At 39.8% G+C, this 127,845-nt stretch overlaps 2 protein-coding genes and 2 non-coding genes across 5 annotated transcripts; 2 read left to right on the top strand and 2 right to left on the bottom strand.

Annotated features, from left to right (window-relative positions):
• Nucleotides 1-9,783: 9,783 nt before the first annotated feature.
• Nucleotides 9,784-76,748, bottom strand: ATAD2 (ATPase family AAA domain containing 2). 2 transcript variants are annotated; one of them, XM_040261871.1, is made up of 28 exons: nucleotides 76,191-76,748; nucleotides 66,991-67,139; nucleotides 60,525-60,574; nucleotides 58,660-58,825; nucleotides 58,197-58,299; nucleotides 57,578-57,665; nucleotides 56,657-56,836; nucleotides 55,304-55,421; nucleotides 49,994-50,101; nucleotides 45,584-45,692; nucleotides 45,232-45,347; nucleotides 38,931-39,105; nucleotides 37,981-38,069; nucleotides 35,604-35,763; nucleotides 34,691-34,781; nucleotides 33,691-34,005; nucleotides 33,231-33,363; nucleotides 32,695-32,881; nucleotides 31,849-32,034; nucleotides 25,128-25,263; nucleotides 20,123-20,319; nucleotides 19,435-19,594; nucleotides 17,320-17,442; nucleotides 17,058-17,201; nucleotides 15,361-15,753; nucleotides 13,036-13,169; nucleotides 12,051-12,179; nucleotides 9,784-11,061 (listed from the first exon to the last, which is right to left on the bottom strand). In XM_040261871.1, exons 1-28 carry the CDS (start codon nucleotides 76,356-76,358, stop codon nucleotides 11,017-11,019), a joined length of 4,152 nt encoding a protein of 1,383 aa, XP_040117805.1. In that variant the 5' UTR covers nucleotides 76,359-76,748; the 3' UTR covers nucleotides 9,784-11,016. The 2 variants fall into 2 exon arrangements, with proteins under 2 accessions (XP_040117805.1, XP_040117806.1); XM_040261872.1 differs by having other exon boundaries at nucleotides 10,197-11,061; nucleotides 33,231-33,342.
• TRNAR-GCG lies at nucleotides 26,769-26,841 on the top strand. Its single transcript has one exon. It is a non-coding gene; the product is annotated as a tRNA-Arg (tRNA).
• Nucleotides 76,749-88,554: 11,806 nt separating the features above from the next.
• NTAQ1 (N-terminal glutamine amidase 1) lies at nucleotides 88,555-106,899 on the top strand. Its single transcript, XM_040261870.1, has 6 exons — nucleotides 88,555-88,952; nucleotides 94,012-94,111; nucleotides 94,892-94,942; nucleotides 99,089-99,237; nucleotides 100,224-100,348; nucleotides 106,231-106,899. Exons 1-6 carry the CDS (start codon nucleotides 88,864-88,866, stop codon nucleotides 106,338-106,340), a joined length of 624 nt encoding a protein of 207 aa, XP_040117804.1. The 5' UTR covers nucleotides 88,555-88,863; the 3' UTR covers nucleotides 106,341-106,899.
• An 18,617-nt stretch (nucleotides 106,900-125,516) lies between these two features.
• TRNAG-CCC lies at nucleotides 125,517-125,589 on the bottom strand. Its single transcript has one exon. It is a non-coding gene; the product is annotated as a tRNA-Gly (tRNA).
• Nucleotides 125,590-127,845: the final 2,256 nt, after the last annotated feature.

The raw sequence follows: 127,845 nt of genomic DNA, 5'->3' as shown, positions 1-127,845 counted from the left end.
GAAGAGCTTACAAAAACCCATCTTCTCTCTGAACATCTCTTATTAAAACAGAAGCAGTGTGGCTATCTCTCCCACCCACTCACCAAAAACCTACCACACACTTTAACTGTAACACAGGTACATTAGTTTGGTAGGGCTGCTGTAATAAAGTAGGACAGACTGGGTGGCTTAAACAACAGAGATTTCTTTTTCTCACAGTTTCAGAGGCTGTAAGTTCAAGATCAAGATCACGGGTGTCTTGTCCCAGTGAATTCATGTCATCTTCCATCTGTACAAATCTGTGTTCAGATCCCTCTTACAGGACTTCCCTGGCACTGGTTAAGACTCTGTGCTTCCAGTGAGCGGGGCACAGATTCGATCCCTGGTCGGGGAGCTAGGATCTGGAATGCCGTGCCGTGTAGCCAAAGTGGAAAAAAAAAAAAAACATACAAAAAACCCCAAGTCTAATATGGATATCAATCATATAGGATTAGGGCCCACTCTAAAAACTTCATTTTAATTTAATTCTCTTTTCAAAGACTCTATCTCCAGATACAAATTCAGAGGTACTGGGGTTAGGACCTCAACGTATGAATTCACAGAGACACACAGTTCAGCCGTAACAACAGAAAAAGTCATCACTATAAACAACAGAAATGGTACCTGAGCCCATTCTTTCCATTGCAACATCACTGGGCTTATCAGAATGCCCTCAGACCCTGAGAGCATCTAGCAACTACTTACTGACTCTTTGTGTCTGTCATTTATAAATAAGCCTTTTTTAAAGCTCCAAGTCTGTGAAGAAGTGGTCATTCTGGTATTGTTTGAAGGTTGTTTTTTTTTTTTTTTTTTAATTATTAAGGCTTTATTTTAAATTATGTGTAACCAAATAGTTTGTTTACACATTGCCTAAGGCAATCATTCTCAACTCTGGCTCAACAACACAATCACCTGGTGTTTCTTTTTTAAATATTTATTTGGCTGCACTGGGTCTTAGTTGTGGCATGCAGATCTTTAGTTACGGCATGTGAGATCTAGTTCCCTGACCAGGGACTGAACTCAGGCCTCCTGCCTTGGGACTGTTGTCTTTGCCACTGGACTACCAGGGAAACCCCTCACCTGGTGCTTTCTAAAAATGTCTATGTCCCAGCCTCACCTCTACAGATTCTGATTATTTGGTTTAGGGTGGGATACAGGTTGGTTTTTTTCTTAAAGCTTCCCAAATGATTTTAAAATCCAGTCAGTGTGGAGAAGTACTGGCCTCAGATAAAGGACAGGGGAGGGAAATAACTCTTGTGAAGCACCTCTACCTGCCAGGCCCCGAGCTAAGTGCTTTGCAATACAATTTACTTTCAGAAAAATCTTATGAGTATAGTATGATATGACCCATTTTATAGACAAGGAGACTGACGCTCAAGATTATTTTGATCAAGTCCTACAAGTTGCAGAGACAAAAGTTTATTCTGGCTTAAATATTGGGTAAGACTTATCTGATATTCCAGTGGTTAGGAATCTGCCTGCCAATGCAGGGGACACAGGTTTGATTGCTGATCCAGGAAGATTCCACTTGCCACAACAGAGCCTGCCAGCTGCAGCTAGTAAAGCCTGTGCTCCAGAACCTGAGCTCCGAAACATGAAAATCCACTGCAATGAGAAGCCTGTGCACTGCAACAAACAGCAGCCTCTTGCTGTAACTAGAGAAACCCTGCGTGCAGTAATGAAGACCCAGCACAGCCAAAAATAAATAAAGAAATACTGGGTAGCAGGGACTGGCTAGGCTAGGTCTGGAGGTTGGTCAGGTCTTTCCCACTGTTTGTGAAGACTTCAGAGACACATCCATTTTGGCTTTCTTTTGGCCATGCCATGAGGCATGCAGGATCCTAGTTCCTTGACCAGGAATCGAAGCTGTGCTCCTCAAATTGGAATTGAGGAGCACTAGGTGGCCACTAGATGGCCAGGGAAGTCCCAATTTTGGGCTACTTTTAAAAAGTGTATCTCATAGTCTTGCTTTCAAACTGATTCTTCCATCATGGGCTTAAGAACCCATCAACTGAATCTTTTACCTCTATTTGTCAGGACTAGGTTTTGCTGCTGTAACACATCCAAATACCTCTGTTTAACATATAATGACTGGGACATCTCTGGTGGTCCAGTGGCTAAGATGCTGAGCTCCCAATGCTCAGAGTTGAAGGATCGGGACCAAGAGTTCAAGCAGGGGGCTAGGGTTCAATCCCTGGTTGGGGAACTAGATCCCACATGCCACAACTAAAGATTCTGCATGCCATATCCAAGACCCGGCACAGCCAAACAACTAAACATAAATACTTCAAAAATACATATAATGACATTGATCATTCTTCAAGGTTTCTTGTAGTTTTTAGTGACTCTCTGGGGCAACTCCCACCAAATGGTGACTCAGGCATCCAGGCTGCTTCCTCTCTTTGGCTCATGTATCATTTGGAATATACATCTTCTAAGGTGCTGAGGCAGAGGGAAGAGAGATACCCACCAGTTACTAAAAGCTTTGGTTTAGAAGCGACACATGGCCCTTCTGCTTATGGTTCTTTGATTAGTCCTAGCACATGAAATGTGGGGGAGCACAAGGACACTTTGGTGAGCAGCAAACTCCCTGCCATATTACTTGAACATGTTCAAGAGGACCGAAGCTCATGTTTGACTCCACAGGCTCTGCTTCTCCACTGCACAGTGAAGCCTATAGACTGTCCTTCTATACTATGAATGATAAAAGCAAACACGTATTCTATTTAGGTATTAGGCAACTGAGGTGTGTTAACATGTAACTTCACCACTTTGCCCCTTCTTTAGGGAGCAGGACATATCTCATTCTTGTTTGTTTTTAATCTATCCTAGTGCCTTTATAGGTTTTAGGACATATATAAATTCAACAAATATTAACTGGACAAGACATATGGTCCCTGCCCTCATGACTATGATTAAAATATCCTAATAAGGACTTCCCTGGTGGTCAAGTGGTTAAGAATCCGCCTGCCAATGCAGGGGGCATGGGTTCGATTCCTGATCCTGGAAGATCCCACATGCCACAGAGCAGCTAAGCCCTTGCACAACCACCACTGAGCCCACGTGCCACAACGACTGAAGCCCTCATGTCCTGGAGCTTGTGCCCTGCAAGTAGAGAAGCCATCGCAATGAGAAGCCTGTGTCCCGCAACTAGAATAGCCTCCGCTCGCTGCACTAGAGCAAGCCCACACGCAGCAACAAAGACCCAGTGCAGCCAAAAATAACCACAATGGTAAAAATCTTAATAATAACATCTTCAAGTTGTCTCTTGTCATTTGTAATGTAGTTTAACTATCACTGTCTCATCTTAAGGATGAATGATATAAATTGAAAATGTGATCAATTAGCTTGGACTTTATGCTGTCAATTTTTCAGTTATTTTGTAGCTAGCTCAGATATTTTGTAACTTACTTCCTGCTTACATATTTCTTTTGCCTCCTGTTTCATAACTGGATGAGGTATACAGTTTACAGCCAGCAAAGTGATAAACTTCTAGGCTTATATAATGCATGTACCCAAAGGTTAAATAGGTTAAGTACTTTCTTTCTGATTGCACAGATGGGATTTGCAGACTTTTAACAACTTTTTTGAGAAATATTTGCCCAAAGACAGTAGTGGGACAATATAACAATATATAAAATATGTGATTTTTCAGTTTAAGATACACAGGTTTTATTTTCTCATCTTGTTTTGCCTTTCACTAGATATTAACTTTCACAACTAGAATAAGAATTATAGCTTAAAAGCAACTTTTACATTTTTATAAATATTTTTGCTGCCAAAGAAATATAATAATTTTACAGAAACTTTTAAAAAAAAATAGAGGTAAGAATTCATTCATGTTTCTGCCTTCCTAACCACTATTAGCATCTGGTGGCATTCCAGATGAGCTATTTTCAGATGGAAAAAAAAAATGTGTTTAATTATCTCTGTTTATTCTCCTGCAAAATTATTTAAGAATATTAGAAAACTGTCATTTTAGATAGACATTTTCATTTAGCTAATACTCTAGTGACTGTATTTCATGCAACAGCTGTGAGGTGAAGGTTCAGAAGAAACTAGGGAATTCATCTGAGTGATGGTGGTAATTTACATTTTCTCCTTGGTTGGGTGGGCAAGGACTCTTAAGAAAAATTTAAGGAAGAAACAGAAAAGAGACATATGCTGTGGTCCTAAATACAAAATATGTAAACTGAATGTAAGAAATAATTACAGTATATAAGATTGGGGTAACTTATTTTTCTTCCTAAATAATTAAAGCACGAGCTAGAGTCTTTTTTTGAGACCTTGATTTTCCTAAATATTCGCCACAGTAAATAGCTATAATTAGGATTCATCACACGTAATCAGTTTCCAAATTATTTCATGAATACATTATCTATTGCAATGAGCACACTCCCTCCCCTTCTCCTCAAGTCTATCTTTAAGCCAGCTGAAGTTTCACAATAGGCCTTTAAACCAATGCTTGTAGCTCACAATGTCTGCATGTCCAGGGTACCCATATTTGGCACTCTTTGATCCATTAAATGTTTTAGTCCCGTATCTTTTGGATGTTTAAATCATTCTGATTTGGCGTGTGCTCTGAAGGTAGTAGTATTCCAAGAGCCCTCTCACTGCATGTTAAGTGCTATTCTCTGACTCCCAGCCAGAGCTCAGATGTTGGCAGGGCTGACTGCTCAAATATAGTGATTTCAATTCCAACCTTTGCATACTAAAATTACATAGCCTAAACACGAAGCTTCCAGATTTTTTCTCTTAAAAACAGAGTAAAAACATAATTTAACATTGCTACAAGATAATTAAGACAATCTTTAAAATGGGAAAGAACCTGAAAAGGAAATGGTTAGGCTTTCACAAAAATATTGAGGAAATTAATGTTGGCTTGTGAGTTTGATAATTGTTGGGAAAACTAAAAAAAATTTATAGCTATTGTTTGGGCATTTCGCATTTTTCTACTTTTATTTTGTAAAGGGAGCAAGCGTCTTAGGTTTCGTTCTTCCCAAAGCAGAGGTGGAATAAAGGATGTGAGGAAGTGATCATTTGGGAGGTAATGCCAAGAAGTACAGGCAGGGGAGCAAAGTGAAACAGAGAAAGAAAGGGAGTTCATAGTCAGTTTCAAGCACGTTACTGCACTGAGACCTAGGGCTCAACCCTCATGGAGAACCAAAAGGGTAGAACACACCTCGGAGTTGTCCCATACATGAGGGTGCTGGGGTATTATTCATTGACTCCTGCCTACCTTTGTCTGAAAACGTTAGTTGCTCAGTCCACTCTTTGCGACCACATGGACTGTAGCCTGTCAGGCTCCTCTGTCCACGGAATTCTCCAGGCAAGAATACTGGAGTGGGGTTGCCGTTTCCTTGTCCAGGGGATCTTCCAGACCCAGGGATTGCATTGCCGGCAGACTCTTTACCACCTGAACCACCAGGGAAGCCCCTGCCTTTGTCTGGTTGGCAACTATTCCCAGGGATGTTAATACCCTATTGTTTCCAGTCCACATCCAGCATGGATCATGAGAACATCCTCAGGTGGGGCTACAGGTATTTGCAGACTGCCAACAATGGCACAAACCAGAATGCTGAATGCCAAGAGCCTACAAGTAGGGCACCTACAGTGTGTGTTCAGGCGAGGTGATTAAGAACATGGATTTCAATCACACAGACTTAGTGGAGTCCTGCTTCTGCCACTTATCTGTGAAGCTGAGTAAATTAGCTAATCTAAGCCTCAATTTTTTTTTCTGACTGTGCAAAGCTAAGACTGTACAATCATTAACTGGATGGGTTTCAATCTCATGAGGATGCCCAATATGTGGACAACTATTAGCAAACTGCAGTGAAAAACTGTTCTTTTTATAACCTTGAAATGAGATAAATCTAACAGAAGCAGCTTCTAAAATTATGACTTTGTATTAAAAAAAAAAAATTAGATGCTATTAGCTAGATTCCACTCTGCTTTTCTGAAGTACAGGTTTTCACTCACAATAACCCCCAGAGGTCTCTATTTCTAGTAACTTCATCTTCCTGTCCTGCTCCTTACTCTCCTCTGCTCTCTTCACCCACTATGTAATCATTAAGTCAAGTGATATTTATTTAGTGTCAACTATGAACCTATTATGTAAGTGTTAGATCGATAATCATAAAAATGAAACAAACTTAGCTCCTAACTTTAAAAAGCCTATGATCTTGTGGTGAGGTAAATATTAAATAAACATTAGAGAATACATAGTAAAAAAATTATGATCAGTGTCATGTAAAGACTATTAGAGATTAAATGAGATAAATATAAGAAACTGGATTTAGATTGGGAGAGGGTAACTTCTCTTAATTGGTTACTTTTATGCTGAAAATAAGGGATAGGAGTAGGAGTTCGATATGCGCTGGGGAGAGGAAGGGCATTCTAGACAAGGAACAAAAACATGAAAAAGCCCAGAGGTAGAAAAAAGGAACTGAAAAAAAAGTGTGGCTAGAGGGTCATGAACCAGAAGAGTGGGGAGAGAAAGCTGAGAGATGCAGGAGCCATAACAAGGGTATTTAATGGGAAACAGTGAGTATGAGAAAATGATGCTATCAGACCGGAGTTCCTTCAAAGAATATTTTGGCTACTGAGTGGAGAATGGACGGCAGAGGGCACAGAGTAGAAAACGAACCAGTCAGGAGCTCTTGCTGCCTTCCTCCTCCAGAGGATCTCCCCAACCTAGGGCCTGAAGCCGCATCTCTTCAAGCCTCCTGCATTGGCTGGTGGGTTCTTTACCACTAGCGCCACCGGGGAAGCCACAGTGGAATTATCTTATTTAATATGCACTGTATTACTAAGCAAGGTCTTACCAAGTCTTCACAAAAATGCCTCACAGGTCTTTCTTTTGACTCCTCTGTCTCTAGCCAGTCATTTCTCTAGACCATTTAAGAAAAGCTTTTTAAGTCCATTTGGCCACGCCACCTGTGTGTTCAAGGACTCAGTGGTTCCTTACTTTTTCAGCTTTTACTTCCTATAAGCAACAAGCAACAAGTCCTAAAGAAGACCCTAAGCATTAAAAACATTATTGTCCCAGAATCTTCCCATCATTAAGGTCACCTCACAGCCCCAAGACAGTTTATGGAATTCCAGCTATTTCCTCTCTCTCTCTCTATTTCATTGCAACAAAATGTGGCCATGTGACTTAAGTTCTAGCCAATGAGATAAAAAAAAGGATGTGTGAACAATACCTGGGAAAGGTCTTTGGAAGGGAAGGGCTGAGAGCACTTCTGCCCCTCTCTGCTTATATATATATTTGATAAATATATTTTTTGGCTGCACCACGTGGCATGTGGGATCTTAGTTCCTCCACCAGGGACTGAACCCATGCCCTCTGCATTGGAAGTCTTAACCACTAGGAATCTTAACCACTGGACCACCACAGAAGTCCCTAGAAATATGTTTAAAAAATACAAATATATATTTTCTGGGCAGCAGATAAAAAGGAAAACACTGATGCACAAATATAGATATATATATATAACTGAATCACTTTGCTGTATACATGAAACTAACACAACATTACAAATCAACTATAGGTCAATTAAAAATGGAGTTTTTACCCCTCATATAATATCCATCAGTAAATAGTTACTGTATGCTCAAGTCCTAGTAAAGGCCCTTTTATTACAGAATCTTAGTAAGATTCTACAGATATTATAGAATTATGTAATCTCACAATTGCATTATTTTGAGTAAAAATGTATTCTGTGTGTTACATGGCAGGGGGTTGGTACTGAAGAGAAGATAATGAGACAAATAATCTCAGTTGATCCCACAGTGCACACTTAACAGGGATGGCCGATAGAAACAGTTAAAAAAAAAAGGGTGTGGGGGGGTATGGAACATAACTTCTCATTCCTAAGACTGAGCTACACAGTGACCTTCCAGAGCATAGTACCCAAAGAGCAATTTCATAATGGAAACACTACTTCTGCCAAGTGATCAAGGTCAATTAAGTCATAACTCACACTGAGAGTATGTAACCTTGGTATGATCACTTTACCTCTGTTATCTTCCTTCCCCATAATCCCCACCTAATCATGAGAAAAACAGACTAATTCCCAAAGAGGGGTATCTTCCAAAATATCTGACCAGTACTCCTCAAAACTGTTAAGTCATCATAAACAGCCATTACTGGATTGTCTTTTTCTTGTTGAGTTTTAAGATAGTATTATATTAAATTACATAATTATATAATAATTGTAACATAGATACTATATGTAGAACCATGAACATTTTTAATTTTGATGAATTTGATTTTCCTTCAGCTGCTATTTTTTGAGCCACATTTAAGAAAGCATCATCAAATTTGAGGTCTTGTTTTCATCTAAAGAATTTTATAGTTTTAGCTCTTAATTTAGGTCTTCTATCCATTTTGTGTTAAGTTTTATATATGGTGTAGGGTAGAAGTCCAATTTCATCCCTTGGCATGTGAACACTGCTTCCCTAGCACCATCTGTTGAAGACACTATTCTCTCCCCCATTCAACGGTCTGGGGCACCATTAGAATCAACTGACCATAGATATCGACTTCTTTCTGAACTCTCAACTCTATTCCCTTGATCTGTATGTCCATCCTTTATGTCAATACCACACTGTCTTATTAATGTAACTCTGTGTAAGGTTTGGAATAAAGAAGTACGAGACTTCCAACTTCCTCTTCTTTTTTCAAGATCGTTTTGGCTATTCAGGGTCCCCTGCAGTTTCATTATGAATTTTGGATTGACTTTCCCATTTCTGCAAAAAGGCCATTGGGATTTTGAAAGGTACTGCATGAAACCTGCAGACTGTTTTGGGAAATACCGTCATTTTAACATCAAGTCTTCTAATACAGGAGTACAGGATCTCTTTCCATTTACTTAGGTCTTATTTAATTTCTTTCAGCAACATTTTGTAGTTATCAGTGTACAAGTTTGCACCTCTTTGGTTAAATTTATTCCTAGGTGTCTTACTGACTTAGATGCTATTGTAAATGGAATTTATTTCTTAGTTTCCTTTTTTGCATCATTTGTTGCTAGTATACAGAAATACAACAGATTTCTATATTGATCTTCTATCCTGCAACTTTGTCAAATTTATTACTTCTAACCAATATTTTGTGGATACTTTAGGCTTTTCCATATGTAAGATAACCTGTGAATATAGTTTTACTTCTTCCTTTTAAATTTGGATGCTTTCTGTTTCTTTTTCCTGTCTAAATTACTGATTATACTTTTATATATAAGTATATATGTAATAGCCTGATTATATATATAAATATATAAAATAAAATTTACATTATAAATATAAATATAAATGTAAAATATATAATAAAATCATGCATACAATTTATATACATTATAAAATATAATTATAGTTTATAATATAAATATATAGTATATAAAATATATAATATATAGGTTATACATAAAATAAATATTTTATATAATATATATTATATATTTAATACATATATAATAGCCTGATTATACTTTTAAGCAATAAAAAAAGAGAGAGAGAGAGAAAGACATTCTAGGTTTGCAATTTCAGCATGGTTTTGAAAGCCTACACAGCAATGTAGATACATTACTCTCCACGTGTATACACAGTATGTCATGCAAAGGACAGGAGCAGATTAGTCTTTGTAACTAAAGAATATACACATTCCAGTGCCAACAGCATTTTAAATTATGCACAATAATGAAACAGATTTTTGCACTTGTTTCACACTGAATTATTTTTAGGACATTATAAAATAATTAAGAAACAGAATTGAGAAGCAATTTTTACCTTTACAATTTATTACAGAAGCTATACATACAAAATAAAATCCTAGTTACAAAAGCATGAATCTACAATAAGTTACAATAAATTTCACTAAAAATGAAGGTGTGTGTGTGAATCCAGGAATATACATACACTTAAATATTTTCAGTGACTAGCATTCCATTACGCATTACATAAGACAGTATCTACTAATTAAGGTATCTGAATTATTGAGTTTTAGAAGGCTTTAAATAAAATATCCAGATAAAACAACAACAAAAAGCACTTTAACTCAGAAACTGTATTGGAATCCAGAATCTCTCACAAGATCATTATCCCCTATTCCCCTCAAAAGAAGTTTTGCAAAGTAATACTAGAATGTCTCAAAGAAAAAGAAATAAAATGGGGGAGGGGGGAAGTGCATGGTGGTGAATGCTTTTATTGCTTTAAGAAATGCATTTTTGGTATCATTAATGCAAAATTCATAATATTTACATTTATATAATTGTATACAAAAGGTATCTATAGAATACAACCTAAGAAGGATATAAATAGCTTTCATATATAAAAACTTTGCATTGTTAAAAAGATATTTAACAAAGTAGTCGTTAATACATTTGTTGTATGTATAATCATAAAAGTAAAACAAAAAAATTTAAAATTTTTTATTAATCCAAATTAAATGATAAAAAATGTTTATCTAAAAAGCATTAATTTTGATATTCAAGTACAGAACTGTGGTTCACCTAGAAGTGGTTCAGGGGACCTCCTGCAAATCATGACTCAAGCATGAGCTTTTAAGTGAATTTGCAGAGGATGCTAAAGGCAGAAATGATGGCAAAGACACAATGGTTAAGTAGCTTCTAGTTTGACACAATAAACTATTTTTAGGAAGGATAAAATTAAAAGTGCTTAAAACAAAAACTATCAGTGTCACTAATTACTCCTAAGTGTCATAAACATTAATTATCAAAATAATCTTTATTAGGAGTTGGCCACACTTTACTGAAAACAATAGCAATAGTATTACTACAATGACTTGTTCAATCAAATATTTATCAGTTATCTCTGTAATTTATCTTACACATGTATATAAATACCAGAAAAGTTTAAATATTTTTAATTACTATTTTACTCTTTTCCTTAGAGATTCAGGATTTCATCTTTTATCAGTTATGTCAACATGACAAAGGTGAATTAAATAGGAACTGAATATAAAAAATACTTGGTACCATGACATCATGATCTGGAACAACTGAAGTGTTCTACTTCTTGTTCCATTTTCTAGATAAAGGATAGGAGGGAAAAACAGTAAGTTTCAATGCAGAAAACACTAAGGAACATTACTCCATTGCTGGTTTTCTTTTGCACCTAACAACCTTAAGGACACCATTACCCATGTATATAACTGAGAGAGAAACAAATTTTGTTCAGTATTTATGACTATCACATAGACTGTTAACACTGATGGGACTTCATTATTTAAATCTCTTTTGAATTAAAGTCTGAGATGCTTTCATCTTACATTAAATTCATATAGTTATTAACCAAGGCACTGGTATACTTACAGATATTAACAGTTTATAGGTACTACTGTTACATATATTTATACTATACAGATACCACAGTATACTTTATTAGATATAAATACTGTATATATTACATAGCAGTAGGTATATAGTAGGTAGCGAGTTGTGTGTGTGTGTGTGTGTGTATGAAATACTATATAGGTATTAGTCAATATCTATTTTTAAACATTAGTACTCGAACATCTACTATAAGGGCTTCCCTGGTAGCTCAGATGGTAAAGAATCCGCCTTGCAATGCGGGAGACCTGGGTTCAATCCCTGGGTTGGGAAGATGCCCTGGAGAGGGGCATGGCAACCCACTCCAGTACTCTTGCCTGGAGAATCTCATGGATGAGGAGCCTGGCAGGCTACAGTTCATGGGGTCACCAAGAGTTGAACACGACAGTGACTAAGCACACACATCCACTATAAAGCAGATTAAATAAAGACAAACAGGCCTATCTTAAGTCTGTCTTAAAAATGAGCTATATCTCTTCATTCATACACACACAAAAAAGATTTTTCATAGTTTATAGATACTTCAGTGTTCTACTGTTTATTAAAGAAACACAAGCTAATTTAGGTGCTAGATTTTAAAAAGTACAAAACATGGTTACACCTAGAAATAATTCATAATCCCACACATTAAAAAATGGTATTTAGAAATTTTTATAATCAGTTAATTTCTCATATAGATGAGTTTACCTGAACGAGTGCTGTTTTGTCATAGTCCCTGCGATGCTGATAAATACACTGGCTGATTACAGCATATAAATTTTCCAACTGAAAAATATTGTATTCTTGACTTTTTTTAACAACAATCTTCAAAAGATTCTAAAAGAAAACATAAGTGTTTACATATGTGAGAGAAATTCCCAGAGACATTTTAATTTTGAAGATTTGGGGACATTTTTAGCATATAAGCCAGAGAGAGGGCAGATCAAGTCATCGATAAGACACTGCAGTCTCTAACAGTGGTTCTGACATTCAAGTGCAAGCTACCTTTATCAACATTCTATGACTCTGGCGTCTCATCCTGAAAACTATAGCTGATGAGGTTGCCAATTTCAATTATAGCCATCAGTCTCTTCAGACAAGTTAAAAAATAATCTCAAACTAGACTAACAAGAAAAAAGGCATTTTTGTAGAATATTTTATGTCACTATGATTAATATATGCTAGAATTAATTGTTATGTGAAACAAAAAGAGACAGGACATAAATGATGAACTACTGCACCACTTCAGGGTTCTTTTCTTCAAAAAAGGTTTTCCATCTGATCAGGGTTTTTTGTCATGACTGAAACGGACCTACTGAATTTCTGTAATTCCTCAAGTCTGTTCCTATCATGATATTCCATTGCCTTGTAGTCCAACAAAAACATGCAACCATGGTTAGGTAAAAACCAACTAAAATGGTCATAGGTATGGTCATACAATGTATGGGATAAGTGGTACAGACAAGTATTAATATGTCAGAAACAGTAATGTTAATACACTAGTCATCTTCAATCACTGCCTTAATGAAAGTTACCGAGTTTCACTGGTAACGTCAAACTATACCAACTTTATCCTTCTATAAAATATATTTATTGCAAGCCAATTTGAAATAATGTACTATTACAATCCCGCTTTTGGCGAGTTATGTTTCTAATTCATACAATGAAAGTATTATGATTTTAATTTACATACTTTCAGTCGCTCATGGTCCACAACAAGTGAGGGTGTGGGCTGAGAAAGGATTGCCAAAGCCTTTTCAACACTGATGAGCTGCTGTTGCTCTACTTGGGAACGTCTAGCTCGAGTCATTCGCAGAACACACGTTTCTAGAATGAAAAAATAACTACTATTTGTCTGTTTCACAGACATTTTATAATGCCTAAAATAAACATTAGGCTGAGTAAGCAGCAGGACGTATTTACTTAAACACAAATCCCTGTTCTCATTTATTGACTCTAAGATTAAGATGCTACCATTTACACACTCAAAAATTAAGGACAGGGAATTTGCCTGGCAGTCCAATGGTTAGGTGGAGAAGGAAATTCAACTTACTCCAGTATTTTTGCCTGGAGAATCCCATGGACAGAGGAGCCTGGCAGGCTACAGTCCATAGGGTCACAAAGACTGAGCATGCATATATACAAGCCAATGCTTAGGACTCTGAGCTTCCCTTGCAGTGGGCACAGGTTCAATCCCTGGTCACTGCTGCTGCTGCTGCTGTGTCGCTTCAGTCGTGTCCGACTCTGTGTGACCCCATAGACAGCAGCCCACCAGGCTCCCCCGTCCCTGGGATTCTCCAGGCAAGAACACTGGAGTGGGTTGCCATTTCCTTCTCCAATGCATGTAAGTGAAAAGTGAAAGTGACGTCACTCAGTCGTGTCCTACTCTTTGCGACCCCATGGACTGCAGCCCACCAGGCTCCTCCGTCCATGGGATTTTCCAGGCAAGAGTACTGGAGTGGGGTGCCATTGCCTTCTCCGTCCCTGGTCACTGGGATTGAACTAAGATTCCCCCATGCTGTGTAGCATGTAAAAAAAAAAAATTAATGATACTTAAGAGCTGGAAGGGGCTTCAGTACAGACTACTACACATAAGCTAAATCTGGTCTACTACCATAATTCAAGTTTTATTAGAACACAACCACACCCACTTTACATTAAGTATGTCAATATGGCTTTTCCAGCAGGATTGAGTAGTTGTGACTATCTGGCCCTTTAGATAAAGTTTGCCTATCCCTGATTTATAACAATCTACTTAACTAAGAGGCGAAAGAACAAGGCCAAAGAAAAGTGAAGAGGTTTTTCTAAGGTCAATATACCTAACCATTCTAAGGGCCAGGACAAGAACCCAAATCTCCTGACAAGTGTAAATAGGTGCCTGGTCTCACTAAATAGTGTTCTTTTAGAAAAGATAATGATAAAACAAAAATAAATGCTGAACTTAAATAGAACATACAAAATTTTACAGTCAGAGGATTAACATTTTAAATATCCACATTCAAAAGGATATATCCTAAACCATTCTAAGATTACTCAAACACACTAGAATTCATTTCAAGAAGTTCTCAAAAAACATTACCCCTATAAGCCACTGAAGGAAACCAGTCTCATTAACTTAGCCAATACTTGTTTTTGACCAAAACAAAATTTTGACCTCGTTACCCTTCTTTTTGCTTTGTAAGACTAAATGTTTGGCTTTTCCCAAAACCAAACAAATCTAATGCCAAAGGTTCAAGAAGATACAGACAGAAGACAATTCTAAATGAAAATCTTTGGGAGCAGGATCATTAGAATAAATACAGTATAAATGATCTGGGATTTCACCTACAATAGGGATAGAGGAATGATGGGGGTAACAGTTGTTTCACATCACTCAGCAAGAAATCACAGGAAACTGCTTATCCTGCTTAAAAATGAGAGGGTATCCTGCCAGGTTTTAAAAATTGTATAGCCAAGCACTTTGCCACATGCTTTAGATGGATTACTTTATTCAATCCTCAGAATATCTTACTACCCAGCACTATCTCCCCCCAATCTTGCAAATGAGAAAACTGAGGTTGATGGGGCAAGAATCTTAACCAATGTCACAAGCTACTAAGCAGTGGACTAGCGGCTCAAATCCAGGTCTGTCTGATGCTATACTGTGCTTTTAAAAAAGTGTTTACTTATTTGGCTGTGCCAGGTCTCAGTTGTGGCATGTGGGATCAATTTCCTGTCCTAAGATCAAACCGAGGTTGCCTGCATTGGGAACACAGTTTCAGCCACTGGACCACCAGGAAGTCCCACTATAGTTTGCTTTTAACCACAGTCATTTACTGTTATTTAATAAAATAATGATATCTTATTACTATTTAATACTAATAGTTTAATCTTATTAAATAAAATAACGCCATCTACCCTAATTAACTCTTGTACTCTGAAAAACAAGGAAAAAGAGTTAACTGAGATGCAATTAACTGTTAAAGAACCCTGAATGAAACATCTTTTAAAATTAGTAAGTTGCTTCACTGAGACTTACCTTTTGCTTCATTTTCATCAAAAATGTCTATTATTCGAGAGCTAGAAGCATCTCCATTATAAGCAATCTTATCTTTCCTCAATTCTGTACATGCTGTAGTCTTTCCAGATTCTTCAGGTTCATTCTCAACACAAGTACTTGAATTGTTATTTTCTAATTCTATTTTGCTTTCAGAGGCATTTTGCTGCTTTTCGTTTTCTTCCATTGAAGACTCCCCTGTGTTTCCGGTCTCATTGTGGTCTACGCTTGTATCTTGATTTTCCTCTGTATCACTCTCAATTTTGTCACCTGTGACATTCTGGCTGTCATCTTTTGCCTGTGAGATCTTCCTTCGTTTTGTTATGGTGCCCAAGTACCACTTTGATTTTTTGCGGATTTTTCTCTTTAACTGAGCTTCAAAGAATTTAAGAAAAAGAGTAAGAGAACATTCAACAACTTTTTAAAGTTTAAGTTAAGTGGAGGAAAAAATACCTCCTGAGATATTAAGAGAAAAATCTGAAATATCACCACAGTATGGTATGGCTGGAATAGATGAACAAAAGTAGTACTGTGAGAAGGCAGAAAGTGGGCAATGACCTGTTATTCCAAGGAATTTGGATTTCATCCTGAATAATTTTTTAAAAGTTCAATAATTTTAAGGAGGGCAAAGACATGAATTTTTTTCTTTAATTTTTTAACTGAAGGACAACTGCTTTACAGAATTTTGTTGTTTTCTGTCAAACATGAAATCAGCTATAGGTATACATATATCCCCACCCTCTTGAACCTCCCTTCCATCTCAGGAAACTCCAACAATGGTATGAATTTTTTAATGCACATATTGCAAAGGTAATTTTGGCAGTAGTATGAGGAATGAACTGAAGAAAGGGCAAGACTAAAAACAGCCTACACTTATCGAGTGCTTATCATGAAGTAGGAACTCTTCTAAGGCCTTCATATGTGCTGACTCATTGAAATTCCACTTTAACCCGATCAGGTGTGCTACCATTCCTCAACATCATTTTACAGATGAAGAAACTATGGTATACAGAGATTAAAACTTCTGCCTAGACACAGTATAACCACTCTGTAATCTCGTATTTGGGAAAGTCACCCATAGTGTTGTATTTACGTGAAGTTTAATAATTCTCACTTCTGTACAATAGTCCATATTTTTCCATTCTACTGTTGATTGGCATTAGTTGGGCTAGTATGAATAGTTTCTGTGAACATTCCGTTTAAAAGCACTGAGGAATTATGGCACCCAAATTTTGGAAAACAGATGAATAGCTGAGAGGCTAAGAAGCTGAGGACACTCTGATATTCACAGAGCTTTAAAAGCAAAAACTGGAATTAGGAGTCTGCCAAGGAAGAGGCTTTGGAAAATCCACAGAATTTGGGTGGGTACTCTGTGGAGTTATACCCTAAGAATAAAGAGGGAACAGGAAATAGATTAGGATTATAGGAAGCAAAAATCAGTTTCAAATCAAGTCAACCCACAATTAGATTGTAAACCGAAAGGTGAATTGGGATTGCAAATGGTACCTCACTGCAAGCATGGGTTTATTTAAAGAATGCAAAGTTGCCTTAATAGAAATGAAATCAATGTAACAAATGGCATCAATATAGACAAAGGAAACTGAGGGAGAAAAGTAAACAGCATCAGAAGAGAATAAAGGCTAGCGTCTCCTAAGTAAAAATCACCCAGGTGCACTTACCAGGAGTGCTGCAAGCCATAGGAGTACTGGGCCTGTTTGGCTTTTCACTTTGCTCTGGATCAGATTTTTTATCACCAGCAGGAGTGGAATTTTGCTTTGGCATTACATGGTAGTAAGATGGGGCATATTTGGAAGAGCTACAACCTTATAAATAGACATGCGGAATATCAAATAAAATTTTCAGATATAAAAATTACATGGAGAATTGTGAGTACTCAATACATTTAAAGCATCTCTTTCTGATGTCAAATCATTTTCCTACCTCTCTTCTTTCTAGATTCCTGAATTTCTTCACAAAGCTGCTCAAAGTCTTCATCAAGTTCTTCTTTAATTATTGCATAGGCAGTATCTCTTAAAGCACAGGCTCTATGCCTAATAAGACGATCTATGGAATAAAGAAAGAATTTTAAAATGGTTTCCTTTTTAATAATTCAACAAAAGTTAATTTTACATGTTGGGCTAAGATTATAGCCATTACAATTTTGTTTTTTACTTCCACCATGAATAGTAAAAGTTACTGGAACTGTGTTATTTCTGGTTTTGATGCTCATCTAATGCTCTGGACATTTGATTCCACACAGCAGACTAAACCCAATTTCACTGTCCTGTCCTAGCTAAATCCCTTTGAAACACCAAGGAAAATGTAAGAATCAGCCAACAGCAAAACTAAACAACAATACAATGACACAAAAACAGCAAGGAAGGCTATCAGGGTCATGAGTGAACCGGGGATGTAAAACAATTTTGGAAGAGATATAGAGGATGTTACGACACTGACTGAGAAGCTAAACAAAGACAATGAAACAGCAACACTACATAGGAAGCACTGGAAAAAATCCTAAACGAGTCTAAGTGCCATGAACTGGAATATGTCTCAAGGTAAACAAAGGCAGATCATAAGTGAGTGTAAATTTGCTTGAACAGCTGGATCAGTCCCCCTCGCAGGGCAGGAGGATGCTGCAGCAGTCACACAACATTCAGTTTACAGTAGACAGGAAGGGCTGTTACAGCAGAAGGGATGCTGCTGGGGGCTTCTCACATGACCTGAAGAAAGCCCGGGCCAACTTCATTCAGTACAGTAGCCTTGGCACCTTGGGGGAATTTGTCAGGATGCACATTCTCCAGTCCTGAATCTAAAGAATCAAAACCTGTGGAGGTGGGGCCCGGCCAGCTGCACCTTAGCATGTCCTGAAGATGTTGGTGCTATCTCAAGTGTGAACACCACTGCCCTGAAGTAATTTTACATTTGTCAGAATGGTCAGAACGGGAAGCAGCAGCAGTACGACTGCAAGGAAACAGAAGAAGCCTACTTCCTCCAGGAGAAGCTTCCTTCTTTCTACAAGTAAGGGGTTTTCCCAACTTGGCAGCCTGTTGTCCACTGCTACATCCAGAACTCTGAACTGTGGGACAGAGCCTAGGGAAGGTGGGGTAGAAGACTGGTGAGGGAAGAATAGTGGGCTTTTAAATCGTTGGGTAAAGTCTCAGTGGTGGAAATCAATCTAATTTTTAAGCACGACAAATTTAAAAACAGAATGCCAATGTTTCAAAGAGAGTCAACACAGGAAATAGAACTATTAAAAAAAATTATCCAGCAACACAGTTAAGGATAGGGCATTTATACAGCAAGAAGCTAAGAAAAAGAACCTGAAAGAGTATTTTTTTGGAAATCAATAAGTTTATAACAAATGTATAGATATCTGAATATATCATTATACATATAAACAAATCTATCACCTAAAAATCTCGTACTTTATACATTTTATTTAATAGCCTGTGTAGGTGAGGTAGACTGTGGATACATTCTATGCATAGAAAAGGTCTGGAAAGACAGCCCTAAGTTTAACAGCATCCACCTTTGGAGATGGGGCTTTCCTTGTAGCTCAGTCAGTAAAGAATCTGCCTGCAGTGCAGGAGACCCGGGTTCGATCTCTGGCAACCCACTCCAGTATCATTGCCTGGAACATCTCATGGACACAGGAACCTAGTGGGCTGCAGTCCATGGGGTCGCAAAGAGTTGGCCATGACTGAGCAACTAATACTTACCTTTGGAGAAAGGAAATGGGGGACTTAGTCTGTTAGCGAGTATTATATTACTTTGTTGTAATAAAAATTGTAATGGTCTTAACTAAAAATACCCTTTCAAATTTATTAGAGTTTTTATTTTCCTAATTTGAGAAAGAACATTGACAAACAAAAACAAGCTAAATTGTTATGCAATTTTGTGTTTCATTCGGACTGAATGGCACTGTGAATGTAAAATGCTTCTAATATAGCACCAAGTATAAAATCACCCTTCACTAAGTGTTAGCAGCCCTCATTCCACTCCTTGAGGTTAAAAAAACAAAACAAAATAAAACAAAACACACTAAATGCTCACCTCCAGGATCTCTATCTGGATTGTATTCTAAAGCATTACTACAGATCAGATCAATATCACTCAAATAGTCTTTCACAGTTAGATACTTGTGGAGATCAATTTTACTGATTACAGATGAAAGGTCCATTGGTTGCTTTATTACAGTGACATAATCAGGAACCTAAAATTCAAACAAAGGACCAAATCACAAAGTAACTCTGCACACTGAAAAATCTTGAGTCAAGTTTTTCTGCCAGGCCAAACAGGAGAGAATATATACGTAAGAGATAATGAAAATATATTAATGTGAAACTCTGTATTCAAGGTGGCTTTTGTTTTGTGTTCATTCTCATTCTTGGGCACCTATATCTCCAGTAACACCTTAAGCCTCTTTGCTCATCCAAACGCCACCCACCCTTCAATGCCAACTTAGTACCGCATTCTTCACTGTGAACGTCACAGGAATGTCATGCAGCATTAAGACATTCTCAAGTTACTTCTAGAACATTTGAGTTGGGCAAAGTTAATTGTCTATGCTCTGCAGGAAAGGAAAACGCCTTACATAACTCTTGAAGCCTCTATGTGCTGAGAATACTACTTGATGCTTCCAAATAAGAAAGCAAGTTCAGAGAGTACAGAGGGACACACATAAAGCTATTCAAATATTCTCTAAGTCTGAAGCATTCTGATCCAAAGACTAAATTAATACCTCATCAGGGTCAACAGGTTTAGTAAATATTCTGAATCGCTTGTCAATAGCAAGCCTATGTGTAACATTTCTTAAAAAAATCCTCAGTTCTCTAAATGTATCTTCCTCTTGTTCTTCTAGTCGTTTCAGTTCTTCTGCTGTCAGTGGTCTTGGCTCAGGTGGTGGTGCCACAGGGAGTACCTCCAGGGCCTGCAAAACTTTACGTGAATGGAAGTTAGTTACTGCTCTCCCGACACATGAAGGGTGACACAATTCAGCACACCAAGCAGACAAGCTTTCAGGAATTATCCTCCTCCTATCTGTCAGGAACCAGGGGATTTGGAATACTAAAGTGCTACCATAATCTTCACCCTCTCCATCTCTTCCAGCAGTAATTGGCAGTTTGTAACTGGGAATGTGAATTGCTGAGTCATTATCATTTAAAAATCATTTAAGAGGCTATTAAAATCTTGAAAATGCTTATTTTCAGGACAAGAATACCCTAATTACGAAAAATGTCATCCTCAAGAAGGCAGAGCAGAAGGATGTATACTCATCTCCTTCTGCAAGAGCACCAAAATCACAACTAGCTGTTGAACAACCACTGACAGGAGAATGCTGGAACCACCGAAAAAAGATACCACATGTCCAAACACAAAGAAGTTGAAACAAGATGGCGGGGGGGGGGCACAAACACGATAAAATCAAATCCCGTACCTTCCAGGTGGGCACCCCACAATCTGGAGATCAGTAATACCAAAGAAGTTCTCCTACTGTTGTGAAGGTTCTAAGCCTCATGTCAGGCCTCCCAACCTGAGGATCCAGCAAAAGGATGGAGGATCCCAAGGGAATCTGACTTTGAAGGCCAGTGGGATTTGATTACAGGACTTCCACAGGACTGGGGAAAACAGACTCCACTCTTGGAGGGCACGAACAAAATCTTGTGCACACCACGATCCAGGAGAAAGGAGCAGTAACTTCACAGGAGATTTAACCAGACCTATCTGCTAGTGTTAAGAGTGTCTCCGGTGGTGGTATGGGTGGGCCATGGCTTGGGGTCCCTGGCAGTGGCAGTCCCGGAAGGGGCCCCTTGGCATAAGTCCTACTGGAGGTCACCATTAACCCTACCAGAGAGCCCACAGACCCCAGCGCTAGGTCACCTCAGGTCAAACAACTAACAAGGAGGGAGCACTCATCAGTGGATAATTGGATTAGTTTCACGAGCCCGGCCCTGCCCACTAGAGCAAGACTCAGTTTTCCCCACCACCACTCCCTCCCATCAGGAATCTTATACAAGACTTTTAGCCAGAGGGCAGACAGAAGAAGCAAGAAGAACCACAATCCCACAGTGGCTGGAACCAAAACCACACTACAGAAAGTTAACCAGGATGAAAAAGCAGAGACTTTTGTCCCAGATGAACGGACAAGATAAGACCTCAGAAAAACATCCAAATAAAGTGGAGATTGGCAACCTTCCAGAAAAAGAATTCAGAATAAATACAGTGATGATGATCCAAAATCTCGGAAAAAGAATGGAGGCAAAGATTGAGAAGATGCAACAAAGACCTAGAAGAACTAAAGAACAAACAGAAGAACAATTCCTACTGCTACAGAAGGAACCAACAGCAGGATAACGGAGGCAAAAGAATGGTTAACACCTGGAGGACAGATGATGGAAATCACTGCCACAGAACAGAATAGAGAAAAGAATGAAAAGAAATGAAGGCAGCCTTAGAGACCTCTGGGACAGCATCAAACATACCAACAGTCACATTACACAGGTCCTAGGAGAAGAGAGAGAGAGAAAGGACCCAAGAAAATATCTGAAGAAATAACAGCTGAAAAATTCTCTAATGTGGGAAAGGAAATAGTCAACTAAGTCCAGGAAGCACAGAGAGTCCCAGGCAGGATAAACCCAAGGAGGAACACACCAAGACACATAGTAATCAAAATGATGAAAATTAAAGATAAAGATAAAATATTAAAAGCAACAAGGGAAAAATGACAAATAACATACAAGGGAACTCCTATAGGCTATCAGCTGGTTTCTCAACAGAAATTCTATGACCCAGAAGGAAATGGCACAATATATTTAAACTGATGAAAGGGAAGACCCTACAACCAAGGATACTCTACACAGCAAGACTCTCATTCAGATTTGATGGAGAAATCAAATGCTTTCCAGACATGCAAAAGTTAAGAGAACTCAGCACCACTAAACCAGCTTTACAACAAATACTAAAGGAATTTTTCTAGGCAGGAAACACAAGAGAAGGAAAAGACCTACACAAAATAAACCCCAAACAATTAAGAAAATGGTAATAGGATCACATGTTGATAATTACCTTAACTGTAAATCGATTAAATGCACCAACCAAAAGACACAGACTGGCTGGGCAGATCAGAACATGTGCATATATGCACTTCCACTTACCACATCACTCTACTTAATCCCTAAATTGTACGCAATTATTTTAAAGTGTTAGGTTAATCATGTTTCCTTTATGGCTTGCAACTGTAATTATCTTTTATTTTTTGTCCGGCTCTTGACTGTGAAAACTGATAAACATCTTTTACTATTATGGTTATGTACTATTATTCCCTTAATACTACTGTATCATGATTGGTCAACAGAAAATAATAGAACTCAGTATCACTAAAATGACTACTTTAATAGAAAAACTTGTAACTATTTTTTAAAATCCAGATGCATAACAGAATTATCTTAGAATTTTTTAAAAATACAAATGCCCAGTTATTGCTATTCTTCTCTGAAGCTCTAGATGTGTTTCTAATGAGCAGCCACGTTTAAAAACAACTGGACTATATGATGATGTTTTATTTTTACCCAGTTTTACTTCTTCTATTTCATATTCAGTGTTCCATTTCATTTAGTCAAGTTCTCCAATTTCTCCATCTCTCTTTGTTGTTGTTATTCTTTTTCAAGCCTTTATCAAGTGTAGTAGAAAAGCTTTTGTATACATATATATTTAGTATATATTTTAGAGAATTTATGAATTTTTGCCTAGATAATAAAGTTTATGACATTTTGATTCCACTTGTTTGACTCAGTATGAACAGAATGCCAGATTTCTAATTTATATTCACTCAAAACTTTGATACAGTTCCATGCAGTTTAGTATGTAGTATTACTGCTAAAGAAAATTCATAATCTTAGTGATTAAAAAAAAAAATTGAATGAGGCTTGAAACTTCTAATCCAATTCTGAGAATATAAAGAAATGCTATGTTGTAAAAAAACCAAAAAACAGGAAATCAACACATGATACAGTGTTACTAACAAAAGTACAGATTTTGTTCAAATTTCACAAATTTCATGCTAGTGTTCATTATTTGTTTTCATATCTTAAGACTCCACATTGTATTTAACTGCGTTGAGCAGCTTCAGCTGCATGCAACAAATTCTGCTAAATTCTCTTCTTGTCTTTATTCTATTACAAATATTTTGTAATTTTCCTTCGTAGATACACCCATCATTCAAAAGTAGACATTTAATTTCCAAATACATGTGATTTTGTTTAAAGTATCTAAAATGCTTTCTTTTCTGCAATCATCCTCTGTGTTTTTTTCAGCCTAACTTTATTGAGGCTTTGGATGGCTAAGTTGAAGATCTCTCTTGGTACATGTCACATCACACTTAAAAGTGTTTTCAAATATCTTTTGAAACTGATCTCTAATGTAATTCCACAGTGATAAAGAAAACAGACTCTGTATGATTTCAATACCTTCAGACCATGAAATTTTTGCACTTTATGTACCTGCATATGTTCCAATGTCTCATAGTTTACAGTCTATGAGAATCTGAACAGAATTTGTATCTTATCATTGTGTGAAAACTGTATAAATCTTCATTATGCTGACAGTGCTTTTCAGGTCTACTATATCCTTCTACTTCTCTGTATATTCATTCTATTAGCTTTTGAGAGTTTGATATTGAAATTCCAATTAAAAATCTTAATTTACCTACTCAAAAAAAAAATAATTGTATATATAGTGGAACTCTATGTAACTATACATAACCTTGTTCTATATTTTCCAAGTTTCCTATAAATGTGTTATACTTCCAAAACTTAAAAAATTAAAAAAAAAAAAAAATTTGAATTTCCGTGTGTGCGTGGAAGTCATCTCAACTAGTTAATTTTTCAGCTAATGAAAAACTGTGGTATGTTTCAAATATGACAATAGTTTGAGTTTGTTTAAACAGAATGGACTAATAATTACTCAGGATAAAAAAGGGAATTATGAGAGTGCTGCTCCCATAAGAAGGCAATTTATTAAGGTAGTAAGAGATAATTATAACATCACCACAATGCATATTAGTAGTATGAAAAAAGTATAGCACATCATAAAGGTAGTCAATTAATTCTATCTAGATGTTAAGAAGGAAAACATGAATTATACTAGAAGGAAAAACAGTTCCATAGACAGAGACAAGGTTGAGGACAGATGCATTACTGACAGAGAACAAGCATGAATGAAATTGTGAAAAGACACAAATATGCTGTGTATGGTTTAAAGATAAGAGTGCTTTGTAAGGAAAAGGAAGGAAGAGAGTAAAGTATCAAAGATGGGCTTGGAAAGACAGAAGGGCTATACTCTGAATTCCAGGCCAAATTCCACAATGATTAGGGCTATACTATGAAAGGCCTTGTATGCCTTAAGAACTTTAGTATATTTTAATGGGAAATACAAAAAAATACAGGTAAGAGGTATCAACCTTAGAAGCTTCCCTGGTGGCTCAGGTGGTAAAAAATCTTCTTGCAAAGTAGAAGACCCGGGTTTGATTCCTGGGTCAGAAAGATCCCCTGCAGAAGGGAAAGTCTACCCACTCCAGAATTCCATGTCTAGAGAATTCCATGGACAAATGAGCCTAGCAGGCTACAGTTCATGGGGTCACAGAGTCAAACACAACTGAGTGACTATTAGAAGATGGCAATGCCATTAACTGGTATTTCATTTCCACTTTCTCAAAATTATTATATATTAACTTTGATATACAAACTAACCTGCTTTCTTTTTGGATATAGGAGGCTTAGCAGCTTGCTTCAGAATTAAATCTTCAAAAAACTGTGTCCGTTCTTCTTTACTAGGTAACTGGACATTAAAAATTTCTCCATAGTCATGGATAAATAATTCTTGTACCTTAAAAAGGAAAACAGATGCATTATATTTAAATGTGTATATATATATGTTTGCATACACATACATACTATGTATCAATTATTCAATGCAACAGTATATTACTGTAATGACAATCTAAGTTGTGTAATGAGTAATTTCTTAAATCTTTTACTTATACTGAACTTATGTATACATCACATATGCAGTGGATAAGGAACTAAAACCATGGAGTCTTCTTTAGAACTCAAGACTCCAAACTATAATTCATACAATAACTAATATGGTGATATTTTAAAGGGTTTTGTAGTCATGTATGGATGGGACAGTTGGACTATAAAGAAAGCTGAGCGCTGAAGAATTAATGCTTTTGAACTGTGGTGTTGGAGAAGACGCTTGAGTCCCTTGGACAGCAAGGATATCAAACCAGTCCATCGTAAAGGAAATCAGTCCTGAATATTCATTGGAAGGACTGATGCTGAAGCTGAAACTCCAATACTTTGGCCACCTGGTGCAAAGAACTGACTCAGAAAAGACCCTGAAGCTGGGAAAGGTTAAAGGTGGAAGGAGAAGGGGACGACAGAGGATGAGATGGCTGGATGGCATCACCGACTCAATGGACATGAGTTTCAGTGAACTCTGGGAGTTGGTGATGGACAGGGAGGCCTGGAGTGCTGCAGTCCATGGGGTCGCAAAGAGTTGGACGCAACTGTGTGACTGAACTGAACTGAGATCAATTAATTAACTTTCACAACCCAAAGTGAGATATGAGAATGAGTGGTTGTTCAGTAAGAATAAAGGCTGGAAAATAGTAAGAACTGGTAAAAATAGGGAGAAATTAGATCTCCTGAGCCAGTAGGAATTAAAAGGGTACAGCCACTGTGGAAAACAGTATGCTGGTTCCTCAAAAAGTTAAACACAGAATTACCATATAACCCAGGATACATATCCAAAAAAACTGGAAGAAAAAAAATAAACTTGCATAGCAATAAGCATAGCAGGATTATTCAGGAGTTAGGCACAAGGTAAAGACAACTCAAAACACTCATCATCAGATGAACAGATAAACAAAACGTGGTACAGACATACAACAGAACATTATTCAGCCTAAAAAGGAATGAAATTTGAACACAGGCTACAACACAGATGAACACTGAAAACACTATGCTAAGGGAAATAAGCCAGTCACAAAAGGACAGATATTTTATGTATTATTTCTATGCTGTATTTCTATTCTTTCACTGTTACGAGTTTTAACAGACATATCCTTAAGCTTCTTTTTCTACCAAACTATAAAGCTCATCCATATCTACATATCAGATACAGATCTGAAGGTGCTTTTACTTCCTGTTTCTCCTTCACAATGTCCTTCCTGCCTGCCTTTCTGAGTTCAGAACCAAGGTCAATGTAGTTTCAGTAACTTTAAAAAACTGTTACTTGTTGGCAACTTCCTTCCTTGGATATCTGAGTGACCCAAGATCTTAAAGGTAACTTAAATGTGTTTTTGTGTATTTAGTGTCTATCAGGCTTCCCTGGTGGCTGAGAGGTTAAAGCGTCTGCCTGCGATGCAGGAGACCTGGGTTCGATCCCTGGGTCAGGAAGATCCCCTGGAGAAGCAAATGGCAACCCACTCCAGTATTCTTGCCTGGAGAACCCCATGGACGGAGGAGCCTGGTGAGCTACAGTCCACGGGGTCGCACAGAGTCAGACACGACTGAGCGACTTCACTTTCACTTTCAGTGTCTATCATATTGATTGCATCAGGCTTAAAGAGTATTCTGTTCGAAGAACCTGAGGCATTATTTTCCCTCTTCCTCAAAAAAAAAAAGTTAACAAGCACAATTCTGTGACAAGTTTTACTGTTTTCTTCATGCACTGCTTCTTATATGCCACTTCTGCCAAAAAAAAAAAAAAAAATCCAAGAGGAGAAATTGTCTTTTAATAATTCTTTCAGTCAGAGGTTTGTGGTAATAGTTTCTTAGGCACTGTATGGTCAAAAATATATTTTGCTCTTTCACTCAAATGCTAATTTGTTGGGAAGGAAATTACAGATTCAAAATTATTTTCCTTCTAACTTTGAAAATATTGCTCAGTTGCCTCCCTAGTAGCTGGTGTTACCAATGAAAATGTAGAAGCAATTTGATTTTCAATCCTTTCTAGTAATGTTTTATTCTCTGGGAAGATTTTTAGATTTTTCTCAGTATTTTTGATGTTCTAAAATTTTATCTAGGTATGGTCTTTCTATATCCATCAGTTAGAACAGGGAACCTTTTAAATCTGAAGATTATGGTATTCTTTAATTCTATGAAATGTTGTATTATTTGACTGTTTTTCTCTTCTACATTTCTTTTCTCTGCCCATAAATCCCATTAAATAGATGTTAGACTTGAATCTATCTCCTCTATTTCCTTTCATTTTTCCCTCACTTTTCAAATCTCTGTCCCATTGGTATTATATTTGCTAATTCACTCTTCATCTGTGTCTTTTTAGCCCTGGAGGGTTTTATATTTGGGAGGAGCTGCTTCATTTATAATGTCTTCAAATGGTTCTTTTCCATAACAATCTGTTGCTGATGCATGGATATAATTTTCTATGGCACTGTCCTTCCTCAAATGCTTATTTATAAATTTTCTTTGCCTTTCAAATATGACTGTTCATAGATGCTTTTTCTGTTTATTCTAGTTTCTTTTTCAGTGATTATGAAAGAAGGTAGACTATATTAGAAACAGAATGTGCCTGTAATTTGTTTCCTGGGCACAGGGTCTTCCTACTCCTCCCATTCAGTACCTAAAGGTTGTTACTGACCTGCCACATTAGTCCTTGGTCCACCTTCACTGATCTAGCTGATGACAAACTCTGCCAACTACTGTCTGGCATGGCCAGAAGTGAAGAAAGCCAAAAAACACAAAGTTGTTCAAGGACTCTCTTAATTTCCTCCTAGCACTGATCTAGAGCTAGAAAATTTTCAAAGCAGCCATTTTCCCATTTTTCAAAGCAGCCCTTTGATGCACATACTCTGAAATGTGGTTACCCACATCCATCTAATCCTAACTGCTTGTGTTTTACGATTCACCCAAGTTTCTAATCTATTACTGACATTCTTTCTCATTTTTTCATGACTTGTTAGGGTCTACTAGTGCTCATGCATACAGGTACTCTGACTGCAGTTTTGAGACGGACAAATTGTAATGTAATACATAGTACTTCTCATATATATCACAGTCCAATGCTACATACACAGTATCACTAGCTCACCAAGGACAACAGAGACTACATAAGGCTCAAAGCAGACTTGCTTATTTGTATCCATATAGACAATTCATTTTATAAAACCAGCAATTCCTGGTCCGGTGCCCATTCCACCCTCCCAGATAGGGTGATGCTGGGCTACTCGACCCAGTTTACAATGACATACTTAGGAAATATTATCATAAAACAGAGGTAGCAATAGCAAAAAAAAAAAAGCCAAAACATTTTAAGTACAGAATTTCCACATTCTTGATAAAGTTATGCCAGATTAAACTGATTATGGCTTTTCAACCTCCCTGCTGCTGCTGCGAAGTCACTTCAGTCGTGTCCAACTTTGTTTGACCCCATAGACAGCAACCCACCAGGCTCCTCTGTCCTCAGGATTCTCCAGGCAAGAACACTGGAGTGGGTTGCTGTTTCCTTCTCCAATGGATGAAAGAGAAAAGTGAAAGGGAAGTCGCTCAGTCGTGTCCGACTCTTAGCGACCCCATGGACTGCAGCCCACCAGGCTCCTCTGTCTATGGGATACTTCAGGCGAGAGTACTGGAGTGGGGTGCCATTGCCTTCTCCCTTCAACCTACCTCCATCCATATAAAGTTCAGCTAGTCTCCCTTACTTATTACCAAGAGTATAAACTTATTTTTGTTTTAAACTTTGAAATAATGTTGTTTTAATTGATAGTGAGTACAATACATAAATGGTTAATGTGGCTACTAAATAGCAATTCTCCTTTACTCTGTTAATCAGAACACCGCTAGAGTACTTAATTCATTCTGGGTACAGCCTTTCAAAAGGAATATAAAGAGAAAGACATTCAGGCGAGTGACTAGAATTTTGAAGAAACTAAAAATATGTGTGATGTGCAGCAGAGCTTGCTATTGTCACAGTTCATGTTCTCTTTCTTTTGGGCCCAGTGCTATATCATATTTCCTAGTCTCCCTTGCAGTTAGGTATGGCTATGTGAGGTTCAGCCAATGGAACGTGAAAGGAAATGATGTGTATCACTTTCAGACCAGGCACAAGAAAGGGCCAGTCCTTTCAGCTGGGTGGAATGAAAACAATCTGGAGAGCCACATGATGAAAATGAGCATGCTCTCCCAGTCTTAGTGTCTGGAACGATTACATGGGGGAGGGTACACCCGTCACTCCAGTAATTTACCTGATATTGTAAGTGAGCAAGAAATAAACTTCCATTGTATTTAAGAATCTTAAGAAGTATATCTTATCATAGAAGAACTGTTTAGTGTGAAGAAGCCTGGGTTAGAGTGAGGAAATAGAAATGAATGCAAAAGCATGTTCAAACATACAAAGCGCTTGCCATGATGAAGGCAGATTAGACAAGTTCTCTATTGTACCTGGGAAACAAATGGAGATTAAGAATGGAAGCCTCTCAAAATAAGCTGATTTTTTTAGGAGTCAGAACTAACAAAATGAATTGTGAAGGTGTTATTACACAAAAGAAAGAATTTAGAGTCCAGAACTAAGTGATTAAATTAGAAACTTTTAAGGACTCTTACCATCCTAAGAATCTAGACTTAACATACACTTAATATTCATTTCCCAATTTATTCAGTTCTTAGTTGAATAATTCACAACTACTAAAGCTCCCATCGGGAACATAACCTGGCCCTTTGATAGCTCCCTGGCATCAATCCCTTCTTGGCCTTTCACTCCCTCTGCCCTAGTCACTCTAGACTTTCTGCGATTTTTCTAACACATCAGACACACTTTTGCTTTGGGGCTTTTATACCTGCCAAGGCAAGAAACCTTTGTTCCTCTGCCAGGAACCTTTGTCCCTCAGATATCCAAGTGGGCCACTACTTCACCTTTTCCAGGTATTTGCTCAAATGCCACCTTCTCAGTGAGGCCAACCCAGCAAATTTAACACTGTGACTGTACCACACTCTTTTGGCACTGCTTAGCTACATTTTTCTCCATAGTCATAGGTTAGTATTGTCTTTTTCCCCCAGTTAAAATGTAAGCCCTAGGAGGATACAGATTTTTGTCTAAATTGTTCAATGTCTATAACCATGTCTGTAATAGAATAAGTGCTCAAAAGTATTTTTAAGTTAAATATTTGAATTAATCTTCCTACTAGTGTTCTATAAACTGTACATCAATTCTGCTAAAAGTATGGAAAAACCATATACACACTCTCACACACAGAAGCCTACAATATGGTTATTATGTACTCTGGGGATAGAGAAGTAGAAAAAAAGTCCCTGACTTCACATATTTAACATTCTGCTAGAAGAGACAGAGTCAAACAAATTAATATGTCAAGCAGTGTCAAAAATAACCCAGAGGGGTGGGATGAGGGTGGGAGGGAGGCTTAAAAGGGAAAGAATATACGTATACATATAGCTGATTCATGTTTTTGTACAGCAGAAACTAACACAACACTGAAAAGCAATTATACTCCAATTGAAAAATAAATAAACTAATTGAAAAAAAAAGGAGAGTAAGGGAAAAGACAGTGATAGGCAGAGGTGTTCCTGCAATAAGAGAACAGTATTATAAGCAGAAACACAATAAAGCTGGTCAGTGGTAGTTGTCGAAATTGGCACAAATTAACAGTAATTTGGTACTGTTAAAAATGTCAAGTGTGCATACCCTTCAGCTAAGCTAGTTATTCCACTTTTAGGAATGCATGTTAAAAAAATCCACATGGTAATGTTTATATGATTTAAAACCCCAAAATGCTCACTGTAGCAGTTCAACAGAAAAAAATTAGAAAATAGCTGAAATCCTATCAATAAGGATTTGGATAAATAAAATTATGGTATACCAATACAACAGCAAAGGCTATGGTGCTCTTAAAATAAATAAGACTTACATATTAAAAAACGTAAGATACATAAAGTAGTTACGGAACAGTAATGTATCATATTCCATTTAGAGAAAAAAATTTATAAAGTGGTTTCACTATGTGTGCTAAGTCACTTCAGTCATGTCCTACTCTGTGCGACCCTATAGACTATAGCCCGCCAGGCTCCTGTGTCCATGGGATTCTCCAGGCAAAAACAGTGGAGTGGGTTGCCATGCTCTCCTTCAGGGGATCTTCCTGGCCCAGGAATCGAACCTACGTCTCTATGTCTCCTGCACTGGCAGGAAGGTTCTTTACCACTAGCACCACCTGGAAAGCTCTGGTCTCACTATACATATACGTATACACACAACAAATGCTGACACATGTGCTGCCCAACTGATTAGGAAAACGTTTCCTTATCATTTTATTCACCTCTTTAGCATTGGAATTTTTTCCCCATAAATTCCTGATAGTTTCTGAGTATCTCTTTTTAAATTATATTGATTATGAATATCCCATTCTAAAGCATAATGATTTTTCCCACAAATTACCTCTTCTGGTAGAGTGGAATGGGGTTTGTCAGAAGTGGCAAGTAGTAAAACTGGGGCAAAAGAAGGAATATTCTGTAATAATGTGGTAAACGTGGCTTTGAGTGTTGGTCCAACTATTTCCCACCACAAGTGAATGTGAGGAACAAACACTATACTTGGTGCTGTTCTCTTAGCTTCACGAATCACCTAGTAGAGAGAGAAAACAATTGTATAATCAGCACATTAGCAGTGTGCTTTTTAAATCTAGAACAATTTAACTTCCCAGAACTGTCATATAAAACCCTTAAGTTTAAAAAATGCTTCCCCCAATCCCACCATCTTGTTTTTAAATGTTTTTATAAAAGTTTCATTTTTAGAAAAACATAATTGCTTCAAGCAATTAGAAAACAGCTCAAGAAATCTAGAAGACTTTTCTGTTATGGCAATCAAGGTTAAATATAAAAACACATAAAACACGTTTATAAACTTATAACTATAGCAAAAAAGAAGCAGCAGAAAATTTGCATACTTTTTGCAGAGCCATAACTGTTTTAAGTACTCCACTCATTTAATTCTCACAACAGTCATGTAAGTAAAGTATTGATTTTTCCGTTTTGCCAATGGGGAAAATGGGGCAGAGAGATTTAATAAACTTTCCTAAGTCACAGCAATTAAGAGGTGGAAAAGGATTCAAAGTCATTCTTTTTAATAACTAAGCAGTTAGGCATGGTTCTATTTTGAAAACCTGAAGTCAGAAATCAGAAAGACCAAAAAACACAGTACAAAAAAGAATGAAGCAATTCTAGACTTTGTCTCTGGAAGACTACTTCGCCTTACAGCTTATTTGTCTGGGCAACAATGAATTACCTGGGCACATGTTTCTTCAGGAGATGTAGCGCTGACTCCAAAAAGAACAGGAATGTCTAAAGTGTACACTGTAAATTTTTCCAAAGCATGGATGACAGCTGGTGCTAAATGAGAACCTTGCCCAAATCCTGGTTCGCCCACTATCAGCATTCTTGGTCGAAAAGACATAGGTTGATAACAGGCATTTCTGAAAGAAGTGAGTAATAACCTATGTTTTAGGAAAGAAAGCTTAAATATCTCTCCCAATTATCAATTATGAACTTCTTTAAGCCAAAAGTTTTGACAATATGGCCAGTCAATCATAGCAGCATGATTCATGTGGCTTTTGGAAATAATCGAACTTTACATATTTTTAGGAATACTTTATAGTTTCTAAGATCATGACAACTGTAACAAAATATTTTCTAATATTTTAATTTTAAAAAAAGTAAATTAGCTGCCATCCTTTATCTTCTCAAGCATAATTTCATTTAGTTTTAGGGAATTCACACAAGAATGAATATATATATATATATAAATTTTCAAGGGAAATGTACCTATTCAAATGAAGAAAATTAAAATTTTCTTTTGTCTTATTAAAGGATTTTTGAGAAGGTCCATTTTCATATACTGATGGAACATCATCATCACTGTATGCCAAGTCACTTTCTAAGAGAGGACAAGAAATATCTGTCAAGCAAGCAAAAAAAGTGTACATTAGTAGCTTTTCTCAATTAAAGTGCATCTTCACATAATGCTTCAATTAGCAACTCCAATGAGATTTTTTTTCAAAAAAGTTTGTGTACATATAAATAACAAGTAAATTTTTAAAATGCACTTCAAACCGAAAATAAAGGAAGTCTAGGGCAATCTGTGAAGTAAACTTCCTTCATATATCTAGGAAAAGCATGACCAAATTCCTTTCAAGAGGCTCTTTCATAAAGAAACATTACTGAGATGTACAAACTATTCAGTTTTACTGACTATGAAAACTAAACAGTCAATCAAGTTTCATACCAGAGTCTAATGCTTTGTTTGTTCTGGTTTCCGCATGTGGAAATACTCTCTGCAGGGCTTCTAGGATCTTGTGAACAGTGCTCTGCAGTAGTGGTTTCACAATGGTGGACAGTGCCTGGCCAGGTGACGTCACAGCTCTCTGGGAGGCTGGTATCATTTTTTGCATAGCTACCTCAAAGTCCTTAGCTGAGATATTAATTGAAGAGAGATCCAATTGCAGTTTCTCACTAGTGGTATAGATCTGTGGGTAGCGTCGACGCAGAGCACATAAAGCAGCTTCAGAGCATATTGACTTGATATCTGCACCACAGTATCCTATTCAAGGCAACCAAAACAGAAAAAAAAATTAAAGTAAATCACCACCGTATTAAGCAAGACGATGGTTAAAAGAAAGTTAAAGAACAGCTTAGCAATATAGTAGCAAAATATTTAGAAGTAATAGGGCTAAAATGTCTTTCATCCCCTCAGTGAACTCACATGGTTGATAATAACCCCTAACAAATCAATCAACTTTTGAGAGTGAAATACGCAAGCACCAAAAGCAGAGCGCAGGGGTCAAGAGCATGAGTTTTAAAATCAGATAATCAGGATCAAATTCCAGTTTGTCATTTACTAGATGTGTGATCTTTATAATCATTTACACTTTCTCAGCCATTTCTATATCTGTAAAATAGGAATAAAGCTACCTAATTCACAGAATTGATGTAAGAGTTACCTGAAACAGTTTATGTAGAATACTTAACAGGATTATTAGAAAAATGTAAACAACAAAAGATCTAACTTTATTCTCAAATTCTTTGACAGTCAAGATGTTAAGTACCTCTATATGGTATCTAGGACTTTATAAGAAAACATGCCACAAATTATAAATAAGAAACAAATCTAACTTTGTATTTCTTTAAACAAGAAACAAGGTTTCTTTAAACCTTGGCAAAACTGCAACTTGTTCCATCTCTGAAATGCATGTAATATTTCTTTTAATACTTAAAGCAATGTTTACCAACACAGTTTTCTGCTAGTTCTTCCAGAAACATGTCCAGTGGTTTAGGATTCCAATCCCTTGTGTGAATTTTTAGAATTTCTTTCCGAGCCTACAAACAAAAACAATTTAATTTTTCTATAATAATACAGTGCTATTCAGATTAGGGTAACTTTAAGATAATTAGGTTATCTAAAAATGTAAAGCTGTCAATACCTAATATAAACAGAAATATGAAACAGTAAAAATGGAAAAAATGATATATTTGTATTAGCTTAAGAAATTTATATTAAATAAGACTGCATTTTTAGTGCTCAAGTTCTAGTCATCACAAATGTGAATGAGAAAAATTAACTAACTACTGGATTATTGTTTATTCTGGTACATATTAAAAACTGTTGAGTACTGACAGCTCTACCCATATTTTCATACTTGGTTCTCAAAATATTCAGCAGCTTTAAAGTAACTGGGTAGAATTACATGGTTGTATCCATGAAAAAGGCAAGTCTAATGAACTGGCTAAGGACTGACTGTGAGGCCATGTGTTCTGAATCAAAATAAAGTTATATGATTAACAAGCAAAGGCTGTGCTTGGGGTGGCGGGGAGGGTGCGGAAGGGATTTCCTGGTCCAGTGTTTGTTACTCAGCACTTTCACTGTCATGAGCATGGGTTAAAATCCTGGTTGGAGAACTAAGATGCCACAAGGTATGCATTCCCCCAAATAATAAAATAAATAAATAAAATAAAAAATTATCTGAGTTCTTTTCTTTAAATAATGCCTCTCTAAAAATACATACATACCTATTTGAATGTTAATCATACACTTTGCTTTAGAACATAAAAAACTCAATCTTCAAATCTGCACTATACTAAGACTTGTTCAAGATAAGCACAATCAATTTTGTCAAAATTTGAGTGATGTTAAATTCTTACATCTTTATCAGGTAGGCTAAATAGGAATTCTCTGTCAAAACGACCAGGCCTTCGTAAAGCAGGATCAATAGAATCCAGTCTGTTGGTAGCACCAATGACCACAATTTCTCCTCTGCTGTCCAATCCATCCATAAGAGCTAGCAAGGTGGAAACAATTGAACTAAATTTAAAAATAAGAGAGAAAAAATTAACTATATAGAAGCCAAATAGATCATTTCTTTGTGAAGATTTAATACATTAAATGTGTGAATAAATTTTCTCTGCACATCCCACTATTTTCAATAGACTTTTAAAAAAGAAAATCTGTAAAATAACATACATGGCACACAGACATTTAAAATCAATGGAAAACACACTTCCTAGAATGTTACAAATGGCTCCTGGAAGCCATTTCATAAAGCGCAATTTCACAGAGAGCTCTGGAGTTCTCAAACAAGGATACAATAAAAAAAAAAAAAAAAAACAAGTATTAGGCAGATAAACAGAAACTTAAAAAAAAAGCTTCAAAAGCTTAACTGTGTACACATTATCAAAGGATGCCAAAGTAAAACAGAATATACTGGACTGTGATTGCTTCTAGGTCTTTTTAGTGTCCAGAGACAGGAATTATTTTTTCTTTAAAAATAAATTTCATCATGAGGTCATACTGACATTCCAATTCAAATAAAGATGCAAGGGTTTTAATTTATTTTATATTTGCATCCCCTTTCTCTTAGGCTAAAAATCTTATTTTCTAATGTATTCACATAATTACTTATTTACATTATCTTACAATATTATCAGAAACAATAAGATACAGAATATAGTTTAATCATGGTCAATGTGCTAACTTCTAAAAAAGCTTAATTTAGCAAAAACGTTTTTCTCTAAAATTTTTTTTAAGTCTTTGGAAAAAAAACAAAAAACCTGTATGATAAAATTTCTCTTAAAAACACATATTTGAAATGGCAAGTGCTTGCTAAAATTATTCTGTATTTGTTGCTGAAATTTCTCCAATCCCTTTTAGAATTATTCCAAACTACCGTAGTTACTCAACTGCTTGACTGAAAAGTGATGGTGCTAGTGTTATTCCTATTAACACAATGAATACAGTATAGCTGATACTGAAATGCTGCTGCTGCGTCATGTCAGTCGAGTCCAACTCTGTGCGACCTCAGGGACGGCAGCCCACCAGGCTCCCCCGTCCTGGGATTCTCCAGGGAAGAACACTGGAGTGGGTTGCCATTTCCTTCTCCAATGCACGAAAGTGAAAAGTGAAAGTGAAGTCGCTCAGTCGTGTCTGACCCTCAGCGACCCCATGGACTGCAGCCCACCAGGCTCCTCCATCCATGGGATTTCCCAGGCAAGAGTACTGGAGTGGGGTGCCATCGCCTTCTCCAGATACTGAAATGAGTCGCATCTAAAAAGTGTGCATCATTATTGGCAGGTATGAGCATACACAGCTATTTTTATCAAACGGGAGTAAACATTTTAATTTACTCAGAGCAACAAATAAAATTCTACAGCATCAAGTCAAAGAAGGGTATAATTATACAGTAAATATTGTTAGGCATTAGAAAAGCCAAAACCTACATATCATTCATATTTTTACATCTTGTTCCTCTTTTACAACATCTATGGTAAAAATAATACTGGCATTATGAAGGCATGCAAACATTTGCTTTTGGGTATCCCAAATTAATTAAGTAGTTACACTTAAGAAGGTCTGAAGAACTAAAGATGAACTAGGACTAAGTAATTTAGATTCAAGTTGAGGCAGTGGCACTAATGAAAACTGCTCCCTTGGGTACACAGTTATCACAGGAGAGATGCAATTTTCTCATTCTGAAAATGAGGAAGTTGAGCTAGTATTAGAAACTTAAACTAGTGGTCATACACCAAGATATATTTTGCTTGGCTCAGGTAGTGCCTTTAAAGCATCCGAACTAGTTGGCAACATCTAAAAGATGGTTAACATACATAAAATTTAAGAAAGAGAAAACTTATTTTTCAAATCTGAATCAGCTTTTGCACTTCAATAATAGGCTGGAGCTAAAAGCAACTGGCTATGCTCTGATGATTGGACATTCAGACACATTTCCCTGACCCACTCTTATCACTGGCCTGCCTCACTCATTTTATCTGCCTTTATTTACCTCACTGGGCCAGTGGGCATTTAAGTCTGTATCACAAGTTAAACCTATAACCAATATTGTGTTTGAGAACATCCTACCATTTAGAACAGGTTCACTTTTCTTTTTTGTACTATACATTGGTTTCTACTACCAAACAACTGGTTTATAAAGTTTCTAACTGTTTAACATTCTATCCTTCTTTCAACATTAATACAGCTCAGAATATAGGGAGAAAGGCAGAAGTACCATCAAGCAAGTTTTACCTGTGAATTTGATCTTGCCGGCTTGATCGTACTGGGGCCAGACCATCAATTTCATCAAAGAAAATAATTGATGGGCGCATCTGATAGGCCTAGAAAGCAGTCCAGTGATTGCATGCTATCATGAAAGACTTCAAATATGTAGACTCAATATAAACCACTTTAAATTCATTCCTACTTGCGTTTAACAAGTTTTAAAAAATAAAACTGTAAATTCAAGAATTGTGTTTTAAGGATTCAGACTAAATTATTAACAGCGTGTGATTTAAGTTTATTTGTATATTCAGCTGGAAATATTCAAAATACACACTTCACTGGTTATGTCCCTTAGATTTCATATAGCTATAATTATCGGGACACAAAAAACATCTATAGAAGACCAACTGTCAAAGCAAAACAAAGAACAGAAGACAGTGATAGAGTCTTCCTCTATGTCAGGATGAGAAAACATTTAACAAGATGCTATAGCTTAAAATCAATTTCAGTAAAATTAAAATTTAAAAAGCCTCAGTGAATTTTACAAAGAGATATAAAAGCATTTGCAGCAATATGCCTCAGTAGATCAGAATGTATTATCTCATAACTAACTGTCAATACATCTGGGATATGAACCTGAAAGCCACTCAGGCAGAGCAAATCTTCAGCTTGCATAGTGAAACATAAACTCACTAGTGTTATCTCTTTATGAAAATATCACTTTCTCTAGATACAAGACTTAAGACTCCAAAGAATTTAGACCCGATTATTCTTTTCTCTTTTCTCTCTAAAACTGTTTGTCATAAGTTGATGTAATCAAGACATACAAAGGAAAATAATCTAGAAACATTATATATTTGACATAATTATTCTGAGTCTATTTCTATGAAAAGTGATTAAATGCAAACTTTATCCAATCCTTACATACTAAATCTACACTGATTACAGATCTATATAGGCAAATTTTAATATCATACCTGATCAAACAGCAATCGCAGCTGTCTCTCAGATTCTCCTACCCACTTACTCAGACAATCGGCACCTTTCCTCATGAAAAATGCTACTCTTTTATCCCCTTGACTGCACTCATTGGCAAGTGCTCTAGCAACCAGAGTTTTTCCAGTTCCAGGTGGACCATAAAACAAACAACCTCTGTAAAAGAATAAATATTGTTTTAGCACTACATTAAAAAATAGGCTAAACAAAATTAGAGATCAATTTCATGAATATAATTAGTGAAGAAAGTAAACAAGACAACTGAAACATTTCAATATACAAAGCACAACTTAAAACCTGGGATTAATATTCATACTACAAAATGAATATTGAAACTAAATAAACACTTTATTTGAAACATTTTCTTTTATTCATTCAAATTTGTTCATGTTACCTTATCTTGCAAAAAAGGTATGACTGACAGTTTACTTTTATAACATATCAGTGGGGAGAATCAGTTCAGTTCAGTCGCTCAGTCATGTCCGCCTCTTTGCGACCCCATGAATTGCAGCACGCCAGGCCTCCCTGTCCATCACCAGCTCCCGGAGTTCACTCAGATTCACGTCCATCGAGTCAGTGATGCCATCCAGCCATCTCATCCTCTGTTGTCCCCTTCTCCTCCTGCCCCCAATCCCTCCCAGCATCAGAGTCTTTTTCCAATGAGGCAACTCTTCGCATGAGGTGGCCGAAGTACTGGAGTTTCAGCTTTAGCATCATTCCTTCCAAAGAAATCCCAGGGCTGATCTCCTTCAGGATGGACTGGTTGGATCTCCTTGCAGTCCAAGGGACTCCCAAGAGTCTTCTCCAATATCACAGTTCAAAAGCATCAATTCTTCGGCACTCAGCCTCCTTCACAGTCCAACTCTCACATCCATACGTGACTACTGGAAAAACCATAGCCTTGACAAGATGGACCTTAGTCGGCAAAGTAATGTCTCTGCTTTTGAATATGCTATCTAGGTTGGTCATAACTTTTCTTCCAAGGAGCAAGTGTCTTTTAATTTCATGGCTGCAGTCACCATCTGCAGTGATTTTGGAGCCCCCCAAAATAAAGTCTGACATTTTCCCATCTATTTCCCATGAAGTGATGGGACCGGATGCATGATCTTCGTTTTCTGCAGGGTGACAATATACAGCCTTGACGTAATCCTTTTCCTATTTGGAACCAGTCTGTTGTTCCATGTCCAGTTCTAACTGGTGCTTCCTGACCTGCATACAGATTTCTCAAGAGGCAGGTCAGGTGGTCTGGTATTCCCATCTCTTTCAGAATTTTCCAGTTTATTGTGATCCACACAGTCAAAGGCTTTGGCATAGTCAATAAAGCAGAAATAGATGTTTTTCTGGAACTCTCTTGCTTTTCCCATGATCCAGCAGATGTTGGCAATTTGATCTCTGGTTCCTATGCCTTTTCTAAAACCAGCTTGAACATCAGGAAGTTCACGGTTCACGTATTGCTGAAGCCTGGCTTGGAAAATTTTGAGCATTACTTTACTAGCATGTTCGATGAGTGCAATTGTGTGGTAGTTTGAACATTCTTTGGCATTGCCTTTCTTTGGGATTGGAATGAAAACTGACCTTTTCCAGTCCTGTGGCCACTGCTGAGTTTCCCAAATTTGCTGGCATATTGAGTGCAGCACTTTCACAGCATCATCTTTCAGGATTTGAAACAGCTCAACTGGAATGCCATCACCTCCACTAGCTTTGTTAATAGTGATGCTTTCTAAGGCCCACTTGACTTCACATTCCAGGATGTCTGGCTCTAGATGAGTGATCACACCATCGTGATTATCCAGGTAGTGAAGATCTTTTTTGTACAGTTCTTCTGTGTATTGTTGCCACCTCTTCTTAATATCTTCTGCTTCTGTTAGGTCCAGACCATTTCTGTCCTTTATCAAGCCCATCTTCGCATGAAATGTTCCCTTGGTATCTCTAATTTTCTTGAAGAGATCTCTAGTCTTTCCCAAGCTGTTGTTTTCCTCTATTTCTTTGCATTGATCGCTGAAGGCTTTCTTATCTCTTCTTGCTATTCTTTAGAACTCTGAATTCAGATGCTTATACCTTTCCTTTTCTCCTTTGTTTTTTGCCTCTCTTCTTTTCACAGCTATTTGTAAGGCCTCCCCAGACAGCCATTTTGCTTTTTTGCATTTCTTTTCCATGGGGATGGTCTTGATCCCTGTCTCCTGTACAATGTCACGAACCTCACTCCATAGTTCATCAGGCACTCTATCTATCAGATCTAGGCCCTTAAATCTATTTCTCACTTCCACTGTATAATCATAAGGGATTTGATTTAGGTCATACCTGAATGGTCTAGTGGTTTTCCCTACTTTCTTCAATTTGAGTCTGAATTTGGCAATAAGGAGTTCATGATCTGAGCCACAGTCACAGATTTTAAGTATCATCCTTGGTCTCAGTGCCAGTAACACAACACCAAAAGTTTTGCAAGAAAACAGTGGGAATGACCATGAGATAAAGTAGGATAAGAGAGAGAAATTGAAGTAGTGGCTGGGTGATAGGGACCAGGACAATGTAAACAATTCACAATAATTTTTGGTGATATCACTGCACTGTCATGGGGTAATGCAGTTTTTTCACCTATTCCCAAAGTTATTCACTGATCTCATGGCAGAATTCTGAGAAAATTAGTTATATTCATACTCTTTGTAGAAATGATCAAGTAACTGCTCCTTAACTATCTAATAGTTATTTAGTTGAAAAGTTAAAGAAGATCTCAAAAAAAAAACAGAAATGACAGAATAAGAATGGCCAAACAGAAAAGTGATGGATGAAATAAATCTATTAAAAGTCAAGCATAAAATATGAAGAAAAATTAAGAGAATTCCCTGGAGGTCTAGTGGGTGATTCAGCGCTTTCACTGCAAGAGTCTGGGTTCAATCCCTGGCTGAAGAACTAGGATCCTGCAAACCCTGCAGCACAGTCAAAACAAAAATAATAGGAAACGGACATAATCCAATGCAGATGGGGAAAAAAAAATTGTTTAGAAGACAATCAGAATTTAAATGGAATAAATCAGTGATTTCAACGGACAAAAGCCAAGACAGAAACAGATTTTTAAAAATATATTTATTGGGCCAATAGTTTTATTTGTGAGATTTTAAAGAAAAAAAGTAAGGATTCCCATAAAGAGGAAGCAATGGAGATGTTCATGGTACTGATTATCTGTTAATAACAAAAACTTAGGAGAAAACAAAATAGCTGGCAGTAGCAAAATCAATAAAATATGATACATCCACAAAATGGAGTATCATTTAGCCATTAAAATGGAAAGAGAACATACCATATAAAAAGTTTAACACAATCATATGTTAATTTTTTATGAGCAGAAATGTAAGAAAGTGGAAATGAAGAGAAAAAAATGGAAGGAACTGGTCTAATTTAATTTTTTAAATAGAAGTATAGCTGATATACAGTATTAACTAAGTTAGAGGTGTAAAATACAGTGATTTACAATTTTTAAAGGTTATATTCCATTCAGCTTTTATAAAATATCTGCTCAATTTCCCATTTTGTATAATATATCCTGGTAGATTCTTTCATACCTAACAGTTTATACCGTCTTAATCCCCTACCCATACACTGCCCCTTCTCAGCTCCCTCTCCCCATTGGTAATCATCAGTTTGTTCTCTGTATCTGTGAATCTGCTTTTTTTCTCATATGCACTAGTTTGCTGTATTTTTAGATTTCACATAAAAGCGATATATGTATTGGCCTTTCTCTGACATTTCACTCAGCAAATTGGCCTCCAATCCATCCGTGTCGCTGCGAATGGCAGTATTTCATTCTTTTTATGGCTCAGTAATACTCCACTGTGTACACAGTAATATATACCACGTTTCTTTATCCATTCATTTGCTGATGTGGACACTTAGGTTGCATCTGTATCTTGGCAGTTATCAATAATACTGCCATGAACACTACGGTGCATGTGTTGTTTTCGGAATTAGTGCTTTTTTGGACATATACCCAACAGTGGAATTACTGGTATATGACGGTAGCTCTATAATTTTTTGAGAAACCTTCATACTGTTTCTCACAGTGGCAGCACCAATTTACATTCCCACCAACAACATATAAGGGTTCCCTTTTCTCCGTATCCTCGCCAACATTTATTATTTGTCCTTTTGATGATAGCCATCCTGACAGGTATGAGGTAATACCTCATTGTGGTTCTGATTTTCATTTCCCTGATGATTAGTGATGCTGAGTATCTTTTCCTGTGCCTGTAGGCCACGTGCATGTCCCCTTGGACAAACGTCTATTCAATTCTTCTGGCGATTTTTTAATCAGGTTGTTTCACTGATGTTGAGTTGTATGAACTTTTATATATGTTGGATATTTATCCCTTATCACTTATATCATTTGCAAATATTTTCTTCTATACGTTGCCTTTCTGTTTTGTTAGTGGTTTCCTTTGCTGTGAAAAAGCGTAAAATATAATTAGGTCCCATTTATTTATTTTGGTTTCATTTTAGGAGATGAATCCAAAAAAATATTGCTATGATTTACATTAAAAATTCTACTTTTCCTATGTTTTCCACTAGGAGTTTTATGGTTTTTGGCTTAAAGTTAGTCTATTTTGAGTTTATTTTTGTATATGATGTTAGAGAATGTTCTAATTTGTCATTGTTGCTTTAATTCACTAAACCACTTTTTTTTTTTTTTTGCCACCACCCGTGGTTTGTGGGATCTTAGCTCTCTGACCAGGGATTGAACCCAGGGCCCTGGCAGTGAGAGCATGAAGTTCTAACCACTGGATTGCCAAGAATTCCCTAAAATTCACTAAATGACTTTAACTAGGTACTTTCAACATGTCCTGTCATCATTAAATCATTATTTAATATTCTATATTTTTTATTAATTTTTAAAAAATTCACCAGTGTTTAACTATAACTGATTTATGCTTCAATTTAACTAAAATGATTTATGCTTTAAAAAGCCTACAAACTTTTAAAAGTTTACTTAAATCAATGTTTCCATAGAGAGTGATTCAGGGAGAAAAATTATAAAAGGAAAAAAAAATCAGGAACTAGGGTTTAAAAACTGGTTAAGTAAAGTATAAAAACTAGAAGAAAGAAGATAAAAAAAGGATGGTGATTAAAATTTTAAAAAGCATAGTGATACAAAAAACCCTTACCCTCCTGTCACCAAAACAGCAAATATTAAAGTTGGTGGGGAGAGGAGAGATATAAAAGAGAAAATACAATTATATTATATATGGTTCGATTGCAATAGGCATAAAGCAAACACTGAAAATTGATTCAGTAAGTTTATATGTATACAAATAAACTACTGAAAGTATTAAGGAAGGGGAATAAATATTTATGTATGGAGGGGAGGGAAAGTAAAGGAGCCAAATAGCCACTTCTATTGCCAAATAGCTTCATCCTTAGAAGCCTATAAATTGTGTCTAAAATAGAAAAATGAGGGATTTCCCTGGTGGTTCATAGTGTGGCCAAAAGATAGAAACAAATTTAAAAAACAGAAAAATTAAAATGAAGAAGGATTGAAGAGGGCCTACCCTACTTTTGTAAATTTTTCTTTGTCAAACTTACAGTGCTATTTGACTTTTAAAGTTATGTATATATATAATCAACTACGTGCACATGGGCGCTCAGTTGTGTCTGATTCTTTGCAACCCCACAGACTGTACCCCTCCAGGCTCCTCTGTCCATGGATATACTTCAGTACAAGATAAAAATACATATATTAAAAAATTATGTTCATGTATGCACTTCCACTTACTACATCACTCTGCTTGACCTCCCAATTGTATGTAATTATTTTATGACATTATAAAATAATAATTTATACTGTTAAGTTAATCATGTTCCCATTATAGCTTGCAGTTATAATTATCTTTTATTTTTTATCTGGCTATTGATTGTGAAAACTGAAAAACATCTTTTACTACTGTGAAAAAAATAAAATAAAGATACATATATTAAAAAACTATGTACATATATTACTTTGATATAAATTTAAAACTAAATCACAAAGCTGAAAGGAAAAAAGAGTATGTAAGATAGGAATTTTACTAAGTGTATGAAAAGTCATGGGAAATGATTTTTTTAATGGAGAATCAATTTTGAAACCATTTTTCATCTTAAACATTGAGAAAGTAAAAATACTCAAATCACCCAGGATCTTGTAAGGGCAAGTATAACAAATGACTCTAGACCTGGAAATTTTCAAGAGAGAGGCGGTTTCTGGACATAGCACAGGAAAGATTTTAGCTAAAATAAAATGTATAATTAAATTACCTTGGAGGTTGAATTTTGAATTTTTCAAAGACTTCTGGATAAAGTAATGGAAATACTACCATTTCTTTTAGAGCTGCAATATGATTAGACAAGCCACCAACACTATCAAATCGTACCTGTTAACAGAAGGGAAACATTGACATTCTGAGATTTGGGAGTCAAAGCTAAAATCTTATTCCATTATATTATATCCAAGCCACATATATTGAGTAACAGTAACTTAACAGGAACAACTGAGCAACAGTTGTGGCCTAAAGACTAAAAAAAAAAGGTTCTACAAAGATAAAAATTTATTATAAAACACTGCTTTTTAAATTTTAAACTAAAATAATACATCTCAGACTGTACTCACTGAAGAATCTAGTTGCATTGGATCAACATCTGCAAGGCTTGCTCCGATTTTCATTCGATCTTTATAAATTCCTTTTAATTCATCTTTGCGAAAATTTAGTGGGAGGCACCTAAGATTACAAACCCCAAACACTCATCAAACACCACTTTCCTTCCCCAAATTCCATGTTAGAATACCGACATTTTTCTTAAGAATTAAAAAAATTCCAAATGGAGTAATTGTGACATTATGTGTTTTAAGTTCCTCCTTTTCTTTACTAGTTGAGAACTTCAGTGTTAGAAATATTTATGTCTGAAGGCTTATACAATCTAATGAAAATATCACAAGATACCACAGCAACATAAAGTAATTCATGGTTGAGAATTCAGGAAGCATCAACATACATTATAATGACAGTGTCTGACCTACAGACACTTTACCATTTGCTGGACACGGTTTTAGTTTAGGTGCTAAACAACTACAAGGTCATTAAATTTTCACAATACTCTTACAACATAGGTATTATTATTAATCCCATTTTAAAAGAAAGCCAAGGCACAGAAAGGTTAACTGTCTCGCCCAGGATCACAGATAGGATAGATAGTATAAGTGGCAGATCTAGGAATCAAACCCAAGCAGCCTGACCCAGATCTGCCACCACCCTGCTATTATACCTCTCAGCAAAATATGCAGAGCCCACCAGCACTTGGATCCATGTCAATCTTTTCAAGCAAGAGTGAATCACTACTTTCCTAATTACTTTCAAAAACATTTACAGTAGGTTACAAAAAAATATACCTAGAAAAAGCTCTTGTTTTATAGATGGAAGAATGAAAACGCTCATGTTAAAAGTTAAGATACTTGTACAAGAATGCCTAAGCAAAGAATCCCTTCTACTACTAAATACAAGTAAAAGCACACCATCTTCTCCCCAAGTGAGAATTCTTGCTAGTTTCAAATTCCACGAGAAATTTATACTGCCAAGCCTAAGATGGAAAAGTTTTCAATTGTGGCTTTTAAAAAGATATTTCTTAAGTAATTCTTAATAGAACTGCATAATATAAAAGTCATAGGACTGAATGTACATTTCTATAAAATGAAGGCAAGTACATAACTTTTGAATGATCTAACTCATTGTCATTCATTTCACAGAAATGAAATGCACATCAAAATGTATTAACCACACTAAAGAGTATACTATTAATTTTAATAATGTATATTATATGTCTCAGTTCAGTCCAGTCACTCAGTTGTGTCCAACTCTTTGCGACCCCATGGACTGCAGCACTCCAGGCCTCCCTGTCCATCACCAACTCCCAGAGTTTACTCAAACTCACATCCATTGAGTTGGTGATGCCATCCAACCATCTCATCCTCTGCTGTCCCCTTCTCCTCCTGCCTTCAATCTTTCCCAGCATCAGGGTCGTTTCCAATGAGTTAGTTCTTCTCACCACGTGGCCAAAGTATTGGAGTTTCAGCTTCAGCATCAGTCCTTTTAATGAAGATTCAGGACCAATTTCCTTTAGAATGGACTAGTTGGATCTCTTTGCAGTCCAAGGGACTCTCAAGAGTCTTCTCCAACACTACAGTTCAAAAGCATCAATTCTCTGACACTCAGCTTTCTTTATAGTCCAACTCTCACATCCATACATGACTACTGGAAAAATCATAGCTTTCACTAGATGGACCTTTGTTGGCAAAGCAATGTCTCTGCTTTTTAATATGCTTTCTAGGTTGGTTATAACTTTTCTTCCAAGGAGCAAGTGTCTTTTAATTTCATGGCTACAATCACCATCTGCAGTCATTTTGGAGCCCCCCAAAATAAAGTCTGTCACTGTTTCCACATCTATTTCCCATGAAGTGATGGGACTGGATGCCATGATCTTAAGTTTTCTGAATGTTGAGCTTTAAGCCAACTTTTTCACTCTCCACTTTCACTTTCATCAAGAGGCTCTTTAGTTCTTCACTTTCTGCCATAAGGGTGGTATCATCTGCATATCTGAGGTTATTGATATTTCTCCCAGCAATCTTGATTCCAGCTTGTGTTTCTTCCAGCCCAGCGTTTCTCATGATGTACTCTGCATGTAAGTTAAATAAGCAGGGTGACAATATGCAGCCTTGATGTACTCCTTTCCCTATTTGGAACCAGTCTGTTGTTCCATGTCCAGTTCTAACTGTTGCTTCCTGACCCGCATACAGATTTCTCAAGAGGCAGGTCAGGTGGTCTTATATTCACATCTTTTTAAGAATTTTCCAGTTTGTTGTGGTCCACACAGTCAAAGGCTTTGGCACAGTCAATAAAGCAGAAATAGATGTTTTTCTGGAACTCTTGCTTTTTCAGTGATTCAACAGATGCTGGCTATTTGAACTCTGGTTCTTCTGCCTTTTCTAAATCCAGCTTGAACATCTGCAAATTCATGGTTCATGTACTGTTGAAGCCTGGCTTGGACAATTTTGAGCATTAACTTTACTAGTGTGTGAGATGAGTGCAATTGTGCAGTAGTTTGAGCATTCTTTGGCATTGCCTTTCTTTGGGACTAGAATGAAAACTGACCTTTTCCAGTCCTGTGGCCACTGTTGAGTTTTCAAAGTTGCTGACATACTGAGTGCAGCACTTTCACAGCATCATCTTTCAGGATTTGAAACAGCTCAACTGGAATTCCATCACCTCCACTAGCTTTGTTTGTAGTGATGCTTCCTAAGGCCCACTTGACTTCGCATTCCAGGATGTCTGGCTTTAGGTGAGTAATCACACCATCGAGGTTATCTGGGTCATTGTCATCTTTTTTTGTACAGTTCTTCTGTGTATTCTTGCCATCTCTTCTTAATATCTTCTGGTTCTGTTAGGTCCATACCATTTCTGTTCTTTATTGTGCCCATCTTTGCATGAAATGTTCCCTTGGTATCTCTAACTTTCTTGAAGAGATCTCTAGACTTTCCCATTCTATTGTTTCTTCTATTTCTTTGCACAAATCACTGAGGAAGGCTTTCTTATCTCTCCTTTCTATTCTTTGGAACTTTAAATTCAAACATCTTTCCTTTTCTCCTTTGCCTTTTGCTTCTCTTCTAGTCATAGCTATTTGTAAGGCCTCCTCAGACAATATGTCTCAATATATCCCAAATATTTCATCACACAAAATGAATATTTAAAAAATTGACATAATTTACATTCTCTTTTTTTGTACTCAGTCTTTGAAATCCAAGAGTGTATTTTTTACCAAAACGGATGGTAAATCTCAATTCAGATGAACTATGGATACATTTTAAGTGTCATATGTGGCTGGCTAGTAGCCAACATACTGAATGCTGTGTTAAGTTGCTTCAGTCATGTCTGACTCTTTGTGACCCTTTGGACTGTAGCCTACCAGGCTCCTTTTTCAAGGATTCTCCAGGCAAGAATACCGGAGAGGATTGCCATTTCCTCCTTCATGGGAACTTCCTGACCCAGGGATCAAACACACGGCTCCTACATCACAGGCAGATTCTTAACCGCTGAGCCACCAGGGGAAGCCTAGCATACTGAATAAAACAGAGCTAACATGATTTAAAAAACACAGAGAACTTAGGATATAAAAAATAATTGGTTTGCATGCCCCTTCAATATGTTCTAGTCGCTTTATCAAACATTGTTTTCTACCCTACAAATATTGCATTGTTAGAATCCAAGCACTGAATTATTCATTTACCCCCCGGATCTGTAAAATGGGAGGAATTTTTGCCCTGTTTCTATGATTCTTGTGAAAAATCAAATGAGCTGATTTAGTATGTCTGAACTTATCCTACAAGCAGTTATGAAATAAGTTAGCCTTTAAATTTTCCTGAAGAGTTCTACAATAAGAATTTTTTTATCATTATAAAACAGAAAAAAATTTCAGTGAAAAAACAAGTATTTCCTCAAGTCAGTGTTTACCAAGCGGCATTTTGGTTTTATAAGAAAACATATGCTCTGGACTTCCCTGGAGGTCCAATGTTTAGAAATTCGCCTGCCAATGCAGAGGACATGGGTTCAGTCCCTAGTCTGGGAAAATCTCACATGCCATGGGACAGCTGGGCCTACTGAGCCCATGTGCTGTGACTACTGAAGCCTGTATGCCTAGAGCCCGTGCTCCACAAGAGAAGCCGCTGCAGTGAGAAGTACTGCAACGAAGAGAAAACCCTGCTCACCACAGCTAGAGAAAGCCCACATACAGTAACAAAGATCCAGTGCAGCCAAAAATATATAAATTAAAAAAAATATGTTCTAACCACAGTTAGTGTCAACTGTAGATATTTCACACAAGAGTTATTACATATTAAGGCTTATATATTAAACTGGTATATAATTTTTTAACTAATTTTTTAATATGTGCCAAGCTGTACATATTCTCAAATTATTCATTTTTCTTTCTACTTAAAAAAGCTGGCAGTTTTAAAGGAATCAACAGCACCTACCTGTTGATAGCTCTATTACGGCTCCTTTTTCTTCTCCTCTCAAACTGCTGTTCATCTTCTGAAGAGGAGGATGAAGTAGAGTCACTACTGTGGATTGCATGCCTTCGCCTAAAGAGGTAAACTGAAATCATAATGGAAGAAGGCAGGAGAAACATACAATACAAATATCAGAAACACCTAAAAATACCTAGTGATCCAAAAATGTTTATCATAAAATTAATGTATTTGCTGAATCAATGAAGTGAGCTTTGTTGGCTGAATCTTTTGAAGTAAATAAAAGACGTGGATAACTGAGAATGGAAAAGATAGGAGGCTATAGGCATTATTAAGACAAAACATGGTCCAGGCAGAGTGACTTCTTGTCTTAGTATAAGTCAGGTACATTCAAAAAGAAGGTACGATAAAGAGGGTTTTGCAATCTTTGGGAATGTAATTTTAGAAAGTATTTTCAAGATTATACTATATATAACTTACATTTGGAAGGGAATCACCTATTTTGAAATGTCAAACAATATTCAAAGGAGAACAAGGTAACTTTTTTTTCTTTAGAATTTTTAATGCAAACCAAAGGGGATCAAGAGGGATCAAAAAAAGCTAAGAAACAGTGGGAAAATAGATGGTATTTTATCTATAGTGTATCTTCAACTCTAAATCCACAACTGCCATTTAAAGGTTGTGTAAACGTGGATGAGTTACTCAACCCATATAAGCCTCTATTTTCCTACTTACAAAAAAAAAAAGATAAAAATAATCAAAATCTTAGCCTGCTTGGTAGTATCAGATGAAGTACCGAGTGTTACAAACTCAAAAAAGTTTTTAAATCACTTCTACCTTTGGACAGTTGCAAACGACTCACGGAATAAAAGCAAAGAAATCTGGCTGAGAAAACTTTTAATCATTCTGTTGGCAAAGGGTGGACAGCATTTCCTGAGTCAGAATACAATCATGGTTAAGTAGGTATGTCCAAAAATACAGAAGTTCACAATCTATTATCTGAAAATTGAAGTCCAGAATCTTGTACCTAGAAAAACCCTGAAAACAAGTTTTTCCATTATTCACTCAGCAGCAAAACATGACCTGAAATGTCACAAATGCAATTCACAATCTCTATTTGTCCCGTTTACTATGATTATTCATATGTTTTGCTATAAAATTAATACATTTGACTATACATGGGGGGCCCAGACACACTTACAAATGTTAATGTTGCACATTATGATTGTTGTATATTATCTTTATAACTCTACCCCTGGCCACAAATCTGAATGCTGAACCATAAACAGCTCCAGGATTTTGATACTCCTCCACCATCCACCTGCTCAAACACGCCCAAGACCTATTTTGTGATCTGCCTGAAACTAAAAATATCTAGTACAAGTCTACAATTTTATATGAAAAACTTATTTAATACTACCATTAATTAATATTATTAAGAGACCCTCACAATTACATAGTACACATAACTGTTTGTGAATTCAGTAGGTATGCACATAATTAAGACTAACAATTAATAAAAAGGACTAGCATTTACTGTTTCTTGTACCCGGCAGTTGACATATCTCATTTAAACAATTACAACTCTGGACAAGTACATGTTAGTAGGCTCATTGTATAATCAGGGCCAATATGGCTCACAGTTCAACTAATCTGCTTAAAATATCAGAATTAGTCAGTGACAGTGTCAGAATTCAAAACCTTTGTCTATTTAAAAAAAAAAATGGTTCACATTCTGTACACTACCACACTGATGATCTCCAGTTGTTTATTTCATAAATCAAAAAAGTTGTAAGCAAACTGCAAATTCTTGTGTACTGACACAGTTTCCAATGTCTGATTTGCAAAGTAGGGATTACCTTTAACCATTAAAGTGCAGTAACAAATGCATATAGTACTTAACATATGCCAGGCACTATTTTAAGTGATTTACATGTATTATCTCATCTAATCTGCAGTACTGTGAAATAGATGTTATTGTCTGCATTCTACAGATCACAAAGTTAAGCATGGATAGGTTAAGTAACTTGGAAGAGATCACTAATAAGTTAACTGGTAGAAGTGAATTCACAATCTAGGCAGTCCTAGCTCTTCAAAATTACACTACACTGCAGAAAGTCTATTTCAGTTGAAAAAAATTCTAAACACATATAACCCACGTTCACTCTTTTTCTTTCTTCCCATTTTACTAAGTTTTGAAAATCTGACACAGACAGCACTGGCCCTGCACTATGAATCCAACTAGAACTTCTAGAGAGGTCAGTTCTAGTTCCTCGACAACCAGTAAGGTACACTTTGAAACATAAGTGAAGCAATTGTGCTATTTATGTTACCTTCTTGTTTAAAGGTAGTAGGTTTGTTTCAGAAACTGCAAACTGAGGGTAGAGAATAAACCTTAGATGATGAGAGGTTAGCAATCACAAGCAAGAAAGAAAAATCCTAATTTAAGGCAGCATTTCTGAAGCTCTGCTGTACTGTAAGTATGCCAAGAGACCCTTGGAAGATCCTGCATGGTGGTTCCAAGTTTCACTAAGAGCAAAGTTCCAACGATTCTTCGGATTTGTGTATTGTTTCTGTGCCTAAGCAGGATAGGAACTATAAACAGAGGTTGATCTCTTCAAGAAAAAGTGAAAAAGCTAAGCAAAATGACTACCATTAAAGCTGTCAGAAGAAATGAGATGTTAACTCCATCCTGGCATAGAAAATTCAGAGAAAAAAAGGGTTTATAAAGGGCTACATTCAAAACATCTGGTAAAGGTGTAGAGAAACTGAAATTCTAGTACACTGTGGGAATGTAAAGTGCAGCAACCATTTTGGAAACATAATCTGGCAATTCCTCAAAACATTCAATATAGCTAGTATCTGATCCAGCAATTTCATTTCCAGGTATATATCCAGGAGAAACCAAAACATGTCCACACAAAGTTACACGTGGAATGTTCCTAACAGAATTACTCATAATAGCCAAAAAAGTAGAAGCAACCCAAATGTACATCAACTAATAAAGGGATAAAATATGGTACATTTATACAAAGGAATCTTTATTTGCCAATAAAAAGGGATGAAGTAGGACTTCCCTGGTGGTCCAATAGTTAAGAATTTGCCGGCCATTCTTGTTTCTCTTGAAAATGAATTTTGCCTTTGACCAAAGATTCACCTAGGTAGGGATAAGCATAAGTGTTGCTTCAATTTTCTGAGGTCTTGTGAGATAAACAAGAACAATTGGAAAAAAAAATTCACCTGCCAATTTAGGGGACATGGGTTCAATCCCAGATCTGGGAAGAGTCCACATGCTGCAAAGCAACACAGCCCACGCTCCACAACTGCTGAGCCCTCGTGCTGCAACTACTGCAGCCCATGAGCCTAGAGCCTGTGCTCCACAGCAAGAGAAGCCGCCACAGTGAGAAGCCCAGGCACCACGACCAGAGAAAGCCCACGGGCAGGAACGAAGACCCAGCAGAGCCAAAAATTGGGGAAAAAACTTTTAATAAAAAAAAATTTATTAAAAAAAAAAAAGAATGAAGTACTGATATATACTACAATGTAGATGAACCTTGAAACTGTTTTAATAAGCAAAAGAAGCCAGTCACAAAAAATTCGACTCATATGAAATACCCAGAATCTATAGAGACAGACAGTAGACTAGTGGTAGCTTAGAGCTGGAGGTATTGGAGTGATAACTGAAGAGTACAGGGTTATTTTTTAAGGCAGGAATTGTACACTTTAAATGGGTAAGCTATATGGTATGTGAATTATATCACAATAAAGTTGTTATCAAAATGAAAAAGTTTAAAGGGAGTTATCAAAACCAATACAAAGGTCACTAATGTAACTCATGGAACAGCTAAATCTCTTGCTTCATACTTCAAATGTGTCAGAATCCACCACTAGTCTGAGATCCAAGGGCAGGAATTCTGGCTGAGCCATTTTTATATCCATAGTATTTGGCACACAGTAGTACTCCAATATTTGTTAAATAATAGGAGGGGGGAAAATCCTGTACCCGAGAAGTTACACAGTAACATAAGACACTCTGCATAGAGAAGAGTATACCCTGTGAACTAAATAAGGGAACTCCAGCACCAAAGTGGCAATAAAAAGGAAAGACCCACCTGCTACCCACTGCAAGCTGGTGACTACAGAGGTCGTCAGTCAACAGTCATGTTATTCCCAGAAGTATAAACCCATTAAATATGGGAGAAGAAATTAAATTTCAAAGTAACTGCTACCCTCTCACTTCTGTTGGCTCAAACAGAGGCCTGTCCTGTGAGTCAGGCAGCCACCCTGGATACTATGCTAATGAGGATTCCAGTGCATACTATACTTTACTCTCCTTTTCTGAGGATCATTAAATTTCACTATCAAAATACTGGTCTTTAACAATATCCTACAGGGCCTATGAAAAGTACCGACAGTATGGGCACCTTTCAAGTGCAATTTATCTCTGGCAGCTCCGACAGGTTGTCTTTCTCATCCTCTATCCTTCTGGGCTGTGGTTGTATGAAAAGGGATGAAGAAACAAGAAATCCAGAATGTGTACTTATGATTTTGAAACTCTAAAAATGTAATTATGAAAAATATGAAATTCTACTCGTGTCCTGCCTTTTCAGGCTTCCCTTATAAGCTTCCTCATTCATGAACTACTATAATGCTACTATTACCCAGAAAATTCTACTGCATCAGAAAATCTTCTATTACTCAGGAGAATGAAGAATTAATAAGAATTACCTCTTCAGACTTAAATATGACAGACAGACAAGCGATAGGACGCAGAAGGAAAAGAAACCCACAAATAATCTTAATAGTCAAAGAAAATTAATGTTTCCTACTATGTAAGAAAAACAAATCTGCCAAAAAAAGACGGGCAGAGTCGTAAGAAGTCTGAAAGCTATGTAACTTAGAATTTGTCATGGTTAAGAAAATATGTCTGGGATAGTATGTAAAGACTATCACAAGACTAAACCTATACTCTAACTTAATGTGAAAATTAAATGAGACAGTCTATGAAAATGCTTACCCCAAGCCAGGAATACAGTAAACACCGAAGTGAAAGTAGCTCTCTATTATTACTGTGGAACAGGTGAATAAACTACCTTACCATGGCAGTTATTAATAATTCCTATCAGTGAAAGCAAACTGAAAACCAGTCAGTAGTTGTGGAGCCTGAAGTAGTAAAGCCCTGAAGACACAGGGCTAACTCTCCAAAATACACAATTCTAGAATTCCATCCTGATACACCCAATCTTAAGGCTCTAGAATTCTACTCTAATACAGCCACAATCATATCATAAATCAATCACTATTTCAGAACCAAACCTGTTCATTCGTTTACAATAAGGACTTCTTGGTCCCGCAGAAGACAATCGGTATCTTGGTCTCGCAGGAGAAGCTGGGCCAGTATAAAATATTTTGGGCTTTCTCTGATGACGAGGTTCTAAGAAAAAAATTATATGTACATGACATTTAAATATGTATAAACACAATTTTGCTCTTCATCTAAATACTTACAAAGGTGCTTTGCATGTGCACATGCTAAATGGCTTCAGTCATGTCCAACTCTTTGCAACCCTATGGACTGTAACCCACCAGGCTCCTCTGTCCATGGGATTCTCCAGGCAAGAATACTGGAGTGGGTTGCCATGCCCTTCCTTCCATGAAAATACTATTAATAGCATGTATCTACTAGAGTATATTTTACTGTTTGTGGTTTAAATCATTTACGCCTGCAAGGCTGCTACTGAATGTATGTGTGCAGGACAGACAATAACCAACAAGAACATACTCTGACCACAAACAACCATTATGATTATACTGATGCATAATGGCTGATTATCAGTCATACATATATACACACACACATATATATGTACACACACACACACACACACACACATAGACATACATATATATACTTTAAAGTGTTGAGGTACAACTTTAACATCAGTCAAAAGTGGTCCTATTTATACAAACTTATAAATTAAGTACAAAACTGTGAAAGCTAAAATAACTAAAGACAGACATGAAATTTTAAAGTCACCCAATTATTTGCTTTGGTCAAGGCTAACATTTAATTTTTAGAAGATGTAACATCTTAAGTCGGAAAGAGAAAAAGAAATATCGTATAAAATTGCTTATTGCTTATCAAGAAAAGTAGTACAGATGAACTTATTTGCAAAGCAGAAACAGAGATACAGATATAGAGAGCGAACTCATGGATACCAGGGAGTAAGCAGGTGATGGTGGGATGAACTGGGAGATTGGGACTGACATACATACACTACTATGCATAAAATCGATGACTCATGAGAAATTACGCATAGCACAGGGAACTCTATACCCAGTGCTCTGTGGTGACCTAAATGAGAAGGAGATCTAAAACAGAAGGGATATATGTATAATTGATTCACTCTGCTATACAGAAGAAACATAACATTGTAAAGTAACTATACTCCAATAAAATTTAAAATATATATATATACACACACACCAAGAAGGAAAAGAAAAAGAAATAACTTCCTGCACATTTTGGGTAAGTTACGAAAAACAACAGCCATGAGTATTCCGTAAAATGAAAACTTGAAAAATAAGAATGACAATGGAAAGGCAGTAAAGATAAAGGTAACCTAACTATATATTCTCCTGGAAAAAACATTAATAGATATGTCTTACTTTCCAATGGAGCCTGATAGTAAACAGTAGCCTTTCTTTGTCTAAGATAGTATCGCTTCTGATTATCTTCTTCAACGTCCTCTTCATCTTCATCGTCATCATCATCTTCCTCTTCTTCATCATCCTCATCTTCACCATCATCATCTTCATCTTCTTGGTCTTCACCCTCTTCAGATGACTCTACAAATTAAGAAACATTTACTTTCAGGCTTCTAAAGACCCTCCTTTTAAAACTCATTTACTTCTAGACTGTCCAAAGAATCTTTAATTCTGCAACATTAAAGACTAAAGATTTTGAAAAATGAAGTAAAAAACTATAGAATTAAAAATAACTAGAGCAAAGAAAAAAGCAGTTTAAAGGCCACTGTCACTAAGTACCAAACTAAAGGGTAAAGTATTACTGCTAATTCATTAATATAGTGAACTTCTGTCCCTGAGTTACATGACATGTAGTCTACTTAAAGATAATGTAAAATACCCTCAGCAAACATTTAAAACACATTTCAAAAACAAATTTTCATTCAAGAAAATTTCTAAGAAATTGCAGCAATAAGTTCTAAAGAGAATAGTAAAACCTGGCATGAGGGTATAGATCAGTAATAGAGCATTTAATGGCAGAATAGTAAAACTTAACTTTAATCAACTTTTAACTAAAACAGGTAGACATGTTATCTGTAGATGTATTACACAAGCAAACCAGTTTCATCTGTTTTAGAGTTGTTTATTTCAAATATATTCCCAGCAAAACACATTATCCTTTTATCTCCCTTACTTTCACTTTTTTCTGACACTATGACCAACTCCCTAATTTATCACAAATTACCATACATGTTATAGCTTCTGAATAAAAAGACTATATCCTACTAAATAAAAAGCATTGAAATTCAAACCCAGAAGACAGAACAAGAGGAAAAGACTAACCCACACTGCCTTCTTGATTGTCAGTTGTTTCTTCATCAGTTCTTTGAATATCTTTTTGTTTTCCTCTTGTGTACATGTTAAGATTCCCCTAAAAATGTTTAAATAAAATCCATTATTGTTTAGTATGTTTATTTAAAATAAATCCAGTAGGTTCTTCCAACCTTACTTAAATAATGAAGATATTTCTAGTTATAAACTCTTACAACTCCAGTAATAACTCTGCTGCTAAGTCGCTTCAGTCGCATCTGACTCTGTGCGACCCCATAGATGGCAGCCCACCAGACTCTGCCGTCCCTGGGATTCTCCAGGCAAGAACACTGGAGTGGGTTGCCATTTCCTTCTCCAATGCATGAAAGTGAAAAGTGAAAGTGAAGTCACTCAGTCGTGTCCGACTCTTAGCGACCCCATGGACTGCAGCCTTCCAGGCTCCTCCATCCATGGGATTTTCCAGGCAAGAGTACTGGAGTGGGGTGCCATTGCCTTCTCCAAGTAATAACTCTAGTGACTGATAAATGCTGAATAAAATGAATAATTTAACCAAAAGAAAGGATAGGGACCACAGAAAAAAGGTTAAACTGGAAATTATGAAATCATCCCCTTAATGGAAGAATATATTTACTTCTTCTGTTTCATTAAATACTTCCAAGTCTTCAAGTTTTCTCATTCGCCGTCTACGCTGCTTCTCCATATCATCCATTTTTTGAAGCACAGCTTCAGCAGTGCTTAAAAAAAATGATACAAACATAAGCTAAAATTGTCAAAGAGTAATATATATATATTTTAAAAAGTAGTATGTTTTTAAAAACTTAATTTTTCTTCCATTATATTCTTCAACTGCTGGAATTTTAAATATCTTTATAAGAAGCACTGATTTACTACTATAAAAGTTTTAGCTATTCTTTGTAAGAATTTCAATACAAATATAGTTAAATGCACATACAGAATTATTACAAAGTCCTCTAATGATCACTTTATACTTTACATAAACGGAATGCATTTAACATTCATGCTAGTCAAAATTTAGTCCCCAACGAAAAGTTTTTGTCAGCTAAATCATGTTCATCTAAATGAGTTTTACTTACTTTGTTATAAGTTTGTCAAACAGTACAGACTGGTTCACACTACCGTAGCGGCTTCTGATCCTACAACTCCGGCGAACTTCAATATCACCGTTCTCTTCATGCAAGTGTTCTGTTTTTTGAACTATGTTTCTAGTCCTCAATGACCGAGTAACTGCAATTGCTTTGTCTTCACAGATGTGTACATAAAACAGAAAGATTTGAAATAACAGCATTTATAAAATAATTCTAAAGTGAACAACTGAAGAGCTATACTTTCATGTAACAAAGTTTTAGTTTCTTGAACTTACCCTTATCTTACGTAAAAATAAACAACACACACCTACCGAAAGTCCGATCATACCACTCTCAAGAGAAAACATACATATATAAATAATACAAAGACTTGTATATAGTGTTCAAAGCAGTTTTGTGACAGCCCCCGAAATGGAAACAACCCAAAATAAATGTCCATCAAAAGACAGACAGACCAATTGCAAGAAACAACCTAAGTGTCCACCAAGAGGTGAATGGATAAAGAATATGTGGGACTGGGAACTTCCTGGTGGTCCAGTGGTAATCACTCCACACTTCTACTGTGAGGGTCTGGGTTCAATCCCCAAGCCCTGGTTGGAAAGCTAAGATTTCACAAGCTGTGTGGCATGCCACCACCCCCACAAAAACAAACCCAACAAACAAACAAAAATCCCCCACAGAATATGTGGAATATACACACAACAGAACAGTGTTCAGTCATAAGAAGCAGGACATGCTGTCATTGACAGTAACACGGACGGACCTTGAAGGCATTATGCTAAATGAAGTAAGTCAGAGAAAGACAAATACTAAATGACATCACTTATATGTATGATCCAGGAACAGAAACTACAATAATGGTTACAAAGGACTAGGTGGGGAGTAAGAGAAAGGAGAAGACTGTTGGTCAAAGAATACAAATTTTCAGCCACAAAATGAGTAAGTTCTGGAGCTCTAACATACAGCAGATTGATTATAGTTAATAATACTGTGAAGTGACGTCACTCAGTCGTGCCCGACTCTTTGCGACCCTGTGGACTTTAGTTTACAAGGCTCCTCTGTCCATGGAATTTTCCAGGCAATAGTACTGGAGTGGGTTGCCATTTCCTTCTCCAGGGGATATTCCCGACCCAGGGATTGAACCCAGGTCTCCTGCATTGTGGGCAGAAGCTTTACCGTCTGAGCCACCAGGGAAGTCCTACTGGATACTTAATGTTGCTAAGAGAGTGCAGCTTGAATGTTCTCAGCAATAAGATAAATGGTAATTACATGATATGATGCAGGTGTTAGCTAAAACCATGATAATTATCATTTTGTAATATATAAGGATCAAATCAACATTCCTTGTCCTCCTTAAATTAACACAGTTATATATCAATTACATTAAAAGAAGGCTAAGGAAAAAAAACTGTGGTATATCCATATAATGGAATACTACTACTCAGCAACAGAAAACAACTCTATGGATGATTCTCAAAGAACGGATGCTGAATAAAAGAAGCCAGACAAAAAGAACACATACTGTATAATTCCATTGATATAAAGCTGTAGAAAATACAAAACTGCTCTACAGTGGCAGAAAGCAGATTGGTGGCCACTTAGGAACCTTGGGGCATGGAAGGCATGGAGAGGAGCTGGGGAAGCCAGCACCGATTATAATGGGGCCTGAGGAAATTCTGGGAGGTGGTTATCTTTACTACTTTCTCATGGTGATGGTTTGACAGCATACACTTGCATCAAAACTAAACAAACTGTATACTTTAAATATGGACAGTTTATTGTATGTACCTCAGTATGCTTGTAAACAAAAATTGAATATTTAAGAAACTTTAAATGCCTTTAACATTACTTACCTTCTTTGCATTCTTCTTTTTTTTTATCAGCCTGCTGTCTGGCCAACTGCCTATATTAAAAAATATATTAAATAACTCAAGATAATTGACATAATTTTAAATCCTGTATTTCATAATATTATAAACTAGGACAATGGAAAAATATGTTTATATAAGTTATGGCTAAATAAAGGCTAAGAACCCTGTTGTGAAATTCAATGATATACAGTTGTCCCTGAGTGTGAGGAAGGGATTGGTTCTAGGGTCCCCCGTGGATACCAAAATCCAAGGATGCTTAAGCCTCTTAGAATTTGCATATAACCCATGTCCATCCTCTTGTATACTTTGTCATCTCCAAATCATTTGTAATACCTAATACAATGTAAATGCTACATAAACAGTTGTTCAGTTCAGTCGCTCAGTTGTGTCCAACTCTTTGCAACCCCATGGACTGCAGCACGCCAGGTTTCCCTGTCTATCACCAACTCCTGGAGCCTGCTCAAACTCATGTCCATTGAGTCAGTGATGCCATCCAACCATCTCATCCTGTCATCCCCTTCTCCTCCTGCATTCAATCTTTCCCAGCATCAGGGTCTTTTCCAAGGAGTCAGTTCTTCCCATCAGGTGGCCAAAGTATTGGAGCTTCAGCATCAGTCCTTCCAATGAATATTTAGGACTGATTTCCTTTAGGATTGACTGGTTTGATCTCCTTGCAGTCCAAGGGACTGGAGATATCAAGGGAACACCTCACGCAAAGATGGGCACAATGAAGGACAGAAATGGCACGGACCTAACAGAAGCAGAAGATACTAAGAAGAGGTGGCAAGAATATAGAGGAACTATACAAAAAAGATTACAACGACCCAGATAACCATGATAGTGTGATCACTCTCCTAGAGCCAGACATCCTGGAATGTGAAGTCAAGTGGGCCTTAAGAAGCATCACTATGAACAAAGCTAGTGGAGGTGATGGAATTCCAGTTGAGCTATTTCAAATCCTAAAAGATGATGCTGTGAAAGTGCTGCACTCAATATGCCAACAAATTTGGAAAACTCAGCAGTGGCCACAGGACTGGAAAAGGTCAGTTTTCATTCCAATCCCAAAGAAAGGCAGTGCCAAAGAATTCAAACTACCACACAGCTACAGTCATCTCACATGCTAGCAAAGTAATGCTCAAAATTCTCCAAGCAAGGCTTCAACAGTTTGTGAACCAAGAACGTCCAGATGTTCAAGCCGGATTTAGAAACGGCAGAGGAATCAGAGATTAAATTGCCAACATCCATTGGCTCATAGAAAAAACAAGAGTTCCAGAAAAACATCTACTTCTGCTTTATTGACCACACCAAAGCCTTTGACTGTGTGGATCACAACAAATTGTTGTTAGTGAGTGGTAAATTCAAGTTTGGCTTTTTGGAACTTTCTGGAATTTTTGGTTGGAAAATATTTTTGATCCACAGTTGACTGAAACTGCACATGCAGAATCAGCGGATACAGAGGGTCAACTGTATGCATTAAGTCTTAGCTAAACAGAATTAATCAAACCATAGTATCTTACTTAAAACATGAAATGAAATCCTTATCCTAAGTATTTAGGTATAACTGAACTGAGCAGTGGGCAAAGGGAAGACAAGGTGTTTTATACAACAAGAATATAGTGGTCCCACATCCTTGAGGACCTAAGAACACATAGAAATTAGTGACATGTTAATTTTCCTCTAAGAACATGTGCTGGCTACAATCTTCACACGACATGCATTATCCTTCACAGGTAGAACAGTCACATTTGTGAATCAGATATCCCATCTACAAACTGACATACAGAATCTGCTGGATTGGAAAGAACATCTTCCAAAGGCTTTTAAAAAAAAGTATCTTCCTCTCATTTTTCCCCAAACCCATTGAAGCAAACAAAGAAGTAAGTCTCATTCATTCATTATTTTTAGGGATTCAATTTTCCATACCTGGATAGGGTACATATTTCCTGATAGCTCAGTTGGTAAAGAATCCACCTGTAATGCAGGAGACCCTGGTTCATTTCCCAGGTCAGGAAGAACCCCTGGAGAAGGGAAAGGCTCCCCATTCCAGTATTCTTGGGCTTCCCTTGTGGCTCAGTTGATAAAGAATCTGCCTGCAACGTGGGAGACCTGGGTTTGATCACTGGGTTGGGAAGATCCCCTGGAGAAGGGAAAGGCTTCCCACTCTAGTATTCTGGCCTGGAGAATTCTATGGACTGTATAGTCCATGGAGTCTCAAAGAGCCGGACGGGACGGGACAGTGTGACTTTTACTTTCATTAATTAACCTATAAATCAAGCTCTTTCCAAGTGGGCTGGTTATACCCTTGGAATTTCAAATAGGACACTTTAAAATGAAACCATCTTATTCTAAACCATCTATCCAGCTAACTCACGCATATCTTCGTAACAATGTAAGTCATCATTACACTTCCTTAACTCTTTTGGAACATGCTTTAAGAATGAAGAACAAAACAAAAAGAAACACTCTTCAGCAATCCATCTACAGATCAAGGGCTAGTTTGTTGACAGGTTCATAGAGTCTCCTCATGGAAGAGCCCCTCTCTCCATACCATGTAGGTCTACACTTCTACAAACAAGGCCCCCTAATAGATGCTAGGGATACAAAGACTAAAGCAGTGTCTTTTTTCTTTTTTGTCTGTAGGGGAAGGGAAGCAATTTCCTACTTGTAGGGGTTGCTATACCTTTTCTTAAACAGCTAGATAATAAATATTTTTGGCTTGTCAGCTGTACAGTTGCTGTCATAACTACTCATTGAAGTAGGAATGCAGCCCTAGACAGAATGAATGGGCATGGCTGTGTTCCAGTGGAACTATTTACAAAAACAGGTGTCTGGACTTTTGTCAATTCCTGAGAATATGATGAAAGCTATGGGTCTTTTCTCCCTAGAAAACTGCATATACACATGTAAGTTTAAAACATTATTTCAGAGTTTTCATATGTCACCTGAAAAAACACTATTAGCGGACCCTAGTTAAGAACTTTAGGACCAAACAAATATATAGTCTTCCCTCAAGTCATAGTTACTCAAATCTTTCTGTATTATTCTAACAACCTTGGTTCCCTGGTCTTTGAGTCCAAATAGACTGAAAACAAAGGGTTAGTGGATAAAAACACACAGAAAGACATAAAAAAATTACTACAATCAGGCAAACTGGCAATAGCAAACAGTCATCCTGGTAAGAAATAGGAAAACTAGATAAAGCAGAATTCAAAAATACTATAGGCCATGTTATGTAAGTCTTGTACAAACAGATCCTGATGTTATCTATCTAAATTACAGCCTTTGCAATAATGATCTGAATACAGGGAATTCTTTTAAAGATAGGAATTATCCTCCACAGGAAACATATAAAGAGCCAGCCAACAAGCACAAGAAAAATTACTCAACATTATTAACCATCAAAGGCAGGCAAGTCAGAACCACGAGATACTTTATACCCGCTAAAATCAAAGAGAAAAACTATGACAAGTATTGTGAGGATGTAGACAAAGTCGGATCCTCATACAGTGCTGGTGAGAATATAAAATGGTACAGCTGCTATGGACAACAGTTTGGCAGTTCAACATTAAAACAGAGTTACCATTCAACCCAATAATTCACTTCAAGGCATATACCCAAAAACCAAATCTCTATGTCTACATAAATATCTGTACACCAGTGTTCATATCATTCAAAATAATCTAAAAGGGTAAATAATTCAAATGTTCATCAACTAATGAGTGGATAAACAAAATATTCATATAATGAAATCTTATTTGAGAATAAAATGAAGTGCTAATAGACACAATATAGATAAACCTTCAAAACACTGTATCAAGTAAAAGAAGCCAGACACAAAAGGCCATTGTATGATTCTGCTTGTATAAAATGTCCAGAACAGGCAAATAGATAGAAAGTAGATTTAGAAATCTAGAGATAGAAAGTAGATTTGCAGTTCCCAAAGGGCTGGGGATGGAGGGATAATGGGCATTGGGTTTCTTGTTAGGGTGAAGAAAATGTCTTGAAATTAGATAGCAGCAACACTTGCACAGTATCACTAAATATTCTAAAACCAATGAATTACACTGAAAAATCATGAATTTTATGGTATGTAAATTATATTTCAATGGTTATTTTAAAATAATAAAAAGAAAGGAATTCAATATATTTTAGGAGTATTCTAATTTAAAACTACCAAGTCACTCATCTTTAAATCAAGATTAAAACAGCATTTATTTTAATACATTCCTTTAACACCAAGCACAATGTTTTACAAACCTGAGTAACATACAAAGCCTTATAAAGATTTTGAGGATTTCCTATATTAAATTTTTTATGATTATGTACAAGCCAAACTAGATATAAATTCATTTGTTTTATACAAATAAAACTATAAAAACAACCATCAACAAAAATATTAACAGAATACACTGGAGGTTTCCTGACACAAATTCTATTTGCTGCGTGAATGTAATTCAGATTGCTACGGGTTTCTCTTGAGTTTAGCATGTTACCTATCATGCTTGTTGTGTATCTGGATGACTCAATTCATCCTCTTCTCTTATCTAAAGGGCTCTAAACCTTCATCTGAACAGCATGTATGACATCACATCACATAGCTTTCTCTTAGAAGCAGATGCATTGTTTATGTATCAAGGTCAGACTGGGTTCTTATCTCATGACCTTGAGATAACTAAAGCAGTACTGCTGCTGCTGCTAAGTTGCTTCAGTCGTGTCAGACTGTGCGACCCCACAGACAGCAGCCCACCGGGCTCCCCCATCCCTGGCAGTACTAATTGGTGCCAATTGTAAACATAAATGTAGAGCCTGAAATTGTATGGCTATTCTCTATAAGGCAGCAAGTTAGATGATTTAGAACATTTATTTTTTTCTTCAGGTCATGAAAGAAATATTTAAATTCTCATTAAGAATTCATGGTCCTCTCCTCCCAACTTTACTCTAAGAAGGCAAATTTTAGAAATAGTGGGGTAACTTAAATTGTGTTTCAATGATTCTAAAAATTGTAAACCCCCCCATTGTAACATCCCCCAAATTGGGATGTATAACTGATGGTACGTCATAGTTTTAATTTTCAGTGTTTTTTCCTTTCTGTCTCATAAAATAATGTTGCATGTTTCAATTGTTGCTACCTTGGATTCCATGAAACACAGTAGTAGGTATTCCATGAATGTGCTCAGTCATGTCCAACTCTTTGTGACCCCATGGACTGTAGGCCACCAGGCGCTTCTGTCCATGGAATTTTCCAGGCAAGAATACTGGAGTGGGTTACCATTTCCTTCTTCAATTCCATGAACAGCAGATGAAATAAGATGCAGATTTAAATATATATAATAATAGACCAAGTAAATAATTGAAAAATAACAGTAACAAAGAAACAAACTTAAAAGGGCACAACCTCACTTATCTTGAGAATCTGTTACACAATAGAATAAAAAAATTCTACTTGAGAGTAAGTGGGCTTACATTTTTTATGAGAAGAATTAATGTAAAAATAATTATTTCATCAAAACAAATTTTATTCTAATTGGCACCCCCCCCAATTTGTATTAAGCCCACCAAAATGGGGAGAAAAGTGAAGGTTCTGAGCTAATTAAAGTTAGATTTAAATTTTGCCTGGGCCAAGTAAACTCAAGCTCCATAAAGTATATACTTCCTAACTCACTGAAACTAATTCCTTGAGTATTAAAATGGGATTCATGCTATCTACCTCAGGGTTCCTGAGAAATATTTAAATATGTATAAAGCCACCTAGTCCCACTGAACAAGTCAAAAACCAAAAATAAAGGAAAAACATGTTCTGCCTCCTTTGTGAAGAGTTTTAGAAGCATACCAACAGAGATAGTCATAAAAGACTTTGAATTGGTGAAAAACTTGACAGCAAGCAATCAGAAATACAAATACTATCTTGAATAAAGCTTTTTATACGTGCTTCCCAGGTGGCATTAGCAGTGAAGAACTCGCCTGCCAATGCTGGAGTTGTAAGAGGCCAGGTGTAACCCCTGGGTTGGGAAGATCCCTCGGATCTTGTCTGGAGAATCTCATGGACAGAAGAGCCTGGTGGGCTCCCAATGATCGTAAAGAGTCAGAGGTGACTGAAGCAACTTAGCATGCAAAGCATAGGCTCTGAATCAGAAGCATATATAAGCAAGTTACAGTCATAAAGTCTCTTTAGATTACCCTAGTACCCAGAACTGATTCTGTATCAACCAACCTTGTCAGCTGCACTCACACACATAATAGATACTGCCTTTGAATAAGAAAGTAACAAACCTAGTACATATTAAATTTTTAATTCAGTAATATTCATTTAGTACAATTTCATTTCAAATAAATTTCATTTTATAACTTGAACTCTTGATCAGTTAAGAACACACTTAAAAATTAAATGCAAATCCTAAATTAATACTTTAAAATTATTTTGAATTAACATTCAAGCATCTTGTATTACCTTGTAAAATGTCTGCCATTAGCATGTTTCTCCGTTATCACCGTATTCTTATCCAAACTAGAATCTGAAGAATTCTGTGCATTTTTCCTCAAGGACCTTAAAGTACGCCTCTGGTGGTAGGTTTCAACTTCCTTAACTGAAGACCCATCCTTCAAAAGAAAAAATTTAAAAAGCCATTTAAGTTTTTTTCTTCAGTCAAATATTCCAGTTAAACTCCTAAGACTTCTCTCTGATTAAAAAGTTTGTAACAACTGCTTTTAGTACAGTGTTATTTTTGCATCTCCACAAGAAACTAAAATAGTTAATATCTAGAATAATCATTTTATGATAAACAAGTATGAATAATGTCTATAAGGTGGCTAATTTAAGATTTATTAATGGTCATAGTTCTATTTGATAACAAGTAGTCTAGAGTGAAATTTTCTGCCACTGATAAAAAGTTGTACTAGTTCATAACAGTAAGTACTCCTCTTTTTTAAGGCTACAGAAATTAGAAAGATACACAAACCATGGAACCACTGGTGGCAACTTTAAAATAACGAGACAATCAGAACTTTTGGCTTCAGAAACAATTTTGGCTTCAATGACAAAAAGGAGTCATTACTATCTCACACAGTTTCAGTCAGATAACGTAAAAATGAATTTAAAGACTGTTCAAACATGTTAGTTGTTCAGTTATTAAGTCGTGTCCGACTCTTTATGACCCCATGGACCCTCCAGGCTCCTCTGTCCACGAGGTTCTCCAGGCAAGAATACTGGAGTGGGCTGCCACTTCCTTCTCCATTAAATATATTAATTTCTTGTAAAAACCATAGAGCGCCAGGTAACTTTGTTTTTGCTCAAGAGAGACTCTAAGTTAGTGGGTTGGCTTTATAAGCTACAGAGGTTCTGTCATAAAGTGTTCAAGATTTCATACATGCCTCTTAGAAATCACATAAAGGATATTTTTACATTAGAAGAGAAGCAAATTTACCTAGCAACTCTATAATCCTAAATTTTACCACTCTAAAAATTTATAATTTTAGAAAAACAGGCATTTATTTTTTTTAATGAAACATCATTCCCCCTACGCTTCTTAGGCTGGCTTTATCTGGTCATTTCATTATGTTTTACTAGGATATTTTGTCATTTAATTTTGTTTCAGGAAGAACATTTGATTGGCTCACAAGTAAGAATATTTATATCATAAGGACCTGTGTAAGAAACTGACATGCTCTTAAAGGCATGAGAGGACAAGTTAAAAATTAGGTTCTTTATAAGATATTAAGTGATATGTCTGAGTTACACACTTTTATCAATGTGCCCGTATTTCAAGATGTCTGAAAAAAGAACACCTATGCATTTAGATAAGTGCATTATTTTTAAAATGAATACTTACATCTTATATGGATGTGGTGTAACATAAGACTCCAAAAAAAATTGTTTAAGGGTATCTATTTTCAATTTCTCAACTTCCATATGTACTTTTTCTTAAAATGGATCTAAGAAGACATCCTAACACAAGGCATCCTCTTAAATTTACCTTTCTCCCATTTTACAAAAGAAAGTCATATCTCTCACTCATTCTGAATCTTACTATTATGGGCTGCTTCGAGGCATTAAAAATCTTCGAAGAGCCAAACACAGAAAAACACTAACGTAGGTGTTAAGAAAATGAATGACTATGCTAGGCAACAAATCCTTTCCTTTGTTAGATGGTTCCCAAATCTTTGCTTTTAACAAAATTGAAAGGAGACCTAATCAAGCTAAGAGACCATTAAAAATGTTTGGCAAGTGATTTTCTGCACATAAGCCAGAAAAACTGAGTGGCACTGCAAACAAAACTCCTTTCATTACTATCTATTTATTTATATGAACAATGTTTCTCAGCACTTACCTTTACAAAAACAATGAAACATCAAGATGCCAAAACACTGTCCTCAACAATAAATAAGATCTATCCACAGATACATAAGCTAACTGGGTGGGTAGAGAGACTTCAACCACATGAAATCCTAATAAAATATTACTTCCTATGTTTAATCATTTTAATAAAAATATTTTTTGTTGTTTTGATAAGTTGAATATTAATAATTATGATAATTCAATGCACAAAAATTTTATTTCTTGGAGCTCTGTCATGGAAAAGTGGAAAAAATTCAAATTTTGTTTTACAAGTATGAAAGGATCATTAGCAAATGACTTTCTTTTCTTTTTTTTTTTTTTTTTTGCAGCAGAAGTATTGAATTATAATTATGTAAAGAACTTGAATTACATATTCCAGCTGATGCTTTATGAATAAGACCTCAGTTGAAGCCTATATGCTCTCTCTCCTGAGTGTTTGTATGTTACTTTAGAAGTTTCATATCAATTTCTGAATATAAGTTCTCATTTCCATTCATTGAAAATATATCAAGATAAAATGCTGTTAGTTAAGTGGACGGGAAATAAAAATTAAGAGAGAAAAGAATCAAGGTAAAATTTCTGGCTGCTAAAAGAGCTTGTTTATGTGTTAACTTTTAATGTTTCAAGACAGGTATCAAATAACTACGATTTTTAGATTCCAGGGGTTACTTATAAAAGTGTGATACAATAGTTTTATTTTTTAATGTCAACTTTAAAAAAATGACAGAAATTATCTCCTTTGTAACTATTTAAACTGATGTGGGGGATGGGGAGGACCTTAGATGGCAGCTTAAAAATGTAAGAGATTATAAAGCTAAAAAAATTTAAAAACTCAGAAGAAAACATAGGGAAAACTTTCATGATATTGGATTTGGCAACAATTTCTTAGGACATCAAAAGCACAGACAACAAAAGAAAAAGATAAGTTGGACTTCATCAAAATTAAAAAATCTTTTGTACAAAGGACATTATCAATGAAGTAAAATGGAAACCCCTGGAACTAGAGAACGTATCTGCAAATCATGTATTTGACAATGACAAAGGACTGATACCCACAATATATAAAGAAATTCTATACTGTCACAACAATAAAAAGTTAAAAACAGGAAATTCTATACTGTCACAACAATAAAAAGTTAAAAACAGGCAAGGGACTTGAATGGACATTTCTTCAAAGAATATACACAAATAGCCCGTATACACATGAAAAGATGCTGAACATAACTAGTCATAAGGAAATGGAAATCAAACCCAACGGGGGATCACACCAATTAGGAAGGCTGCTGCTGCTGCTGCTACTGCTACTAAGCAGGAAGGCTATTACCAGAAAAAAAAAGAGACAGAGAAAGTAAGTGTTGGCAAGAAAGTGAAGAAACTGGAACCCCTGTGTATACTGTGGAAACTAATATGGCAATTCTTCAAAAAAAATTAAACACAGAATTACCACATCATCCAGCAATGCTGCTTTTGGGCATAATACTCAAAAAAAGTGAAAACAGGGGCCTGAAGAGATATCTGAACACTCCAGTCCATAGCAGCATATTCACAATAGCCAAAAGGTGAAAGCAGAGTTCATCAATAAATGAATGGATTAAAACAATATATAGTACACACAATGAAATGTTATACAGTCAAAAATAAAGGAAATTTTAACACAATGAAATAATATGAGTGAATATACTATGCTAAGTGAAATAAGTCAGTACAAAAGAACAAATATTGTAGGTTTCCTCTTATGAGGCTCCTTGCCAGGGGCTCAGAAGAGGCAAAATGGAGAGTTAGAGTGTGTGTGTGTATGATCTTCTGGCCACTTGGGGAGGATCTCAGTTCTCTGACCAGGAATTCAACCTGGGCCACTGCAGTGAAAGCGCTGAGTTCAAACCACTGGACCACCAGGGAATTCCAGAGATGGTTAATATTTAATAAGTACAGTTTGTTTTGGAAGATGAAAAATTCTGGAGATTGAGAGTGGTGATGGGTTACTGAATAATGTTAATGTACTTAATGTTACAAAACTATATATTTAAAATGGCTAAAATGATAAATTTTGTTATTTATATTTTATTACAATAAAAAAAAGTAAATGTCACCATATTCCTGGGAATTAAAAAAAAAAGGTTTCTACAGAAAAAAAGGAGGGGAGTGCTCAATACTGGGAAAAAAGATTCCCTGAGAAACTCAGAAGACTTAACCTTTAAGCGGTCTAAGTGAATCTGTGATTTGCAGAGATTGGCTTAGTTCATTGTACCTAAGTAAGTACTAAGCATCAAGAAAGGCTCTCAACAGCATGGAGAAAAAAACAGTGTTTTGAGAATCACCTGTACCCGGGCATACACTAGGGAATTTAAAAATATAACTTTCAAAAATGTTCTTTATAAAAGCAGTATAAAAATTAATGTGTGCCCATTACAAATGGAAAAAGTAAGAAATGTACAACAATAAAACTATCACCCTCAATTTCAGTTATCCACAGATAGAAATGGGTTAACCTTTGGATACACAAATCATTCTTTTCCTATGCATACACATTCATACAATTTTAAAATTGAGCTAATATTATTTATGCTTTGCAACTTTTTTCTAGTGATACGATCATTTTCCCAAGTCATGAAGTATTATTCTAAAAATCTTTTTAGATGAATGAATAGTAATCCAGTCATTACATGAATCTATTTAATAAACTGTTTAACAGTTACTTTACAGGGGAAACCTGGCACTCAGCAAGTGCTATAAACCTAGCAGCTACCAATATTATAATCTTTTAACTGGTCTTCCAACTCCCAGATTTGTTGTCTATAATCCTTCTTAAACACTATTTTATCAGATCCCTGATCTAAAAGTTGCAACTTCTAAGCCTAAAATCAACAGCCAGCCCAAAACAAACTGATAAAAAACGGACTATTATTGTCAGAAAACAAGTATACTCTCACAAATGCAGAGCAGCCAACTCCAAGGAGTAATATTCACCACTACATGTCAAAATCTATCCATGCTTTGAGATACTTCACTGAGCTGTGCATTTCTCATTATGTTGTGATATGTTTCAAGTTTTAAAAAATCTCCCATGGGTTGTATATATCAGTGTCAAGTTTGGGTTACTTTTCCAGACTTCTAAATAAACATACAATGAAAAAAAAAAAAAAAAACCCAGTACCTTCTACATACTACAGTGTGTTTATTTTACCTAATAACATACAGAATAAAATGTACACAAACACAACCTAACCCTACTACCCATCCTTAAATGTCTCTTCAGCATGAAAAACAACCCTAACTTCAATGAATTGAAGAGACTCAGCTCTGTGAATGCCCAGAAGGACAATGGCTAGCCTGACTCCAAAAGAAAGGGGAATCTAAACTTACAAAGTTTAAGAAAATAAAATCAAAGAAACAGATTTAAAACAACAACAAAGTATTTTCTGGGAGCCCATACAGGTCAGGGGGAAAAAAATCCTTAAGCCCAGTTGAGTGAGATCATATTCAAAAGGTAAAAGCAAAATGTGGTTAACAGGTAACTTTATCTTTAGAACCTGGAGGTCAACCTCCAAGATCAGATGAAGAAAAATACAAGTTAACAAATATGAATAAATCCAACCATCTTCAAAGAGAAATCTACTCCAAGAAATGCTCTGTCAATAAAAGCATGAATGAGACTAAGAAATACTCAAGTACAATGAGTGGATCAAGGAAGTTTCTGAAATGCATGACTGATGTAAAAAGCAAGCTATAATCAAATCAAATCCACTGAATGTAAAGTCCTGTAATTAGAAAATATTCCAATCACAACGGTATGTTTCATTTTTTTGTATTGGTAAACTTCCTCAGCATGAATATATTACCCCTCAAGACCCAATCCCATGCTCACTAAATAACCCTCTAGCTACAGTCTATCCTACGAAGGAATACTATGTCTCAAAACGGTGTAATAATCCCTACTGGAAATCCTAGCTGGGAAAAAAATATCTTTTCTACCCTATGACAACCACCCAAGTGCTAGCTGCTTGACCACCACATACCACTGATACAGCAAGACAATCAACAAAATATTTACTGTGCAGCTAATATGCTCTAGGTGCTAGGAGTATATACTGCTGAACAAAAGTTCAAAATCCAAATCCCTATGGAGTTCCACTCTGATTTGGGGAGAGAGAATATTTTAAAAGTAGGAAATTATACAATATTTAGAAGGTGGTAAATGCTAGGGAACATAAAACAGAGCAGAGCAGCCTGACAATGAGCAGTTTGCAATTTTCAGTAGGGTTGTTAGGACAAGGTAGTTAGCAAACACTTCAAACAGGCTACTTCATCCAGGTTCTCCTACGTGGGACTTGCAGCGCTAATTCCTCATATAAAGGTGAACTGAGCAAGTTATTTACAGTCTGTGCCGCAGCCCTCTTACCTGTTAAACAAGGATGCCTATCTTATAAAGTTATGAGGAGTGAGTTAATATTTGTAAGATTCTTGGAACACACTAAGTACTATGAGTTCTGAGTTGTTGTTGTTTTTAATTTTAAAAAATGTAAAAGGTAAAGGAACATCTGATGTAGATATCCAGGGAAACAGTATTCCCAGCTGAAGGTAGAGCAAGTGCAAAGGCTCCGGGATTCAATGAGCAGCTAGGCCAAAGTGGCTGGAATAGACTGGGTTTTTCAAAAGGAAGAATGGAAGAGGATGTCATCATAAAGAGAAGGGAGCAAAGATGTATAGGGCCGTTTCTCAACTTTTACTTTATTTAGATAAGGATTTTTGAGCAGAGTGATCAACTGTTACGACTTTTAAAAAGACCCCTCTGTAAGCTATACTGAGAACTCAGACTTTCAAGGGAGGAGGGCATTATATGTAAGGGTGGCAAATAGGGAGGGTAGTCAAGAATCTGTTAATAGACCATGGGAATTCACTGGTGGTGCAGTGGTTAGGACTCCATGCCAAGGGCCTAATTTCAATCCCTGGTTCTAAGACGCCACAAGCCACCCAATGTCACAAAACAAAACAAAACAAATCTACTTTAATAATCCAGGCAAGAGATAACAGCTTGAATCAGCAAGGCAACACTGGAGCAGCTGAGTAGTAGTCAGATTCTGAATATATTTTGAAAGTGAAGCCAACAGAATTTGCTAATAGGAACTGACAGAAGAGTAAAGGATGACTCTAAGGTTTTCAGCCTCAGAAACTTCAAGGAAAAAAAAAAGTGCCCATTAAAGTTGACTGAGGTCTTAACAGTTGAAAATAACTGAGTCCTATATATCAGCCAAGTGTCCATGTAATCGCCTTATGTGCATGATCACATTTAATTCTCATTATCCACGTGATGGGTTTCACCCCCTTTCAAAAAGTACAGAAACCTGCTGATACTAGTAAGCTGATGTTCAGAACTTTTTTTTAAAATTAATTTCTTAATTGCTGAAGTATAGTTGATTTACAGTGCTGTGTTAATTACTGCTACACAGCAAAGTGATTCAGTTACACATAAACATACACATCCTTTATATTCTTGTCCATTATGGTTTATCACAGGAAGAACTAACAGTTGTTTTAAGTGCCTATATTACTTAACCACTACTCAATACATCATTACGGTCACAGGAACTGGCACTGTCCTGAAGATAATAAACACTCAATATTTACTGAAATTAATTAGTTCTTCTGAACAAAGGTTAGTAAGTCTTTGCAACCCCATGGACTGTAGTCTACCAGGCTCCTCTGTCCATGCGATTTTCCAGGCAAGAATACTGGAGTGGGTCTCCATTTCCTCCTCCAGGGGATCTTCCTGACCCAGGGATCGAACCCAGGTCTCCCACGTTGTAGGCAGACGCTCTACCGTCTGAGCCACCAGGGAAGTCTACGCAATACATCATTACGGTCACAGGAACTGGCACTGTCCTGAAGATAATAAACACTCAATATTTACTGAAATTAATTAGTTCTTATGAACAAAGGTTAATAAGTGACAGAGTTCATTGAAGAAGTGTCCAGCCTCCCTAGATCTCCAACAACTTCAGCCTGTGACTGGGAAACAGATCCTGAAAGTCAGGAAATTATTTGTTTTTTCAATTCAGAATCACAATGTCAGAGACTGAATGGGCTCTTTCATTCCCCTCGGTTAAGAAGTTAACTCTGATGAGGCCTCTACCAGAGATTCTGACGATTTCATATCCCGATCTCTCCCTTACCTATGTTTTTCACTCTCTCCCACCATACACACCTCCCCTCAGCTTCAGTCTGACTTACCAGTTCTAACCCTATCTCCCCTCCTGTTTTTCCCACCCCCATGCCTACCCTTCGCTTCAACAGAACTAGACTACTTTCTGCTGCCTTAACTTTGCTATGTACTGTTGCTTCCTCAATTACTGTAACATTTTGTGAACGCGGTCTCCTCCGTCTCTTTCAGCAGCTGGGGGTGGCGGAGGGAAGGTGGAGGGACTCTCTCCCTCAGACTTGATTAAAACTACCAATCAAACATCCCATCTGTACATCAGACCTAGGAGAAGAACTTCTTTCAAGAAGACTATACCGCTCCACCTCCATGGAAACCTACAGACCTTGTTTATAGCTGTTAACATGAAAATAAGGGAAAGGGAACGGGTTGTGGAAGCGGAAGATCCAAGTTCCAACTTTCGATCTACCACTTCCCGAGTCCTTTTTTTTCATCGGTAAGATACGAAACTATCCATTCTCATGGTGCTGTTATGAGGCTTAAGTAAAGAAGACGTAAATGAAACGTCGCTCTCCATCCCTCCACGTTATGCAACCTGGTGTTATTCACGGCATTCGGATTACCGAACTTCTCTGGATCGTAAACGCCAGGTCAGGGAACCTGAGTCACAATCCTTCTATCCACTCGCGGCTCCTAAGACACTCGTTATGCACACAAGTAAGCGCTCGGTAAACGCGCGTGGCTCGCGATCGCTGCGAACCTGGGGCGGCAGCCTGGGCCATCGGTTCCGGAGGTGTGCGAGGTGGGGGGCGGGGCAAGCCGCTAATCAAGGTGGGGCCCCGAACTGCACTTCGGCTGCGGAGACCTCCGGTTTCCTCTTGAGTCAAACCAGGTTAACACAACCTCTCAACAGTCAGCTCTTCTCTCCACCAGACTCACACCCCCCTTCGGGCTCCGATCATGAGAAGCCTTCCATTTTACGCGTCCTCGACAAATACTTCTCCCAACCTACACCCCCTCTCCTCTGCCCCACCCCCAGCCAACTGTCACTCGGATCCCACCGTCCACCCCCATCTCGCAAGGCCCTGCCGGGCAGTGGGCAGCGGGCAGCGGGCAGTCCACCAAGCCGGGCCCCAGGGGCCCGCCCCAGGCCGGTACTCACGCCCGCGGCGGCCGCGGTGACGGCGGACTGCTCAGCGGCGCCGGCCGAGCGGAGCCGCCTCCGGCCGATCTGCTCCAAACTGAGGAATTCGCTGGACAGGTCCAGAGAGTCCGTGGCCGAAGCGGCGGGGTGGCTCTGCAGCTCTAGGCTGCTGCGAAGGACCACCATCTTCTCTTCCTTCTCGCCCTGCCGTCCGCGGCGGGAGACGCACCAGAGTTTGGGCAACAGCCGCTCAGGCGCTTCCGCGCTCCGAATTCTGGCGCCACTCGCGCCGCGCCGCCGGCCGCAGCGCGCGCGCCCGGAATCCCTCCGCCGCCAGTCCCTCCCACGCCGCCACCCTACCACGGCGGGCTCGAAACTTTCCTCTCTGTAGCGCGGAGGGCTTTGGGCCGAATTTGAGCAGAACCCACACCGACGGTATCAGGGACCCGAGGCGACAGTGACGGGAGACTGCTTACTCCTTTTTCTTAGATAATTCCGGCTCGCTGAGCTCGGCGGAGGGACACTACGGGTAGCAGCGCGACGTCCTGTTTGGAATTTTGGCGCGTGGACGCCGGCGGAGGTGGGGGCGGGAAGGGAGGCTCCCGGCCTTTCTGATTGGCTGGCGGGGCCTGGTGGCCCCTCCCCGCCCCTCCCGACACCAGCCCTCCGCTTCCCGCCACGCGGGATTCAAATAGAAAATGCGGAGTCCTTGACTGGGGCGGGAGAATGCACTTGACTTTTGACAGGTTTTGACTTTGCTTCTTAAAGACTCTTACTGATAACCCAAACGAGTTTAAGAGACAGAGAGTTAGAAGCGAGGGGGTAGAGTATTATCGTTAAAGGCATGTTCTGTAACCCAGCGCCACCCTTTTCCGCGATCTTGAGCAAAAGATTCGCCCTGCCTGCTCTTAAATCTCCTAATCTGTAAATTAACTCTAATTTTTAACACCTAAGATTCTAAGATTTTATTATGCCTTACATATAATTGTTTACTACTATTCCAGAAGAAAATAACTTATCTGAAAATAAAGCAGTTACACGACTACTTTGATAATAGCAGCATGCCGAATGATCAGAATGTGAGCGGAGTCCTAGCGAAACAGAAACAAAAGCTATTTATTGATTTGGATGTCTGCGTTTCCTTAACTCGACATGTATTAAATATTTATTGAGCATCTATTACGTCCCAGGCAGTATTCTAAGCACTCGGAATGCAGCTGTGAATAAAAAGCAAAAATGCCCTCGTGGAACTTAAATTCTGATGAAAGGAGGAAGACTAAATACATGATAGGTTTGTTACAAGGTAGTAAGTGTTACAGAGAAATGTGAAGTAGGGAAGGTGAAGGGAAGCGTAAGATTTTAAATAGCGATTAGAGAGGGAGGGCTTCCCTGGTGGCTCAGAGGTTAAAGCGTCTGTCTGCAATGCAGAAGACCTGCGTTCGATCCCTGGGTCGGGAAGATCCCCTGGAGAAGGAAATGGCAACCCACTCCAGTATTCTTGCCTGGAGAATCCCATGGGACAGAGGAGCCTGGTGGGCTACAGTGGTCGCAAAAAGTCGGACACGACTGAGCGACTTCACTTTCACTTTCAGAGAGAGTTTCATGAAGTTTAAGCAGAGATCTAAAGGAAGTTATGTATATCTGGGAGAAGAGAGATGCAAGCAGAAGGGAGCGGGGGACAGCTGGCCAGTGAGATCAAAGAGGAAAATGTTGCTAGAAGCAGTTCCTGCAAGGCCTCAAAGGTTTTTCGCTTTTTATTATAAGTGAGATGAAAAGACATCACAGGGTTTGAACAGAGGAGTGACCTATTCGGACCTAGAATCCCTTTTGCTGCTGCCTTGAAAATACAATACTGGGGACAAACATGTTTTAAAAAATTGTTAGTATGAAACTGAGTTTTAACTGGGTGTCCTGTATTTTTTTTTTGCTAAATCTGGCAATTATAGTTAGGAAGGCGCCAGGATTATCCAGGCAACAGATGAAGTGACACAGATCAGAATGAGAGCCTTGGAGGTAATGAGACATGGTCAGATACTAGGCATGTTTGGAAGAAAGAGCCAACTGAATTTGCTCGTTAATTGGATTTAGGCATGAGGGAAAGAGGAGTAGAAGATTACCCCGTATTTGGTTGCTTGTTTGCTTGAGTTAATGGCAAGATGAAGCTGTACTTAGAGAAAGCTATGGCTAAAGCAAGTTTGGAGGGAATATCTGAAATTTCTTTCCATTCACACCTAAGATACAGAAATTATTAAATATTCAGCACTTAAAATTTGACCTTTTAAGATTTTTTAGAAATGTATGCACCGTGATATATACCACAGCATAATTTATAATGTCAAAAAGCAGTGAACAACTTGAATGTCCCTCAGAGGATCCTTAAGAAGACTGCTGTACAGTCAGTAAGAATTACAATGCAGGACTTCCCTGGTGGTCCAATGGCTGAGACTGTCCTTTGTTAGGGAACTAGATCCCACATGCCACAGCTAAAGATCCTGTATGCCATAACTAAGACTTGGTACAGCCAAATAAATAAACATTTGTTAAAATTATGATGCAGCTGTGTTAATTACATGGAAAGTTGTGCATAATGCATTGTAACTTAAGAAAGTACAAAGACTTGCATATCATACAATTCCATCTTTGTTTTAAAAAATGGATATGTGTATATGCGAATATTTGCATTGGAAAAAACCCAAAGAAACTACAACAAAATATTAATGGTTAGTTTCTGAATGGCAATATTATGGTGGTTGTGTAGTTTCTTTGTACTTTTATCAATTTTTCTGATTTTTTTTGCACTGAATATGTATCACTTTTACAACAGGAAAAAAAAAAAGCTTTCAGATGATTGTTTACCCAATATAAATGAAAGCAAAAAAGAACAATATTTAAATCAGCCTAGTCTGTTCCCTTTTCTTTATGCATTACTGTACCTTGATTGTTGTTGTTAAGAGTTGCTAAGTTGCATCTGACTTTTGCAACCCCATGGACTGTAGCCTGCCAGGCTCCTTAGTCCAAGGGATTTCCCAGGCAAGAATACTGGAGTAGGGTGCCATTTCCTTCTTCAGGGGATCTTTCTGGACCAGGGATCTAACCTGTGTCTCCTGCACTGGCAGATAAATTTTTTACCACTGAGTCACCAGGGAAGCCCTTACCACCTCGATAAGCATTTATAAAAAGACCTTCCACCTCAAAAACATACACATTTATGATTTTGTCTGATACTACCAAATTGACCTCCACAGAAGTTATAGTTGTCATTTTAGGTTTTAATTTTGTTTTAAATAAGCAATGAAATAAAAATTTCAGAACACCAATAGACAGAGGCAGCCAAATGGTTTACTCTGTTCAACATTAAGAAATATCACACTTGCTTCAGCCTTTAGTTGATGTAGTGGGTGATCTGTGTACCCCAACAGGATACATCCAAGTCCTAAACTCTGGGATCTGAAAACATGACCTAATTTGAAATAAGGCTTTTGCAGATGTAATTAGGATCTTGAAATGAGATCATCCTGGATATATGGTGGACCCTAAATCCAAGTCTGGTGTCCTAACACAAAGGAAAGGAAGGCTTGACACACAGACTGATAGAGAAGAAGGTGATGTGAAGATGGAGGCAGAAATTGGAGTAATGTTTATGTAAGCCAAGGAACACCAAGGACTGCCAGCAACCACCAGAAACTCAGAGAGAAGTACGGAGCATTCTCTAAGAGCCTGAGGACAGAACCAGTGGTGCTGACACCTTGATTTCAGGCTTCTGGGCTCCTGAACTGTGAGAGAATAAATGTCTCCCTGTGTGTGTGTGTGTGTGTGTTTAAGCTGCGTGATTTGTGGTAATTTGTTACAGCAGCCTTAGGAAACAGAATTGGTCTGGAATTGGTCTTTGTTGTTGCTGAGTGGCTATCTAGTCCAACTCTTGCGACCCCATAGACTGTAGCCTGCCAGACTTGTGTCCATGGAATTTTCCCAGGCAAGAGCACTGGAGTGGGTTGCCACTTCCTACTCCAGCGGATCTTCCCCACCCAAGGATAGAACCGCATCTCTTGCATTGCAGGTGGATTCCCTGGAACTGCTGTTTAGCAATATTTCTTTCTTTTGCCAAAGTCTTAGCTATGATTGATAGGAATGTCTTTAGGGAAAGAGGGGGGCAGCAGAAACTCAGATTCTTTCCTCTCCTCCCCTGCCCCGACTTCCTAAAGAGGGTCAGTGTTCTTAGCTCACATGAGACAGAAAAGAGAGCTGAAGTCAGAGCTAATCATAATTCCATTATCTCATTTGAGATGAGGTCATAGGTGGGACCCTTTCTGTTCTTTAGTAACAGAAAGTAAACATCAGTTTGAAGAGGGATTTCTCTCAATGTTATAAATCTGACCTTACTTAAATTTGATAGCTAATTTCAGTGATTTCCCACAAAAGAGGAGAAAATCATTAATCACGTGGAGGTGGGGGTGGGTCGCAGTTGACATTGTCCATTTTTCAGCTACTCCAAATTTAAACATTTCTCCTTCAGGAGAGATTTTCTCTTTGGGTGGGTTTGGGCAAGGCAGGGCCCACCACCTTCGATGGGGATCCCACAGGGATGAATACTTCATTTCCCTGTTGACTCGGCCTCCAGGGCTCAGGCATGTTACCTCATCTCAATTACTAAGCCGCTCCTACCTGAGACATTCATCACATCTTGAAGAAGTGACCCAAAGATGCAGGGACAGAGATTCTTCATCACCACCATTCTTGGATCATTGGAGCATTTTATCAGTTTGACCTGACTGTGCTTCTCCAAGCCCCACCCCACTCTCCTCCCCATTCTTCTAGTAAATTTGATTTCCTGTTTAAGTCAGCCAGAGATGGTTTCTGGGGACTTTCCTTGTAGTCCAGTGGTTAAGACCTCGTGCTTCCAATGCCAGGGGTACAGGTTCAATCCCTGGTCAGGGGACTAAAATCTCACATGCCTTGTGGCGTGGCCAAAATATTTTTTTAAAAAAGAACTCTGGTATAGAGGCTTCAGGTCAGAAAAGGGACTGTCACCGGTGGTTTCCTATAAGGGGCACAGCATGAGACAGACACCCCTATCAGATGTGGAGGGAGGGCCAGGAAAGAGGATGTGGAAGTGAGGCAGAAAGACACGTCATGATTCTAGGATGTGGTTTTCAGACATTCTGTCTTTATCAGCCTCCTCTGAACATAGTTGTTTCTCAATTTGCCCATGAAAGGTGTGGTACACAGCCCTGAGGCATAAGCATGGGTCCTAGTACTATTGCCTCTTTCCCACCCCATTCTAAGTAAGATTGGTAATAATAATAGTATGGCATTCCAACCCAGCCCAACTCCCCACCCTCAATGATGAGGTGCTACACCCCCACCCAGAGCTCACATAGCACATGGCTGCCTTAGCATTTATTGCTTTATGTTAAAATTATCCCACCTGGGAAAGTTGTAATCAGATAAATGCAAAATAAGTGACAAAGGAATGCCATTTTTTGCCTATATTTTTATTTTTTTAATAAACATAAACATACTCAATGTGATATTGAGGTAGAGGCTTGTTTCTTTTCTTCTTCTTTTTTTTTTAGAGGCTTGTTTCTTAAAAGTAATATAGCCACATATATTAAGGGACCTGGAAAATATTTAAAGCTATTAGCCCAGGAATTCTACTTCTAGGACTCCTTCCAAACATAAATAATCAGAGGCGAGGACGAAGGTTTACGTGCAAAGATGTTGATTGCAGCTTTATTTGTAGGAGTAAGATCTGAAAATATATATATATACAACAGTAGGGGGAAAGTTGGGGCTGCACAGGTGGCTCAGTGATAAAGAATCTGCCTGCCGATGCAGAAATGCGGGTTCAATTCCTGGGTCGGGAAGATCCCCTGAAGAAGGAAATGGCAACCCACTCCAGTATTCTTGCCCGGAGAATCCAATGGACAGAGGTGCCTGGTGGGTCACAGTCCATGGGGTCAGAGTCAGACATGACTGAGCTACTCAACAAGGGGAAGAGCTAAGTAAACAATAGTCTGTCCATGTAGCTTTTTATATTGATGTTGATAACTTTGATTTTTTAGAAAAGTATTAAAAAGTTTATTAGAAAGTATCGCATGTGAAAAATTCATGCAGTACAGAAATGTGAAAAATAAACGTACAAGTCACTCTGTGTGATTGCCATGAGGAAAAAGAAGTTTTCTCTTTCTGCTAGGGTTGCCAAGCTTGGAAAATATGAATAGGGGGCTGATTGGAGAAGGAAATGGGAACCCACTCCAGTGTTCTTGCCTGGAGAATCGCAGGGACAGAGGAGCCTGGTAGGAGGCCGTCTATGGGGTCGCACAGAGTCAGACACCACTGAAGCGACTTAGCAGCAGCAGAAGCTACGGCAGTGGTCATCCTCCTACAGCAAGAAGTGAGGTCACCTCATGATGAAGCCAAGTGCTGAGCAGACAGAGATGGGGAGCAAGAAGGCCTGGGGGAAGTGAGTGCCACTTCTGGTCCCTTGACAGCCTGGTTTCTGCAGCTTATCTTAAAACTGTGAGAGCCACTTTGGGGTCCTTCCTGTTCAACAGACTAATAAACAGCCTCCCTGCCTTGACTTTTAACTGATTGAGTCATGACTAATACAATGAGGACAGCTGCTGTGCTGGAATCAAATTATATTCTGTTTGTGCTATAATCCTCTTCTAATGATCAATTAATTCTTCCAACAACATGAAACGAGGTCCATTTGGCATGAAGTGGGTTTGGCAGATCAGTAGAGTCCTCTAAATAATAACCTTTTCTTTTTTTTTTTCATGGTCACAAATCATCCTGGGAATAGACATCAAGTTCATCAGGGTGTAGTGTCTGGAATACATATATATATATTTTCCTTTTATGAAACTGAAGACAGCAACTATTCATATTTAGTCTTATGTCATCTTTTCCAACATACTTTCTCAAAGATCCATAAGAAAGGCTTTGGGGTCATAAACTAAAGCACTTTAAGTATGCTGGAATGTAACTCATCCGAGTCTAAAGATTTTTTAACCCCTTTAAGGCAACTTGGTGATTTCTACCACTGCACCTATCTTAGCTTTTTTATTTTTTATTTGTTTTCAAACTTTTTATTTTGTATTGTGGTAGAGCCGATTAACAGTTATCTTGGCTTTAATTTCCTCTTATAGCTATTTTTTAATTCTTTACAGCTTGAGGATTCTTTTTTTTTTTTTTTTTTGATAGAGAAAATGCTAGCAAAATAGACACTGGGTATTTCTGTTTATTTTTCAGTTGTCTGATCACATCATATCATTTGGTCTCAAGCAATGGGATTCTCTTTCTTTTTCTTCTAGCTCTTAATACTGAGCATTAAAATACCTCCTCCCCTAACAAAAAATAAAAGCCCCTTTTGTTCTTAAACCTGACTGCATTCCTGAATCTCCCCTTTCACATCTGTGGCCTTCTTTTGTATTTTCCTTTGTTATGAGTTCCTTCTCCAAACCCCTGCCCTTTAACATCCTGATTTTATTGGGTATTGCCTTGTCTGAGTGCATCTCTCTTTTCTTCCACATCCACATCACTAGGGTTTGCAGGTCAGAATTGCAGGTCTACGTACTTCCTAACTCCTCTGAAACCATACTCTTTTTAATAGACTTTACCATGAAATTGTGTGTGTTTTAAAAATACGATCTATTTTTTTTTCCAATTTAAAGATTAATTCCTGTTTTTAAGAAAAGTTTTAGTAGCTTAAAGAAAGCACATTATAGCAGAGACTTCTGACACTCTCAATAGCCATCCTTCCTTTTGCTTGGGATACTGTTATTACCTGTGCTGCCCAGAATCAACCCTACATTTCCTAATTTCCCTTGCATGTGTCTGTGACCTTGTGATTATCTTTTAGACAGTGGAATGTGAGCAGAAGTGATATGTACCATTTTGTGGATTTTTGTTCTTAAACCTTCTGTTACTCCTTTTTCCTGATTTTGCTGGCCAGAATGCAATTGCGGCAGATTTGGTGGTGAGCATTCTCCAACTAGGCTCAGCTGTAAAGAATCTGCCTGCAATGCAGGAGACAAACGTGATGTGGGTTTGATCCCTGGGTTAGGAAGATCCCCTGGAGGCAGGCATGGCAACCCACTCCAGTATTCTTGCCTGGAGAACCCCCTGAACAGAGGAACCAAGGGGGCTACAATCCATAGGGTTGCCAAGAGTCAGGCATGACTGAAGCGATTTTTTTCAACTATGTGCAACCAGGGCAATATTCTAGATATGGCCTTTCATCCAGATCTCAGGCGCCTGGGTACAGACACTGTGGAGACAGTCTATCAGCTCTGGAATGTAAACATCCAGGGTGTTATATAAGAAATGCATTTGTATCTTCCCTAAACCACATTTTTGGGTTTGTGACAGTAACCTCACTTGTATCTTAGCAAAACAGTCGTTAATTCAATAGGGATTTATCCCAGTCACAGTGCTTACACTTTGTTCACAAAGAAGTATAATAATGATAATCACAGTTGCAAAACCTGGTAGTTGTTTACTACATAGGGTACTTTTCTGTTGTGCCAGGCACTGTGCTTTTTGCACAGATTAGTGTACTTAATGCTCATGACAGCTTTGTTAGGTAGACACCTACTTGTATTACTCTCATTTTACACAAAAAAAATTGACACACAGGAAGACTGGTGAATTGTCCAAGGTTGTACAGGACAGTTAGCCAAGAAAGGATTTGAGTTGGTTTGTCTCTGGAGCTATTATTTTGTACGGTCTTAAGATAAGATCACGTCACAGTGCTGCTCATGGCAGAGGCTGAGACAGGTCAAGTTACTTCACATGATAATAGTATTAAAGACATATGACTAAAATGTTGTGGCAAAACAGAAAAAAAAAAGTTGTGCAGAATTGGAAGGCAGCAATGAACTTTCTCTGGGAAAAGCTGAAAATAAGGAAAGTGAGAGCACATGTTAGATAGGCTTCAGCAATACGGGAACCATGAACTTCCAGATGTTCAAGCTGGTTTTAGAAAAGGCAGAGGAACCAGAGATCAAATTGCCAACATCCGCTGGATCATCAAAAAAGCAAGAGAGTTCCAGAAAAACATCTACTTCTGCTTTATTGACTATGCCAAAGCCTTTAACTGTGTGGACCACAATAAACTGTGGAAAATTCTGAAAGAGATGGGAATATCAGATCACCTGACCTGCCTCCTGAGAAACCTGTATGCAGGTCAGGAAGCAACAGTTAGAACTGGACATGGAACAACAGACTGGTTCCAAATAGGAAAAGGAGTACATCAAGGCTGTATATTGTCACCCTGCTTATTTAACTTCTATGCAGAGTACATCATGAGAAACGCTGGATTGGAAGAAACACAAGCTGGAATCAAGATTGCCGGGAGAAATATCAATAACCTCAGTTATGCAGATGACACCACCCTTATGGCAGAAAGTGAAGAGGAACTCAAAAGCCTCTTGATGAAAGTGAAAGAGGAGAGTGAAAAAGTTGGCTTAAAGCTCAACATTCAGAAAAGGAAGATCATGGCATCTGGTCCCATCATTTCATGGGAAATAGATGGGAAAACAGTGGAAACAGTGTCAGACTTTATTTTTTGGGGTTCGAAAATCACTGCAGATGGTGATTGCATCTGTGAAATTAAAAAACACTTACTCCTTGGAAGGAAAGTTATGACCAACCTAGATAGCATATTCAAAAGCAGAGACATTACTTTGCCAACAAAGGTCCATCTAGTCAAGGCTATGGTTTTTCCAGTAGTCAGGTATGGATTTGAGATTTGGACTATGAATAAAGTTGAGCATCGAAGAATTGATGCTTTTGAACTGTGGTATTGGAGAAGACTCTTGAGAGTCCCTTGGACTGCAAGGAGATTCAACCAGTCCATCCTGAAGGAGATCAGTCCTGGGTGTTCATTGGAAGGACTGATGCTAAAGCTGAAACTCCAATACTTTGGCCACCTCATGCGAAGGGTTGACTCATTTGAAAAGACCCTGATGCTGGGAAAGATTGAGGGCAGGAGAAGAAGGGGATGACAGGATGAGATGGTTGGATGGCATCACCGACTCAGTGGACATGGGTTTGGGTAGACTCCAGGAGTTGGTGATGGACAAGGAGGCCTGGCGTGCTGCGGTTCATGGGTCACAAAGAGTTGGACATGGCTGAGCAACTGAACTGAACTGAATTGAACATGTATCTTCTGCCAAGGTTTATCTGAGTAATAAGACACTCAGTGATGGAAATTAGTATATACTGGAGATAATGGAGTGAAACTATACCACAAATCATGACTGCTACCATTTATCATTATGTGTTGGGCTTCCCTGGGGGCTAAGACAGTAAAGAATCAGCCTGCAACACGGGAAACCTGGGTTCGGTCCCTGGGTTGGGAAGATCCCTGGAGGAGGGCATGGCAACCCACTCCAGTATTCTTGCCTGGAGAATCCCCATGGACTGGAAAAGCCTGGTGGGCTGCACTCCATGGGATCACAAAGAGTGGGACACGACTGAGTGACTAAGCACATCACTGTGTGTCAGTACATGTTCATTCTACTTTATATACATAAATTCAATCAATCCTCATAACAACCCTCTGAGGTAGGTGTTATTATCATTAACTTCATTTTAGATGAAGACATTGAGCCACAGAGAGGTAAAGTAACTTTGCCCAAGGTCATACAACTAGTAAGTAATGGAACCTACTAGTTTGGCTTCAGAATCCTGCAGGAGTCTAGGTCCAATCAGAAGAAACCACATGGTAGGTTAAAGAGGGGATGTGAATGTCAAGAATTAACTAAGATAAAAGTGAAATGTGAGATAAAAGGAAACTATGGTATCTTGGGCTGAGGGAGCATCCTCAAAGACAAATTTGAGAGGGGTCTGGATCACGTTGGAGAAAGGATGGTTGGCTACCAGATAGCAGAGACATTTGCTCATTTAGCAGGTTGGAAGCAGTCCAGGGTAGCTGGGCAAACAACAGAGAAGAGGATGAGGGAACATGATCACTAACCAGCCTTGAAGGGAGCCATGGGAATCTGGGAACCAGCAGGGACAGAAGACCTTTAAGACGTTGGGGGATTGGAGAGATGGAAGCAGAAGGACTGCTCAATGTGTCACCCTTCCCCACTGAAAGGCTTGCTAGGTGGTTTGCCTGCAGCCCTCGCAGGGCTCTAGTTTCTGTGTCAAGAGGGCTGCATAAAGGTTATTGCAAGGCTAGAGCTGTAAGGTCACAGAAGGACCAATTTTGGGGCTGTGGCTGTTGTAGACCCTATAGGATGTTTTTGAGACCACACTCCTAACGCTGGTTGGTTCCCAGAAACCGCAGGAAGCTTCTTCCTTCAGTGCACTTAATAGAGAAGGTTTAACACCGCTCATTTTAAAGGATAAATGCTTTAAGGAATTCCATTATTTATTATAAAGTCTATGTTGAAGTATGTATTTGGACCTGAGAGGTAATACATCGATAACTGACACGACTTATATTAAAAGTCTTGAGGACTTTTGGGCTTTAGAACTCATGAGACTGGGAGAATCAGACTGTGTGTGTGTGTATGTATATATATATATATATATGGTCTATAATCCAATCTAACAATTTCGGTTTTCAGAATGGAAAATACCCGACCAGCTATATGTGTCCCTTGCAAATATAAACATTCAGAGGGATACAAATCTAAAGTGAAAGTCCTCCATGCCATTCATTCACCAGTGATAAACACTTAACAATCTGGTGTCTTTCCTTCCAGACTTCTGGCAAATAAATATATGATTAATACTAAAAGGGCTTTCAAAACTGTTCTTACTTACTCTATGAAAGAATCAATATACCATTTTGAGTCAGTATATTTGGAATGAACCTCCCTCCATCATTCCACCATCCTCTTCGCTCCCCGCGTCCCATCGCCTCTCTCAAAAATAAACCTTTTTCACACACAAGATCCTCTTATTTCACTTGCACACGGAGTCTTCCCAATCTCATCGGCTGGCAAGGGGTTAGAAGTCTTCTCCGAGACTCACGAAGCACCGTTTACCAACTCCAAGCCCTCCCTTGACTCCCCTCTCAAACGGCCAGCCGGTGACCTCTTTTTTTTCCCACGCTGATCGCAACCACGTTGTTCCCAAGCCTCCAACACTCTTGGCACACTGCTGCTCTAGGGCCACGTGCCGCGTGGCCCCGCCCCTGGCCCCCGACCCCACCCACCTGGAGGGGTTTCGCAAACCGGGAACCACAAGATCCTCCACGTCCCTGGCTCCGCCCACTATGAACTCACGCCGCTCACCCACCCAGAATCCGCCCCTGTCTCTCAGACTCCGCCCTCAACGGCACTGCTACCGAGAGCCTCGAGCTCCGCCCACCTCGTTCCGCGCCGGGACTTTGCATCGCTCGCCCCGCCCACGCTCCGTCCACCAGAACCTGCCCAGCCAATCCAGGGCCGCCCGAGTCAAGCCACTGACAACTCTCTTCATTCCCAGCTCCACCCTCCAGGAACCTGCCACCAGCATCTCGAGCTTCTGCGCGGGATCTTGCGCTTTCCGCCGCTCGGGCTCCGCCCACCCTGCCCCAGGCCCCATCACCACGGGGAGCCACCGGCAGCCTCGCGCTCCTCCCAGTCCGCCCGGCGAACCAGCGCTGCGTGTGGTGCGCCGGCTCCTCCTCCGAAGCCCGCCGGCGGGGCCGGTCCGGTCCGTACGCCTCTGGCCCGTACCCAGGCTAGCCATGGAAGGGGACGCCTCGGTCGCCGCAGCCGCCCACTACCAGCCGGCCAGCCCCCCGCGGGACGCCTGTGTCTACAACAGCTGCTACTGGTGAGGGGGCGCGGGGGTAGCCCCCGGCGTCTCCCCAGCCCACTCGGCGGTGGAGAAGCAGCCGGGCTCCGCCTCTTCTCGGCCCCTCCCCGGGGGCGCTCTGGGCCTGGCTGGAGGGTTTTCCGGTTTGAGGGGCGAAGGGAGCCGGAATGGCAGCCCTAGAGTCTTGAGTGGAGTGTGGGCATTCGGAGGGTGTTGGGGGAGGGGGGTAGTATCCGCCAGGAAGGGTCAGGTCGCTGTCCTGGCCTTTTTCTCCTGGACCTTTCTCAGGGGATCTCAGTGCTTGGGGGCGCCTGAAAGGGGAGTTGGAAGCGGAGGGTGGAGGGTAGAGAGCCTTTGAAAATTATTGTACTAAATTAAAGCCCAAAGTGGTTTCGCACTGATGTGAAGGTCATTTTAATTTTGGAAGCGAATGAAAGCACAGAGATTTTGCAATAACATTCCCAAGGTCACTCATTAAAGGCAGCCAGGATTCCAACTCAGGCTCCGTTGTACCAGAAACTAGGAGCTTCAAGACCACCACGTCGTTATTATAATAGTGGTTACGTTTACACGTGGTACTCAGTATATGCCGAGCATTGTTCCCAGACGTTTCAGTAAACGAATTCATTTCTCCCCACAGTTAAATTAGGAGGAAGGTACTGTTAAAACTCCCTTTTTAAGGGTGAGCACGTCGAAGCACAGAAGGTTGCAAGAAAGTTGCCTACGGCCGCATAGCTTGTGAAGGACAGGGAGGCCTGGCTGTAGTCAGCGACTTAGTGAGTGAACAACAACATTGCTTGTGAGTCTAGGAATGCAGATTGGGAACACAGAGCCCGCACACTGTGCCCCTTTCCTAGGCCACTTCTGTGGCGGAATCGCAACTCTTAATCTTCGTCCTTATCACTGCCACGCCTACCATTCCCTTGCTTGAATGGAGACTTCCAGTCCTGCACAAGAAACATCGGGGTCCTCTGAAACTGCCTTTCCTCCTTCAGCTGGTCACCAAATCAGTGCTACGAAGAGCTGGAGTTTGTTCAGCTCTGACTGCATGTCAGGCCCAGTGCCAAGTACTTCCTTTCAGGCTTAGGAGATAGTTCTATTATTATCCTTTTTCTCATTTCCTTTATTAATGAAAATACTAAGCCACAGGGAGGCCTTTAGTTTGCCCAAGGTCACGCATCTAGCAAGGGCTTCCCTTGTGCCTCAGGTGGCAAAGAATCCACCTGTAATGCAGGAGACCTGGGTTCGATCCCTGAGTTGGGAAGATCCCCTGGAGAAGAGAGAGGCTAGCCACTCCAGTGTTCTGGCCTGGAGAATCCCATGGACTTGTAGGGTGGTAAAGAGTCAGACAGGACTGAGTGACTTTGACTTTATCTAGCAAGTGGTGGTGCTGAACTTGGAACCTCTGGGGTAGGTACTTCTACACTTTATCTCTGCCCCTCCTCTCACCTCAGTCCTCTTAGTTCTTGTCTCTGAGATCCATGCATTGTTTTATTCATTTATTCAGTAAATGTTTATGGAGGATGTGAAGCAGAATCCTAGACACTAGGGATACTGCAGTGAACAACGTAGACATATTCCCTGATAAGATTTCATAGTTCTTACATTTTTATTGGGGAAAAGCAGACAAAAGCAAGTTTAACCACACTTGGGTGTGTTAAGTGCTGTGAGAAAAATAGAACAAGATAAGAGATGGTGACTCACCATGTTATTAGGATACTTAAAGACGTTGATAAAATGACATTTGAACAGAGAAAAAGGACATTTGAACAGAGAGCTGAAGAAAGAGGGCAGGAGCTTTGTGGATGTTGGCAGGAGATCCCTCCAGGCAGGGGGACTGCAGGTACAGAACTCTTAGAAAGAAGCGGGCGAGAATATTTGAGGAATGACAGAGAGGCCGGCATAATAGGAGTGCAGTGATTAAGTGGAAGAATACTAGGAGATGAATATCTGTTCAGTTGATCATCTCCTCCTGGTCTCTTCAGCCATAGGTCTGTCCCTCCTCGGGTCTGGCCACTGGGGCCTGTTCTGGTCCTTCCTAACAGGCATCTCTGCCTAACTCTCCCATAGCCCATTAAGTCTTTAATTTTCGGCTGGCTTCATACTGCTCAAAGCCAGTCTAAATTTGAATGTACCAGAGAACCACCTGGAGCTTATAGAATATGCAGATCTTAAAGTCCAACCCCAGAGAGCCTGGATGTGTGAGCTGCACGGTAGAGAAGTCTGAGTCTGGCCCTTTGATCCAATTTCAGGAGCTCAGGCCTAGACAATAAAATCTATCTCCTGCGTATAGCAAGCACTATAAAGATCTGGTCACCATCTGTTCCTGCAACCTCTTTGTGAACCTGGCTTCTCTGCTCTGCCCAAGGGTTTCTCAGCCTTGCCTCTGTTGACATTTTGAGCATGGAGATTCTTTGTTTGGGCATCTGTTCTTTGTAGGGCAGGCTCTACCCTTTAGATGCCCATCCTCCCCCAATCTGTCAGAATCCCAAATGTCACCACCTATTGCCAAATTTTCCTTAGGGGGCAAAATTACTTCTGATGGAGAACAAGTGCTCTATCCTGTCCGAACGCATCAGGCTGGTGCACCTTTCTATGTTTGCTCCTGCGGATTCTTCGAACTTGGAATAAATGCCTCCTCTTGACTTCTGTTAGCTTCTGTCAGATGTCACTTAGCTTTTAAGACCCAGCTTAATGATAATAGTGGTAGTCAATATTTGTGTTTCGTGCAGTTTGCAAAGCATTTAAAAAAAAATTTTTTTATTTGGCTGCACCAGGTCTTGGTTGCAGCATGCGGGATCTTTAGTTGCGGCATGTGTGATTTAGTTCCCTGACCAGGGCTGAAACCCAGGCCCCTTACTTTGGAAGCACAGAGTCTTAGCCACTTGACTACCAGGGAAGTCTCCTGCAGAGCATTTTTGATTCTGTTGTAATCATTTCGGATTTTTCAAATAATTGTTAAGCACTTGTGTCCCAGGGATCCTCCCCATTTGCATGCCTCTATCAGCTCATCACTAGTCACCCCTGCAGAATCCCAGTCCTAGTACTGCTCTGTTAGCATCTCTGCTACCCAAATACTCAGCTGACAGCCTGGGGCATTATTGTTATCACCGCCCCCCGCCATTTTTTTAAACCAGTTAAATGAGTTGCAGGACTCACACCTAATCTGTGGCACTTTCTATTTAGTGATGACTCCCAGCATTTCCAAGGATGAGGCCCTCTTTTTTTTTTAATTAGCATGAAAAATTTCATGAGATCCTCCTTCATGATATTAGTTGTACTCTTGAAGACAAAATTGTTGATTAAAAGGGACTGCAAATTCAATAACTCTTAGGTTTAATTTTTTTCTCTGTGTAATATTCACTCATATTTGAAAAGTAATAAGCAAAGTATGTCCAAGCTACATGTGTATTTAGCCAACCAGTAGTGCTCATGGTACATATGAATTCGAGGACTTCTGGGGTTAACTCTGTCCATTCTTGAGAGGGGAAAGGGGAACACACAAGGAGAACCCGCTGACCTATTTCCTCCATCATCCTGTATCCCTCAAAGTGAATGACTCCCTCCTCTACTTGCTCTGTGCATCTTTTATGGTCTCCCGCAGCAGCAGCAGCGGCAGCAGCAGCGGTGCTCGATTATTTATGGGTGTGTGTGGCTCCTCTCATCGTCTGCGACTCTGATTTATCATTCTGAACTCCAAGCTCTTAGCACAGTGACTTGTACATCACAGGCTGTTGTTGATAGTCAATGCTCCTGAATGTCTCTAGGTTGGAAAGACAAATGTCTTCTCAAAACTCTCTGAGAACATCCAGGTTAAAAAAATTTTAGCTGCTACATGTTATATGTCATATTGAAACAGTTCACATATTATTACTCTGTGCTGCACATCCCATAGAATTATTAGCATTCTCCTGTTGGTATCTCTGCCACCATTTTCCCCCCCATAAGACTTCTCAGATATTCTAGGGGAAAACAAAATCATGGGAGAAAAATATAAACAGTTAACTTCGGTACTTTAAGTCTGGTTGCATGAAGTGTTGAGACAGGTGGACAAGGGCAAGGCTGAGTGAAGCGTGTGTCTCTCCACAGAATTGTGCCTGTCCTCAGTGCCGTTTCCAGGTCTCATGGTGTAGGTGGCTGGGATTCAGGTTTTGACAAATTGAGTCACTTGTGTGAGCAGAATATTGGCGTAACTCGTTTTGAGCAAAGGTGCTGTGTGCCCCATTAGAAGAAGACAGGAACCCAAAGCTTGGGCTGTGAATACTGCCAGGAGTGCTGGGGCTTGCCCATGCTAGAGTGTGACTGCCAGTGTGGCTTGGTTTGAGGCACTGGGCGTTGCTTTACTTCGGTGGTTCTTACCATTGCTTCATAATAGCTGAAGGCCTCTCACATAAAAGAGAGATTCATCTAGGGCAGTAGTATAAGAAAGATGGATTTCAGTTTAGCATGAGGAAGAGCTTTCTAAAACCTCCTCCATACCAGAGGGGCTTGGGGAATAGCATTCACCAGAGGCTCCCTCCAGAAGAATTCCTGGACATATCCCATAACTGTCCTGATCTTTTCCAGTCAGGAGCCCTCCTTCACAATACCCATCCTGCCATTTCCAAAGGGGAGCAGCCAACCAATGTTAAGATTTATTGAGTATTGATGATATGATTATGCCCACTTTACAGAGGAGAAAAGCAGACACTCAAGAGAGGTCATGGTATCCAAAACTTATTACCTTGTAAGTGGCTGAACTGGAATTCAAGTCCCTGGACTCAGAACGTTTAGAATATTGATGGAGCATTTGAGCAGTTAGAATGCCTCGTGTTAACACTGCTGACAGAGGCAGTGAGCTCTGTTTCTGCAGAGGGGTCCATGCACAGTTCAGGTTGGTAACAGCTGTTGCTGGGGATGTTTCAGAGGAGGTACAATTGTTAGCCAGTTTTTGGAGGAGGTGGTGTTTAAGGTCTCTACCAACTTTTTTTTTAATGTAATAATTGGTCTTTTGTTCAAATTTGAGTGAACTGAGTGTTCACTCAAGAACTGAGTGTTCTTGCTTAATTATATTGCTTAAACAATTATTTTATTCCAGTGAAGAAAATATTTGGAAGCTCTGCGAATACATCAAAAACCACGACCAGTATCCTTTAGAAGAGTGTTATGCTGTCTTCATATCTAATGAGAGGAAGATGGTAAGTTGGGGAGTGATTGCAGAAAGAACACAAATTCAAGATGACATTCAAAGCTAAATAGAGGATGGGTTTAGCTTGTTCTAAAATATGCTTTATAAAATATGGCAACAGTTCAAAGTTTTTTTTTGAATCAGATTTTTTCCCTACAAGGATGTAGTTAAGAGTTTAGTTCCTAACTTGCAGGTAGGGAAATATGTGATAGGATGTTTATGCAAATTCAGTCCCCTTTCTTTAGGTATTAAGTTAGAGCTTTTTAAAATGCTTAGATTAGAAGCATATATGCTCAGGTTTGAAGGAAAAGTTTCTTTCCTGTGTTTTATGGAATTACAGTAAACTTCTGTAAAGTATTAAAAAAAAAAAAAAGTAAGCTCTTCGTATTTTGTAAAGCACTTTTGTGAGCATCATGTTGTTTGATCCCAGTGGATACCTTGTGAAGTAGTCAGGGTCCGGACAGCTGTTTCCGTTTTGTAGATGAGGAAATAGAGACTTGGGAAGGCCCTGTGAATAATTAAGTGGGAGAGCAAGAGGTGAATCTGCCAGGACTTCCGATCCCTAGTTTGGGTCTCTTTCTACTCTCCAGAGAACATCTTAACAATGAATTATTGCTCCTTCATCATTAAGGACCCTTGGAAAGATTTGGATTTCTTCTTATCTGTTCATTCTTCCACCTGACTTGTTTGTTGTTTTGAAATATTTTATTTTCCATGTGTGTGTTGCCTAAAAGAATTGAGTGGTGTTTGCTCTGTAAATTTTGACTCAGGAAGTGTATTGTATTTGTAGATACCTATCTGGAAGCAGCAGGCAAGACCCGGAGATGGACCTGTCATCTGGGTAAGATGGTCAGCACAGACAGCCTCTGATACAGCAGTACTTGTAATCCAGGAGCGGTCTTTGTGTTTTGGTAAAGCAGAAATGATGGGGCAGTAGAGAAAGACTATGATAGTTATTAATAATTTGACCTTTGGACGACAGATGTTATTTGGTCTAAGGCAGAAGCACTGACAGGCATGTTTTCTTTTAATTTTGAAATTATTATAGAAGTGATTTTAAATGGCTGATGTAGCAGATACAATTGTTGTCTAGACGCTTGTCTATTTAGCACTGGAAGGAACTTCAGCAGCATCTGGTCCATCTGCACAGTAGAGTTATCCAGAGACTGTGTGAAAAATACAGGTTTGTGGGAATTCCAGTGTTTAGGACTCAGGGCTTTCACTGCCAAGAGCCTAGGTTCAATCCCTGGTTGAGGAATTAAGATCCTGCTTGTTGCCTGATGTGGCAAAAAAAAAAAAGGTTTCTAATCTAGTTGATCTAAAGGTTCAGGAATTTGTGTTCTTAGCAAAATTCTTAGAATGACTGGCATTTGAAAAACACAGATCTGTTCCAACCCCTTCATTTTTCAGGTGAAGAAACAAGCCCAGAAAGGCAAAGTGACTACCTCAGGGTTACCTGGCTGATAGGTGACAGATTGGGGTCCTTTCCAGCACACATCCATATGTCACCTTAACCTGGTGCCCGGAAGAATGGAATTGTTTGTGCTAAGAAACATGGAGATAAAAGAAAAACTCCATTCATGATAATGTAACAAACATCAAGTTTCCAATGCATATTTAGGATAAGACATCATTTGAATTGGCTTCATTCATTTATATAACATATATGTATTGAATGCCTGTTATATACGAGGCACAGAATAGACTAAACTCTTGGCCTCATGGAGCTCACACTCTAGCTTCCTTCACCAGCAGGAGACTTGCTGCTCTGAAGCCCGAATCCAGCAGTGTTGGGTTGAGAGCGCAGGCTGAGTGAGGCACTTTGGGGTTAAGCCCAAGTCCCCCTTCTGCTGGGCTGTGTGAGCTGGACAACTTAGTTACCGTCTTTCCTGGGTATCCTCGTCTGGTCATGGGGGTCCTCAGGGAGATGATGCATTTTTGAAGCATCACCCTGGTATCTGCACCAGTGCTCTAAAAGTGTTAGCGATTTTTGTTAACAGAGCGATAGAACCACAGCTGTGGACTGTCCATCTGCCCTAGCATCATGCCCATTGCTGAAGTGCTCAGCTTCCGGTCTTCAGGGAATTTTCAGGGAAAGGACCAGTGGTTGTGCCCTCCTTACACAGCAGCTCATGGCAGCTTCCGGTGGAGAATCCTGTTTCAGGAGTCTCCCCACAGACTTCCTGTGTGGAATACACCTCTGGCAGTTGATCTGTGCCTCACTGCTGTTCTGTTGTAGGCGATGGGTGAACCTCCCTCAGTCGGTGGAGACCAACCCCCGAGGAAGAGGTCACTTTCTAAGTGGGCGCTCCTGTCTCTAACCTGCGGTGTCTTTCCCAGGCATTTGGACAAAGTCTCTTCTCCTGGCTCAGAGAGTGAAGCTGCCTCTCGAGTCTATACTCCTTGGTCCCCATCTCTGCCTCTCCTCGTGGAGGTGGCCTGCTTTCCCTCTCGAGTTCATTGGCCGTCTGCTATGTAGGAACATAGACCTGAGCTAGCCAGAAGGATATTCCTTGTTTATGCCTTTTCTTTCTTTTTTTTTTTTTAATTTTTTTGGCTGTGCTGTCCAGCATGCAGGATCTTAGTTCCCCAACCAGGGATCAAACCTGTGATCCCTGTGGTAGAAGAGCAGAGTCCTAAGCATTGGACTGCCTAGGAAGTCTCTGTTTATGCCGTTCCACAAGCTGTGTCCTCTTTCTGGAATGCTCTCCTCTTTAGGCAAGATGCAGCCTTTCCTCAGTGAAACTCCCCTTATTAGTTGGGTTGCCATTCCCCTTGTGGGGCGCCCTCCGCCACTTTGGTTGGTTTTTAAGAAGGCTGAGTATTTACGTAATAATCTCATTAATTCTCTCAGTAACAGTGTGAGTAATACTATGAGGTAAACTACTACAGTTGGGTTTCCCTTGTGGCTCAGCTGGTAAAGAATCTGCCTGCAATGTAGGAGACCCCAGTTCGATCCCTGGGTTGGAAAGATCCCCTGGAAAAGGGAACGGCTACCCACTCCAGTATTCTGGCCTGGAGAATCCCTATGGACAGAAGAGCCTGGCGGGCTAGAGTCCACGGAGTGTCAAAGAGTTGGACACAACGACTGAACAACTTTCACTTTCAAACACTACAGTTATCCCCATTTTACAGAAGAGGAAACAGAGGCCAGTGGTGCTGTGGCTGAAGTTGAACTGGGTGAACCCTTCTCACATGCCCTAACCCGCAGGTTCTCCCGCCTCCTGTCTTCCCTCATCCTCTCACTCCTCTGCCACCACTGACTTGGGTTTCCCACTCGCTTCTCCAGGAACTTCTTGAACATTTGGACCTATCTTTCTCATCTCTGTATCTGTATTTTAATAGCACAGTTTCCCACAAGCAATTGGGAGTATGTATTTTAAAAAAAAACATAACATGAAGTAGATGTCAGGAGAGAACCCGATCTGGGATATGGCAGAGACTGCTGCTGGCAGGGATGGGAGAAGATCAAAGATGGACCCCTGGGTCGGGAGAGCATCTGAGCCGGAGCTGCAGTGATGAATTGGGGGAGAGCCGTGGAGACGCAGCGCAGGTGGAGTGGAATAACGTGAAGAGGCCCAGGGGGCCGAAGTTGCGGACTGTTATAGGGGAGGGCTGGATGCATTAAGGGGAGGATAGGGGAGAAGCGTTCATTTCTGATGCTGTTTCTGCTTTCCTAAGATAGAATTGGAGCCAAAGAGAGCACTTTGGGCTCTGATGGTGCAGTGTCTCCAGTCTCAGTTAATTGTCTTCCCCTACCTCACAGGGTCAAATGAAACACCATTTGAGAAAGTGCTTTGTAAGCTCTGAAGTACTAGAAATGTATGGTATTCCTAACATTGTACTAATGTGATTGGACGTTTTAATCTCACAATGCTGTTCTCTGTGTGAGCCTTTTTCTTCCGAGGCATTCTAAGCATCAGACTGCCCTCGTGTCCATTGATAAATCTTCCTGACATCCGTTCTAGCTCTTAGCTGGCTTGAGCAGTACCCTGTGTCTGGGGGTGAGGGTGAGAATTCACATGCATGCTGGGACCCAGCTGTGCAGGAGAAGCTTTTTGTGTCCTTTTTCCTTAATGGCTACAGATAAGGGCATGGCTGATTGAAAATCAGTAGCAAGAACATTTTTAAAAACTTATTTCTTTAGCTGGGTCTTAGTTGCAGCATGAGGGATCTTTCACCTTCGTTGCAGCATGAGACCTCTCAGTTGTGGCATGTGGGATCCAGTTCCCTGACCTGGGATTGAACCCAGGCCCTCTGCATTGGGAGCTCAGAGTCTTAGTCACTGGGCCACCAGAGAAGTCCCAACAACATTTTGAAGTCCTTCTTTCCCTCTCCATGCTGACCTTCGGCCGTTCCCGCTTTGTTAATGGTTTGGAGAATATCCTTATAGACTTTTTCTCTGTACTCGTATGCATGCATATGTACTTTTGAACACACACATCTGTCTTTATATACACATCAATTTAAAAAATAATGTATAGTACATAATCTGCAGTTGGCTTTTTCCATCCAACTGTGTAACATGGAGTTAATCCAGTTTGCACAAAAGTTTTACCTAATTCTTTTTAGCAACTGCGCAGTACCCCATCTTATGCCTGCCTTGTGGTTTGCTAGCTTTTCCCCTCTTGGTGGACTTCTGATTCTTTCTGAATCTTCACAGTTAAAAACAGCACTGCAGAGATTTTCTTTGAATATATACCTTTACTTGCATATGGTAGTGTTTCTCTAAGATGAATTCCTAATTGTAAAATTGCTGGGTTGAAGGTATACAGTTAATGTACATGAACATTTCCACTGTTTATGTAACTGTTTCCTGTCATTGGACATCTGGTCTGTTTCCAGGGTTTTGTGTTTGCTTTGTTATTTTAAGGAGGGCTGTATTAGCCTTGTATATGTTTTTGCTGGTAGATAGGCATTATTACTATAACCTTGGAATACTCCATCATAAAGTAACCTGGTTAACTTCAGCAACTTTTACGTCTAGGATTACCACGTTGTCTTGCTTCATGTTTCAAGCGGAGGACAGAGCTTCATTTATGACCTTGACACTGTCCTGCCATTCCCCTGCCCCTTTGACACATACGTGGAAGATGCCTTTAAGTCTGATGAGGACATCCATCCACAGTTCAGAAGGTGAGGAAATTGAGGGTGGGTTTACCTACTTTTCTGAAGTTAGACTTTGACAATTATACAGTTACTTTGTGTGTTTGTTTCTGCGTTGGTTTTGTAAAGATTGCTTGTCTTGGCTTCATCATTGAGTTGATATTTGAGTGTCATGTACTACACAGCAGATTCAAAATATTTTGAAGTTTTGAAGGTTGTCCATCATATGAAAGGCTGGCAGTCTTTAAAACTTTGTGTGATGAGATCCAAAACATTTTCTTCAAGTCAGTTTCGGAATGTCTTTCATACTCTTATTTTTGGGTGTGTGGATGGTGGGGTGGTGTGGGTTGGGGGAGCTGGATGCCATATGACGCCAAAATTGAGAGTATGATAGACTTCCCTGGTAGTTAGATGGTAAAGAATCTTCCCACAGTGCAGGAGACCCAGGTTCAATCCCTAGGTCAGGACGATCCCCCGGAGAAGGCAATGGCGACCCACTCCAGTATTTTTACCTGGAGAATCTCATGGACAGAGGAGCCTGGCGGGCTACAGTCGATGGGGTCACAAAGTGTCCAACACGACTGAGTGACTAACACTTTCATGATACCAACACCTGAAAATTATGCCCTTGGTCCTTGATATATTCATTGAGTAAGTAAAGGCAACTGGATAGATTTCCACGCCTTTGTAGTTTGGAATGTCAGCTGATCATTTCTCATGGCATCTTTAACAGGTGTTAAAGCCACATATCTGTTTGTGTATCACTAATAGTGGAGAAGGAAATGGCAACTGACTCCAGTATTCTTGCCTGGAGAATTCCATGGACAGAGGAACCTGGTGGGCTACAGCCCATGGGGTCGCAAGAGTCGGACACGACTTAGCGACTAAACTATCTGCCTGTCACTAATAGTACAAAAATGTGTGCCTAGTTTTGTGCATGTCATAGAAAATGAGTCTCTGTAAGAATTGAGTTAGAATTTCAACTGTTACATAAATGAGTGTTGATTTATGTTCAGGAAATTTAGAGTGATCCGTGCAGACTCATATCTGAAGAACTTTGCTTCTGACCGATCTCACATGAAAGACTCCAGTGGGAACTGGAGAGAGCCTCCCCCGTCGTATCCCTGCATTGAGACTGGAGGTGAGCCAGGGACGCCCTCTCAGAGGGGTTTCCCATCAGTGTGCTGGTGAGCGAGTTCCCTTAACCAAGGACAGGAAGTGCACTGTCGTTTGGGTAAGACTCCCGGAGTGGTTAGGAGGTGAGAGGGAGTGTAGTTGTGTGTATTTATCAGACTCAGAAATGGAGGCTCAGAGAGCAGGATTGGAAGGTTTCATGGGAGAGGAAAGGCTTCAGGGAGCCAAACCACAACCCTGTTGCCAGAATATCGGCTGTCCCTGTCTCTGGTCCACCAGACTTGGGGAGAACTGTGTGTTTGTGCCACTTTACCATGGGACTTGTAGAGCCTCCCTGTGGTGGGGTTTCATGTTATGGTGAAGGGAATCCCCTGGTGCCTCTTTGAGACCTGTGACATCTCTGTAATAAAATCTGCATTAGAAAGGCAGTGAGAGCTAGCCAGTTTTATTGTCCCACTCATCTCATTTATGTGCTTTCAGGCATCAGTCCAGTTAATAATTTGTCGAGACTTAAGTAGATCAAGGGTTCTTCATCATATTACTGTTGTCTACCATTCACCTGGGTGAATTTATGGTGGGAAGTAATTCACAAGGTTGCCATTGATTGGTAAAAACCATCCTCTGGTGAGGATGATGCTGTCTGAGTCAAGATGCTCTGCAGGCTGTAGAGGAGGCCAGAAAAACAGAACATTGGAGTTCAGAGTTCAGCAGGGAAGAAAGTAAAAAGTGTTCTTGGTATATTTGAAGGGAGTGAACACTGAAGGAAGATTCCATCTCTGATTTTGGGGGCTCTCTGTGGAAAGCTGTCATGATTTTTAAAGTTCATATTGGCATTGCTTCGGGTCTACCAACCTGGTTCCCAGGCTCAGCATCAGAACTGGGCTAGCTTAGGTCAAGAGAGGGCTTCGTGGGTCTTGCTCTCATCTCACACACCCTACTGGGTGTGCTCTGGACAGTGCCTGTGTGGCTCCCCGTGTCTCTTCCACATAGCACTGCCACGGGAGCTGAGCCTTCAGTAAGCCTTCAGTAAGCCTTGTCAGCCCCTGTCCTTTTTGACTTGTTCCTTTGGGTTTTGGTGACTGCTTCCCAAGAGGTGCTGTTTGTGCCAGCCCCCTCCTATCTTATGTTCATCTCCTCTTCACTAGGCATGCATGAACACTGGAGTCCATGAAGGTCCAACCCTCTGCCTGGCCCCCAGGCACAGCTGGAGGGTGGCAGGGTCTGTTACCTCCCTGTGCTCAAGAGCAGGGAAGGGGATGTCTCTTTTTGTCCCGGTGTAACTAGCTCACTGGGGGCCTCCTGAACTTGAGGTTGGAACTCAAAGGAATCTGCTCTGAAGTGTGGGGTAAACATACTGCTTTCTCATGTAGTAATTTAACCATGTGGCCATGTTCTTTTGTGTGGTCAGTCCATCAATTCAAGCACTGTATTTATCAATTGAACTGACCCAGGAATGGAACTGGGGTCTCCTACATAGCAGGTGGATTCTTTACCAGCTGAGCTACCAGGGAAGCCCCATTTATCAAAGGAATGTGTTTAAAGCTAGGATAAGGGGGAATTACTTTTAGCTCAGTCATGTCTGACTCTTTGCAACCCAATGGACTATACAGTCCGTGGAATTCTCCAGGCCAGAATATTGGATTGGGTAGCCGTTCCCTTCTCCAGGGGATCTTCCCAACCTAGGGATCAAACCCAGGTCTGCAGTGCAGGTGGATTCTTCACCAGCTGAGCCACCAGGGAAGCCCCATTTATCAAAGGAATATGTTTGAAGTTAGGATAAGGGGGGATTACTTTTAGCTAATTAATATTGCTTTATTTAAAAAAAAAAAGTTAAAAAAGAAGAAGAGGTTCAAGAAGACATCAAACTTGGAATTAAAGCCTGTTTTAGGTAACTTTCATAGCAGCTTTACTGCATTTAGTTATGGAATTGGCCCTTAGGGGCTTAAAATTTATCACATTTCATTCATTGCACATTATATTTTGGCCCCAACATTTAATAATTTTGGTGGCCATGAGTCTGCAGGCCCACTCTTTTAAATTCAGCGTTTAGTGTATTTTAAATGAAGGAAACTACCCCCTCCTTTTTTTGCCCATCTCTGATAAGAAGGAAACCAAGATTCACAGTCTTGCAGCCTTGCCCTAAAACTCAGTTCCAGCACTAGCCTTTAATGGCTCAGTTTTTAAGGACCTTTCCCAAGTCTTGGACTGAACTATAGGGTACACCGTGACTGTCCCTTTCTCTTTCTAAGCCCTTTGCTGCCTCTCTGTCCTTTCATTTTCCTGTTCTCATATGGCGTGTTATAGTGACACTGGCTAGTCTGAACCTAGCTGGAGAACCAGTGTTACATGTAAATAGAAATGTTATAGTGTCTCTTAGGGAGATGCAGGCAAATGCTGATTTGTTATATATTGATCTTTAAAAATTTTTTAATTTTATTTTTAAACGCTGGTAGGTGTTGAATGCCTGAAGATAATAATCATTTTTTATTTAATTGCATTAAAAAGTCCTAGAAAATTAATACCACTGTATTTCAGAACTTGAGGTTGCCTTTAGCCATTTGGTAAAGATTTTAGCTGACTTAAATGGAGTAAGTCAGGTAAGTACATCTACCCCAGGTAAGCAAGAACTTTTACTCCTCCTTTCCTGGGAGGCGCCTGTCTTTCCTTTATTTTGGATTACTTGGTCATTATGCATCCCTGGCTGTGATCACATCAACAGAAGTCCTGGTTTTGCTGATTATCTAGCTTTTTTGTTGTAAGACTCTGTTTCTAGTGTTCTGTATCCCAAGTGTCTTCATTTTTGAAAAGATATGTTTGTTAGATAATATACGCTAGTTTTACATGTTTTTTTCTTGCAGTTTTTTAAAGGTGTCTCTTGTTTTCTGCTTGCTTAGTTTCTGATCAAGGAAACTGTTCTTATATTTGTTTCTCTAAATGTAGTGTATCTTTCCCCCCTTTCCTGGCTGCTTTTTAAGATTTTTTTCTCTTTATTTCTCATTTTCAGCAATTTAATTTGGTGGACTATAGTTTTCTTTAGATTTAGTCCACGTGAGATTTGTTCAGATTCTTAGATTGGTAGATTTATAGTTTTCATCAAATTTGGAAACATTTGGCCATTATTTCTTCAAATGTTTCCTTTGACCACCACCTTTATCTCCCCCTTTAAAAAAAATTTTTGTCTTTCACCTAAGCATATGTTAGATGCCTTGTTCTTATTCTCTTAAGTCAATGATCACTTTTTGTCAGACTTTTTCTGTGTTTCATTTTGAATAATTATTTTGTCTATAAATTCATTTATCTTTTCTGCTGCGTTCATTTGCTGTTAATCCCATCCAGTGCATTTTTTTTTTCATTTTACATATTTTATTTTTTTATCTCTAAAAATTCCACTTGGGGCTGGCTGATATAATATCTCCCATTTCTCTCTGTTGTGCCCACGTTTTCCTCTACCCTTTTGAATATACAGAGTGTGTTTATAATAGCTGATCCTTGTCTGCTGGTTGCATTATCTCTGTCATTTCAGTCTGTTTACGTTGATGGATTTTGTTCCTGATGTTGAGTCGCATTTTCCTGTTTCTTTGTGTGATTCATGTTATTTGGTTGGGTGCTGGACTTTGTGAATTTTACATTGTTAGTTGCTAGATCTTGAGGTACTTTTAAAAATGATATTGGATTCGGTTCTAGCTTACTGTTAAAGTACAGGGGTCAGGTGGGTCCTTTCAAGGCTTGCTCTTTCAGTATGGGCTTCCCAGGTGGGACTAGTAGTAGAGAACCCGCCTGCCAATGCAGGAGACATAAGAGGCGTGGGTTCCATCCCTGGGTCGAGAAGATCCCCTGGAGGAGGAAATGGCAACCCACTCCAGTATTCTTGACTGGAGAATCCCGTGGACAGAGGAGCCTGGTGGGCTACAGTCTGTGGGGTCGCAAAGAGTTGGACACGACTGAAGCAACTGAGCGTGCAGTGCAGATTCTCAGCAGCCTTTCACCCTGTGCTCATTTAGCCCCGCTACTCAGGTGTAACCCTTTTGAGGATTCTGCTAAATGCCCATGTGTTATGGATTCTCTCCCCCTTGGCTGGTGGGCACTGTGGAAGTTCTGGGAGTTTTTAGACCAGCTGCTTTCTGGGCTTCTTTCCTGGCTTCATGAGTTCAGTCCCTAGGCAGACTTGGGGCTAGAGGCTGAGTCGCCCCTGCAGAAATCTAGAGCACTATCTGCGTAGTCGGGTCCTCTTCCACACTCTGTCCCCAACACGTAGCCACTGTGCCCTGCTGGACTCAGGTCTCTGTCTTCGCACGGGCAGAACCCCCATGCTGTTCGTGTTGCTCCTTCTGTGCTGTGGCCTGGAAATGCTCCCTGGGCAGTGAACTGGAGGGCCCTAGGGCTCCCTCCCTTGTTTCTGCTTTCTTAGCAGTCGGTCGTGTTGCCCGTTGTCTGGCTTGTGGAAAGAGTTGCTGAATATACTTTGTCCACTTTCCTGACGGTTTTTGATAGGAGTATAGTTCTATAACTATTCTTTAATGAGGACGAGAAGAAAGTGTACACACTTTTAAAAAATGTATGGTATGGAAAATTTAAATCATAAACAAAACTAGACAGAAAATGAGACTTTCAACAGTTACCAGCTCATAGCTGATAGCCCATCCACTTTCCCCCTTCTTGTATTATGTTGAAGTGAATTCCAGATATTAGGTGCTTTCAACTCTAAATATTTCAGTATGAATCTCTAAAATATAAGGATTAGTTTATTTAAAGTATGACCACAGTGTCATTATTACAGCTAAAAAATTTAACAGTTCTTTAAAATCAGCATTTATCTCTCTAGTCAGTGTTTAGATTCACAGTTATCTCATAAAGTTGTAATTTTTTTCCTATAGTACATTTATTTGAATTATTATCCAAATAAAACCCCTACCTTGTCCTTGGTTGTTATGTCTCCGTGGAGTCTTTTTTTAATATGTAGAGATTCCTAGTCCAGCTCTTTTTTTCCTTGTAATTTATTTGTTGAAGCAATGAGTCTGGGAGAAAGGTCTGGTTTTGCAGATTGTATCTCTTCTATCTTCTGAATTTCCTATCAATTGGCCGTTTTATCCAGTAGATCAGCAGTTTATCTGTGCATGTTTCATCTAACTTTTTATTTTGACATAACTTCAGATTGCTAGGGAATTGGGTAAAAAAGTGCAGAAAGTTCCCTTGTACCTTTTACTCAAATTCCAGGGTATCTGAGAAACCATGGCGTAATTATCTAAAGCAAGAAAATAATAAATCAGTACAAAAATATCAGCACAGTACTGTTCACTTACAGACCTTATTTATCGTTTGTGACTTTTACCCCACTTTCTTTTTTCTGGTCCAGAATCTAACCCAGGATATTCCATGTAGTTGTCATGTCTCCTCACATTCCTTCATCTGTGACAGTTTCTTTTTTCTTTTACTTTTACACTTTTGCCCTTTTGAAGGGGCTTCCCTGGTGGCTCAGTGGTAAAGAATCTTTCTTCCAGTGCAGAAGATGTGGGTTTGATCTCTGGGTTGGAAAGATCCCGTCGTGATATGGCAACTTCCCACTCCAGTATTCTTGCCTGGGAAGTCCCATGGACACAGGAGCCTGGTGGGCCAAAGTCCATGGGGTCACGAAAGAGTCAAACACAGCTTAGCAACTAAACCACAACCCTTTGGAAGGATACTGATCAGTGATTGTGTGGAGTGTCCCTCAGTTTGGGTTTGTGTGATGTTTTTCATGATTCAGTTGAGGTTATACATTTGAGATAAGAATACCACAGAATGATATTGATCCCTTATGAAACCTTTGAATAATTTTCCCTACTGTTGGTCTTTGGGGCTGTTAAACCAGAATTGTGCCTGCAGTGGACATTTCTTTCCTATATTTTTTAGATTCCAAGATGAACCTGAATGATTTTATCAGCATGGATCCTGAGGTCGGATGGGGAGCCGTCTACTCGCTGTCTGAGTTTGTACATCGGTTTAGCAGCCAGAACTACTGAACTTGACCTCTGGATGTGGTGCCGTAGAGAAACCCTAGAACCTGAACAATCTACCCCTTCATCTGAGACAGCAAACATTATGGTACATTTGGCTTGGAATTATGCTTTCTCCTTTTAATTCAGTTGAATTGAAAAGAATAAATAGAAACCATTTTTTTGATATGTCAGGTTGAAACTTGATGTAGTTTCTCAGATATTCCTACTGTTCATTTGTTAAAACCTCTGAAGACTTAGGCCAGTAACTGCTTTTTGTTATGATACTGATATGTGGACTTTGTGTCTCTTTTGGATGTATCATGTCTCTCCAGCTCCACTGTAAGCTCCTTGAGGGCAGGGCTGTGGCCCATTGCTTTGTGAATCTCTGATGCTCATAAAAGAGGCCCGTAAAATGTTTGCTAGTAACTGTGCTGCTGGTTGAAGAGGGCTGCCATTGTGAGCTGAATCAGCAATAAATGTTAGTCTTTTGGGACCATTATGTTCTTAGAAAAGTTTGCAGCCCTCTCAGGCTTACGTGTTCTTTGGCCTATTTATATGTTTTTAAATAAAGTTGACTTAATTTTGTTTGGAAAATTTTGTGTCCCTCTTGATAATCTGGGATACCCAAGACTGTCTCAGTTGTAGACATGAACTTGCTTCAGAATGCATTGATCAGTCTTCCTTCTTGAAGATGTGTTTGGAACTTTGGCTTTCATCGTCTAATTCCAAATAAAAGATGTTTGGCATTAAAGCAGCATATAGCGATAGTTCTCATTCACATACTGCATGGTTCTGTTGTAAAAAGGAGCACATTTCTTATAATAGGGCTGTGCAGGCTTTTGCTCTTAGGTGTGTTTTCTGCTTGCTAAGAAACTTCCATTCACATCCCCTGCCTTGTGCTTTGGAGGGACACTTGCAGTCATTTCCTCGAGAATCAGTCTCAGGAAATAACCACGTATCCAGCTGGTTCAGCTGACCTGGAAGATGCTGAGAGAAAGTGAATCAGCTCTGGTAAGAGGAATACAAATACAGCCTAAATTATGTTTATAATTTAGAGTTCAATATAGACCCTATACTTGGATGACTTTGTTGCGTTTCAGATGGTCATTTAAAAAGTATGTGACTACAATAAAGAAGATAAGTTTTGGCAAATTGGACCCCAGAAATACTTGCCTTGAGCAGAAACATTCAGAGGGAACAAAGGATTGTGATCTGATTTATAAATTGCATCTCTGGAGATTTTTTCCCCTTGCCAATTAGTGAGCAGGTTTCCAATATGGTATTCAAAATTTTGTCTGGTGCAGACCAGTCAGACTGTGTGTGTTAAGTTTGAACTTCCCAGCCACCTTGCCTTGAAATTGAAAACCCCCTACTTCTAACCAGTGTGGTGAGCAAGGTTTTGTCAACATATCCAGTGGCCATTGTCATGACTTGCTGGAGGAAGTAGAGGACACTTGTTTTTTTCTACCTACCACTCCTTCAGTACCTTTTGAGAAACTTCACATATTTCATAGAGTCCCCATGGCCATAGATAAAGGCATGTTGCCTAAGCTGGACCAGGTGTTGACCCCACCCCTGCACAAGTCTTGAGAGTGACCTGTCCCAGGGTTCTCTGGAATTGCTGTGTTGGCATTCAGAGAGAGAAGTTCTTGCTCCTTCAGGACTATTGGGCCAGGGGCCTGGGAGTTTGGGGCTGCTGGGAGCATGCTGACTGCAGGAGAAGAAGGACCTGCCTGCTCACTGCAGCCTCGCAGAGCAGGCGCCCCGGGGTATTTCTCAGTGCCTGCATCTTCCTGTGCTTCAAGCCAGCCCCAGCCTTTGAACTTACCAGTTACACAGACCAGAAGGTTCCTTTTCCTCTTCAGCTTGTGTGAGTAGGAGTGCTGTCACTTCTAACTGATGGGTAGGTTCCCTAGCAAGATATTTTCTTCAGAATGGTTGATTTTATCAGAAAACTGTTACCATTGTCTCTCTGTGCTTTTACTTTTCTCTGAGGTCAGATTTGCTTTTCTTTATCCTTAGCGTGTGTGAGAGAACTGAATAAATTACTGATAAATGCTGTGTGGAAAGAGGAACTTTCAAGAAATGCAGGGTACTAAAGTAGAATTTGTAGTTGACTGAAAATAAGAGAAATAAGGCATCTCTGAGAATCTTGACAGGGAAGCAATTGCATGATATAAAATGGCTCCCAGGTCAGTAGAACTGACTACAGCTGATTGTGGGTATTACCATGGCTTTTGCAAATGATTGTGTCTTTTAGTAGAAGGGCTCATTAGCAGTGGAAGTAAAGACGAACTCTGGTTTTTCTCAGTTTCATTTTTAATTGTTGTTTAGTCGCTAAGTTGTATTCGACTTTTATGACCCCATGAACTGTAGCCTGCCAGGGTCCTCTGTCCATGGAATTCTCCAGACAAGAATACTGGAGTGGGTTGCTATTTCCTTCTCCAGGTTATCTTTCCATTGCAGGGATCGAACCCAAGTCTCCTGCATTGGCAGGCAGATTCTTTACCACTGAGCCACCCGGGAAGCCCCTCAATAGCTTTTTTGAGATGGAATTCAGATAATACGCAGTTCATCCTTTTCAAGTATACGGTCTGATGGCTTTTAATTTATTCAGCGTTGTCTGTCAATTTCAGAAAATTTTCTTACTCCTAAAAGGATCCCTACACCCCTTAGCTGTCACTCTCCATTTCCCTTCCCTCCACCGCAGGCAGCCACTAATCTACTTTTTTTTTTTTTTGTCTTCGTGGGTTTGCCTATTCTGGATATTTCACATACATGAAATAAGATACTGTGTGGCCTTTGGGGACTGGCTTCTTTCACTGAGCATCATGGTTTCAAGACTCGGTCAATGTTGTAGGGTGTATCAGTGCTTCATTTCTTTTCACTGCCGAATAATTATTTTAAAATAGCTGGTACATGCACATTGTACAAATCCAAAAGAGAGGGAAAAGGTATATGATAGAAAGTACCCTTCCCTTCCATTCTCACCTTAAATTTCCCTTCTAATTTCCCTACCCAGAAGTAACATGTTTTCTGTTTCTTTTATATCCTTGCAGGAATTTTTTAGTGCCCATGTAAGCATATATGTTTAATGTATTAATTATTAAGTATTACTATTATTATGTATTAATTCTGGTTTTTGTTTTCTTACACAAATGGTGACATTCTAAAAGTACCCTTCTACATCTTACTTTTAAAAGTTAATATATTTGGATATTTTCCAATCAGTACAAATTGAACTTCCTCATTCTTTTTAAAGGATATATTGTAGTCTATGGTGTGCATGGTTCATAATTTAAGAGTCCTGAAGTTGTTTTAGTCTCTTGGTACAACCAAAGAAAAAAGTTCCAGGAGTATTTTTGGCCATGCATCTCTGTAGCAGTTTTTGGCATAAATTTTGAAAGTGTAGCCCGCTAATTGTCCCACTGAATCCATTCTTTTTTTTTTCTAGAAAAGGGGATGCAAATGTTTTCTATTAATATAAAGGGCCAAATAGTAACTATTTTAGGTTTTGCAGGCTATAAGGTCTCATCTATAACTAACTGCTCAGCTGAGGCTTGGCCTTCGTAGCAGGTAAGCCGCCGTAGACAGTGTGTAAATGAGTGGGTGTGGCTGTGCTCCATAAAGCTTTGGAAAATCTGGGGGCTGGAGGATTTGACCGTTAGGCTATAGTTCGCTGTCCCCTGTTCTAGAGTCACGGCGTTGTAGCTGGCATTGTGGGTGTTCTGCCAGAGACTACATTTCCCAGTACCCTTTGCGGCTAGGTGTTGTCATGTGACCAGGTTCTCACCGTTGGGATCTAAGGGGAGGGGGTGCATGCCACTTACAGGGCTGACTTGTGAAACATTGTCCATCCCCTCCTTCACATCTCTCCCCCCTTACCTACTGCACGATATTGAAAGGTTGTTGCTAAACTATGAAAGAGGCCAAGATTCTTGGCCCCCAGAGGAAAATTCAGTCCAGGGCCAGTGAGACTTGATTGCTCAGAGCTTTTGTGTAATAAAGTTTTATTAAAGTATAAAAGAGATAGAGAAAACTTCTGACATAGACATCACAAGGGGGCAGAAAGAGTGCCCCTCTGCTAGCCTTTAGCTGGATGTTATATACCTACTAAGCAGTCTGCTAAGTAGAGAAAGGAAATGTCTCAAAACTCAGAGAATGGCACCAATCCCCTCACCCACAACATGCACTGAGATAACATTAGCACCAGGTGAGTCATCCCAGGCTATAAAACGATTGACATGAATCTTGAAGAAGGGCAGATTTCCAAGCAATATGTATTTTCATTAACATAAATTAGGACCAGTGTATGAGTAAAAAATACTGGCTTGTCAAGTCCGTTCTGAGTCTTATTCAGAACTGACTTGAAGACACAGTCTAGGGTAAATACATAGTACATTAACATAGCTTAAGACAAACATTTCCATAAGAAGCACATTGGTTAGCTCAAGGTTTGAGAAAAGTTAAATTCTGGTGGAGCCAGATGTCGTTATGGCAACACAGAATTTTAAGAGAAACCTCTTAAATTTGTATAGCGAAAGGGAAAAAAGTCTAACACTTGTTTCCTCCTGCCACTTAAGAGACAGATAAAAAATGTCTAGCCTCTTGGAGTCTGTTTCCTGCGTTTGGAGACCCCTGGCCTTCCTGCCTGTTACTCTCTCCATATGATGGTGACTAGAATGACCTTGGAAGCCACCCACTGAAGATGGCAAAGCCACCATCAGCCGGATTCCTGAATGACCCCATGGAGCTGAGCTGCAGGCCTGCCTGAAAAGTGTATTGTAGAGCGTTTCCTTAAGAGATACACTTATGTATTTTTTTAAGTCACAGAGTTACTGGTGCTGCACCTTGATTCTGCAGTTTAGCCACCACCCCCGCTAATTAATACAGAGCCCATTCAAGGCTTGTCAGGGTATTTCTATGGGGTTGGAAATAAGACTGATATTCCAGGTGGAGTTAGATCCATGGTGTTCTCACACAAACTGCCCCTTCAGTGTCTTACAGTGTTTGTGGGATTATTGCCCTTCACAGAATGTTCAGGAACACTGCTATCCATCCATACCTTTTGTTTTGCATGAGGTTCGAGAGCCTTGTGGGAAGGAAGCCAAGTGAATCTTGTCTTTATTTACAGTTCGGGTATGTGCAGGCTTGTCTGATGGACTAGGAGGCCTCTGAGCCGTCCTAGCTAGAGGAGAGGAAAACAGGTTCCTGAGAGAAGGTCACCTGGAGTGAGGAAAAAAAGGAAGATACCTGGCTGAGTGGACCGGACTGGGCAACGAGGCCTGGTGGCTAGAGGGACCACGGGTGGCACGGGCAGCACGGGTGTGCTCCCCTTCATGCATCGTGCCCTCGGCCCACTCCCACCCGCGTGAGAGCCCTGTCCTCTGGGAGTGAAGGGAATGAACTGTGTCACCAGGGGCCCAGTTCGGCCCTGGGGAACCTTGAAAGTGGCTGGTCTTGGGCGTCAAAGGAAAACAGTGGAGGGCCAGTGGCCTGACAGGCTGGGATTTGAGCGGTTGACTCAGCAACAGAATAGAAGCATGATAAAGCCTGAGGCTGTAGCTCTTATTTTCTGTGAAACTCCGTTTAATCAGGCCTTTTTGGGGAGTTGCTCTTCAGTTCAAATGGACATCTATCGAGCCCACATTAAAGGGGGCATGAGAGGCCCCTTTTCTGTCTGGGTACAATTCCTGCTTTTCTGTTTGTCCTCATACTGAATGTCTCACTACTGTTTTTTGTGATTATTCAATCTCCTATTAAGGAGTGGTAGGCTTGTTCACAGGCTTCCCTGGTAGCTCAGCTGGTAAAGCCCCCCCCCCCCCCCCCGCAATGCAGGAGACCCCGGTTCGATTCCTGGGCTGGGGAGTTACTCCTGGAGAAAGGATAGGCTACCACTCCAGGATTCTTGGGCTTCCCTAGTGGCTCAGATGGTAAAGGATTAGCCTGCAGTGTGGGAGACCTGGGTTTGATTCCTGGATTGGGAAGATCCCCTGGAGGAGGGCATGGCAACCCACTCCAATATTCTTATCTGGAGAATCCCCAGTGGACAGAGAAGCCTGGTGGGCTACAGTCCATGGGGTTGCAAAGAGTGGGACATGACTGAGTGACTAAGCAACAGCACAGCATGGGTTTGTTTAGAGGCTCAGCATCTCTGTAGAAAGTTGGGGTTAGCAGAGTGATGGTCACAGCTAATGGAGAATCTGCTTCATTTTCTGAAAAAACAACACTGAGCTGGGCTTGCTTCTTCCCATGAAGATGCTGGGCTCCTCCTGGGATTCAGTCGTGGGTTCTTTGGAAAAGTCAGCAGTGACATCATAATCTACTTCATAGATATAATCTATGATTATAATCTTCACAGTCATAATCTACTTCAGAGTTCTCTGTGTGAAGAGAATTGTCAGCGGTGGCCTCAGGGTCTCCTTCAGAACTCAGGGTGTTTAATTCCACCTCAGTAGACAGAGGGGAAAGTCTGTGTTTTCCGTATGTGAGTCAGTGGTTGTCTCTGCCTCGTTAGTGAAGCCTTGGTCAGTGGTTCAGGCTGGTCAGTCAACGGTTGACTCTAGATCGGTGATGGGTTTTGGGAGCTGTGTTAGGTGGGGCATAGCTGCAGTGAACCAGGTGGAAGGGAGTGGGGTCAGTGGGTGCCGGTGGGGAGCAGGGGTCCTTGTGAGAGTGAGGCGGCCAAGGGTGTCTCCACCTCTTCAGGACTTGGAAGTAGAAAATGACCTTACATAGGATTGATGAGCTAGTGAGGGGCTTGCATACGTTCATTTTATAATAGCAAGAACCCTTGACAATGTACAGAAATTCTTGGTGGAGAATGGTTATTAAAAAGCTGGACCTAGTGATGGTCAATATGTGCCTAACTCATCAAGATTTGGGATTACTATAAAAGTGACAGGTTTGTAGTCACTGATGGTTAGAAGCCTGAGACATAATTAACCATTCAGGGAAGAGGAAGTCTCAGTCATTTGCCTTGAATACATTTTTGAGAACAGAGTTAGAAGTTACAAGGTGGCAGGTTCCATCCCTCTTTCCCTTCTTCCATCCATCCATCCATCCATCCACCCACCCAGGGTGTATTACATGCCTACCATTTGCAAAGTTAGGCCATGATGAATAAGACAGAACTGCCCTATAAGAGAAGACATATGGAGAATTCTCAGGTTCAAGGGACAGAACCTCTGTCCTTTTTTAGTATGTCTTTTATTACCTCACTCATTCACTTGTAAAGCAGAGGGCGAACCTTGGAGGAGCCTGTTGTATAGCAATCTTTTGGTAAAGACTTGGCACTTAGAGATTTCACTTCGAACAAACATTGTATGTAAGCCAAAATAAAGAACTTTTCTGTAGTTACTTAATAGGATCTTGAAGGAAGAAGTGATCATTCTAGTACAGATGTTACAGAACCAGAAAATTTGGAAACACGTGAGCATCCCTAGGACCAGAAAAACAAATCCAGACTGGAGCAGAATCATTCACTTGGTTCCCCTGGTTGGGGGTTACCGTCAGCTCTTCAGTGGGCGAGGGCTGAAGACTCATGTTAGCACTGCTGCCTCTGCTGTGTGGGGCTTGGTTACAAGTATACAGTATTTGAAAGTGAATATTTGAAATTTGAAATTGCTCAGTGTACCCAACTCTTTGCGACCCCATGGAGTATAAAGTCCTTGGAATTCTCCAGGCCAGAATATTGGAGTAGGTAGCCTTTCCCTTCTCCAGGGGATCTTCCTAACCCAGGGATCGAACCCAGGTCTCCCACATTGCAGGTAGATTCTTTACCAACTGAGCTGACTCTATACTACTCATTCTGGAGGCTGATGACAATTTCTCTAAGCAAGTCCTTTTGTTGCCTTCATAGGACACCGAGTGAAAGAAGCTGTCTAGTTATAACTGCAGTGTGGTGTTGAGGCTGTATTATAACTATTCCAGATCAGCCTCTGATACTCAGTGTGGACAGAAAGTGCTAAGTAGTCCCCCCATACTGTTTGTCTTTCAGCGTGTGGCACACAATAGATGCTCCATGAACATTTGCTGCATGAATGAATATACATTTATGAGGTTCTCTCAGTGTGTTTCCACTAGCGCTGCTTGTTATAAAATCAATGAAATGGTGTGTAATTGTCCACATAAAGCAGCCGCAGCTGGTCAATGAGGTTGAATTTGGTTGTGAGACAACTGTTGCTACTGTTTTTTTCTCTTGGCAGAGAAATGACGGGAATGCTCTGCGGGAGGGATTATCTCGGCCTATTCTTTTGCCCTTTGTCCCCCTGTTTTCCCTCCCGATCCTGTTTGGACGAGATTGTTTGTGCCATTTCTGAGAAGAGTGTTCAGAAATTCCCCGACTAATGAGAACATTTCGTCAGAATATCGATCAATACTTCCCTGTGTGCCTTGACCAAACAGACGTAGAGAAGGAACAATATCCCTGTATTTCACCCTGGTGAACAGCATAGTAGCTTTAGCCTGTTGGAATTCAGCAAGGATGCTATGGCCTGAATATCTGTATCTCCTCCCAACCCACTCCCTGAATTCATATGGTATAATCTTGACCCCCAGAGGGGATGGTATTAGGAGGTGGCATGTGTCTGTGTGTGTGAGGGAGATTAGAGATTAGTAGGGGGGTAGGGAGGACTTCCCTGGTGGTGCAGTGGCTAAGATTTTGTGCTCCCAAAGTAGGGAGCCTGGGTTTGCTCTCTCGTCAGGGAATTAGATCCCCCATGCCGCAACGAAATATCCTGAGTGCCTGAACTAAAAGATTCCACATGCCGCAAGTAAAGATTCCACATGCTGCAACTGTAGATTCCATATGCCGTGGCAAAGATCAAAGACCTGTGTTGCAACCAAGACCCGGCACAGCCAAATAAAATAAATATTTTTTTAAAAGATTAGGAATGTGGGGCCCTCATGAAGGGGATTAGTGGCCTTATCAAAGAAATCCTCTAAAGTGCTCTAGCCCCTTCTGCCATGTGAGGATACAATGAGAAGCCAACCATGCTGGACTTGCAGCCTCTAGAACCATGAGCAGTAGATTACTGAGGCTTATTAACTACCTAGTCTGTGGTATTTTGTTACAGCAGCCTGAATGTACTAAGGCAAAGAGTCCCTAGCCTGGAGTCCTAACACACACTGAGTGTGTATATGAGTGTTTTTTTCTGGAGAGAGAACCCCTAGCCTATATTATCTGTTTATTCATTTAACAATCTCTAGGGACTTACTTGGTGGTCCAGTGGCTAAGACCCTGAGCTCCCAATGCAGGGGGCTTGGGTTCAATCCCTGGTCAGGGAACTAGATCCCACATGCTGCAACTAAGAGTTCTCACACTGCAACTAAAAATCCTGCATCTTGCCACAAAGGGTGAAGATCCTGTGTGCTGCAGTTAAGACTCAGCACAGCCAAGTAAAGTAAATATTTTTAAAAAACACCAATATTATTGTTTTTACCTACTGAGGGCTTACTCTATAACCTCAGGCCCCCAGGATAGATGCTGGTAACTGAAGCCAGAGTAGCTTTTGCTCTCCTGTAGCTTATAGACTCGTGATGGAGAGTAGCAGCAATCAAATGACTGTGCAATTGCAGCTGTGAGTGCTGTCAAGGGCAGGTAACAGTTCTGTGAGAGCACGTGTGAGCGTGCGTGCGTGCTCAGTCGCTCAGCTGTGTTGGACTCCTTGCGACCCCATTGACTGCAGCCTGCCAGGTTCCTCTGTCATGGGATTTCCCAGGCAAAAATACTAACAGTGGGTTGCCATTTCCTCCTCCAGAGGATCTTCCCAAGGATTCAGGGATTGAACCTACAGCTCCTGCTTGGCAGGCGGATTCTTTACCATCGAGCCACTTGGGAAGCCCCATGAGAACGTGTAATGGGGGAAATTATCTGGTTAAAGGAGACTAGGAGGCTTCCTTGAGTAAGTGTTTCATCCATTCAACAAGTAGCTCTTACTATGTGCCTACCAGCATTCCTGCCCTGGTGATTGAGCAGTGAAGAAAACAAGCTTCTGCACTCACAGAGCCCACATTCTGGTGGAGAAGACGGACAGTGGACACACACTGTGTGTGGAAGAATGGCTGCTATTTACCGAGTTGGGGAAGATGGTAGGTGGAGAAATCTTGGGGAGGAGGAGTGTTGAGGATGATCAAGAGTTTTATTTTGGGCATCTTAAATTTGAGGTGCTGGTTAGATGTCTAAGAATAGATGTCAAATAGCTGGATAAAGGCATTCAGGGGAGAGGTTCAGACTGAATATAAATTGGGGAGACCTCAGTTAATAGTATTTAAAGGCCCAGGACTCAATGAGATCATTGACTGAATGAGTGTAGACTGAAGACATGGGGGCCCTAGCCCTGGGAGCTTTTACACTTAGAGGTCAGGAGATGAAGAGACTCCAGAAAGAGGATGGAAGGAGGTGGTGGTCGGGGTAGGAAGGGGGAGAAGACAGGAAAGCTCAGAGAAGAATAATTGAGTAGTTAGATCAATTGAGTAAGCTGAGGACTGAGATGACCACTGGCCTTGGCAAATGTCTTCAGAGCAAGTTCAGAGGAGCGGTGGGGATGAAATCCTCCTTGAAACGGGCTTAGGAGAGAAAGGGAGGCAGGAGGCAGAGTGGTCTGATGAAAGGAATAGAGAAGAGGGGCTGTCCTGAAGGGGGATGTGGGTCAAGAAGGGGCTGCCCTGATTGTGGCCATCATCCAAGTCTTCCTTCATGATGAGCAAATTGACCACTTCTAGCCCTCCAGAGAGACATCTAGGGACATCAGAGACCTGTCCTCCAGGCCCACCGGTCTCACTCAGGGCGAACACGTCTGTGTTCTTGACTAGATCCATACATCAGTTCATACCGCCTTCCTCAGCATCAACTGGAGGAAAGAAAGTTGGATACCCCAGAGGGATAGTCATCCTTTGATACCCATGGGGGATTGGTTCCAGGACTCTCGTGAATACCAAGCCCCACAGATATTCAAATTCCTTATATAAAATGGTGCAATACAGCCAGCCCTCGGTAACTATGGGTTTCACATCAGTGGACTCAACCAACCACCGATGGAAAATGCAGATTGAAGTCCACAGATGGGGAACCCATGGGTAGAGTGCTGGCTGTTTTTCATCCAGGTCATAGAGATGTCTAGGCACCACCCCTAACAGACTCCCTGCTTTTTCCCTTTGTCCCCTTCCCACCTTTCAGTGTTTTCTCCACAAAGCAGCCAGAGTGATCTTTTAAACATATAAACAGATGATCTCACTTCCTTGTTTCAAAACAGCTGCCACTACCAAAACTTCCCACTACCTAAGATAAAATCCAGGACTTCCCTGGTGGCCCAGTTGTTAAGAATCCGCCTGCCAATGCAGGGGACACAGGCTTGATCCCTGGTCTTGGAAGATCCCACATGCCACGGAGCAGCTAAACCTGTGCGTCACAACTACTGAAGTCTTGCTCTCTAGAGCCTGTGCTCCACAACAAGAGAAGCCCCCACAGTGAGAAGCCCCCAGGCAGCAACTAGAGAGTAGCTCCCGCTGGTGCAACTAGAGAAAGCTTGTTCACAGCAATGAAGACCAGCAGAGCCAAGCAGAAATAAATAGGTGAGCATGCTTTAAAAAAAAATCAGTGTTTACAAAAAGGGGAAAAGATAAAATCCAGTGTTCTTACTCTGGCCCACAATGCCCTGCAGGGTCTGGACATGGCTGCCTCTGTGATTCCAGCACCCGTGCTCCTGGCTGTTTCCTGTCGTGCCTCGCTGGTAAGTTTCCTGTGCCTAAGAAGGAGGAACTCATTCCTTCCTTAGGGACCTCACATGCTATTTGCTCTAATTTGAGCCCTTTTCTGCCCCTTCATATTTTCTCTTGGCTGTTTGCTCCCTGACAGTTCAGCTAATCCTTTCCTGGTCACGTGTCAGAAGCTGCCCGCCCCAGTCAGTATCAGACTGCTTCACCACGTCTCCCTTCACAGCAGTTATCACTTAACTGAAGTGATTTGCTGTATTTATTTTGTGTAAAGTCTGTTTTTATCTCCCATCACTAGACTGTGAGCTCTCTCTGCTTTGCCTAGCATGTTGTCTGCCACTGTGTAGGTGCCCAACAGACATGCCTGGAACACTTAATGAAGGAGCAATCCCTGCTACCTCAGGGGTCTGGAAGGTCAGGTTCCCCCTCCGCCCCCATCTCTGGGTAAGGGTAATGCCAGAAAATTGCTGCTAAATTCTTGCCCTTTGCATTCTTCCTTTTGACCAGGTTCTGTTCCATTTTCAGATTTTACTGTCCTTTTATAAACAGTACTGTACCGTTTAGGGAAGGTATATAATTCTTATTTAGATGGTATGATCCTTTTTTCTTTTTTAGTCTCTCAAGCCTCCACTCCACTACTCTTTCACTTTTTGGTCTAGAAAGGACATTACAAATGGCAGATAGCAAAGATTATTGTGAGTTGACTTAATCAGCGTCACTCTCACACCTTGGTGGGTTCTTCACTCTAGCCTCCTCTTGTAAACATGAAAGCACCTTGTCCTGTGTATCTGCTCGTGACAGTTGCGGAAGGCATTACTTTTTCCTTCTCTCCTCTACCCTTGACCACGTAGCCTAGCATCAGAGGGTTATTTCTTTTCACCCTGTCAGTCCAAAGAGAATGTGGCTCTCGCCATGAGCTATAGCAGGCTTCCATTTGAGCCAGGCTTTTAATAGCATCCGTTTGTTATCAAGGGAGCAGTCATAGCAGCATCACACGTAGAGTCAATAGGCAGTCTTTCCAATGGTTTCCATGGGGACCTGCAGTTTTAGAGCAATTTCTGGGAAGAACGTTGGAAAGAAATTGATGGTAAAAATGTTAATAAAGTCACACTGTTCTGAAAGACACCATTTCTAGAAACATGGGTGATATATGAGTCATTTCCACTCAAGGCCCATGGGGTACAGAGCTGTGTGTGACCTCCTTGGGGCCAGGTACAGAGGAGAACTAGATTCTGCCTGCACTCAGAATACAGGAAAAATCAAGTTTGAGTCTTTAGTCCCCATTATAATTGTGCTTTTGTTAGTCACTTGCTGTGTGACCTTGAGGAAGTCACTTAACTTCTCTGGGCTTTCATTGCTTCACTTAAGAGTTATTTTGTTCTTCCCTGGTGGTCCAGTGGTTAAATATCTGTCTGCCAATGCAAGGGACAACAGTTCGATCCTTAGTCTGGGAAGATCCCAAATGCACGCACACACACACACACACACACACGGCTGATGTTCAGAGCCCTCTCTGAGAGGTGTTGATTCAGTAAGAATACCAGTCAGGCTTCAGTTGCAGATAACAGAAATCATTCTTGCTGCTTGAAGCCAAAAAGGGTTTGATTCAAATCACAGAGAAGGGAGGCAAACATTTGGAGAAGGGATCATTGGGTGTAGCGACCAGGGTGATAGGTGCTTCACACGTATCCTTTGGTGCCTAGATCCGGGAATTCTGGCAGCACCGACATGGCTTACGGCATTCTTTAGGACAGGAGGTCAGCATCACCAGGTGGTGTCTCTCAGCTGGTGCTGTGCCTACCTTCAACAGGCTATTTATTCTACCTTCCAAAAGATCAGCTACTTCTGGGTTATGAGGAGCATGGTAAAACCAGAGAATCCTAGGGCACCAACTCATTGACTTACTCCTTTTGCTGTAGGTGGATTCGTGATCAGAAGTAATGTTGGCTTTGGGACTTCCCTGGTGGTCCAGTGGTTAAGAATTGTTATGCCCAAGTCGCGAAATCTCCCAATGACCACCAGGGAGCTGATATCCGATGCAAAAGCAAGAGTTTTTATTACCAAGCTCGAGCTGGGGCTCCCACCAATACCGACGCAGCAGCTATAGGGAGGAGCCCCGAGCTCTGGGTTTCATTGCTTATGTAGGGTATTCTCGCACGAAAAATTTGAAAAACGGGAGTTTCCGGGTTGGGAGATGTCTAATTGGTTACCTTCTGTGGCAGGGTTAGGTGTTGGGTTCTGATTGGTTCCCATTTCCTGGGCTTGCCACGGGTTCTGATTGGTCCCAGGGTGGTGGGGTGAGGTTAAGGGATTTCCAAAAAGCTCTTTTCTGGGAATTTTTACAAAATGGAGTCTTCTTTAACAAAATGGAGTAGCTTAGGTCCTTCAGAATCCACTTTGCAATGCAAGGGATGTGGGTTTGATCCCTGGTTGGGGAACTAAGAGCCCATGTGACATGGGGCAACTAAGCCCACAAGCCGCAACTGGAGAGCCCATGCCCTGCCAGGGAAGATCCGCTCGCTGCAGTGCAGATCCTCTGTACTGCAACTAAACCCAAGGCGGCCAAACAGGTAGGTAAATGCTGCTCTTGCTGTTCAGTTGCCCAGTCATGTCTGACTCTCTGCAGCCCCATGGACTGCAGCACGCCAGGCCCCTCTGTCCGTGGGATTCTCCGGGCAAGAGTACTGGACTGGGCTGCCATTTCCTTCCCCAGAGGATCTTCCTGACCCGGGGGCCCTGTGTTTTCTGTATTGGCAGGCAGATTCTTTACCACTGAGCCACCAGGGAAGCCCAAATAAGTCAATAAGTCAATAAATATATATATGTATAAGTAATGTTGGCTTTAAGTAAGTCACTTCATTGTTTTTCTTAAATTTATTTTTAATTGGAGGATAATTGCTTTATAATATTGGAGTAACACTTTAACTCACTGTACTTATTTACAGGAATCTCCAATGCCAAATTCTAGACACTGTGACATCCATTTCAAAGTTCCCTATAATTTGACAGTGGTTATATTTCCAGATAAACAATTCAGTTAATAGTCAACCTGCTTATTCCTGATGCTGTTAAATGTCGGGAGAACTTACATGTCGTAAGGACTTTTATTTCAAAACTTGGAGCGCAAGATGCACTTCTTAAATACCTAAAGCATTAGTCATTTTTAAGTAAACAGAATTACAAAGAAGTGTTGCTGAACTTGATTACATAATTACCTCATTACAGGAAATAATTATTTTGGTCAGTTCTGAATAACATCAACCCTTACAGGAATTATGCCAGAATAAAGTATGTACCTGGACCTTTTAGCAAGTATTGAAGGAAAAGCCAAGAGTTGCTTTACATGATTACCTCAGGGTGAAATAAAAAATGATATTTAGCTCATCCTTTAAAAATGTCACTTTAAAGTGATGATCCTTTCATTTTGCCAACCTCTTAGCTCTGTAACTTAAATGATGTTGCCAGCTATTAAACTTCTAGGCATCTTGGAAATTTTCAAAAATAAAAAAAATCAATTTGTTTCAAACTCTGTGGAAGGCAATCCCAAATCACTGCATATAGTGAGTGTAGCCATAAAATTAAAAGATACTTGTTCCTTGGAAGAAAAGCTATGACCAACCTACACAGCATATTAAAAAGCAGAGACATCATTTTGCCGACAAAAGTCTGTATATCAAAGCTATGATTTTTCCATTAGTCGTGTACAGATGTGAGAGTTGGACTGTAAAGAAAGCCGAGCAACAAAGAATTGATGCTTTCGAACTGTGGTGTTGGAGAAGACTCTTGAGAGTCCCTTGGACACTAAGGAGATCAAACCAGTCAGTCCCTGAATATTCATTGGAAGGACTGAAGCTGAATCTCCAATACTTTGGTCACCTGATGTGAAGAGCTGATTCACTGGAAAAGAACCTGATGCTGGGAAAGATTGAGGGCAGGAAAAGAGGGCAACAGAGGATGAAATGGTTGGATGGCATCACTGACTCAATGGACTTTAGTTTGAGCAAACTCCAGGAAATAGTGAAGGACAGGGAAGCCTAGTGTGCTGCCATTCTTGGAGTCACAAAGAGTTGGACACGACTTAGTGACTGAACAACAATATGGAAGAAAATATCATGAAGCTACGAAAACAAATGAAGCTTATGTTTCTTAGGCTGACTGGTACTGTTTTTACTCTTTATCTTAAGTTTATATTATATTCTTTCACATGTAATAAGTATTTAGTAAAATTAAATTTTAAAAGTGAGTGGAAAAGTGTGTATTAAAAGAGAAAATAATGGGGACTTCTCTCTGGTGGTCTAGTTGCTAAGACTGTGCTCCCAGTGCAGAGGACTGAGTTTGATCCCTGGCTAGGGAACTAGAGCCCACATGCAGCAACTAAGAGTTTGCATGTTGCAACCAAAGAATTCTGCATGCTGCAACAAAGATCCAGCACAGCCAAATAAATGAATAAATATTTAAAAATAGATAAAAGTCAATCCATCTTTACTTTGGAAGGACCCTAGAACATATATGTATCTGCCACCTTTGTGTCTTGGTTAAAGAAAAAAAAAAAGAGAGAGAGAAAATAGGTATATATTTGCTTGTATTTGTACAGAATATAAAGAATATCCAATATCGCAAAGAAACTAGTGATAGTAGTGGCCTCTGGAGAGAACTGGGTGGCTGGCATTAGAGGAAGAAGGGAAACTCCATCATATATCCTTTTGTGTTTTTAAGAGTCATGAGCCTCCTTTGCTGTACACCTGAAACTAATGCAACATTGTCAATCAACTTGTTACTGAAAAGTATGCATGGGGGTCTGGCTGCTTGCTGTGGCTGCTCACCGTAGCTGCTTGCCGCTCAAAAGCCAATAAACAGGCCAGGTTGGTGGAAAGGCAAGTTTACTTTATTTCAGATGCTGGCAGCTAGGGAAGGGTGGCAGACATCTGTCCAAAGGCCGACTTCCCCCCAGCCCCCACCACACCCCCCCAACAAGCAGAGGGTGAGAGCTGTTATAGACAGAGTAGGGGAGTTTACATGCAGAAGCAACACAGTCATCTCTAACAGTCATCTTCAAATTGGTCATCACTGGTCTGACTAGCATCATCTTGGTTGTTTTAGGTACAGTTAATCTTCAGTTCCAGGGTGTACTTGTTCCCATTTCCTTGCAACTAAAGAGTTCCACATGCTGCAACTAAGACCCAACACAGCCAAATAAATGAGGAAATACTTTAAAACGCATTTCGGCAGCTCATATCCTGGGTATAGTCCGGTCATCACGTAGTTAACTTTTCTACCTGGTGTTCTAGTATCTATAGGACAGCTCACAGGATATAGATCAGAATATTCTCTATAGCCCTTGAGAAAGAACTAAAGATCCTTGATTGTGCTTAATGACATTACTATTATTTAGTCTCCTTTGACTGTTTTCCTTTGTTTCCACATTTCCACATTTCTCTGATTAAACTTATTCTTTGACTTAAGTTTTCCACAGGCAAAAGGCATGCAGAGGACATGTGGTGGTGGGGGCAAAGACCATGTGGTCATGCTCCATTTCAAACTGTACCCCTATCAGAAAAAGTTGTGAGCCCCATCAATAATTTTACTCATTAATAAATAAAATAAATAGTATTTTATTTAAAATATTGAAAATAAATAAAATTTAAAAATATATAAATCATACCTTCCCTCACTCACACATTTACCCACACGACCTTTTTTTTTTTAATAAGCAAAAGTAGAGCTTTTAACAGTTGCATCCTCAGGTGTTCTCTGGAGTGAAAGCGGGGTTGACCAGCAGCACAGGAAGCCAGAATGTGTGACACACACTTAGAGAGCTTGACAGCAACATCCATATGCTGAGACTGAGTAAGGAGGAGACATGCCTCCAATTGTTTTTCTATTATACTGATCTTAGCTTTCTGTTCAGCAGTGCTAACCTTTGATTTGGCTGCTGGGAGTAAAGGTGAGACCTTTTAAAGAGCTTTTTGCGCTCTTGAGGAATGTGTTTTGGTGCCTTATATGGCTTTGAGCTGCAGCCTGGGGGCAGAAAGGCTCAGAAAGCATGAGCTCATGCAGAGAGAAAACCTTAGTAGATACATCGCTCTTGAATTTCTTTTAAGAATTTAAAAAATAACCCCTTGTGGGAACTCGTCATGATAGCCAACGTTTATTGGGCTCTCAGTTTGTCCGAGCATGGGTCAAAGCTACTGCCTGTATATGAGCTGATTCATCCTCACAACAACCATATGAAGTAGGAATTATTATTATCTATTTCTCAAATGAGGAAACAGGTGTGGGCAATGTTCCCCAAGGAGCACAGTCAACATGTTGTAGCCATGCGTTCGGGGAAACAAACTCACTCAGAAGGACAATGCAGATAGTGGAGTGCAGTTTATTACACCGGCGGGCCCAAGGCAGAGTCTCCTCTTAGCCAAGGACCCCTACCAGCATTTGTGAAAATCTTGTATACCCCATGTGTACGTGTCTGAACCCACCACTCCAAATTCCTTGAGACTTACATAAACCAAGGAAAATACAATCCCAATAACCCCATCATTCACGTGCTATGTGCTCATGTGCTCAAACAGTCAAACAATTAGCCAATAATCAATAAACCCAAGGTTACACTCCGATAGATACAGAAAAATTTATGGCCTGTCTGGAGGAAGGGGTGATTAGTGTATGTTTTCTCTTAGGCGATGAGTAACCTAGATACGATCTTCAAGGTTCCCTGTCTGGAGGGGATCTCATCCTTCTGTTGTTTTCATAGGCACTAAACACAGAGTTCAGAGTCCATTGGAAAGGTGGCTGAGCATGATCAGCATGAACAGGCCTAAGATGAAGTCCAGGCCCTGTGAATTCCTTCTTCAAACACGCAGATGAATGCCATCTGAACCTGGGTCTGGCTCCAGGATTGCTACCCACTGAGATGAAGATCCAGTCACATTGGAATAAATCCAAAGGCAAAATTAGAGCATTGCTTCTCCTGCTGGTCTCGGGACTGAGATGCTGAGTGGATTATAGAAGTGAGAGCCTGGGGAAGTAATGGGGTGGCCTGTCTTTGGAATGTGGTGTGTCTTTACAATGTGAGAGCCTTGAGAGCAAGATGAGATTTAGGGCTTCATCATCTTTTAAAACCCCACTCCAGTACTCTTGCCTGGAAAATCCCATGGACGGAGGAGCCTGGTGGGCTGCAGTCCATGGGGTCGCTGAGAGTTGGACACGACTCAGTGACTTCACTTTCAGTTTTCACTTTCATGCATTGGAGAAGGAAATGGCAACCCATTCCAGTGTTTTTGCCTGGAGAATCCCAGGGATGGGGGAGCCTGGTGGGCTGCCGTCTATGGGGTCGCACAGAGTCAGACATGACTGAAGCAATGCAGCAGCAGCAGCAGCACCTTTTAAAAAATTTATTTGGCTGAACTGGGTCTTAGTTGTGGCACGCGGGATCTTCCGTTTTCGTTGTGGCAGGCAGGATCTTAAGTTGAGTCATATGGGATCTAGTTCCCTGACCAGGGATTGAACCTGGGCTACCTGCATTGGGAACACAGAGTCTTAGCCACTGGACCACCAGGGACATCCCATCAGGGCTTAATCTTATAATTAAAAAAGGGGGGCCTCTGGGGGCAAGCTCTTCAACAGGGGAGGGATGTGGGGAAACTAGCATTGCGTAGGGTGTCCTTGGACTGTGATTGGCAGGTGGGGGTTGGCAGAGGGGAGACCAAAGGAAAAAGGCCTCTGCATGCAGATAGAAGAGGGTCAGGACTAGGGAGGCCATCATGGAAATGGGAGGAAGGATGGATCTGGAAGATTTTGTCTTGAGAACTTGGTGGGGCTCATACCAATTGAAAGCTGAAGAGGAAGCAAGGAGATAAGAACATGCTTAAGATGCTCTGTCATCCAGGTGTCGGTGGAGGAGGTGCTTCATCCTGCTTTTACTTCCACGTGTATTTAATGCTTCTGTTCAAGGCTCCCCGAGTTTCTCATTTGTCTGCAAAACAGTTCTAGAAGCAGTAGCAGCTATTGTCAGTCCCTCCCTCCCATCGAGTGCCCATCGCCCCTTACTCTTCCTCACCTGAGTGAAGCCCTGGTGCATCCATGAAGGGCTTCCCTGGTCCTGGTGCACTTGACCCTAGCTCAGGCAGGCTGGATACAGGAAGGAGTTAAGGCACCCAGAGCAGCCTTCAGCCTCTGTTGATGTGCCAGAGCTGGTGGATAAAGGCTTCTGCTTTCTTTCTCCTCAAAGGGCACAGCTCCGAGTAGGGTGCTGCACCTTATCCCAGGGGTACCCAGCAGTGTGAAGCCCCCACTTCCTGCTCATTGCCTTCACAGTAACATGCCCCGTCGCCTCTCCCACCTCACCTCTCCACTCCAGGCCTCTCCTTGCTAGGATCACCTCTCAGATAAACCACCTGTACCCCAGCCCTCGATCTCAGTTCCTGCTTTGGGGGAACCCAACCTAAGACAGTTGAGAGATGGTATGTCGAGGTTGCTCAGTCATGTCCAACTCTTTGTGACCCCATGGACTGTAGCCCTCCAGGCTCCTCTGTCCATGGGATTTTTCTGGCAAAAATAGTATAGTAAGTTGCCATTTCCTTCTCCAGGGAATCTTCCCAACCAGGGATCGAACCCAGGTTTCCCTCATTGTAGGCAGATTCTTTACCATCTGAACCACCAGGGAAGTCCAGAAAGGTTATTTCACTTGTTCAAGCTCACAGATCCAGTCTGTAGGAAATCTAGGATTTTACTTCAGCTCTCCTAAGTCCAGTGGGCTCCTGATGTTCTCTGATACTAACCAGTCTTTGTATTCACTGTAATGTCTCCCTGGATCTTTTTACACGTTTGGCTTTCCTACTAGAGTCTAGCCTATTAGACACCAGTATAAACTCATAAAAGGCAGGAAGTATGATGTGGATAATTTAGAACCCAACAAGACTTGTGTCTTTCAGAGACAGATGCTCAGTGAGGATTTGTTGAAAGGAAGACACAGAGCAAAAGGAGGAGGAGGCATAGGCACAGGAGCATGAATGAGAGCCTCCAGGCATCTTGTCACCGTGCTCGAGAGTGCCCTGCCTTAAAGGAGACCATGGTTAGGCTGTCAGGCGGAAGATCCAGAGGAGGCACAATGGTGAGCAGAAAACTTGGTAGAGAACTCAAAAATCCATTTTCTTGGAAATCACTGTTGAGGAAAGCTATCCCTAATGAAATAGACCTTTTCAGTGCAAGAATCTCTGAAAGAGTTTTGGTTTTTCCTTACTTGTTTATTTTAAAGCACTTTATTTATTTAATTTTTGGCTGTATTTGGTCTCCATTGCTTTTCTCTAATTGCAGCGATCGGGGGCTACTCTTTAGTTGCAGTGTGCGGGCTTCTCATTATGGTAGCTTCTCTTGTTGTGTAGCGCAGGCTCTCAGGTGCACGGGCTTCAGTAACCGTGGCAGGTGAGCTCAGTAGTTGTGGCTCCCTGGTTCTAGAGCACAGGCTCAGTGGTTGTGGCATGTTGCTCTGCAGCATGTAGGATCTTCCCCAATCAGGGATCGAACCCGTGTCTCTTGCATTGGCAGGCTGATTCTTTACCACTACCTCCAGGGAGGCCCTATATTTTGTTTTTAATATAAGATGAGTAATGTTAGCTTTGTAGAAAAAACATAGGATGGATTCTACCCAAGAATAAATTCTACAAATCAGATACTTAGGACAGTATTTTTCAAATGATGCTCTACAAGGCAGTAGGACTTCTAAGGAACTCTTTTAGAAGCCTCCTCAAGAAGAGGTTAGATCATAATAATGATTAATACTTACTGAGCTTTAAATCTGGTTTTTGTGTGTGGTTTT

Source organism: Oryx dammah, unplaced genomic scaffold (genome assembly GCF_014754425.2).
Source record: "Oryx dammah isolate SB20612 unplaced genomic scaffold, SCBI_Odam_1.1 HiC_scaffold_19, whole genome shotgun sequence".
Taxonomy (NCBI): Eukaryota; Metazoa; Chordata; class Mammalia; order Artiodactyla; family Bovidae; genus Oryx; species Oryx dammah.
The sequence above is the reverse complement of the archived record's forward strand: the minus strand, read 5'-3'. Positions and strand labels throughout refer to the sequence as shown.

What these genes read in the sequence shown, in the direction of transcription:
- NTAQ1 (XM_040261870.1), top strand. Translation starts at nt 88,864, where the DNA reads ATGGAAGGGGACGCCTCGGTCGCCGCAGCCGCCCACTACCAGCCGGCC. An exon ending in GTCTACAACAGCTGCTACTG is followed by an intron (nt 88,953 to 94,011) that starts GTGAGGGGGCGC and finishes ATTTTATTCCAG; the next exon opens with TGAAGAAAATATTTGGAAGC. An exon ending in TCCCTGCATTGAGACTGGAG is followed by an intron (nt 100,349 to 106,230) that starts GTGAGCCAGGGA and finishes TATATTTTTTAG; the next exon opens with ATTCCAAGATGAACCTGAAT.
- ATAD2 (XM_040261871.1), bottom strand. Translation starts at nt 76,358, where the DNA reads ATGGTGGTCCTTCGCAGCAGCCTAGAGCTGCAGAGCCACCCCGCCGCT. An exon ending in AATGGCAGACATTTTACAAG is followed by an intron (nt 60,575 to 66,990) that starts GTAATACAAGAT and finishes TTTTTAATATAG; the next exon opens with GCAGTTGGCCAGACAGCAGG. An exon ending in CTGAAGAAACATGTGCCCAG is followed by an intron (nt 32,035 to 32,694) that starts GTAATTCATTGT and finishes TCTCTCTACTAG; the next exon opens with GTGATTCGTGAAGCTAAGAG.